The sequence below is a fragment of the Pristiophorus japonicus genome, chromosome 21, assembly GCF_044704955.1.
Source record: "Pristiophorus japonicus isolate sPriJap1 chromosome 21, sPriJap1.hap1, whole genome shotgun sequence".
Lineage (NCBI taxonomy): Eukaryota > Metazoa > Chordata > Chondrichthyes > Pristiophoridae > Pristiophorus > Pristiophorus japonicus.
The window spans coordinates 7,385,345-7,529,523 of NC_091997.1; the positions used below are offsets into that span (position 1 = coordinate 7,385,345).

The window sequence follows — 144,179 nt, forward strand, 5'->3', positions numbered from 1 at the left end:
CCGACCCATCCACCTTGAGCAAAGGCACAATTGGGCTCGCCCAGTCACTGAATTCGACTGACGAGATGATGCCTTCCCTCAGCAGGCGGTCCAATTCGCCTTCTATCTTTTCCCGCATCACGTACGGCACTGCTCTGGCCTTGTGGTGTACTGGCCTGGTGTCCAGGTTTATGTGAATCACTACCTTGGCCCCCATGAAAGTGCTAATGCCGGGTTGAAATAATGTGTCAAATTTGTCCAGGATCTGTGAGCATGATACTCGCTCCACAGAGGAAATTGCATTGACATCGCCCCATTTCCAGTTCATGATAGCAAGCCAACTCCTCCCCAGTAGTGCGGGACCGTCCCCCGGGACAAACCGGGGTGGCAACCTGTTCTCCGAATCTTTGTGGATCACGACTACCGTGACGCTGCCGAGCACCGGAATGATATCCTTTGTATAAGTCTGTAGCTGTGCATCAATCGCCGATAATTTTGGCCTCCTGGCCTTGGACGCCCACAACTTTTCGAACTGTTTGATAGCCATCAGGGACTGGCTGGCCCCCGTATCTAGCTCCATTGATACTGGGATGCCATTGAGGAGCACTTTCATCATTATCGGTGGCGTCCTGGTGTATGAACTGTATACGTGCTCCACATGAACTTGCTGAACTTCAGCTTCCAGCGATTTCCCCCAGCATTCATTTCTGCAATTTCTGCAGGTATTTTGCTCATCTCTGCAAACTCCGGCTGAGTGTGTGCCTCCACGCCTCCAACATGAGCTGTTGTTGGAAACAAAAGGTCCATTACCAGTCGATCGTCCCTGACTGCCCCTGTGACTGTCCTTGAGTGCGCCATTAACAGGTGTTGATGGCCCCATTACTGGCCGCATTGTCCCTTGCAATGGCGTGAATCGCCGTTCAGCTTGTCATTGTCTCTGTCGAACTCCCCCTCTGGGTTCGACTACATGTTGGGGCATGCCTGACTGCCCTTGTCTGCCTGGAGAACTGTGTGCTGCTTTAACAATGTTGAATCTCTGTCCCAACCATTCCTTAACACAGTACCTCTCGCCTGTTGTGCTAGTGGCCATGGTTTAAATCCCAGTTTCTCGTCGCCATTGATACGTCCTTACTGTACAGTATAAATGCACACGAGGCCCATGCTTGAGAGAAGGTCAGTCTGTGACCTGTCATTTATTCCTCAGCACTCAAGTGATGAAAATGGGTGGAGTTTCCCCTTTTAAACCTGAAGGTCCAGGTTAGGAGTGTCTCCCACAAGTTCACCACCTAGTGATCATTGTTCTCACAGTGTACAACTTAGGTCAGATTATACATGGGTTACAATGCTGGTTGAATACATGACAGTTGCCCTCGTCCCTACTACCAACAAGTTTCCGCAGCTAGCTTCAACTTTTAGGATAAAGTTTTTAGCTGGCAAGAACAAATTCACGGGTTTAGATTTCCCTCTAGTTGGTAGGTTCGTGCCGAGGTGGAATTTCCGCCCACTGCTTTGACCTCTCCATAAGCCCAACCCACTTTCATAAGCCAGGGCTCGTTAGACAAGCATAACGAGCTCCCAGCAACATTCTTGCCACCAAGAGGGAGCCTGCTGTTACCATGATGGATAATACTGGCACTATAAGAGGTGGAGAACCTTTAATGGGGGTTAAAGAGCCTGAGGATCCAGGGGGATTGAACTGAAAGCTATAAAGATGTGGGGCTAAGGCCTAAAAGGACACTATAAGGCTCTATTCCTCCAAAAGGGGATTCAATGGGCTTAACTACTGGTGTCACAGGGACAACCATCACCCCTCTCCTGCTGGTCCCTGGGGTCGATAAATTCAGTGGTGAAAGGAGAGGAAACGGAACAGCTTTCCAGGCTACTCCTCATCTCCCTGTCACAATTTACATGCAGTGGGCAGGGAAGGAGAGACTGCCACTTATCCCGGAGAGGGCAAGCGGAGGTTAATTCAGGTTGGGGCATGAATACAATGGTAGGCCTTAAAGCCCAATTTTCCTTTCATTTGCCTCACTGTCCCAACTAATTTTGGGTGAAAAAGCAAAGGAAAATTCAGTGCTTTTGTGCCAATTTATCGTCCTCTCCTCAGGTCTCTCTGTTGAACGATTTCAAAAGACAGAAGTAATGTTAGGGATGTGACTAAATTGTGTTTGAAATACAACATATTTTAGCACAGCAGTCAAAGATTCAACACGATGCAGCCAAAATTCTTTTAATAGTTTAAAGGAGATGATGGCAGTACTGTCGTATGAGGAGAGACTGGACTAGGCCTGTATTCACTAGAGTTTAGGAGAATGAAAGTAGATCTCATTGAAACGTATAACATTCTGACAGGGTTGGACAGACTGGATGATGGGAAGTCTAGAACAAGGGGTCACAGTCTCAGGATACGGGGTAGGAAATTTAGGGCCGAGATGAGGAGAAATGTTTTCACTCAGAGGGAGGTGAACCTGTGGAACTCTCTGCCACAGAAGGCTGTGGAGGCCAAGTCACTGAATATATTTAAGAAGGAGATAGATAGATTTTGAGACACAAAAGGCATCAAGGGGTATGGGGAAAAAGCCGGAATATGGTGTTGCGATAGAGGATCAGCAATGATCTTATTGGATGGCGGTACAGGCTCGAAGGGCCGAATGGCCTACTACTGCTCCTATTTTCTATGTTTCTATGAAAATGACCATCAGCCAATATTGACAGACTCATAGCTCAAGTACATCTATAGTGTGTGTTGGAAACCATACCCTATGGAGGAGCATCTGTTCTCCACTTGGCATCATCCATTGACGGCCTGACTGATATCAGGAACTCACAATGTGGGGGACTGAATTCTACCTCCTGATGGTGCATTACATTTGCTTTCAAAAGAAACATCCGGGAATCCTTATTTTGTCGAAGATTTTTGCTAAGTAAGCACAGAGGAGAGAATATCATTTTCAATGGAAAAATATTAGCATAGTGTATGTGTGGGTATTAGGTGAGAACAGGTTCAGGCTTGGCTGTGATGATCCCTGTTTGAATAGCCTGCTAACATTAAGGGTTTGAATTTCCATGTATGTTCCCCCCAGATGTCTGCAGTAACTTTGGAGGAAGGTTTGCAGAAACCCTGGAGAAATGGCACAAATGGCATATTCCATTTCTCTGGGGTTTCCATGGATCTTCCGTGAAAATTACAGCAAACGCTCGGGAGAATTCCTCACCACGTAAGCTTATGCATAAATAATGGCAAATAAGGTTCGGTACCAATGGGTAAATGGCAACTCTTGAATTGTGCTCCAGCAACCAGTCGATCTCTTTTACAAGGAGAACATTGACAGAAAAATAAAATCTAGATTGAGGCAAATTCTGTACCAAATCGAATTATTCACCAGTATTTACAGACTCCATATTGTCCATTTATTTGTCACAGATAAATCAGATGACAGGGAAATAAGATAACTAAATGGACTACTACAAATGTATTGGGTTACCAACTGGCAAAATCGACGTTAATGGGATGTGAATGGCCTCACAATGGGTTCGGTATTCTCACTGTCCTATTAACGCTGTCGTTCTGGCCTCCGCCATGTGATCCTGAAAATTGCAATCCATTTCAGCCAGTAGGCCTCTTGGTTGGGGTGGTATGATGTAGTTAGGACCCTGTTTGCAATTTTCAGGGACACATGCACTGTGCATGCTCTGCTCATTTGTCCTGGCATCACCAGCGATCCTTAAAGGCACCTCTGGTGGCTGCTCCAAAAACTGTCCAGAGAGGTCTCTGGTTATATTTCCTACAAGCTTCACAAAAGTGCTGAGCATCGCTGCTGGCTTGGGCTACCCTCCCCCACATCCCCCTCCCCCGCCACCCCCCTGCCCACCCCTGTGCATTTGTAACCCCACCCTCCGAGGATCTACCTATGGGCTGGTGCAGTGTCCAACCCACCTAGGAGCTGGCGGGCTGCGGCATGACAGACACCTGGAACGTGCAGCTGGCCAACAAGATTTAAGTGAGACCCGAGCTCAGAACAGCTCTCACCTCCTCGTCTGCCTGACATCACGCTCTATCGGTCGGCCTTCCAGAAATGAAAACAGACCCCAGTGTTTCAAATCACAAAACAGCACTGAATATCTTAGTCATGAAGCATTGATTCCAAGTCATGGGACATCGTGCCCTAACCATGAGTTATCTTTCAGGTTCTTTAGTACGCACACCATGTGCCTGAATGCCTGAGGACCTCTTATGTATGCTGATAACACGAGTGTAACAGTCCGTAGATCTTCTCTTGGAGTTAGTATAGCAACAAGGGAGTGTGCAATTATATTGCACTGATTCAAATCCAATGTTAATCATGAAATGGAGAGTTGCTATCAGAATTTTTACTGATCTGGACTCCTGAAGAAAGGACATTTTTTGGGGAGGGGGAATACATTTCTGTGGATTGGCCCTCCTTGCTCAGGGGTTGATCTAAATGTTGCCAGGGTTGGGGATGGGGCCTATGCAATTTCTGGCCCACCATGCTTAGACTTCAGTATACCTAATCCCTCCATCATTATATACAATGCATAATTCTCCTTCACATATATTTTCATGGCATAAAATGTTTCCCTTTCATTAACTTGGTTAAGTAATGTTAATGAAGGCTGATAAAAATACCATCCTGCTATTACATGGATAATTATGAATGGTTTGTGGCCCATCTATTGATTTATCCCTACCAAATGCTCAAATCTGGCATATAATTAATGAGTCTATCAGCTCTCATTTAAGATTTTTTTCGGTGAAACTTTATAACGTTGCATTTTGATCTCATTGATCTATTTGTAATTTGATTGAATATCATTATAAAAAGAAGGATTATTGAAAGTAGAGAACAATTATGATTTGATGAAAGGTAAATGATAATAAAACACTCCTTGGGCTGGATTTTCCGGTTGTTTGCGACCCGGGTTTTGACCCCTGCGAAAAATGGGGCGCAATCCTCCGGTCGGGTTTTGCGGGGGCGCTTAGAAACACCACCAAGGAGAGCTGGGCCAGGTGTGCAGCTGCTCTCCTTGCAACACCGCTGCGAGTTTCGGATCGCAGTCGACCCGTTCGCCCCGAAACGCGCCCTGCGATGACCGTCAGGGAAAACACAGCGGTCCAGCCTTGCCGGCGACGGTGAGTTGGATAAACTGCAAAAAAGGTAAGTTCCAGTTTTTATTCTTGGATTTTTTTTTTTGTAGCGATTTGTGTTGTAAGGGTGTTGCCAATGTTTTTTTGAATGTTTTTGTGAATTTTTGGGAGGGTTTTTTCCCCTCTCAAGGACTCTCTCAGAGCGCTCCCGGCCCTGCACTTTAGTTGGTGAGAGTCCCACTTTTGCGCCGCGAAAGTTGTACAACGCCTCCCTTTGCGCTGTGCTCCTGGCGCAGGGCCCAAATGCCGAAAATTAATCCATTAATTGCAAACGTTAATTGGGCGGTAAATTTCCCGCCCCGCCTCCGTTTTTGCCCCAAAAACGGCAAAGTAGAAAATCCCACCCACAGTCTCAAACACAGCAAGACTCACATTGCGAATCTCACTAGATTACCTCTTCCCCTGTGATCCAAATAAGTGCATCAGCGCTCCTTGCTCCAAAAGCAGAAGACAGCAAGTTACACAAGGTTTCATTACTGCTGGGGAAATTATTTGAACAAATCAGCTATTTATTAGAATAGCAGACAAAAGAATAACACACTAATATCACCAGCAGTCATCGGGTCAGAAAAGTATGGCAGTATTGCAAGAAACAGAAGTAGATTTGTACAACCTTTATGATTCAGTTATAATTTTCAGTCCATCTTAGATCGGCATTTTCTCTCATATAATGTAGTATACATATTAGAGTATTTTATTTCTCATTTACATGCTGCCCCTCAGCGACATCATCTGAAAACACGTCAGTTTCCACATGTGTGCTGAAGACACCCAGCTCTACCTCACCACCACCTCTCTCGACCCCTCCATGGTCTCTAAATTGTCAGATTGCTTGTCTGACATCCAGTACTGGATGAGCAGAAATTTTCTCCAACTAAATATTGAGGAGACTGAAGCCATTGTCTTCTGTTCCCACCACTTGCCACTGTCTCCATCCCTCTCCCTAGTAACTGTTTGAGGCTGAACCTTGGTGTCATATTTGACCCCGAGATGAGCTTCCGACCACATATCTGCGCCATCACCAAGACTGCCGACTTCTCCCTCCGTAACATCATCCGACTCTGCCTCAGCTCATCTGCTGCTGGAACCCTCATCCATACCTTTGTTACTTCTCGACTTGACTATTCCAACACACTCCTGGTCGGACTTTCATCTTCTCCCATTGGTAAACAAGAGGCGATCCAAAACTCTGCTGCATGTGTCCTAACTCCCACCGAGTCCCGCTCACCATCGCCCCTGTGCTCACTGACCTACGTTGGCTCCTGCTTAAGCAACGCCTCGATTTTAAAATTCTCATCCTTGTTTTCAAATCCCTCCATGGCTTCACCCCTCCCTGGCTCTGTAATCTCCTCCAGCTCCACAATCCTCTGAGATGTTTGCGCTCCTCTAATTCTGGCCTCTTGAGCATCCCCAATTTTAATCACTCAACCATTGGTGGCTGTGCCTTCCGCTACCAGGGTCCTAATCATTGAAATTCCCTCCATAAACCTCTCTGCCTCTCTACCTCTCTTTCCTCTTTTAAGACAATCCTCAAAACCTACCACTTTGACCAAGCTTTTGGTAATCTGCCCTTATATCTTATTACGTGGCTCAGTATCAATTTTTGCTTGATAATATTCCTGTGAAGATCCTTGGGATGTTTTATTACATTAAAGGTACTATATAAATAAAAGTTGTTGTTGTAATAAAAGTTGTTGCTATCATATCAAATAAAGATCTATTGGATTTGAAGGAAAATGTGGAAAAAGGTAGAAAATGGTAATAAACAACAAGCATCAGTTTTCGTAAAAGGTAAAAGTGATCAGTATCCATTAGATTTGATGCAAAGAAGATTATCAAAGTAGACTTAGCTTGCCGAATGTTGGGTACATAATAATCAGCTGACTTTACTACTCTCAGGTTATTCTCTCGACACTTGCTCTACAGATTCTTATTGCTCTCCTTTATTTAGAAGGCGAGACAATCCAAACGCCAGCATTTCCACAGGTTTCATCAGTATCACAGTCAGGTGGTGAAGTATGCCTGAATAGTGCAGAAAAGGACTATTTGGACAGTTTCCTCTCTCACGTATAGAAAACCAATTGTTTAGTAAAATCTGGATTCTGGAAGAAACGGGACTGTAAATTTTATTTGAGACTCAGATTCTAGGATTTTATAGTAGCAACTGAGACAGTCTATTCATGACATTACGAACCGTTTTTATGGTCTGGAGCCCTGGGAGCAGCCCTTTGCCGGGATAACATTGCTGAAGTATTAAACTTCAATTCTTTTATCGAAGTCTGACTTAAAAATTTATATGCAAAACAATGCTTTTGGGTAAGGTAGGTTAAACCAAATGAATGGAATGATTGATTTTGTTGGTTTCTGACCTTCATCGTGAATCCTTGATTAAAAATGGCAACGTAAGGAAAATCCTTGTAAAACCCAGTTTGTGCCTTGCAATCCTATCTTCGCTTGAGTCATTTTCCATAGAAGCACAATCACATTTAAAAACTGCATGACTTTCACAATTTGCAGGAATATCAATGAATTGCAGAGAAAAAAATGGTTCTGTTTTGAAATTCTCAGACATTAAGGCAATAAATCATAATATGTTGCTTATGGATCAATTAATTGTGCCTCCTGTATAACATAAGAAATTGTACATTTACACTGACTACGTGGGTTAAGCTTATTGAGTAAGTGGCATGTTTATGTAATGTGGGAAGCTCCTGTCATGTATGTAACCTTCATGTAACTGTAACCTTCATGTAACAACACCGTACACTGTATACACCTAAGAAATGCACACCTTGACCACAGGGGGTGAACTTGTGGGAGACACTCCTCGCCTGGTCATCCAGGTATATAAAGAGAGGTCCCACGCAGGGTCATCACTTCTTGGTCCTGTGAATAAAGGTTCAGGTCACAGAGTGACCTTGTCTGCAGAATGTGCCTCGTGTGAATCTATAGTAGTGTGTAAGGACATTACATTTGGCGACGAGAAACGGGAATCAACGACTAACGAGAACGGCCACCGGTAGCACAGAGGAACGGTACTGTGTTGGTGAGGACTGGGACGATTTCATTGAGAGGCTCCAGCAGAGCTTTGTAATGAAGGACTGGCTGGGAGATGCAGCGGCTGACAAGCGAAGGGCACATCTACTGACCAGCTGTGGACCTAAGACGTACGCGCTGATGAAAGACCTGCTCGCACCCGAGAAGCCGGCGGACAAAACCTTTGAAGAGCTCAGCAAACTGATTGGTGAGCACCTCAAACCGGTGAGCAGTATACACATGGCCCGACACCGATTCTATACACACCGACGTCGGGAAGGACAGAGCATACCGGACTTGGTTGCAGACCTTCAGCGCTTGGCCAGCCACTGTAAGTTCACAGACGCCTGCAGGGGGGAGATGTTAAGGGATTTCTTTATTGAGGGCATTGGTCATGCCGGGATTTTCAGAAAGCTAATTGAGACCAAGGACTTGACCTTGGAAGCGGCGGTGTTGATGGCTCAGATCTTCATGGTGGGGGAGGAGGAAACCAAGACAATATACGCATGCAACTCTGCTTCCAACGTGGCGATGGATCAGGGAGATAACATTGTAAACGCGACTCAGAACCCTGCAGGCAGGCAAGGGCAATTCGACACCACCCAGGCAGCAATAGACTCTAGAGTGGGTCCTCAACAGAGACAATGGCAGGTTGAACGGACATTGACGCCATCACAGTGAACAATGCATCCCGGGACGGGACCATTGACACCCACTAACAGAATGCTCAAGAGTAATCAAAGAGACAATCAGAGAGGAATGCCTGGTAACAGCCCTTTTGTTCACAACAATCTCCGCTCATGCTGGAGGTGCGGGGGCAGACATGCTGCAAAAACCTGTAGGTTTCAACAATTTATCGGTAGAAATTGTAACTTCAGTGGACATTTAGCCAGAATGTGCAGGAAGCCTGCAGCGAGGCTAATTTACGAGGCAGATGAACCAGAAGAGGGGTCTGCAAGGCAGGTTGATGCTTGGGACAAAGCAATGGACGCTGAAGTTCAGCGGTTTCATGTGGCAAACATCGACAGCTCATATACCAAAATGCCACCTATGATGATGAAAGTCCTATTAAACAGCATCCCGGTACGCATGGAGCTGGCCACAGGGGCCACTCAAAGCTAGCAGACCCAAACTAGAACGCATCGACACGCAATTACGATGTACACCAAAGAGATCATCCCAGTGATGGGCGGTGCAATGTTGGTGGTCACACATAATGGATCAGAGAACCGGCTGCCACTCTGGATTGTCCTGGGAAATGGTCCCGCGCTTTTGGGAGGAGCTGGCTAGCCGAGATGAACTGGAAATGGGGGGGATGTGCACGCCATTTCATCTGTGGAGCGAAGTTCATGCTCACAGGTCCTACAGAAATTTGAGTCACTATTTCAACCTGATGTCAGGACTTTCAAGGGTACCAAAGTAGTGATACACATCACCCCGGACGCCAGACCAGTGCACCACAAAGCCAGAGCTGTGCTGTATGTGATGCAGGAGAAAATTGAGAGTGAGTTGGACAGGTTGCTAAGAGAGGGCATAATTTCACCCGTTGAATTCAGCGACTGGGCAAACCCCATCGTCGCTGTGCTAAAAACGGATGGCTCGGTCAGGATCTGTGACGACTACAAGGCCACTATCAACCGAGTGTCACTACAAGACCAATACCCGCTTCCGAGAGCGGAGGATCTTTTTGCCACGTTGGCAGGCGGCAAGCTGTTCACCAAGTTGGACCTCACTTCATCCTACATGACACAGGAACTAGCCGAAGAATCCAAGCTACTGACCACCATCACCACGCACAAGGGGCTGTTTGTCTACAACAGTTGTCCATTTGGCATTCGATCAGTGGCCACTATCTTTCAAAGGAACATGGAAAGCCTGCTCAAATCCATCCCTGGAACAATCGTATTTTAGGACGACATCCTTATCACTGGTCGAGACACCGAGGAACACCTCCACAACCTTGAGGAGGTGCTACGCCGACTGGACCGGGTAGGCCTGCGACTAAAGAAGTCCAAGTGTGTGTTTTTGGCCCCAGAGGTCGAGTTTTTGGGCAGGAGGGTTGGCGCAGACGGGATCCGGCCTTCCGAATCCAAAACGGAGGGGATTCATTGTGCGCCCAGGCCCGGCAACACATCAGAGTTGCGTTCATTTCTGGGACTCTTGAACTATTTCGGGAACTTTCTGCCGAACTTAAGCACATTGTTGGAGCCACTATACGTGCTCCTGTGTAAGGGTTTGGGGGGACTGTCAGGAATGGGCTTTCAATCGGGTGCGGAACCTGCTTTGTTCTAATAAGCTGTTGACCCTGTACAACCTCTGTGAGAAATTGGTTTTGACATGTGATGCATCATCCTATAGGGTTGGGTGTGTGTTGCAGCAGAGTAATGATGAGGGCCAACTCCAACCTGTGGCTTATGCCTCCAGGTCGCTCTCCCAAGCAGAACGGGATGGTTGGAAAGGAAGCACTCGCATGTGTCTACAGGGTGAAAAAGATGCACCAGTACCTTTTTGGCAGAAGGTTCAAGTTAGAAATGGACCACAAGCCGTAACATCTCTGTTGTCAGACAGCAAAGCTGTCAATGCCAATGCGTCAGCTCGCATACAGCGATGGGCTCTCACGCTGGCTGCATATGACTACACCATGCGGCACTGGCCAGGCACTGAAAATTGCGCTGACGTGCTCAGCGGGCTTCCACTGGCCACCACAGAGGGGTCAGCGGAGCAAAGCGCTGAGATGGTCATGGTATTTGATGCCTTTGACAGCGCAGGCTCCCCCATCACAGCTCGCCAGATCAAAACCTGGACCAACAGAGATCCCCTCCTATCCTTGATTAAGAAATGTGCCCTGACTGGGGATTGGGCGCTCGCACACGGAGCATGCCCCGAGGAGGTCAGACCGTTTCACAGACGGATGGATGAGCTCTCCATCCAAGCTGACTGCCTACTGTGGAGCAGCCGGGTAGTCATGCCCCAGAGGGGAAGGGAAGCATTCATCAGGGAACTCCACAGCGAGCACCCAGGCATCGTGCTAATGAAGGCCATTGCCCGGTCACATGTATGATGGCCAGGAATTGACTCAGACCTGGAACACTGTGTTCGCAGGTGCACGACATGTGCCCAGCTGGGCAATGCCCCCAGGGAGGCCCCACTCAGCCCGTGGCCCTGGCCCACCAGGCCATGGTCACGTATTCACGTAGACTACGCGGGTGCGTTCATGGGAAAAATGTTCCTCATTGTTGTTGATGCGTACTCAAAATGGATCAAGTGCATCATATTGAATTCGTGCACGACATCCACCACTGTCTTGATGGACATCCTGGTTAGCGATAACGGCCTGTGTTTCACTAGCAATGAATTCCGGGAGTTCACGTCAGGTAATGGCATCAAACATGTCAGGACGGCACCGTTCAAGCCGGCTTCCAATGGCCAGGCAGAACATGCGGTCCAAATCATAAAACAGGGCATGCTCCGGATTCAAGGACCCTCCTTTCAATGCCGCCTATCGCGCCTCCTGCTGGCCTATAGGTCCCGACCGCATTCGCTCACGGGAGTCCCGCCCGCCGAACTACTCATGAAACATATACTTAAAACTCGGCTGTCCCTCATTCATCCAGTCCTGTCAGACATTGTTGAGGGCAAGCGCCAGTCCCAAATTTAGTGCCATGACCGTAACTCAAAGGGGGGATGTATAGAAATCGATGACCCTGTATTTGTTCTTAATCACGCTTTGGGGCCCAGGTGGCTTGAGGGTACTGTAATTGGCAAAGAGGGGAATAGGGTCATAGTGGTCAGACTCAACAATGGACAGATATGCCGCAAGCATCTGGACCAAGTAAAAAAAAGTTTCAGCATGGACACTGAGGAACCTGAGGAAGATCATGAGATGGTATTCACACCACCGCCAGTGAACGAGCAACAAGAACATTCAGCAGCATGCACAGTCCCTGCGGCCAGCCCGGACAAGCCGGAATCACCACAGGTGACAGAGACGCATGCCAAGGATCAACAACCAGAGCCCCAACTGCGGCGCTCCACGAGAGAGCGTCGACCACCTGAAAGACTTAGTGCGTGTATTTATATAATAAATGAATATATCCATTCAAACAGATGTCTATTGAGAAAAAAGTATGTGTTACTGTCTTACTCACTGGTGTGTTAACTTGAATTGAAAATGGACTTTGATTAAAGAATTCATTTTTAAAAGCTATTCTCAGGTTGTGGGCAACAATGGTAAGGCTGCATTTATTGTCCATCTCTAGTTGCCCTGAGAAATTGGTGATAGGCCTCCTTCAGTCACTGGACTCCTAATAATGGTACTATGCAGGGAATTCCAGCATCTTGACCCAGTAACGAAGAAGGAATGGCAGTATATGTCCAAGTCAGGTTAGTGTGCAGCATGGAGGGAATCTGGAGTTGATAGTTCACCTATGTTATTACCTGTCTTGCTTTTCTCTGTGATAGAAGTTACAGGGCTGAGAGGTGCTGTTAAAGCAAGCTTGGTGAGTTGCTGCAAGTTACAGTTAGTAGATACTGCAAACACAGTACACAGGTGGTGGAGGGGGCGTATATTGAATCCAGTGGCAAAAGCACTTATCAAACAGCATGTTCTGTCTTGAATAATGTTGAGTTTCTTCAGAGTTGTTGAGGCTGCACCCATCCAGGAGAATGGTGAATAGTCCATCACACTTCTGACTTGTGCTTTGTAGATACTAGAGAGGCTTTAAGGTGTCAGGAGGTGATCTACTTGACAGAGTACCCAGCTACTGCCTTGCTCTTGTAGCTATGATTTTATGTCTGGTGCAGTTGAGCTTCTGGCCAGCGGTAAGCCCCAATATGTTGATGGTGGGAAACCCCATCAATGCTGGTGCAGTGAAGCTCAAGGGGAGGTGTAAGGGTTTTCCTTGTCTAAGATGGTCACTGCCTGGCACTTACGTGAGATGAATGTTACCTGCCACTTGTCACTTGTCTCAATATTATCCAGGTCCTGCTATCAGCTAGCATGGGCTGTGATATGTCCTTACTATACAGTATAAATGCACACGAGGCCCATACTTGAGAGAAGGTCACTCTGTGACCAGTTACCTTTATTAGCCAGCACTGAAGTGATGAAGGTGGGTGGAGCTTCCGCTTTTATAACTGAAAGTCCAGGTTAGGAGTGTCTCCCACAAGTTCGCCCCTTGTGGTCAATGTTCTCAAGGTATACAACTTATGTCAGCTTATACATGGGTTACAATGATAGTTGAATACATGACAGGCTGTTTATAGAGTAATTGAAAATGGAGCTGGACACTGTGGAATCACTGGAATTTCAGAGAATTCTTATGTACTTATGGAATAGGCCCAGTCCTGACCTCATAAGAGAGGGAAGGCCAATGATGAAGCAACTGAAGATGTTTGGCTAAAGATGCTGGCCAGAGGAATTCCTTCAGTGATGTCCGGGGGCTTTGATAATTGCCGTTGAACAATCAGGGCTATCTTTCTGTGTAAGGTATGACAGCAACCAATGGAAAATCTTCCTTTTCACTTCAGTTTTGCTGGGGTCCCTTGATGCCATTCTCGGTCAAATGCTGCCAAAGGCAATTATTCTCACCTCACCTCTGGCATTGACACAAGGTGAACTAACTCAACATGTAGCGAATCTGAACGGAAGTAAATTGCAAAATAAGCATAATGAATATATTCTAAATTGACGCCAGAACAGATTTACATCTGGGTATGCATCTGGATCCATTCTTTGCAACTGTCTGATTCATTTTGGACTTGATGTCCCACCATGTTTCAATTATGTTTGCTGTTTGTACAAAGATTCACAGCGACACATTTTATTGGAGAAATAAAAAGCAGCTCTGTGCATTTAATGTATGACTGCCTACCATAGGAATTGTTGAAACAGATATAGCTCTGTTATTGAAGAAGCATTTTTGTGGCTTAGTAATTTCATACAGTCCCAATAAGAAAAAAAATGGAACGTTGGCCTGTGAAAATCTCTGTTGATCATGAGTTAAGGAAAACAAAAATTAGCTCTGGTGAATATACTAAGTCTGGAAATAATGCTTCATTCCGAGTAAAATGTGTAGGAAATAACATTGGCAGGATTAAGGAGCAGCATACCTGAATGATGCACGAATAGGAAGACTAAAGCATTGGAAAATAAATAATTTTAAAATGGGGAAGAAACAATGGCAGCCAAATAACACAGAGATCTGCCTCCTCGGTTTGAGTTTCAGGGCTGTCTGTCTCTTGTGCTATTGTTTTGCCATCTGTTGTCTCGAAGGTTAAGTAAAGGGCTACATTGCAACAGATTGCTCTGTTTTAGCTAGGAGACAAAAAGAACTGACACCGTGACCCATCTTAAGCATAGACAGGGCTGTAGGTAATTTCTGTGAACTAAAATGAACAATTGCCACTCCAAATGATTGATACTTTTCGGGTTGTTACTGTGTATATTTTTTTCATTACCAGAATTAAATTCACGATTGCCTCACATTTCTGGTTTACTTCATTAACTCTGCTGTGCTGTCAAAAAGGGTAACAGGAAGTCTTTGCTAACCAGGCCAGGACATAATGATGGTCACACCTGGCAGGGTGCAGGGCAGGCCAATGCTTCAGTGGAGGTTCTGGGGGTATGAGTGAGTGGGGCCCAGTGTTTGGATCGAGAAGGAATGGGGATCCAGGGCCTGGGTTCGAATGCACCTCCACCTGGATCCTGAGCTGCAATCGCAACCAGGAACGATTGCAACATCCAAGGGTGAGAGAGGATATCATAAATATCAACCATAGGCATTTTACTGCTTGTATCGGGCTTGAAATGCTCGAAGAATAGTGAGGATTTAGAATCACCCCGCAATCGCCCATTCTGTTGGATTTCTGGCATGACCCGAGCAAGATGCTGGTGAAATAACTTCGAAAAAGACTGGGTCCTGACTCCTGGCCTTAGTTGGGAATTCCCACTCAGCCTTTTAAGGGGTGGGGCCTCTGCCCTACCCTTAAGGCTGGGGGCTCCCTATGCTGGGAGTTCATGCTCGTCCAACCATAAGTAACCTGGTGTAACACTGGAGGCTGCTATGCCCATAGACATGAGGCATATAACCTCATGAAGGGTGAAAGTAGGCCACACTGGAGTGGGGTTCTGTCTACAGAAGAAAGCTAGACCCTGGAAGATGGTGAAACTTGTTTTGGGCAGATGATTGGGGTTTTAAATGGTAGGGACCCTTGCACTCCCGCCCCAACCCCTGATGGCAAACAAGTGTCAGAGCTTCCAGAAGCATGGGGCAAGTGGGTGCCTAAAATACACCCATAGTGGTTCAGTGCCTGCTGCTCCCATGCAACTGCAGTGCCATCCTATTTGTATTTTATAGTCTCTTGTACGCGTGTAGTTCAATTTAACTCTATTTATTGTGGAGATCATTCGGCCATGTGCAGTTCAGAATGGCATTCCTCATACAGCCAGTCTCTCTCAATACAGATCCAGGGAGCTATACCTCCTAGCTAGATGGCGCTATACATTTTATCGTAACACTATTAATCCCGCAAACTCTGGCAGGGTCATCATTGGAGGGTACCCCGAGAGCGCCATCCCATTGTGATTGGCAGGATAACGACCTGCGCATATTTTAAGTCTATCTCTTTTGCAGCTGTGTCCTTTCAGATCATGCGCAACATATTACGAGATAATTTAATCGGTCCCCAGGTCGATGCACACACAGGGGTTGAAACCATTTCCAACAATGCAGGTTGCACAACATAGCTATAATATTCAACACAATTTTGAATGAAAGTTTCTTAACTTTACTGCATTTCACAATAGAAAAATAAGCGTAGAAAGTTTAACTTAACATGCTGATTCTGTGGATTCGTCCTTTCATCGCTTGAATCGTAATTGCACTGTGTTGGTCCTTTTTTTCTTCTTAGGCTGTCCCTCGGAGTTGAGGATAACTCACTAACGTGAATTCTAGGTGGCTGATGAGTCCAATGCGGGAACTACAGACTCTGTCATGGTGGGGCAGGTGGTGGTTCAAGGGACGGGTGGGTGGAGTGCTTGGTTTGTCGTACGTTCCTTCCGCTGTTTGTACTTGACTTCTGCGTGCTCCCGACGAAGAGACTCAAAGTGTTCCGCGCCTTCCCGAATGCTTCTTTTCCACTTTGAGTGGTCTTGGGCCAAGGATTTCCCAACAGTCGGTGGGGATGTTACATTTTTTCAAGGAGGTTTTGAGGGTGTCCTTAAAGCGTTTTCTCTGCCCTCCTGGGGCTCACTTGCCGTGACGGAGCTCGGAGTAGAATGCCTGTCTCAGGAATCTAGTATCGGGCATGCGGATAACGTGGCCCGCCCATAAGAGCTGATCGAGCGTGGTCAATGCCTCGATGCTGGGGATGTTGGCCTGAGAGAGAACACTGACGTTGGTACACCTATCCTGCCAATGGGTTTTCAGAATTTTGCAGAGGCAGCATTGGTGATACTTCTCCAGTGCTTTGAGGTGCCAACTGTACATTGTCCATGTCTCTGAAGCGTACAGGAGAGCGGGAATCACTGCTGCTCTGTAGACCATGAGCTTGGTGCCGGGTTTGAGATCTTGGTCTTCAAACACTCTTTTCCTCAGGCGACCAAAGGCTGCACTGGTACACTGAAGGCGGTGTTGGGTTTCATCATCAATGTCCGTCCTCGCTGACAGGAGGCTCCCAAGGTATAGAAAGTGGTCCATGCTGTCTAAGGTCTTGTCATGGATCTTGATGATTGGGGGCAGTACTGTGAGGCGGAGGCATTTGGTAGAGGACCTTTGTCTTACGGATTTTTAGTATAAGGCCCAGTCTCTTGTACGCTTTAGTGAACGTGTCAATGACGGTTTGGAGTTCGCTCTGAGTTTGTGCAAACGCAAGCATCGTCTTCAATGACCAAAGTTTCACCAGACACATGGGGCTAGACTGTCCACTTCACATTGCCCATCTATGGCCCATCTATCGCCCAAAGCAGACCTCTATCACCCATTTTGTGCAAAAAGTGGAAACTAGGCCGAAAATATCGCTGGAAAAACAGGTGCCTAAGTTTCCACTTTGATCGCCGAGATGATTGCCCACACAAAGCCCATCCCACGTTTCGGCACCAAGCATGCACTTCGCTGGGCCAATGCAAGGCCCAAAAGAGTGCTGAGAAATAGTTGCTTTTTCTGGGCCGAAGAGAAGGAAATGGGCACTACGGACGCCATTTTGAACTTTGGAGGAAGGGTGCAGGATTAGCTGGGAGTTAATTTAAAGTTAATTGTACTCAGAATATTGGAACAGGGAATATAAAGAGGTATTATCAAGTTATTTTTGGGAAATGTGTTTATATATTGAAATTATTTTGTAAATAGTTTTTACATAGTGAAGTTATTTTCTGATATTGTTTGTACCTATCAATCTGCTGGTATTCAGCGTAGAGAGTGCAGAGTACAGTGATTAGAGAGCATAGAGTAGAGAGATTATTAAAATTAGTGGAAGAAATTATCAATAGTGATGGGGCCCATGCTTTCCCTGCCTTTAATTGCAATTGTTCACACACTGGTTACTGAAAGTGTTGTGTGCCTGTAAAGCATGCACTACCATGTTCCGCCACCAGGGAGCACATCCCCTGAAGTCCCAAGGGATCCCAGCATCCCTTGGGAGCACTGTATAGAAGCCGGCCCCGAAGGCCTGTTCCTCATTCTGGAGTGTCTCAATAAAGACTGAGGTCACTGTTACTTTAACCTCCCTGTGTGCAGTCTCATGTGTGTTAGGAACACAATAATTGGTGACGAGTATACGAATCCAATGCAAAGATGCAGCAAACTGTGGGCATCCTGGAGAAGTTCTCGGAGGGTGAGGACTGGGAAGTCTATGTCGAACGGTTAGACCAGTACTTTGTAGCCACCGAGCTGGACGGAGAAGGAAGTGCTGCAAAAAGGAGAGCGGTCCTCCTCACGGTCTGCGGGGCACCGACCTACAGCCTCATGAAGAATGTTCTGGCTCCGGTGAAACCCACAGATAAGTCGTATGAGGAGCTGTGTACACTGGTTCGGGAGCATCTTAACCCGAGGGAGAGCGTGCTGATGGCGAGGTATCGGTTCTACACGTGCCAGCGATCTGAAGGTCAGGAAATGGCGAGCTACGTCGCCAAGCTAAGGCGACTTGCAGAACAATGTGAGTTTGATGGCTACCTGGAGCAGATGCTCAGAGACTTTTTTGTACTGGACATTGGCCACGAGACCATCCTACGAAAACTTTTGACTGTAGAGACATCGACCCTCAGTAAGGCCATTGCGATAACACAGGCGTTTATGTCCACCAGTGATAACACCAAACAAATCTCTCAGCACACAAGTGCTAGCAATATTCATAAATTAACTGGAACTGTGTTTGCGAGCAGAAATGTACAGGCAGAAACCACGAGTCTGTAATTGCCAGCAGGTCTCAGGTGACCCAGATGATTCAAAGTCTGCAACAAAGGATGAATGCAAGGCAATTCACACCTTGTTGGCGTGGTGGAGGCTTCCATTCAGCCTATTCATGCTGTTTCAAAGGGTATGTTTACAAGAGCTGTGGAACAATGTGGCATCTCCAACAAGCTTGCAGACGAGCTGCAAGCTCTGCAATACCTGCTAACTACTACGTGGCAGAGGAAGATCGGTCCATGGTGAATCAAAGCAATTTTGAGCCTCAGAGAGAGGAGGCAGATGCTGAAGTACACAGGGTGCACACATTTTCAACGAAATGTCCACCTAAAATGCTAAATGTAAAATTGAATGGCTTACCCGTAGCCATGGAACTGAACACTGGCGCTAGCCAATCCATCATGAGTAAAAAGATGCTTGAGAGACTGTGGTGCAAAAAGGCACTCAGAGCAGCACTGAGCCCCATCCACACGAAACTGAGACCAAAGAGCTCATCACTGTCCTGAGCAGCGCCATGGTCAGGGTCACCTACAAGGGCACAGTGCACGAACTGCCATTCTGGATTGTCCCGGGCGATGGCCCCACACTGCTTGGAAGGAGCTGGCTGGGCAAAATCCGCTGGAACTGGGATGACATCCGAGCGCTATTACATGTTGATGAGGCCTCATGTACCCAGGTTCTTAACAAATTTCCTTCCCTTTTTGAGCCAGGCATTGGAAACTTTTCCGGGGCAAAGGTGCGGATCCACTTGGTCCCAGAGGCACGACCCATCCACCACAAGGCGCAAGTGGTACCTCACATGATGAGGGAGAGAGTGGAAATCGAGCTGGACAGGTTGCAAAGCGAGGGCATCATCTCCCCAGTGGAATTCAGCGAGTGGGCCAGCCTGATTGTCCCAGTACTCAAAAGTGATGGCACAGTCAGGATTTACGGCGATTATAAAGTAACTATTAATCGTTTCTCGCTACAGGACCAATACCCGCTACCTAAGGCAGACGACCTATTTGCGACGCTGGCAGGAGGCAAGACATTCACCAAGCTCGACCTGACTTCGGCCTACATGATTCAGGAGCTGGAGAAGTCTTCGAAGGGCCTCACTTGCATCAACACACACAAGGGACTGTTCATCTACAACAGATGCCAGTTTGGAATTCGGTCGGCTGCAGCGATCTTGCAGAGAAACATGGAGAGCTTACTCAAGTCGGTACCACACACGGTGGTTTTTCAGGACGACATATTGGTCACAGGTCGGGACACTACTGAGCACCTACAAAACCTGGAGGAAGTCCTCCAGCGACTGGATCGCGTAGGGCTGCGGCTGAAGAGGTCGAAATATGTCTTCATGGCAACATGGAGTTTTTGGGGAGAAAGATCGTGGCAGACGGTATTCGGCCCACAGACGCCAAGACAGAGGCTATCAGGAACGTGCCAGGCCACAGAATGTCACGGAGCTGCGGTCGTTCCTGGGACTCCTCAATTATTTTGGTAACTTCTTACCGGGGTTAAGCACCCTCTTAGAGACCCTACATGTGTTATTGCGTAAAGGTGAGAACTGGGTATGGGGAAAAAAACAAGTAATTGCTTTTGAGAAAGCCAGAAACATTTTTTGCTCCAACAAGCTGCTTGTATTGTATAACCCGTGTAAAAGACTTGTGCTAGCATGTGACGCGTCGTCGTATGGAGTCGGGTGTATATTACAACAAGCTAACACTGCGGGGAAGTTGCAACCTGTCGCCTATGCCTCCACGAGCTTGTCTAAGGCCGAGAGGGCCTACAGCATGATTGAGAAAGAGGCATTAGCGTGTGTGTTCGGGGTAAAGAAAATGCATCAGTACCTGTTTGGCCTCAAATTTGAGCTGGAAACCGATCACAAGCCCCTCATATCCCTGTTCGCTGAAAACAAGGGGATAAATACTAATGCCTCAGCCCGCATACAAAGGTGGGCACTCGCGCTATCAGCATATAACTATACCATCCGCCACAGGCCAGGCACCGAGAACTGCGCAGATGCTCTCAGTCAGCTACCATTGCCCACCACGGGGGTGGAAATGGCGCAGCCTGCAAACTTGTTGATGGTGGCGCAGCCCGCAGAATGTTGATGGTCATGGAAACGTTTGAAAATGATAAATCACCTGTCACGGCCGGACAGATTAGGACTTGGACCAGCCAAGATCCTCTGCTGTCCCTAGTAAAAAACTGTGTACTGCATGGGAGCTGGGCCAGCATCCCCGTTGAAATTCAAAAGCCAATCAAGCCGTTCCAGCGGCAAAAGGACGAGCTGTCTATTCAGGCAGACTGCCTGTTGTGGGGTAATCGCGTAGTGCTACCCAAAAAGGACAGGAAGACGTTCATCTTGGATCTCCACAGCACACACGTGAGTATAGTAATGATGAAAGTGATAGCCAGATCCCACGTGTGGTGGCCCGGTATTGACTCTGACTTAGAGTCTTGTGTACGGCAATGCAGCGTGTGTGCTCAGTTGAGCAATGCGCCCAGAGAGGCACCACTAAGTTTGTGGTCCTGGCCCTCCAGACCATGGTCGAGGATCCATGTCGACTATGCGGGCCCATTTCTCAGTAAAATGTTCCTGGTGGTGGTGGATGCCTTTTCAAAATGGATTGAATGTGAAATAATGTCTGGAAGCACCGCCACCGCCACCATTGAAAGCCTGAGGGCCATGTTTGCCACCCACGGCCTGCCTGACATACTGGTCAGTGACAACGGGCCATGTTTCACCAATGCCGAATTTAAATAATTCATGACCCGCAATGGGATCAAACATGTCACCTCGGCCCCGTTTAAACCAGCCTCCAATGGGCAGGCAGAGCGGGCAGTACAAACAATCAAACAGAGCCTTAAACGAGTCACAGAAGGCTCACTCCAAACCCGCCTGTCCCGAGTACTGCTCAGCTACCGCACGAGACCTCACTCGCTCACAGGGGTGCCCCCGGCTGAGCTACTCATGAAAAGGACACTTAAAATCAGACTCTCGCTGCTCCACCCCAACCTGCATGATCAGGTAGAAAGCAGGCGGCAGCAACAAAACGTAAAGGATGGTCGCTCCACTGTGTCACGGGAAATTGATCTGAATGACCCTGTGTATGTTCTAAACTATAGACATGGTCCCAAGTGGATCACGGGCATGGTGATAGCTAAAGAAGGGAGTCGAGTGTTTGTCGTCAAACTGGACAATGGACAAATTTGCAGAAAGAACCTGGACCAAACGAGACTGTGGTTCACAGACTGCCCTGAACAACCCACAGCAGACACCACCTTTTACGAGCCCACAACACACACCCAAAGGATCAACGACACCACCCCGGACCATGAAATTGAACCCATCACGCCCAACAGCCCAGCAAGGCCAGGCTCACCCAGCAGCCCTGCAGGGCCAACAACACGCCAGCCCAGCGAGGGCACAGCCAACACACCAGAACAGACATTTGTACCGAGGCGGTCCACCAGGAAAGAAAGGCTCCCGACCGCCTCACCTTGTAAATAGTTTTCACTTTGACTTTGGTGGGGAGTGATGTTGTGTATCTGTAAAGCATGCACTCCCATGTTCCGCCACCAGGGAGCGCATCCCCTGAAGTCCCAAGGGATCCCAGCATCCCTTGGGAGCACTGTATATAAGCCGGCCCCTAATGCCTGTTCCTCACTCTGGAGTGTCTTATTAAAGACCGAGGTCACTGTTACTTTAACCTCCCTGTGTACAGTCTCATCTGTGTTAGGAACACAATAGAAAGGATCAATCGAAGAGGTGGCACAGTAATGCATAGACGGAGACGAAGACAGAGGAGGAGACCGTATAGCCAACGAAGGTACTTGGAAAAGCAATCTTACCTGAACGTGTCTGAAAATGCTTGTCTTAGGAGACTGCGATTCCGGAAGGAGGTCATCGATGAGATATGTCAACTCATCAAGGATGATCTGCAGCCTTCCAGCACCATCAGAACCGCACTGCCCGTTGAGGTGAAGGTTATTGCTGCCCTAGCCTTCTACACATCGGGATCTTTTCAGGCTTCAGTTGGCGACATCTGCATTATCTCTCAGCACGCTACACACTGCTGCATTCGACAGGTGACTGAAGCCCTTTACGCTCGCACGATGGACTTCATAAGCTTCCCAGTGACCAGGGAGGCACAGACCGAGAGGGCTTTGGGTTTCTCGGGAATAGCAGACTTCCCCAAGGTGCAGCGAGCAATAGACTGCATGCACATTGCCCTGAAAGCACCCTGAAAGAACGCGGAGGTGTTTCGTAACAGAAAGGGGTTCCACTCACTAAATGTGCAGCTTGTTGTCGACCACAATCAAACAATTTTAACAGTGAATGCTACATTTCCTGTCAGCATCCATGATGCGCACATCTTACGTGAAAGTGCTATCCCTGACCTGTTTGTCAATCAGCCAGAAGGTCACGGTTGGATGCTGGGGGATAAAGGATATGGCCTTGCAAGTTGGCTGATGACCCCTCTGCGTAATCCCGTCACTGAAGCACAGAAATGGTATAATGAAGGTCACATAGCGACTCGCAACATCGTTGAAAAGACAATTGGAGTCCTAAAGCAATGTTTCAGCTGCCTGGATCATTCTGGAGGCAGCCTCCAGTACCACCCTGATCAGGTAGCAGAGTTTATTGTGGTGTGTTGCATGCTGCATAACCTAGCTATAAAGAGAGGACAAGTAATACCAGATCATGCTGCAGGTCCACCTCCAGAAGGAGATGAGACAGAAGAGGCAGCCGGCAAAGATGAAGAGGAGGAACAGGTGGGAGAGGACGCGGGCGAGGACATCGGGGAGCTTAATCAGCTGGCGATCTAGCACCGGTACCACCACACCTCTCCCAAAGACCAGTAGCCAGTGGCAGGTATACGGCCGCTGAGCTTTTGCGTCAGCAGCTCATTAATGAACGCTTTGAATGAACTATTAATTGTGGATATTCAAACGTTCAATTACAGTTACGGTTAATCAAAAGTTTCATTTGCGTGGGGTTTCCTTGTTGTCTTTCCTGCACTGGCCTATCATCTGAATTAGTTTAAGTAAAGTTTAAAGTACTGGAAAAGTAAAAGTACTGGTATAATAACAGAATAAAAAAACAAATATGCATGAAAACTGTACATTTGAAAACTAATGTAACTAAGAGAGAAGGCACAAAAGTTGTTGAATTAATTTTTTTTATGAACAAAGATAGAAATTTTTTTGTAAACTAATGAACAACACCCTCCCTCCAACTCGCCGCCCCCCCGCACCAACCCTTCCCTCAAATCCCCAAAACGTTATAACATGAAGAAATTGAACATTTAAGTAATAATAACAAGTGAACATTTAAGTAACAATTACATTTTTGGAACTTTTGAAAAACACTCCCCCTCCCTACCTGCGCCCACGTTTCCCTGCAGATCCTGTCCCACCCCGTGTTCGCACCCCACCCGCCCGTTTTGGTCTACGCAGACCGACACGAACGCGTTGTGCAGTTTGTGACGGCAAGACTTCCTGCCGTGGTGGAGGTGACGGAGCGGAAGCAGAAACCTCAGGCTCCACTTCCGAGTCAGGAGGAACTGTGTCCTCCATACTCGCTTGCGTGCTCGGGGTCTCGTTGCGAGCGGACACGACACCTTGGGGTGCAGCGCCGTGTTCAGCCAGCAACGCGTGCCGTAGGTCTGCTGCCTAATCGCCTCCAACGTCTCCCGAGCAGTCTGTGAATGCTCAGAAGACCAGCTGGAGAAGCACGTGCAGAACTCGCTCCAGATTGTGGAGAACTGGCTCCAATTTGATGAGAAACCCGCGAACCCCTGGATAAGGTCGCGACCGATCTCTGTCTGGTCCTCCGTGGTAGGCGATTGCATAGCATGCTGACCGGATCTCCGTGGGGTCGGCGTGTACAATGTCACGCACCTTGGCGTCATCACCTGCACACCGCTTGCTCCCGGTGCCTCATCCATCTCAAAAGAGATGGCCGCAGGTTGTTCCCCCCGCCCCCCACAAAAAAAATCTTCTTCCTCCTCCTCCTCCTGTTCATGCACAGCAGCAGGGGTCTGCAATGTGGCTCCTCTTCTGCCTCTTCCTACTGCGAAGTTCCTGAAGGATCAGTGGATGTGTCCACTGATTCCACAGACACTTGACCTTTGGAAGAGAAATTAAATTTATAAATAACGTTTAACAATTCAAATCAATACATCTCAATTTTTCAAGAACTCAAAACATTACAATGTTTTCCATTACCCCATACGCACAAGGGATCATCAGGCCTAACATGACCTCATTCGAAGATCAATAGTACATCACAATTATATATCAAATTACATTATAATTGCATAACATTACATGCATAACTAAGATATATATAGTATTTACTAATGATTCACACATTGCACAATGCACAGTTCTCATTACTCACGTGACTCAAGGGTGGGTTCGGCCGCAACACGGGTTGTGACCGAACAGCTTTCAGGCCACACCAAGGCCACCGCAAGCTCCTCGTATGCACTTAAAGACTGGAGCATGGCAGAGCCCCCGGCCGTCCTGCATTGCTCTCGGTGGTTGATAGATATCTTCTTCTGTAAATGATAAGATAACATTGCACGGCATGAGCAAATGGATTTGGCAATAAACATTTAAGACTGACAGATTTAAATGTTCAACTAAAAATTTGCATTACATTGCATAGGAATAAAACATTTCATACTATAACATTCAACTTTATGCTGGGGTGCATAAATTTATTCATAATTTAGTTATGTTTAAATGTAATGAAATAACATTGCAGATTCTAGTTACAATTTCCATTCATCATTAGATAATACATATGGATGATTTCAAATATAAATTTCAACTTACTCTGGCAGCTGCCAGTAGGCTGTTCCATCTTTTGTGGCACTGCCGATGTGACCACGTCAGCAATCTCTGCCCAAATCCTTCTATATGCATGGGGTGGAGGTTTCCCATGCCCACCCTGTGTCAGATCCTCCCACCTCGTGCTGACTATATTCACGAGGGCCTCATTGGCCTCCTCACTGAAGGACTTGGCCCTTCACCTTTCAATTGATCCCTCCATTTTCAAAGAATAAAATGCCGATGATAAATTTTTAAATTAAATTCTAAGTAGTATTATCAGTATTTAAAATTTGTTAAAATGCGAAAAAAATTCAAAATACATGTAATATTAGCAGAAAAATTCAAACAATCCAGAAAATCCTTTCTCCTTTCTCCTTTCTTCTCTCTCTCTCTCTCCCAGACCCTCACAGAGCTTCTGAGCATGTGCAATGACCCCTGACCTCTCAAAACACGGCAAAGAAAATCAAACTTTAAAAAAAAATCAACCTAAAAAAAAATCAAGCAACACATGCGCAGTACTGCGTTGCTAGGAAAGCTTTTTTTTCTTAATTGACTTGTGTTTTCTTTAGGCAATCGTGAGATTGCCGAAAAATCAGATCGCCCATTTGACATTGACGGGGTAAGGCCGAGTGGAAAATCGCAAAAAAAAAAATGGGTCTGTGCTGGCGATCAGCACGGGCGATACGTCCCACATCGCTGGAACAAGGCCCATTTTTGGGGGCTTTAGCCACCTAGTGGAAAGTCTAGCCCAAGGTCTCATCAGATTACAGTAGTTGGATACTGAGTTCATATGATCGGTTCTGTAAAAGCACCACCCAGAATGTCACAGGAGACGGAAAGAGATAAGATTGCACAGCTCATGCATCTTGTAAATTAACACAGTTTGAGGGATGAACTTTGTACTCTGTAGATCAGGAAGCCATTTCAACCTATTCATCATTTACTTACACAGGGAGAGTTTTTGGTCCCCGCATTTCATTGAGTCAGGCTGGATTCGCAGATTAACATGAATTGCTTTGAATTCGAATCATTTCAGATCTAACGTGTTTTAGGTAAAGCACTAGAGCATCCGATTGGAAATTGCATTCGGCTAATTTAGAGTATCTGCACAACCACAACGAAAGCCTCATGCAGCACACTGAGAAAGCGTGCAGAAGATGTGTTGGATCAGTGACAAAAACAAAAGCATTTCCTATCCTGTAAGTTGCAAATCTGATAGGATAGCCCAACTGTAATATTCAAATTTCTACATATTCAAAAATAAATCACCGAAACATAGAAACATAGAAAATAGGTGCAGGAACAGGCGATTCTGCCCTTCGAGCCTGCACCACCATTCAATGTGATCATGGCTGATCATGCAACTTCAGTACCCCATTCCTGCTTTCTCTCCATTCGCCTTGATCCCTTTAGCTGTAAGGGCCACATCTAATTCCCTTTTGAATATATCTAACGAACTGGCCTCAACAACTTTCTGTGGTAGAGAATTCCACAGGTTCACAATTCTCTGAGTGAATACGTTTCTCCTCATCTCGGTCCTAAATGGCTTACCACTTATCCTTAGACTGTGACTCCTGGTTCTGGACTTCCCGAACATCGGGGAACATTCTTCCTGCATCTAACCTGTTCAATCCTGTCAGAATTTTATATGTTTCTATGAGAGCCCCTCTCATTCTTCTAAATTTCATTGAATATAAGCCGAGTCGATCCAGTCTTTCTTCATATGTCAGTCTTGCCATCCTGGGAATGAGTCTGGTGAACCTTCACTGTGCTCCCTCAACAGCAAGAATGTCCTTCCTCAGATTAGGAAACCAAAACAATATTCAAGGTGTGGCCTCATCAGGACCCTGTACAACTGCAGTAAGACCTCCCTGCTCCCATACTCAAATCCTCTCGCTATGAATGCCATTTGCCATTTGCCTTCTTCACCGCCTGCTGTACCTGCATGCCAACTTTCAATGACTGATGTACCATGACATCCAGGTCTCATTGCACCTCTCCTTTTCCTAATCTGTAACCATTCAGATAATATTCTACCTTCCTGTTTTTGCCACCAAAGTGGATAACCTCACATTTATCTACATTATACCGCATCTGCCATGCATTTGCCCACTCACCTAACCTGTCCAAGTCACCCTGCAGCCTCTTAGCATCCTCCTCACAGCTCACACCGCCACCCAGCTTCGTGTCATCTGCAAACTTGGAGATATTACATTCAATTCCTTCATCTAAATCATGAATGCATATCGTAAGTAGCTGGAGTCCCAGCACTGAACCTTGCGGTACCCCACTAGTCACTGCCTGCCATTCTGAAAAGGACCCGTTTATTCCTACTTTTTGCTTCCTGTCTACCAACCAATTCTCTATCCACGTCAATACATTACCCCCAATACCATGTGCTTTAATTTTGCACACTAATCTCTTGTATGCGACCTTGTTAAGAACCTTTTGAAAGTCCAAATACACCACATCCACTGGTTTTCCGTTGTCCACTCTATTAGTTGCATCCTCAAAAAATCCTAGAAGATTTGTCAAGCATGATTTCCCTTTCATAAATCCATGCTGACTTGGACCGATCCTGTCACTGATTTCCAAATGCGCTGCTATTACATCTTTAATAATTGATTCCAACATTTTCCCCACCACCGATGTCAGGCTAACCGGTCGATAATTCCCTGTTTTCTCGCCCTCCTTTTTTAAAAAGTGGGGTTACATTAGCTATCCTCCAATCCATAGGAACTGATCCAGAGTCTACAGAATGTTGGAAAATGACCACCAATGCAACCACTATTTCTAGGGCCACTTCCTTAAGTACTCTGGGATGCAGCCTATCAGGCCCTGGGGATTTATCGGCCTTCAATCCCATCAATTTCCCCAACACAATTTCCTGACTAATAAGGATTTCCTTCAGTTCGTTCTTCTCGCTAGACCCTCGGTCCCCTAGTATTTCCGGAAGGTTATTTTTGTCTTCCTCAGTGAAGACAGAATCAAAGTATTTGTTCAATTGGTCTGCCATTTCTTTGTTCCCCATTATAAATTCACCTGATTCTGACTGCAAGGGACCTACATTTGTCTTCACTAATCTTTTTCTCTTCACATATCTATAGAAGCTTTTACAGTCAGTTTTTATGTTCCCTGCATGCTTATTCTCATACACTATTTTCCTCCTTCTAATTAAACCCTTTGTCCTCTGCTGAATTCTAAATTTCTCCCAGTCCTCAGGTTTGCTGCTTTTTCTGGCCAATTTATTTGCCTCTTCCTTGGATTTAACACTATCCCTAATTTCCCTTGTTAGCCATGGTTGAGCCATCTTCCCTGTTTTATTTTTACGCCAGACAGGGATGTACAATTGTTGAAGTTCATCCATGTGATCTTTAAATGTCTGCCATTGCCTATCCACCGTCAACCCTTTAAGTATCATTCGCCAGTCTATCCTAGCCAATTCACTTCTCATACCATCGAAGTTACCTTTCTTTAAGTTCAGGACCCTAGTCTCTGAATTAACTGTGTCACTCTTCATCTTAATGAAAAATTCTACCATATTATGGTCACTTTTCCCCAGGGGGCCTCGCACAATAAGATTGCTAATTAATCATTTCTCATTACACAACACCCAGTCTAGGATGGCCAGCTCTCTAGTTGGTTCCTCAACATATTGGTCTAGAAAACCATCCTTTATACACTCCAGGAAATCCTCCTCCACCGCATTGCTACCAGTTTGGTTAGCCCAATCTATATATAGATTAAAGTCAACCATGATAACTGCTGTACCCTTATTGCATGCATCCCTAATTTCCTATTTGATGCCATCCCCAACTTAATTCCAATGTTTGGTGGTCTGTACACAACTCCCACTAGCATTTTCTGCCCTTTGGTGTTCTGCAGCTCTACCCATACAGATTCCACATCATCCAAGCTAATGTCCTTCCTTACTATTGCGTTAATTTCCTCTTTACCCAGCAACGCTACCCCACCTCCTTTTTCTTTCTGTCCATCCTTCCTGAATATTGAATACCCCTAGATGTTGAGTTCCCAGCCTTGGTCACCCTGGAGCCATGTCTCCGTAATCCCAATTACATCATATCCATTAACAGATATCTGCGCAGTCAATTTATCCACGTTATTACGAATGTTCCTCGCATTGAGACACAGAGCGTTCAGGCTTGTTTTTTTTAACACTCTTTGTCCCTTTAGAATTATGTTGTAATATGGCCCTTTTTGATTTTTGCCTTTGATGTCTCTGCCCTCCACTTTTCCTTATCTCCTTTCTACTTTTTGCTTCTGCCTCCATTTTACTTCCCTCTGTCTCCCTGCATAGATTCCCATCCCCCTGCCATATTAGTTTAACTCCTCCCCAACAGCACTAGCAAACACTTCCTCTAGGACATTGGTTCTGGTCCTGCCCGGGTGCAGACCGTCCGGTTTGTACTGGTCCCACCACCCCCAGAACCGGTTCCAATGTCCCAGGAATTTGAGTCCCTCCCTCTTGCACCATTCCTCAAGCCAGGTATTCATCTTAACTATCCTGCTATTTCTACTCTGACTAGCATGTGGCACTGGTAGCAATCTGAGATTACTACCTTTGAGGTTCTACTTTTTAATTGAATTCCTAGCTCCCTAAATTCAGCTTGTAGGACCTCATCCCATTTTTTACCTATATCATTGGTACTTATATGCACCACGACAACTGGCTGTTCACCCTCCCCCTCCAGAATGCCCTGCAGCCACTCCAAGACATCCTTGACCCTTGCACCACGGAGGCAACATACCATCCTGGAGTCTCGATTGCGGCCACAGAAACGCCTATCTATTCCCCTTGCAATAGAATCCCCTCCCACTATAGCTCTCCCACTCTTTTTTCTGCCCTCCTGTGCAGCAGAGTTACCCCTACTGCCATGAACTTGGCTGCTGCTGCCTCCCCCAGATGAGCCATCTCCCTCAACAGTATCCAAAATGGTATATCTGTTTTGGAGGGAGATGACCGCAGGGGACCCCTGCACTACCTTCCTTCCAGTGCTCTTCCTGCTGGTCACCCATTCCCTATCTGCCTGTGTAACCTTTACCTGCGGTGTGACCAACTCACTAAACATGCTATTCACAACATCCTCAGCATCACGGATGCTCCAGAGTGAATCCATGCGCAGCTCCAGTGCTGCAATGCGGTCTGTCAGGAGCTACAGCTGGACACACTTCCAGTGTCCCTGATTTCCCACATAGCACAGGAGGAGCATGACATGGGTCTGGGCTCTCCTGCCATGACTTAACTCTTAGTTTAACTTAATTTGGCAACAATGCCAAAAGTTTCTTACTGATAAGATAAAGAAAAAAGATAAAGAAAAAGAAAAAAGAAAAACTACTCACCAATCATCCAGCCAATCACTTACCCACTTGGCTGTGACGTCATGCTTCGATTTTTTAAACTTTTTTGCTTTATCTTTGGCCTCAATCTCCCGGTGTGTGTTGCTCCTCCGACTCCCCGCGCCTTTTTATCAGGGCCTCGATCTCCCGGCGATATTGTCATTGATAATGAAAGTAGATGCAGCTTGTATTTTTAGCATTCCTGTCCTATTTACAGGACTGAGTCACAGCTATCCATTTTATCATGCTCCAACACATTATTGAATAAAACATTCTGGCGAATGAGTATTAAGTTATAGTATGGGCCAAAGTAAATATGAAAAAGTATTGGTATATAGGAGTGTATGTTGCCTATTGGTGGGCAGGGAACAGTTTCTAGGCATCAGAATTCACAAGTGATATGAGCCAACAATACACTCAGTTGTCATTTCTGTCTTACAAAAATATTTGTTGAGCGTGGTTTTATTTAATGTTCAGACACTATAACATATGCTGCATGGAAGAAGCAGTGGCAGGAATTCAATTTACTAAAAATGTGAGGTTGCTCAAAAAGTAAAAGGAAGCAGCAATTGAAATTGCTGAAAATAAAGGTAAACAGATCTATTTCAAAGGTGAAAACATAGTGATGGTGGCCATCAGTAAAATATTAACAACACTGGATAGAAAGTCACTGGGATCATTTGATTCTAAACTTACACCACAGATTAACTTAATGGTTACAGAATAAAGGTTTTTCAAAGGCATTCCCCACCCCAATAGAATGCAGCGCATATTATTTTGAAGTTTTACTTGTTTCAATCATTTTGGATTGTGTTGAACTTTCTAATTTAACTAATTGAAGTCCCGTGGCATTGCATATAGGCCGAAAAAAATTGAACTCATGCGTGGAGGGTGACAGAAAAAAAGAGAACTAATTTACATTTATATAGTGCCTTACACCAGCTCAGGACTTTACAGCCAATGAAGTACTTTTAAAGTGCAGTCACTGTTATAATGTAGGGTAATGCAGCAACCTATTTATGCACATCAAGATCCCACAAACAGAGATAAATGATGAGATCATCTCTTTTTAGTCATGTTGGTTGAGGGATAAAAATTAGCCAGGCCAATAGGAGAACTTCTCTGCTTTTCCTCAAAATAATGACATGGAATCTTCTACGTCCACCTTAGATGAGAGGCGGGCCTTGGTTTAACTTGAAAGACAGAAAGATGCACATTTAGGCTGAATTTTAACAGCAGGACAAAACAAAATAGAAATTTATATGGGAGAGAGAAATCACAGCAAAAGCAGACAAAGCCATAGCATACTTCATGATGTTAGAAGGTGCAGTAAAAAAATATTTTTTTAAATCATTATTTCCTGGGGAAACATCCCTTACCCCTTTAGAAAGCACATTTTGCACAAAGAGAACTAATTTCCCCCTTCAAAAAATTCTAAATCCACCGCTGTAAAAGTTATACTATTGTGTACTTTCTTTTCCTTTATAATACATCTGATGGAATATTAGGTATAACTGCAGCTTAAGTACACGCCCACGTCACACTGCACCCCCATTGTAATTCATTCTTCCGAATGTCACACGTCAGGTCGTTGGGTTTTAGTTTTCACAGAAAAACAAACTGAGGCCTGGATCCAAAACACTAATATAATTCCTGAAATCCAATGTACAGTAATAAAAATAATTTCATTCATTCACCCACCTTGTAGACTTTTATTTAGGGCTGTGTTTCAATTGCACATTGTTTATTGAGTTAGCATTTTTTTTCTGGGAGGGTGTCAGCTTTCACAGATGTTGTGGGACCTGGATGAGTGTTTTCAACATTTTCTTTTAAAAAAAGCCATTGGTTACTTTCGTGGGTGTTGTGAGTTAGCATGTGCAGGGTATGTTGCAATTTGTTTGTTTAACAATGCTTTACAGTTGTTTTCATTTTGTTGTACGCAAATAGGTTGTGGGTTCAAATCCCACTCCAGGGACTTGAGCACAAAAATCTAGGCTGACACTCCAGTGCAGTGCTGAGGGAGCATTGCAGTGTTGGAGATGCCATCTTTCGGATGAGACGTTAAACCGAGATCCCGTCTGCTCTCATAAGAACATAAGAATTAGGAACAGGAGTAGGCCATCTAGCCCCTCGAGCCTGCTCCGCCATTTAACAAGATCATGGCTGATCTGGCCGTGGACTCAGCTCCACTTACCCGCCCGCTCCCCGTAACCCTTAATTCCCTTATTGGTTAAAAATCTATCTATCTGTGGCTTGAATACATTCAATGAGTTAGCCTCAACTGCTTCCTTGGGCAGAGAATTCCACAGATTCACAAACTTCTGGGAGAAGAAATTCCTTCTCAACTCGGTTTTAAATTGGCTCCCCCGTACTTTGAGGCTGTGCCCCCTAGTTCTAGTCTCCCCGACCAGTGGAAACAACCTCTCTGCCTCTATCTTGTCTATCCCTTTCATGATTTTAAATATTTCTATAAGATCACCCCTCATTCTTCTGAACTCCAACGAGTAAAGACCCAGTCTACTCAATCTATCATCATAAGATAACCCCCTCATCTGCGGAATCAGCCTCGTGAATCGTCTCTGTACCCCCTCTAAAGCTAGTATATCCTTCCTTAAGTAAGGTGACCAAAACTGCACGCAGTACTCCAGGTGCGGCCTCACCAATACCCTATACAGTTGCAGAAGGACCTCCCTGCTTTTGTACTCCATCCCTCTCGCAATGAAGGCCAACATTCCATTCGCCTTCCTGATTACCTGCTGCACCTGCAAACTAGCCTTTTGGGATTCATGCACAAGGACGAGAGGTGGGCACCGGAGGGACTGGAGTGCATCATCACGCCCGGCAACCAAATTTTAATTTGACTTTACGTTTTAAAGTTTAATTTGTTTTAATTGCCGGTGCTTTTAGTGTCCCCCTTCCCTTTTATAGGGGGCACTGGGGAAAATTGTGATTTTAGTGCCCAAAAAAAAAAACCCAAAAAAAAAAAGAAAAACACAAAAAAAAAAAGGAAAAAAGGGCCTTGTAAATGTCTGGTGTGTCACCCAGGTCGGGTGGCACAGTTTAATGTTTATGTTTTGCAGGTAGACTCTAAAAGAGTTTCATGCACAAGGACCCCCAGGTCCCTCTGCACCGCAGCATGTTGTAATTTCTCCCCATTCAAATAATATTCCCTTTTACTGTTTTTTTTCCCAAGGTGGATGACCTCACACTTTCCGACATTGTATTCCATCTGCCAAACCTTAGCCCATTTGCTTAACCTATCTAAATCTCTTTGCAGCCTTTCTGTGTCCTCTACACAATCCGCTTTCCCACTAATCTTTGTGTCATCTGCAAATTTTGTTACACTACACTCTGTCCCCTCTTCCAGGTTATCTATGTATATTGTAAACAGTTGTGGTCCCAGCACCGATCCCTGTGGCACACCACTAACCACTGATTTCCAACCCGAAAAGGACCCATTTATCCCGACTCTCTGCTTTCTGTTCGCCAGCCAATTCTCTATCCATGCTAATACATTTCCTCTGACTCCGCGTACCTTTATCTTCTGCAGTAACCTTTTCTCAAGTGGGTGTAAAAGATCCCATGGCAGTATTTCGAAGAAGGGCACGGGAGTTATCCCTGGTGTTCTGGCCAATATTTATCCTTCAATCAACACAGCAAAAAAAAAAGCAGATTATCTGGTCATTACCACATTGCTGTCTGTGGGAGCTTGCTTGTGCGCAAATTGGCTGCCGCGTTTCCTACGTTACAACAGTGCGCACACTCCAAAAGTACTTCATTGGCTGCAAAGCGCTTTTGAGACGTCCGGGTGGTCGTGAAAGGCGCGATATAAATAAGTCTTTTTTTTTTTCTTTTTAAAATACAATCACTCCCCAGCAGTGGTGGGGGGGGGGGGGGGGGGGTAGAGAATTCTGCAGTGTAAATGTTACTATCTTAAAGACACTATATAAATAAAAGTTGTTGTTGTTGTTGTTGTTGCAGTAAACACATGATTTCAGAGGCGCGGGGCGTACACGCGCACCGCAGCAGAGGCGGGCGGCAAGGAGCGCGCGCCGGTGCCCGCGCACGCACACACACACACACACACACACGCACACGCACCCTCCCATTTTCCCGGTGACACAGGTGGGGCGAGACGGCGTTAACGTGAGCGAGCGCGCACGCACACGCGCGCGCACAGCGCGGCTTCGCCATCTGTCGGGCCGGGAATCAGCTGCGGCGGGCGCAATAAAACCCCGAGGGCTTGGGTAAATAATCTCTCTCTCCTCATTTCTTCTCATAGATGAAAAAAAAAAATGTGTTCGAAATAACCCCCGGCTGATAAACGTCGGTCGACTGAGGAAAGTCCGCGGCGGTTTGTACTTGTGTCTTCAAATGTCGGGTTTGAAAATGCCCTGAGAGGTGGGGGAGAGGAGGAGGAGGAGGAGGAGGAGGGGGTGACAGGCCAAACGGAGGGGACCCTGGGCAGGGGGCGTGGGAAATAGCGTTTACCCCCCACCCCCCACACACTATCCCACGGACTTTCACATTGATGCCCTTTCGGTTCGTTTTAAAAAAAAAATCTTTTGGCTCTTTCCTTTTTCTATAATGGCGATTCACCTGTGTGTGTGTGTGTGTTTTTAATGGACGAGAAGGTGGGGGTGGGGATGGGGGGATGGGGGGGATGGGTGAAGGAACCCCACACAAAACGTCTCTCTGTCAGATGTTGAATTATAGATGCTGCATGTCGGTGCGGGTATTGTGGTGAGCACGGTGGTGTCGGACCAGGTCACGACGTTCTGTGCCGGGGCGAGGTTCTAACCTCCCGATCCAGTCGGGTGCTGACTGCATGTTTAAAAGCAGGCCCCGTTCCCAATCTGCCTTTGTGCATGTTCTGCGAGGAGCTGTTTTAACGCAGATAATGTTTTTAATTAACTCGATTATGCAGTTTAAAAACGTCCCACGGCGTCTTTTTTTTTAAAACAACAACATTTGACACGGATATTTTGGGGCACATGACCAAAATCTTGGTCAAAGAGGTAGGTACTAAGGAGTGGCTTAAAGGAGGAAAGAGAGGTGGAGAGGTTTTGGGAGGGAATTCCAGTACTTGGCACCTTTTTTATTAGGAACGTTTTGAATTGGTGTATTTTAGCTCTGAGAAATAATGACTGGGAGCATTATTTTCAACATTGGAAATGTTTTTGTTATTGGTCTCAACATAAACATATTTTCATCGAATAAGTTTGAGGCACTGATGTAATGAGTTAGAACATTTTTTTTTAAAACTTCGTTCACAACTTTGGTGTTGCATTTGACCTTGAGATGACCTTCTGACCACATATCTGCTCCATCAAAAACAAAAGACAGAAAGGAGATGAGGAAAAGTGGAGGGCAGAGAAACCCAAGGCAAAGAACAAAAAGGGCCATTGTACAGCAAAATTCTAAAAGGACAGAGGGTGTTAAAAAAACAAGCCTAAAGGCTTTGTGTCTTAATGCAAGGAGTATCCGCAATAAGGTGGATGAATTAACTGTGCAAATAGATGTTAACAAATATGATGTGATTGGGATTACGGAGATGTGGCTCCAGGATGAGCAGGGCTGGGAACTCAACATCCAGGGGTATTCAACATTCAGGAAGGATAGAATAAAAGGAAAAGGAGGTGGGGTAGCATTGCTGGTTAAGGAGGAGATTAAGGCAATAGTTAGGAAGGACATTAGCTTGGATGATGTGGAATCTATATGGGTAGAGCTGCAGAACACCAAAGGGCAAAAAACGTTAGTGGGAGTTGTGTACAGACCTCCAAACAGTAGTAGTGATGTTGGGGAGGGCATCAAACAGGAAATTAGGGGTGCATGCAATAAAGGTGCAGCAGTTATAATGGGTGACTTTAATATGCATATAGATTGGGCTAACCAAACTGGAAGCAATACGGTGGAGGAGGATTTTCTGGAGTGCATAAGGGATGGTTTTTTAGACCAATATGTCGAGGAACCAACTAGGGGGGGAGGCCATCTTAGACTGGGTGTTATGTAATGAGAAAGGATTAATTAGCAATCTCGTTGTGCGAGGCCCCTTGGGGAAGAGTGACCATAATATGGTGGAATTCTGCATTAGGATGGAGAATGAAACAGTTAACTCAGAGACCATGGTCCAGAACTTAAAGAAGGCTAACTTTGAAGGTATGAGGCGTGAATTGGCTGAGATGGATTGGCGAATGATACTTAAGGGGTTGACTGTGGATGGGCAATGGCAGACATTTAGAGACCGCATGGATGAACTACAACAATTGTACATTCCTGTCTGGCATAGAAATAAAAAAGGGAAGGTGGCTCAACCGTGGCTATCAAGGGAAATCAGGGATAGTATTAAAGCCAAGGAAGTGGCATACAAATTGGCCAGAAATAGCAGCGAACCTGGGGACTGGGAGAAATTTAGAACTCAGCAGAGGAGTACAAAGGGTTTGATTAGGGCAGGGAAAATGGAGTATGAGAAGAAGCTTGCAGGGAACATTAAGACGGATTGCAAAAGTTTCTATAGATATGTAAAGAGAAAAAGGTTAGTAAAGACAAATGTAGGTCCCCTGCAGTCAGAATCAGGGGAAGTCATAACGGGGAACAAAGAAATGGCGGACCAATTGAACAAGTACTTTGGTTCGGTATTCACGAAGGAGGACACGAACAACCTTCCGGTTATAAAAGGGGTCGGGGGGTCTAGTAAGGAGGAGGAACTGAGGGAAATCCTTATTAGCCGGGAAATTGTGTTGGGGAAATTGATGGGATTGAAGGCCGATAAATCCCCAGGGCCTGATGGACTGCATCCCAGAGTACTTAAGGAGGTGGCCTTGGAAATAGTGGATGCGTTGACAGTCATTTTCCAACATTCCATTGACTCTGGATCAGTTCCTATGGAGTGGAGGGTAGCCAATGTAACCCCACTTTTTAAAAAAGGAGGGAGAGAGAAAACAGGGAATTATAGACCGGTCAGCCTGACATCGGTAGTGGGTAAAATGATGGAATCAATTATTAAGGATGTCATAGCAGTGCATTTGGAAAGAGGTGACATGATAGGTCCAAGTCAGCATGGATTTGTGAAAGGGAAATCATGCTTGACAAATCTTCTGGAATTTTTTGAGGATGTTTCCAGTAGAGTGGACAAGGGAGAACCAGTTGATGTGGTATATTTGGACTTTCAGAAGGCGTTCGACAAGGTCCCACACAAGAGATTGATGTGCAAAGTTAGAGCACATGGGATTGGGGGTAGTGTACTGACATGGATTGAGAACTGGTTGTCAGACAGGAAGCAAAGAGTAGGAGTAAATGGGTACTTTTCAGAATGGCAGGCAGTGACTAGTGGGGTACCGCAAGGTTCTGTGCTGGGGCCCCAGCTGTTTACACTGTACATTAATGATTTAGATGAGGGGATTAAATGTAGTATCTCCAAATTTGCGGATGACACTAAGTTGGGTGGCAGTGTGAGCTGCGAGGAGGATGCTGTGAGGCTGCAGAGCGACTTGGATAGGTTAGGTGAGTGGGCAAATGCATGGCAGATGAAGTATAATGTGGATAAATGTGAGGTTATCCACTTTGGTGGTAAAAACAGAGAGACAGACTATTATCTGAATGGTGACAGATTAGGAAAAGGGGAGGTGCAAAGAGACCTGGGTGTCATGGTACATCAGTCATTGAAGGTTGGCATGCAGGTGCAGCAGGCGGTTAAGAAAGCAAATGGCATGTTGGCCTTCATAGCAAGGGGATTTGAGTACAGGGGCAGGGAGGTGTTGCTACAGTTGTACAGGGCATTGGTGAGGCCACACCTGGAGTATTGTGTACAGTTTTGGTCTCCTAACCTGAGGAAGGACATTCTTGCTATTGAGGGAGTGCAGCGAAGGTTCACCAGACTGATTCCCGGGATGGCGGGACTGACCTATCAAGAAAGACTGGATCAACTGGGCTTGTATTCACTGGAGTTCAGAAGAATGAGAGGGGACCTCATAGAAACATATAAAATTCTGACGGGGTTAGACAGGTTAGATGCAGGAAGAATGTTCCCAATGTTGGGGAAGTCCAGAACCAGGGGTCACAGTCTAAGGATAAGGGGTAAGCCATTTAGGACCGAGATGCGGAGGAACTTCTTCACCCAGAGAGTGGTGAACCTGTGGAATTCTCTACCACAGAAAGTTGTTGAGGCCAATTCACTAAATATATTCAAAAAGGAGTTAGATGAGGTCCTTACTGCTAGGGGGATCAAGGGGTATGGCGAGAAAGCAGGAATGGGGTACTGAAGTTGAATGTTCAGCCATGAACTCATTGAATGGCGGTGCAGGCTAGAAGGGCCGAATGGCCTACTCCTGCACCTATTTTCTATGTTTCTATGTTTCTATCATCGTCTACTTCCACCTCCTAATATCGCTCAATCTCAGCTCATCAGCTGCTGAAACAGTCATCCTGGCCTTTGTTACCTCTAGACTTGATTATACCGATGCTCTCCTAACTGGCCTCCCACCTTCCACCCTACATAAAATTCAACTCATCCACAATTCTGTTGCCCGTATCCTAACTCGCACCAAGCCTTGTTTATCCATCATGCCCGTGCTCACTGACCTACATTGGCATGGTCCAGCAGTGCCTTGATTTAAAATATTTTCATCCCTGTTTTCAAATCGCTCTATGGCCTCGCCTCTCAATCTCTGTATCCTTCTACAACCCTCCGAGATGTCTGCGCACCTCCAATTCTAGCCTCTTGCGCGTCTCTGATTTTAGTTGCTCCACCATTGGCGGCTGTGCCTTCAACTGCCGAGGCCCTAATTCTGGAATTCCCTCCCTAAACCCCTCTGCATCTCTACCTCTCCCACTGCCCTTTAAAATGCTTCTTATGACCTACCTCTATGGTAATATTTCCTTTTGTGGCTCGGTGTCAAATTTTGTTTTATAATGCTCTTGTGAAACGGGATGTTTGACTATGTTAAAGCTGCTATATAAATGCAGATTGCTGTTGTAATATAACCTACAAATGACAGTTAGAGATTTATATGACAGATCCACCTAATTGTGTCATATGTTAATAGGTCTATAGTTGCAAAATGTGTTTTAGTAATTATTAATGCTATCCTGTAGATGCTGGTCAGAACAAGTGATTGGAGATGTTTTAAGATTCTAGCTTAGAGAGAATATTAATGTGTAATTGTTCCATAAACAAAACTATGGAAGTATTCATTAATGACTGAATAGAAATGACACTGGGAATTGTTTTAAACATGTTTCACTATGTTGCTTCATGATAAAGCATTTTAAAGAAACCTTGACACTAGATCTAAGTATTTAAAAAAAAATTAGTGTGAATTTTCTGTAACTTAACAAATTCAAGTTCCAATGAATGCAAAAGTACTGGGTTGAGATAAAAGGGCATTAAGTGATATGGAGAAAATGCAGGGAATTGGTATTTAAAAAGGTAGAACTGTTGCGGCTAACAATGGTGCAGTGGGCTCAATATTGCAGACGGCTAATTTCTGTTTGTATAATGAGAAATGCATATTACTTAATTATTTGATTAACAGTCTTGTCTGAAAAGTATGTGCAAGTACAGGAATAGCATTGGTTGAAATTTAAAAGTATAATTCTGTTACAGTACTTCACTTTCTGAAAGTAAAGCCACCAAATATGCAATGTATGCAGGCTTTCACAGGCACATCAGCATAAATTCTACTTTTAAAAAGTGATATTTCCATCATTTGTGACAGATGGAGGGGTAGTTAATTAATGAAAATCTGTTAATTTTAGTATTTGACAGCTCCGAGTCAATTATTGCCTAAGAATATGATCGAGAATTCAAACAGGCTGCATTCAGTCAGGCTGTGAGAATTCACAGACTTCCAAGTCAGAGTTGCTACGTGCAACTCAGCATGTTGCATTAAATCATCAATCAACTTGACATTTTAGGACCTTTGGTTGCAAGCCAATTAAAGGTTAACAGTATATCAATTGAGCCAATAAGGTCAAAGAAGGCTTGTTCTTTTCTGTAAACTGAGTCAGGTATAAGAACAGCCATTTTGGCTATGTGGTCTCAGAAGGACAAAGGCCTGGCTTAAAGCCAAGAGCTTGTTGCAGCTGCCAGAATAAAGTTACCTTAAAACTACAACCGGAGTTTGCATTTCATTGAAAATTAAGAGATCTAACAATTTCCATCATTTGTGACAGATGGAAGGGTAGTTAATTGATGGAAATCTGTTAATTTTAGTATTTGACAGCTCCGAGTCAATTATTGCCTAAGAATATACCCACTGACGGTTTGAATCAGCACTTTAAAGAAACTTCAAACTCCTGTTTCTTATGGGAGAGGATTGTGCCAAGTGTATGCTTTTATGCTGATAGTATGGTATTTGCAGTTCATCTACATATAATCTTTTGTTGGATTTTAGGTGGTAGCTTTATTGAGATGCGCGATAACTCAACTGTTCCTTTTTTAAATTATGGGAAAGTGCATGTTTTTTTTTGTGCAATGTTGTATCTGTAGTGGCGTATGTTCTCAGTTCTATCATGCTGCCTCCCCCCTACCCCCTATTGTTCCTACTGGCCTTTGTGTGATTTCCTGTCTTTTTTTTCTCTCCCTCCACCTTGAGTGCATACCAAAATTTTGATGATTGGTGAGAGAAGAGGTTGATACATTATAATTATTACGGACTAACACTTTTTTGTCAGCAAATTTACTTATGTTGTGTATATGGTTCCCTTTCTGGTTGTGATCAAAAATGTGATTTAGAATTTAACTTTTGTACTTGCCTTTGAACTAATTTTGGTGGGCTATTCTTTTATATTGTTGAAACAAAAGACATTCTTCAGTGCATTAAAAGTAGATAATATTTCCTCCTTCACTGCTTTCAGATCAAAAGAGATATCACATTGAAAGCAGTTTGTGCCACTCCAGTGCTCCACCATGGGGGAACTGTTCCGGAGTGAGGAGATGACACTGGCGCAGCTTTTCTTGCAGTCAGAAGCTGCTTACTGTTGTGTCAGTGAGCTCGGAGAGCTTGGAATGGTCCAGTTTCGAGATGTAAGTTAATGCATTTTACTATCTTGCCCTAATTGTTCAAAATTAATGTGAGAACTGCCTAAGTGTCTGTATGAATCTGTCTTTGTTTTCCTGCTGACTGATGCCAATTTACTTTGTGGGTGATTTCATGAACCAGCATGCTTTATATGAAAGAAAATGAGACTGGATGGCTGCTTATTTTTGCTGCCTTACCTTGTCTAGTGCTTCCGTGCTGGCTATTCCGTGACCACAGCAGCCCAAGGAGAATATCATATTTAATTTAAAGTTGCACTGTAATCTATTTCCTTCATGCATGCAATAGCGAAACTGAAATTCACGTGTTTTTTAGCTGACTAGAATGCAGTCTCAGTTGTCAGAAATAGTAAATTCCTAGTATTTATTCCCTTTCACTTTTTAGATATTCAAATGTCACAAAGTATTTCTCAACTAAGAGGGTAAATAAGTGTCCACCAGCTAGGCTGCTGCCAGTTGTCTTGGGCCAGGTGTCTTGAGAGAAATTTGCAACAATTAACCTTATTTTATCTTCATACATCTCACTTTCTGACAGAGTATTTAGGGCTCTGCTTGGTGTAGTCACCCTGATGGCTAAGTTTGATAACTCCTGCTGTGTGACATTATGGATATATTATTGATGTATTGATGCACTTTGATCTTCACCTCACTTTGGCATGTTAGTTGTACCAGTATATAAATCACATCCAGTGTATTTCTACAAGGTGTACACCGATATTGGCTGACAGAATTTCAAAATATAGATAAGATCTGCTTCTAGGCTTTGTAGATCAGAAAAACCTGGCAAATAAACATTGTGATTTATATAAACATCACTCCTGCTGTGGGGCATTATGGATATATTATTGATGTATTGATACACCTTGATCTTCACCTCATTTTAAGAGTTAATTTTGCTCTCTTTTTTCTCGTACAGTTAAATCCAGATGTGAATGTATTTCAGCGCAAATTTGTAAATGAGGTTCGTCGTTGTGAAGAAATGGATCGTAAACTCCGTGAGTATCTGTAGGCATTCATAAGGGATACTTGTCACAGTCACAATATTTCCAGTAGGATATTGGGGAAGCTGCAAGGTATTTCTATTGTGTATGCTTTTCCATCTGTTATTTGAAATGTTAGCCTTTGCAACTCTGCAGACAATAGTGAAACAAAATAAAATGCATTGCTATTTTTTTCCTTCATACGTTACATACCTTGCCTTGCAGTTAAAGAATAATTATGGTTTTTAAAGGCACAGGAAGGAAATATCATTGAATTTTTGACGGCCAGAAATGCGCTTGGAAAAAAGTATTTGTTTCCTGGTGAATAATACTGCTTTTGGGTTGAGTACAAAACTGATGGCAATGCAAATATCCTGACTGGACACATTTTTTTTTAAAAAGAATAATTGAATTGCTTTCAGGCTTTGTTGAAAAGGAAATCCGAAAAGCAAACCTTGCAATTTTGGACACTGGAGAGAATCCTGAGGTTCCTTTTCCTCGTGACATGATTGATTTGGAGGTAAGCAAGTCTGGCACTGGAAATTTATTTTCTCCGAAGAGCAATCATTCTGCGAGTATGTAAGATGATTGTAATTGTTTCCCAGGCTCACAACTACTTCAATGTGTACCACAAATATGAACTTCACTTCAGGATTTATGTGATCTTTGTTCAGTTAACTAATCTTAAGCAGAGTGTCAGTGGGATTACTACAATTGGGTGCCATGCTTACTCGTTGGGAGGGAAAAATAGCAGTGAGCATTCAAGTTTCATTTCTGTCTGATGTGATTTGCTGCACAAATAGAATGATGATGTGAGTGAGTTACAACAACATTGCCTCTACTATACTGTCAATCGTTGACACACAACTTAATTTATGTACAAACTTTCTCTGCTACTGTTGTTCTTTGCCAGTATTTCTTTGTCTCTCTCTTGGGTACAATCGTCCAGCCCAGGAGGTGCACTTTAACAGCACAGGAAGAGATTCCTGTCTCAGTATAGAACCTGAGTGGAATTATTAGAGGCTAGGACTCATTGTACTTCTCTTTTTTTTTGTTTATAGCTAATAGACCACTATGGAGGAAATTCCCTTTCTGCGTTACATGAAGCAAAATGCTTATCTTTGCTTTATAAATGCCTTCCACCCTCACCTGAGTTTGTGAATTGGGAGTCTTGTTCATGATGTTGATGCAGGAATAGTGATGAACACTCTTTGAAGCTGTTACTATTTTTATACATTGATGTAATGGCAAACTTATAGTTTAATTTTCATTTACTGTTCTATATGATGAAATCTGGTCATTGTTTGCAATTTATTGTCTTCATTGCAGGTAGTGGGTAGGTCACCTTCCATCTATTTGAGAGAAGCAATTATGGACTACATTGTTAGACCCATGATTTATTTTTTAAACTTATGTGGGGATCCCAAAATGTACTGAACATTTGAGGAGGGATTGGTTGCTTAATAGCCAATTATTATATCCTACATTCCTGTAGCTGTTCCACTGCTACCAATGTACTTCAGATTGGAACCTGAACTAATCTGGGGTCACAGATGTGGCACAGTTCCCAAAGCGATATAAATCACCACCCTATTGTACTTGGCCGTCAAATGATCAGGCTACCTTTTGTTAACATTTATCTTAATTAGACTACTTGCCAATTATATTTTCAGTATGTATAAACAGAAAATGACGTGCAGTGTTCTTAAGTTGGGTGATTTACTTGCAGTAATTTCTTGATACTTTTCTCCCTCTTAGATTAATCAAAGCAGGAACGTGTCCAAACTTCTATCATTTCCCTTTTTCTGTAAAATTTCAACCCTTTTAACTTGGTGTGCAAATGTGGTCTGTGTTAACCACAAACAAGAATTAAGCTATACTTTTTAAACAGAATTATTGGCAAAACAATTTTCACACACTACAGTGAACAGTAGAACTGTCTAATGTTTTGCATTTTCATTATTTCCATTAGACTTTAACTAGTTTTAGACTGATTCCTGAGATAAAGCAAATTAAGTTCACTTAAATTTGTATATCACTATCTGACCTGCGCTCAAATTTGCATATTACCTGGTCATTTAGCTTTACTGTAGAAAGCTTTAGGGTCTGGCCGCCTTAAATACATTGGAACTAAATCCCTTATCATTTGTGGTAACCAGTTAATTGTAAATTGACGATGAAAAAAGTACAACACCTTTGGTATTTCCCCTCTAAGTAGTTTTTACTTTATATTCTGTGGCTAGTTAATGAGATTTCCAATAAAACCTAACCATGATTTTAAATATGTTTTGCGTTTGGTTAACAACTTTTCTGTAATCATGCTTTTGGATTTCCAGTTTTTCACTGCATTTGTAGAGACTTCTAAAAGGAAGGTGTTTATCCAGCCTTATTAAATACTTTTGAAGTGGCAGAAATAATAGACCAGGGTAATGCAGTGAATGTGGTCTACATGGACTTTTAGATATCCTTCGCTAAGGTGCCACATAAAAGACTCATGACAAAGGTCAGGTTGTGTGGAATCAGGGGTCAGATAGCAGAATGGATTGCAAGATAGCTGTGAAACACAAAACAAAGGAGTTTAGAGAAGACTGGCATGAAGTGGTGCCCAGCAGGGATTGATGCTGGGACCACTGTTCATGCAGAAATTGGAGGTATGATGTAAAATTTGCAGATATAAAATTAGGGTTATAGCTTATAATATGGAGGACTGCACCAAAATACAGCAAGACATAAACAGGCTTGCAGACTGGGTGGATAAATGGAAAATTCAATTCATTTTGGTAGGAGGAATAAGGACACAACTTACTCATTGGGCATTAACAAAATGAATGGGGTAGAGGAGCAGAGATCTCAAAATACAGATGCATACATTGCTAAAAGTAGCAATGCACATTGATAAAGCCATAAAGAATGCCAGCAAAGCACTGGGGTTAATTTTTAGAAGAATAGAATACAAAAGCAGGGTGGTAATATTAGATAAATGCAAGTTTTTATTTTTAAATATAATGCTTTGAACAACTTCAGGATCTCCCAAAGTGCTTTACAGCCAATTAGATACTTTTGAAGTGTGGTTGCTGTTGCAATTTAGGAAATGTGGCAGCCAATATGTGCACAGCAGGGTCCCACAAGCAGCAATGTGGTAATGACTGGATTGGTTGAGGGATAAATATTGGCCAGGAAGCCAGGGAGAACTCCCCTGCTCTTCTTTGAAATAGTGCCATGGGATCTTTTATGTCCACCTGAGAGGGCAGATGAGGGGCTTGGTTTAGCATCTCATCTGAAAGACTGACAGTGTAGCACTCCCTCAGTACTGCACTGAAGTGCTCTAGGACCTTAGTTAGATCACACTTGGAAGTACTGTGTGCTGTTCTGGTCTCCATGCTATAAAAAGGATATTGAAGCACTAGACAAGGTCCAGAAAACACATGGAAGGATGTTGCCAAAATTCAGAGGATGCCATTCGGAAAGATTGAGCAGGTTGGGGCTCTTTTTTTTTTCTAGAAAAGAGAAGGCTAAGAGAGAACGTGATAGAGGTCTTTTAAATTATTAAGGGGCTTGATCGGGTGGTCTGGAGAAACTGTTACCATCTGTTGGTGAGTGCAGAACAAGGGGGCATAATTACCAGATAGCCAGAATTCTTTGCACAAAAAGTGGTGAGAACATGGAACTCTCTGCCAAATGGAATGATTGAAGCATCATGCATTTACAGGGAGGTGTGATGCATATATGAGAGCAAAGTGTGTGTGGGACAGGGTAGGAAGAGGTAATTGGAGTGGGAGGAAGCTTGTGGAGTATGAACACAGGCACAGACGAGTAGGGCCAAATGTTCTTTTTCTGTGCTTTAGATTCCTTGTTGGGCATTTTGTACTGGAAGCCAGGAGGTAACTACAGGGCAGTAATCTACCTGGTGTTTGGATCATAAGTTTTCAAATGAGGGTCCTTCAACTCTAGCAGGTCTGCAAATCAATGGGCTGCCATGCCATGCGCCATATACATTGTCTCGAGTCCTGTATTCTCTATTTTCTATAATGGATTATTAGCATCTTATTTTGGTTGCTCTAAACTACTCAGTCCCGATTTTTTTTTTTTGGTGTTCCTTATGGTAAAGTTTAAAAACCAATGATTTAATTCACTTAAACTGTAAGAGCAAGGCTTGAGTTGTTTATACAGGTTGAACCTCCCTTATCCGGAACCCTCGGCAGCTGGCCTGTTCTGAATAAGGGATTTTTCTGGACGAAGGGTGGTCACGTTAAATTGGATGGTACAGGTACTGAGCAAGGGGATATCGGGGCTGATTGGCTTGGGGCTGGGAGTGCAGCAGAGAGATCATGGGGGCGGTGGATCGTGGGGTCAGGCCAGCGATTGCGGGAGTCGGCCGCAAGGAAGGACTTCAATTTGTTCATGCCGGAGTTCTGCACATGCGCCACTCGGTGGCCGGGGATTGTTCTGGATAAGGGAGGTTCAACCTGTACTAGTCAGCTGACCTTTGGGAAACTGCTGTGTTTTTTCTGTTAAATGTTGAATGTTACTTTCTCAATCTTATGACCCCTTATTTATTTATTGTGCAATACGTAAGCAATCACAACTCTCATGTCTCTTGCTGTTTGCTGCTGTACCTTCAGCAGCAAAAAATGAATAATGTGTAGTTATCAATGTATATTACTGAAAGAATAACTGAATACAAGGCAGCATTCCCATCTATTTTCTAAGTTCAAATGATTTTAAGCCAGTTAAGCTCTTTCTGCAATTCAACATCATTTAAACCATGAGCTTTACTTGGACCTACATTTATATTTGTTGTTCAAATTAATTATACGTATACTATTTCTCAGGATGCAATGCAATAAAATCAATCATTGCTTCAGTTCTCATCATGCAGTCTGTTGTGTCCATCTGAATGATGAGTCCCAACATGGGGGAGGGGAAATAGCTCATGAAAATTGAATAAAACTTGGTCATCAGCTATAATTTTGTGTGAACAGGATGGAGTGTGTTGACAACAGATGTTTTTTGGGGTTCAGGTGGTAGCAATGGAGCTTGAGTTGTTTGTCACTTTACCTGCTCAATATATCACAGACTTGCATTGTAGTCCAATTTAAATCTGTAGTTGATGCTGGGAAATGTTATTTCCAGTGTATAATACTGAATTTTAACTAGAGGTGGCATCTCTAATTTTTGTTTTTCAGGCAACCTTTGAAAAACTTGAAAATGAACTGAAGGAAATCAATACTAACCAGGAGGCATTAAAGCGTAACTTCTTAGAGTTGACTGAACTGAAATATATCCTACGTAGAACCCAGCAGTTCTTTGACGAGGTCGGATTATTGTAAATTCTTCATTTTTAAACCCATACAAACATACCTCATTGAGGATTAGTTTAAGCTTGCAATGCATGTGTACATCAGTGGCATTTCTGTCCATGTTTCTGGTTTGCAGACTCGGTGATTTCACACTGCAAAAAGATGGAATATTTCATACCAAATACATCAAATTTTTCTAAAACTCATTTGTATGCCGATTTGAGTTGCATTTATGATAAACTGCATGATAAATTTTGCTTATTTGCTTTTCTGCCTAAATACTGAGATTCGTAATTTTACTTTGGTTTCTGAAATCGATGTAATGCTTCTGGGAAATTAGATGGGTTAAGAGTCAATGCTGTTAAAAAGCTCTTCAAGTGTTAAATGTCTCTAAATTTGAACAAAATGTGTTGCTGATGCTGAATGGGCAAGTGTATTATGCTTAACTTAGGAAATTTGGTGCAAATTTACAATGAATGCTCCTGTGTTGCACTGTGTAGTTTAAAAAAAAATACAATTACCTTGACATTTGGGATGTAATGGAAGGCAAGATGAGGGTGTTTAATGCTTTTCCTCATCCGGCCTATATTTACTCAGTACTATGGGCCCAAGTTTCCACATGATTTGCGCCTGATTTTTAGGAGCAACTGGTGGAGAACTGGTAGAAATCGCAATTCTCCACATTTTTTTTTTTCTGCAGTTCTAGTCAGGTAGAACAGTTCTACTTTGGAACAGAATTTTTTCTTCAAAAGGGGGCGTGTCCGGCCACTGACACCTGATTTCAAAGTTTCCACAGTGAAAACTTACTCCAAACTAAAGTAGAATGGAGCAAGTGAAGATTTTAGTAGAACTAAAAAAACCTGTTCTGCACATTAAAAAATCAGGCGCAGGTTACAAATTAGGCGTCCAGAACGAGGTGGGGGAGGGGAAGGGAACTCATTAAATTCTACAATAAATCCTTATTTATACTTCTACAAATATTATACAAATAAATCCAACCTGAATAAACATTTATAAGCAAAGAAAAGATTAAATAAACCATCTTCCTACCTGTGTGAAAGTGCTTCAGGCACGGAGAATTCTGCAGTCAGCCTGAGGCGCCCGTTCTTCCCGCGGAGGGGAAGGAGACAGCGGTTTGTTGCCACGGAGGGGAGGGAGGGGAAGGAGACAGCGGTTTGCCGCCACGGAGGGGAAGGAAACAGCGGTTTGTTGCCGCGGAGGGGAGGGAGGGGAAGGAGACAGCGGTTTGTTGCCGTGGAGGGGAAGGAGACAGCGGTTTGCCGCCGCGGAGGGGAGGGAGGGGAAGGAGACAGCGGTTTGTTGCTGGGGAGGGAGGGGAAGGAGACAGCGGTTTGTTGCCAGGGAGGGGAAGGAAACAGCGGTTTGTTGCCGCGGAGGGGAGGGGAGGGAGGGGAAGGGGAAGGAGAAGGAGACAGCGGTTTGCCACCGCGGAGGGGAGGGAGGGAGGGGAAGGAAACAACGGTTTGTTGCCGTGGAGGGTGGGGAGGGGAAGGAGCCAGTGAGAAGGCTGCAAGTGCTGATGTGCTGATGGTAATGTGCTTTTATTAAAAAAAAGTTCAAAAATTAAACAGCTATAAAGAACTACAAAAATGGCCGAGTGCTAATGTTTTTTTCACACTGAGCATGCGCGAACGCTCCAACGCGTACGCGCAGCGTTGCCGGCAGGAAAAAACTAATTTAAATAGTACCTTCCACTTACAAAATCGGCGCGAGTGTAGGCTCCGCCCCCCCTGGGCGCCACGCCAAACAGACAAGGAGCTGCAAAGTGCTCGAGAATAGCGTGTTTTTTTTCTGGAGCCGTTTTAGGTGCGAAAAACGGGCGCCCAGCTCGGGGGGGGGGGGGGCGCGCCCATTTTTTATCCTGTGGAAACTTGGGCCCTATATGTCTTATGAGTGAGTGGCTGATGCTCACCTGACTGCTGTTTATGGTCAACCCTTTATGTTGTCCAAGAGCTTTTTATCCGACTGTTTTTAAACAATTAAAAATTCTTGGCTGTGGTCTGAGTGGAGGATCAAGTCATAAAAGGAGATTATTTGTGGCTGCGAAATGGTGCTGTTCAGTGAGGCCTGAAACATTAAACAAGAAGGATTGTTTATAGTCAGAATAAATGAACAGTGAAATTATTACTTGTAACTGGTGTAGCTCAGCGCTTTGGTGCATTAATCTGCTGACTTCATGATACACTAAATGAACAATCTGAGATAATGTATTAAGTTTGAGACAACGCTTCCCACAGTTGTGTTCCTCCCACTGATTGGCTTGCTGTTAGTGCTGATCTGGAAACAGTTGTCTGATGACCCAGAGGTAGGGAATAGAATCTTCTAATTTTGGGTTGCTGCAGGAATTATAGTACTTTTAAATTGCCTAGAGCTCATAAATCTAGGCTGACACTCTAGTGCAGTGCTGGTGGTGCTGCACTGTTGGAGGTACCGTCTTTTGGATGAGATGTTAAACCGAAGCCCCATCTGCTCTTTCAGTTCGACGTAAAAGATCCCATGGTGCTATTTGGAAGAAGAGCAGGGAGGGGAGTTATCCCTGGTGTCCTAGCCAATATCTATCCCTCAATCAACACCACAAAAGCAATTTATCTGGTTATTTAAACGTCGTTGTTTGTGGGAGCTTGCTGTGTGCAAATTGGCTGCTGCATTTCCCACATTACAACAGTGATTACGCTTCAAAGGGACTTCATTGGCTCTGAAGCACTTCGAGATGTCTGGTGGTCGTAAAAGGCGCTATATAAATGTAAGTCTTTCCAATGTTCAAGTTTTGTGACTTGTAATTTTTCAAGATACACTTCATATAGCTGCTGCCCCACTGCTTTTTATTGAAACCATTATGAAAACAAGTCTATATTGAAGCAGCTGGTTTTCAATAGATGTGACTATAAAGATGGGTGGCCAGTGTTTCGTGCTATTGCACCTGGACGTATTGGATCTTGGATGCCACTAATAGAGGAAATTCAGATGGGGAGAATCGTATGCCCGTAAAGGAGCATGTTTAATTTTCCATCCATTTAAATGAATAGACAGGAAATTGGCAAGCTCCTTTTTATGAGCCTGCAATCCTTAAATGATTTTCTTCTCTTTGCTGCAACCAAGTGATTCATTATGCCCAGATGCAGAAACAAGAAAGTCTACCTCTGGATATTTTAGTTGACAGAAATACTTTTAATGCTCTAGGTAATATATTGTACACTAAATTATTAAATAACTTGGTTGGAACTGGTTTGTATGATGCAGGCACCTTCTGCATGTTAATGGCTAAAAAGTTAGGGAAACTAGAAATACGTGCACACAAATTTGTAAGTATTCCAAAATGAAGTTAAAAGCAAACCTACACTTGGTCTCCCACTCAGCCTTGGTATGCTGGTCATCGCCGAGGACTTTGCTATTGGTCCTTGTCATTGCTATTTGTTGTAATCAAGTCCATAAAAAGATTGACATGCACATTTGAAGAGTTTAATATCCTCTTGTCACAGGGAGTCTACCTCTGATGAATGTAAATACTGACATAGATATGCACAGTAATTTACAGCTGCGAACTTGAAAATGATTAATCATATAAGTGGATCAATATTTTATTTTTGACTGGAAAATTTGAAACGAGATCAGAAATTACCAAAATCTACAAATATATTTTTAAACCGTGAATTTGCCCTTAGAAAAAGCAGGTATTTTTCCTCAGTGTCAATATTAACCGTTTACTTGCTGTTTTGGAAATTAGTTAATTTTCAGCAATCGGGGACCCTTTTATATCTCCGGCCATGCGTATTGTTGGATTCTAGAAAACCATCTAAGTGAGAGAACAGAGTGGTTGTGATTTTTCATTATGCAGCACTCCATCTAACGTGCTTGGCTGAAAATTGACTGAACAAGCCAGGACATCTGAATCTCGGCTAGGGTTGGTTTGGAACTCCGTGACCTTGTGGCTAGAAATAATGCGCATCTGCCATTTGAGTTGAGGGGAAGCCAGTATAGCCTTCCTCTGATGTCCAACAAGTGATAGACTCTGGTTGTTACCTGGTATTCTTCAAAGTCACTATTGGGCACCAATTTTCAGAGCTAAATTTGTTCCTGCAGGTCTCAGTTAATTTCTTGTCTGCCATTTTGATTTTATTGTAGCTGCAGTCATGTATACATCATGATCTTGCTGCTCTCCTGCCCCTGTTGTGTGTGAAACTGCAGTAACCACATATTATCTGTGCTTTTCTGATAGTGTTTGCATATCATATGCACAGACCAACCCTCAGAGCACCTTAAAATCAAGTGCTTTTGTTAAACACTAATGTAGAATTTTGAAAGGAAAAAATACTATGAACTCTTGGACTTGCTGTACCCTAAATTTACTTTCTCCCCTACTAATATTTATGGTGCTTCTGTCGTAGGTTTTGATATTCACAGCTTGGATCACAGCATATATCCATGTTTGAATATTCCTATGGCAAAGACGTACTCTAATTTGATAAGTTTGGAGTGGCCATGTCCGTTTCCAATCTTAAGATTCTTATAACATATTTATCCTTGTAGATTACTCCAATTAGCAGTCCAATTAAGTATGCCTGATCTCCTTAAAACTGTAGCACTAGTGAGCTGTCAGACATCTGAGGAAAAATGCCTGTTAACCATTTTGTGTCACTAACTCGTGGACATCATGAAAATCTAATGTATTCACTTCAGTATGTGTTTAAAAAAAAATCATTTTCACCATGCATCCTTCAGCAAAACAGTGGTATTGAATGTACTCCTTGTAACAAACTATAAAGTCATTTTAGCTGGCAGCTGAAGGATCAAGAGTATGTTAATCATGTTTGTCCTTTTCCCAGTCTTCTGTTTTTGAAACATAGGCAGAACAGTAACAACGGGAGAGCTAAGTTTTGAATCTTTCAGCGTAAGCAGCCTTAAGTGCAGGAATCTAAGGAAGACTGGAAAAGTAACAGTTAATGGCATGCAGATTCCCATTCCCCCCTCCCACCTCTTCTGGTTTCTTGTGAATCTTTATTTTGTTTTCTTCTGCTTATTATTTTGAGTAAACTGTTGCAAATCTGTGTTTTTTTTTCTGGACTTTCTTGAAAAATCTAGGACTGATTTTATAGTTTGGTTTCCAATAAAGAGCCACACATAGACCATTTCTTGTGCCGATTATGTGAACTGAAACCTATTTTCCCTCTAAATTTCAACCATTTTAAATATGGCATTTAATAACTATTTGTACTTAAAACTTTCCAGAGGAAAGCAATTATTGGCTAATAATACATTTTTGGTATACGCATAACTGAGCTTGTGGCTCCATAGTGGAGATCAATCTTTACTCAGGATGGGGCTTGTGATGTACTCTCTGCAAAAGCTTTTTTTTTTACACTTCATAGAATGATTTACTGTGCCCTTAAAGTTGCCCATTTATAGGAGCTAAGCCCTTTACCCGCCTATTGAAAAGTTCTGACGGAATTGTTTTTAATATCTTGGGCAAATGGGTTAAAATAACCCAGAATTCTTCAGGTATTATTCTTCACTTAGCCTGTATCTTCCTCCCCTTCTCCCCAAAAGGTGTGAATCAAATGGTTTATTTCTTCTCAGATTTTTTTTTCTCTCTACTTCTCGTGAAAGGGCTAAAATAATTTGCTACAAAAGTCGTTGGGTGGGTTTACTGATCTGTACCTAAGCTTTGTAAAAATGCTGTAATCATCATTTTGGAGGATTCAATAGTAATCACAATGGCAGAGTTTTTCAAGCTCCTGTCAGAATAACCAATGCCTGATATTTGGTTACAAAACTGCTATCTAATCTAGAGCCTCTGGCAACCTCTAAAAGAGCGAAGGTTATGTTGGAAGCTTTATGAAGTACAAAACTTTAGGCAGAATTGCAGTTTTGCATTTGAGATTTTATAGATGTTTTCTCGACTTGTGTGGCAGGCGATTGCAAAGTTAAAGCCTAAAATGTAAAAACAAAATTTGTATGAGCGGCTTGCATATAGTACCTGAACTTTGATGATGTACTATACTTTTCAACATACTTCCAATATACATGTATATTTTTTTTTAAAGTAACTATGTAGAGTGTAATCTCTTGGAAATTCTCCTTTCCTTAATGCTACAGTTTTCCCCTTGAAGCTGTTGAGTTTGCTGTGCTGCTTTGCATTGTGCGATGAAGCTTTTTCAAAATTTTATTTGAGCTCATGACACAAGACCAAAGACCTTTTTCCACTTTTTATTTAAAAAAAAAAGAAACTTGCCTTTTCCACTGAAGTTGTTTTAATAAGTTAGATTGCATTTGTTCGTTGAAATGGATTTACAGCTCATTCTCTTAGATAAATGCACTTAATCCAGATCCATACAAATGAAAATTTTACAAGACTGTATGGCCTCTGGCACACAAATGTAGCATAATGTAACCTTTGTTCCACTTTAGGACACTTCAATTGATGCAACATAGTGAAGCACTGCTACTGCAGTTGGCTTTTCTTTTCCTAAAATCCGTTTGACAATAAATTGCTTAGATAAATAAAGTCTTCATTATTCTAAATCTTTTTTTGAAAAGATGTGGACTTACAAAAGTAATAGTTTAGCCCTCTAAGGTGGACAAAACTACATCTCAAATCCAGTAGACAAAAATTAATGGCTCTTTTGGCCTATTGAGCATTCACAACAGTCTGTAGGTAGTTTTATATGACTGCAGAGTTACCAATTCCTGATCTGTGGATCCTGCTCAGTAAGTAGATGTGAAGTCCCGTGCATGTTTGCTTTATACCACGAAGGACATATGATTCACTGGGGCAGCTCAACACCTGTTCTGCCATCCTGAATTTTATTTTAAACTGCATATGTTCAGAAGAATAATATACTATCCAGTGCATCGGCACTCCAGTAGGCATATTGGAGAAAGCGAATTCAGGAAACTGAGACCTGATATTTTGCGCACATATTGAAGACTGTCTCTTCGTCTTGTGCATTGGCCTCCAGTGGGTCTGCAGGGAAAGTCTGTAAACCTGGGTGTTTGACAAACGCACTAATAGATTTGGCATTGCTCTTTCAAAATCCTGAGGTCAATGTACAAAGGTTTTATGATCCCCACCTTCTGGATTGACTACAGGTAAGATTTGTAGATTGGTTGTGTCAGTACAGATTCTAATCTGAGCCATTTGACTTTTTGGGAAGGGTACATTTACATTAGATGCTTGCTAATAATGTTCAGTTTTTTGTTTTAATTTTGTTAGATAAAATGACTGGTTTTAGTGTACAAGACAAGCCCTTTTCTTGCTCATAACAGATTTGTTTTGAAGATTTTTAATTATGAATTTAGAAGTTGCACTCCACGCCTTCATTCTCAAGCCCGTTGCACATATGTGCAAGTGGTATGACTGGGTACATATGACCCAAGATCACATTATGTGGTTGTTTCCAATAACTAGTACATGACATTAGCAGACATTGAATTCCTAGCTCCACATTTTTTCCTCAACTTTGTTCACGACTCATGGAAGTTTTCTATAAAAAAATGCAGCATCCAGTTGATGCGGGGGTTATCATATTGTCCTCTCGGCTTCAGGTCCTGGGTTTTCATCCAGCCAGGACTGCTCGGATGAATGTCTTTTTTCAGCTATAAGAGATCTGTATGAAATGCATTTGAGCAGTCAATGAAGATGTTAGGAGGTTTGAGCCCACAGGGAGAAAAAAAATGTTAATTTGGCACTAAATTAACAATCTCATTATGGTTGCGGAAATGAAAAATGTTGCGCTTGTGTCGTGTGGAGGGGGTGTTTTTTTTAGGCGAGAGCTAAGACATTCTGGTTGACATTCAACTTGCAGATTGGCCACCCGTTATACACACTGCCTCATTTTTGTTTACATTTAAATCAGTTAATACGATTTGTGCTTGAAATTGGATAATGTTCCATTCCTCATGCTTTGAGCACAAAATGGTAGTGATTTTATGCAATGGGATCTGTAAGCACCATTATTTCAATGAAGCTAAATTAACTATTGTCAAGTTTATGACTTGACCAAGTTTGCTGCAATTCCCATTTGCTTCAAATGCAGCAAAATACTTTTTGCAAACAATGAAATGTTCAAACGTAAACATGTGAAAACAAATATAATCAAAATAACAGAAGTGAATCAAAGAATTTCACTACATTCAAACCAATTACCTTTTTAATATGCAGAAAATACAATCACTACACTTGGCTGCCATATTCCTCCTCCTCCTCCTCAAGCATGTTAATGCATGGTAGATCCCATCTTTTTTTGCATCCACAGTTTGAGGCTAAAATTATTTGACTACTATAGTTGGGACTTCATACTGGTCATCAGGCACCAGATTAAAATTATTTGTGTGATATGGTTGGGTCCTAATCATTATTTGTGATACAGTACAATAATATAAATGCAGTATCCTTTATATCAATAATGCCAGCTTCCTGTATTTAACAGAATTTCATTGTCTTTAACTGACAGTTATTTTATAAAAGTCTTAAAATCTACTATGCTAAAATGCCAGAGCGATTTCAGTAATGACTTTGACTTTAGTAACTCAATTCAATAAGCAATATATTCTAATCTGGCATAATAAATTAATAGAATCTGCATTGGCCTAGAATTTGCAATATGTCCGCAGCTTATGGTAAGGATACAGCCTCCATATTTAATTGAATGGTTTATGTTCTCGTTCTCCTTTTGGGTTTCCTCCACCCTCACTCATGGACTGTGCCTACACCCCTGGCCACTAGGAGAGCTGAGCAGAGAGAACCTTTGTCTGAGTTTTGCTTGTATCGAGGTACATAAGTGGGCCACTGTGAGGATTTCCTTTGCTTACCATTCAACACCAGCAAAATAGCCTGGCTGAGATTAGGAGCTCATCAATTAATCAGCTACTTATCAATTTTTGCACTAGGATTTCATTTTAGGTTTTAGATAAAATTATTTGTAACAGTGTTAAATCTTATTATATTTGGCAAGTATTAATTAGCATTTAAAAAAAGAAAAACAACCTTTTAAAAAATCAGTTACATTTAATGGTAACAAATATGGAGTGGCAGCCAACTTCTAAATTTGTTTTCCAAAAATAATTCTTATCCTCTGTGTGATGTTTTTGCAGTGGTGGAAATTTAGGAAGAGACACTTAACTGATCCCTGATCAGTGTACCCATTTAAAAGCAGAATTGCAGCCTTCAATGGACTGAAAGGTCAGGCCAGAAGATTTGGGAGGGAGGAAGAGGGAAAATCTAAACAGAACCCCTTCATGCTATTTTCATGACCATATTTTTTAAAAAACTGTATATATAATTGGGAATCCGTTTCACAATTAGCAATTTTATGGTTTGCCATTTTCTCGTGTTTTACATCTGCCTTAAATAATTGAAAAATTGTTGCCATTTTAGATCATCATCTGAAAATGTTGGATGTAACTTGTTAATGACTGACTGCAATTATATTGAGGATGCACACTTTGCTCTAGTCCTGCTGAAGAATCTTCCTGATACTGTATTTTTTTTAAACTGCACATCCCCTTATCGTCACTCTGTTTCAGGATTTTAAAATCTAGCTCTGTTTGATCAACTTTTCTAACGATTCAATTTGACAGTGAATATGCCCGATGTAGCAAAGTATGATGTAACTTGTATATAAGTGTCACCATTTTCCAAGAGATAGACACCTAGACGAATGAATGAAACTTTTGAAGATGGACTTCATCGCAATTAAAATATGTTATGATTACTGTCAAATATAGCATACAAGGTATTTTTGACTGTCATTCGTATTTGGAATGCTTAAAATGGATGTAAGATATGCACATGACTTTACATCCAGCCTTCTGGATCATCTCCAATCAGTTGCCAGTGTGCACAAGTTCATACTACAAAACTGTTCATAATTCTATTATTTACCAGTAAATTGGCATAATTAATTATAGGCATGGTTAGTATGGCAAATTAGAACATTTACAATAATGCAGATGAGAGTTGAAGCAGTATTAGAGCAGTTCAGAGGGAGCTTTCTACTGCATTTGGACATTCTATACCTGACCTGGAAGTGCTTGATTGAGAACTTGAATGCCAAATTCATTGAGCTTCTAATACTTTCATGAGTGCAAAATGCATGTATTGGAATTCTTGCAAACATTTTTGGATGCTTATCTGGCCAATTAAATTTGTAGTTGCATGTTCCCACCCACTTAACAGTTGCAGATTAAATTGATGTGTCCTATGTTTTTGCTGTGGTAGAGTACAGGACTCAAAATATATTGAACCAAAACTATTGGTAGGATGTATTAACATAACTTTTAAAGTGGAATTTTAAATTTACTGTTAATGGACTTTTTTGTGGACTAGTATCCACTTGAATGTTGTGACTGATATCTAGGTTTTCAGAGAAACAAAGTTGTAGGGCATTCCTTAAGGTGCTACCTGTTATTTCAACTGTATCTACTAATAGAACAGGTGAATGGGGATTGCTAGTAAAAGGTGCAACTTTTGCAATAAATCTGTTTCCTCTTCACCTTGATCTCCCATTAACAGACAGCAACTTTCTCCCTACACCAATATGCAGATACACGTATTTATCAAAACCACAACTTCCACAAATTGCAGCAAAAAAGTCAAAAGAAATTTGCTGAATAACTGTTAACCAGTTGATACTATGTCAGTATCCTATTGATTTATTACAAAAAAAACAAATTTCCACTTCTGTGACTGTCTTATCATTGGCATGTACATCTTGGCAAAAACCTATTGATTTTTCTGATATTCTCATGAGTCCTTCAGAAATATCGAACAACCTGCTTGAATGAAGCTATTCTCATTTCTACCTTTTTTTGTTTTCCTGTACATCTTTGCTTGCATCTCTATTTTCAAAATTCACAGTTTCACTGTTTGATGTTTTTTTTTTCTTTTTTTCCTGTCACTTTTCTTTGCAATGTTTGTTTTCCCTTTTCTCCTGGTTCCTGGTTCCCCTGCATGCCACTAACTGGTTTCATAGTGTGTTAATTGATTTAATTCAGGCTGAATTACATCATCAGCAGATGTCTGATCCAGACCTACTGGAGGAGTCGTCTTCTCTGCTGGAGCCAAGTGAACTGGGACGAGGTGCCCCCCTGAGACTTGGGTAACTTCATTTGTTAATTAAATGTTCTGTGATTCTGACTGGAACTTGATTCCTCCTGAAGGCTGAAGTACAATTCCTGTGCCAAAAGTGTTCAATTTAAGAAAAGTGAATGTTAACGATCTGTGACACTACTTAGATGGATGAGGGAGTTTCAGGCTAATCAGTTGACCTTGTAAATCACAGTTAACATTTGAATGGTTAAAGGAGCTAGCCTATTTAATGTTTTCCTCTTTAGTTTAAATTTATTTTTTGTCGGTTTACAAGTTGTTCTTGCATATGAACTTTGCTTTATAAATCAAAATCATTGACCAGTTTGCTTTGATTAACTAGAACTTGGGTATTTTTAAAACTAATATCTGCACAACTGACATTTCTCGCCCTGCTTTGCTCCCTTTCCCCCCCCCCCCACCCCCCTCCAAGAAAAACAATTATTAATCTTGAGTTGCGTGGGTGACTTTGAATCTAGGAGGTAACCTGCATTTTTCTAATGTATCAACCAACAGACCTGAAATAGTTTGCTTGCTTACTGGGTTTAGTGAGAGTAGGTGGGTGTGTGTGTGCATGTATAACATACGTTTTTATGAAGGAGGTAGCAGTGGCTTGGCAGTAAAACCCAGTGTTTTTAAAAAAAATAGATATGCAGGCCTTTCTGAAGGGTGCAAGTACAGCAGTTAGATTTTTTTTTAATCCACATACTTTTGTTTTCAGTAATTGAGTACTTTAATCTATACAACAAATTTGATCAGAATTGTTCAAAATAAAAACAAGTTGAACAATGCTGTGATTGCATTGTTAAATTTAAGTGTGTATAGTATTTTTAAAAGGATGCTGATAGAAAAAGTAGTGTTGATTTTCTTTTGGGGTTTGTACCTAATATTACAAAATATTGGTCTTTTTGATCTGTTCGGCAATATTTGACAGATCATCCTGTGCTGCACTTTGTATTTTGTCTGTGTATGTGCAGCTTTGTGACTGCACCTACTTTTATGTACAGCTTTGTGGCCGGAGTGATAAACCGAGAGAGGATACCTACCTTTGAGCGGATGCTGTGGCGAGTGTGCAGAGGGAATGTCTTTTTACGACAAGCTGAAATTGAAAATCCCTTGGAGGACCCAGTTGCTGTAAGTGCCGTGGGTGGAATTTTAATAAATTGTTAACTTAAGGTGAGAACCATTTTTTCCATAATGATTAGTCCTGGTGCTCCTGAGGCTTCATTCTGAGGTGACGTAGGTTGTAAAATTAACTTTATATAATCAAGTCATTTGAGACTCTCATGTAGATGAGACAATCTAAAACTATCACATACTTTTCAGGAAAGGCTCTCCAGTGCCAGGTCTACAGAATGTTCGCAGCATTAATGCAACCACTGTCATGGCAAATTTTGGTTCTAAGTAAGTTTGGCACCTCTATCCTGGGAATATTGAAATATGTTAGGATATGCTGGTGTATGTTGTCTGGGAGAGTATGCACAAGCACAGTATTCACAGCCAGCCTTTTTCTGTCATGAAAGTAAAACTGGCAACTCTTCTCTGGAAGATATCCACAGTTACTCTGGGTAAAAGGGCAGATGAGTGACAAATTTGTACAGCTGTCAGATTGTGGAATCGGCAATCTGTTCTATTCAGATTTTAAGCTTGATCAGCTATCACCTGTTTATTTATATATACACCTTTGCATTGAACATTTATGATTGACTCCACCAAATAATGCACAGATCTGAAGACACTGGATGCCAGCGTGTGGCTGTTTTATATTTTGAGTATGAGAAGGTTTATATGTTCAAAAAATGAGTTAAATGACAATGAAAGAGTACACAGAAGACATACAATAATTCAGAAATGATATGTTTTGGTTTTGGCTACTACAAGCAATAAAATGTCTGGTACTGACAAATAGCTGTACATGCACGAAAGGAGTGAGTGTAGTTCACTGAAAATGATGCAGCCCATTGTAGAAAATGAAATTGGCTTTCACGTTTAGTACTTCAAGTGGAGTTTGTGTTGCTTGTCACATTTCAATTTTCAACAACTAGGGATGGGCAAGAAACTTGGCCTTGCCAGCATTGCCCACAAGTAATATAATAGAAAAAAATGAAGATACCGGCTGCTGATGTCTTTAGAGGGCAGGTCATTGTCCATTGCTTGTCCCTTCACACTGGACAGAGCTCAATAACTTTGATTTCACATTTTTAAGCTACGTGTTTGCCATGATTTAAATTTTTTGCTGTCCTAGAAAAGCAGGGATTTCAGACTTGTGTTCTCATTTTTAGGGTGGTCAGGTGGACAAGTCTGTCTTCATCATTTTCTTTCAAGGTGACCAGCTGAAGAACCGAGTGAAGAAAATTTGTGAAGGGTGAGATTAATTATTTTTTGATCATGTTTAGTATCCATTTAATTCCAATTAGCTGCACAGTAGACCCCTTATCAGTCATGGTATATTGAAATCGTTACCTGAAACTTTAAATTTTTTGGAGATTTTATGAGTAATTGTCCAGGAAGTTGCCAAATTTGCAGTTTAAATGTTTTAATTGCTTTTGAAATTTAAAAGCAAAATTGTCGTTCCCAAATATGTGTGTTGTTGTAGAAATTAAAAAGGGAACATCTCAATGTTGGAAATTCAACCAAGCCAGAAAATGCTAGAAATACAGCAACGGAAGAAAGAAAAGAGGTTAATATTTCGGATTGTGACTCTTTTTGATTTAGATATCAACTCAAAATGAACCTGTCTTTTCTCTCCATATGCTGACAGACCTGCTGTATATTGTCTTGCTTTGTTCTTCTATTACATTGCAGTCATGATGCCATTTTGAATTCAGTCTTAAAATCAAATACAAAGTTTCTCAATTTAATGAGTGTGAAGAAAAAAACTGACCAACTAAATGCATCAAGTTCATGAAGAATAAAGACATAACCAGGAACTCCTTTGGTTTTCAAAGCACTTTTTGATTGAGCTGTGTTAGCAATAGACTCAACATAATGCATATTACGGACGGAATCTTGTCAGTGCTCAGAGGGTGGGTTTGGAGGCGGGGACTGCTGTCAAAATCTAAAAGATTTCCTGCTCTGAACCCACCTCCTTGTTAATTTCCCAAGTGTCGGCTCTGCCTGCGCTTTGCAGATCCGGCACTAAATGGTGGGTCAGGCATTTGAGATACTTAAGCTGCTTAAAGGTCTTTAAGTAGCATTTTACTAGGCCCTAATGATTTTTTCCAACTTTGTTCTGAGGTTTCCGGTGCTCGGGGATCACGTCAATTAAGTGTGTCGGGTTCTCGATGACTCTTCGTTGCTATGAATAGTTGAAGGCTGCAAAAGTGGTATAAAAGCTACCATTTCACAGCTATACAATTTCCAATCCTAAAAGCTGGAGCCTTCAGGATTTGGAATGCACTTTTCAGCTTAATGGCGATTTGAAATGCTTGCAGTGAACTCTATCCAGTGTCACCTCCTTGGAGCAACCTCACTAACCATTGACCGATCGCTTTTGTCATCTCATCTTCAGCTGCTAACTATTCCATCAGCATTGGTGCCCTTGAAAAAATGTCACCTTGGTCCTCAGAATCCCACCATGATCAGTCCCAACATCAACATTACTAGGCATAGCATCATCACCAACAACACCAACCCTATCTACCATCACCTGATGCACAGGGCATCAGCACCCGACCACATTGCTGCCTGGGATGCCAGATATGGCCTCACTATGGCCAGATTGACCTCATTTGACGTTATACACCCTGGCTGCGACATGATGTGCCAGGTTGGTACCATCCCACACCAGCACCATAAAGTATCCCTGCAATGCCCAAGCCATTCTTTTCACACTCATCACCATTGCCAGGGGGGAACCCTTATGTCTCACCATTCAGTACAATTCACTAAGCCACTTCCAAAAGTGCATGCAAATCTTTCCAAGAAGGCAAAGTGTTGAAAATAAAGATTTCAATGTTTGACAACACATTAGCGGAAAACTCTACATGAACTTGGCTAAAAGGCCCAAGTGCCTACCCTTGTGTGTGGTTAATTGGTATGATTGGACAAGGATGAATCTGAGGGGTAGCTTGTGAGATGGGGATGCAAAAATGCAGAGAGGGGGATGGGTGGAGGTGCAAGGTAAGTTGGTGTGAGTAAGGCTGTGCAGGGGTAGGGAAGGAAGAGTGATGGAGATGTGATGAGTGGCACAGCAGGATGAGATTGAGTGTGGCTTTGCAGTAAGATTTTGTAATCCGCTGAGATTGGAAGATTTGCACCACTGCAGCCAAGTCTTCCTGATACCACATCCCTGCTTGTGCCCTCCTGTACAATTTGAAACCAGGCTGTGTTGATGTCCTGGGGAGGTCTCTTCTGCCCGTTTGAAGGCAAGAGGACCTCCCTGCATTTTGTGATTCCCTCTGGAGGGAGTGATGGGAGAGCCTGGGTGCAGCCGTGCACCTCTGTGCAGTGTTTGCAGAACCTCAATGCTGCCAAACACTGACAACACAACTGTCAAAATGAATGTGGGCATGATCCCTATAAGGAAACCATCAGATGATGTCATCAGACCGCTTCCTTTTAATTGGCCGGGAACTTCGCAAGAGCGGGTTTAACGAGCTCAACAATGTAAAATCACTTGGAGAAAGCCGGGAGTGGAATTTCTGTTCGCACCCGAAGTCGCCCGCCTCGCTCCAGGTGATGAATTGTATCTTAAAGTGTAAACAGATGCAGTAGATTATACAACATTTACTTTGCGACACTGAATTAATGACTTCTAGGTACTGTGAAAAATACTTTCACATCGTGGATCTCAAAGTTACACTTTGTAGATTTACCTTATTTCTAAATTCAATGAGTTGCACAAGATAATATACATATAATCTGGACAGGTAGACCCATCATCCCTGATGTAATCTTGGATTATTGGAGAAAGTGATGGTTTAATTGGTAGATTTGATGGTATATTTGTGAATATTATAGATTTTAACAAATGTTTCTTTTAATTTTGTTTGGTCAGCCTTAGAAGTACAAGTGACTTAGGATTTGCAGTTTAAAATGTTATCTATAGCGTTGCATGGTTTTAAATATATTTGAGACACCTCATTGAAAGTTTGGCAGTTTAGTTCTGGTCACTCTCTGGTTTAGTACGAGACGGCAACACTGAAAAACTTTGTAAAATGGGTTAAAAATAGTTTTGAGTTGTTACAGGGTGATTTTAAATTCATGATTATCTTTAACTTAGCAATGGAAATTAATTGAAACAGGTAAGGAAATGTTTGTGATTTGACTTGGTTATGTACATATTTTTGCTTATTTGCAGTTTCATGGTTCAGAACAAACTGCTGGGGGAGGGGGGTGTTATTAATATTTTTATTGGCCATGAAATTGCAGTGTCTGCGACGGCATACTGAATACGCAGTTGTATTCCCTTTGAAAGGCCTTCAAGTTCCGATTTCCGCGCACGCTTGCACATGCACGAAATCCGGAACTTGGGCGATCTGTCAAGGTGCCTTGAAAGATCATCTGAATCGCCTGAAAATGGAGTGTTGCTGGCAATTTGCCCAGCAATTACCCATGCAACTCTTAATGGCTGGTAAAAGTTGCATCAGCGTAAGAGTGTATATAGAAGGCTTAAATAAAACACTTAAAAATCCCAAAATTATGCGCAGAGGGCTGGAGCTGCAGTCACATGGCTCTGGGCAGCCAATCAAGGTAAAGATTCATAATGGCAACTCTGCAAGTTGGAGTTCCCGTTATTATGAATGAGAAACCCCCCCCCCCCCCCCCCGCAAACACACACACTAATAAAAAATAGACAAAATACACTACATATTCAACATTCATTTAAATTAGTTATTTATGTATTAAATATATATATTCCAATTTTTAAAAGTTTTTAATTATGCCTTAAAATAAATTTAATATAGTGGGCAGGGTTTTTAAAAATAAAATGTGGTTTTTAAATTTTATGTTTTAAGTGCGTTTTAAAACTCTTGCGCCTGTAAAAGTAGGCTATGCGCTTGCTTTTATCAGGCACAAGAGTTTTCAGGACATCATCTGGGCAATCTTGTCCTTGCAATTGTCCTGGATGTGGAGATACCGAAGATCTGTCGAGCTCCAGCTGGACAGATCGGAAAAGCCAATTGTGCACTGTGCGCTGAAAACCGGCTTTTGCGATACTTTCATAAATGTTTCGCTGGTTGGTGGCATACTCCAGAGGTATACCTCCGTCCGCAATTTCTAGGCCATTATTTTAATTGCACCTGCTCTTGGTAACAGCATATAATCATACATTTTCACAGATAGCATAGTATTGTTCAGGTTACATGGTAGAGTACAAAATGATCGGGAGTCAACCTTTAATAGAGGTTTACTTGATGGCCTGGGGCAGCTACTGGTGAGCAGTCTTTAGTTATACTGTTGTGGTTGCAGCGACATCAATGACCAGTCCTCTGTTTTTGGAAATGAGACCATAAAACTGTTCATTTACGTAGTAACTGGATCTACTGTAAGTAAGATCAGTTACTTTCATTGTTATTGTCAGCACTTCTGCTAACAAGAACCTTGGTCTTGCAGGTTCCGAGCGTCCCTCTATCCTTGCCCAGAAACTCCTCATGAACGGAAGGAAATGTTAGCTGGTGTCAACACTCGAATTGATGATCTTCAAATGGTATGGTATTCATTCATCAGTATATTCATGCCTCAACACTGTTGCATTATTTTCTCCATAGTTGAGGCATTTTCAGATATCAAAGCAAAAATGATCTGGTTTGCCTTTTAATGCTAAATATCTTTGATTTTCTAAATGGTGTATTAGCATAATTTTTCTATTGTAGCATCTGCCATTTTCTGTATTTACAGATACAGAATATTTGACAAAAGGTGTAATATTTAAACCCCACTCTTCTGTTTCCTCTGCCACTCCTACAATTCAGCCCTTGGTGAGGCATTTGTATGTTTTGGTACAGACACCAACAATTAATCTGTTAACTTGAGTATAAAAGTTTAATCAGCGTACTTCACAGTTGATATGCCACCCGCCCCCTTAATGGGCATCGGGGCTGTTTCTCAATTGAAAGGTTTGCTTTGAAAACTGTAGCTACATGTTTCTGTGCGTCACCATCATGCCACCTTGCAACTCAGTCGTTCAAATATGGCATGTTGGCTTAAAAATCGAAGCTTCCTCTTCAGCCTGTGAGTTGCTTCTATATGCATGTCTTGAGTGCCTTAGTTCCATTTGGAACTCATGCCAGCTACTTAAAAACATTATTAGAAAAGTTTTGAGGACTGCAAGAGAATTTCTGTGCTTTGAATGTCAAGTCAGTCAAGTTATGTTCAGCTTAAAATATTGTAGTCAGTATTTGTGCTATTTTATCTAGCTAGTTGCACAGAATACTCTTTACCATCTTCAAGAACCAGCTTAGACTGACTGGTTTGTTAGAGATAAGTGTAACCGCTTAGTTTCATTTACTTCTCCTTTTCAAGTGCTTCTGGTTTATTTTGTTCCCTTGCCCTCCTCATCCCCCACATTGGCTTAGCTGAGTTCTGTAACTCATTGTGTGGGACAAACCCAGGCCTATTATTCGAGTGCAATGCAAACATTTATGTAACTGCAAAACTGTTTCATACATACTTTTTACTTTCCAGGTCTTAAATCAGACTGAGGATCATCGTCAGAGGGTTCTGCAGGCAGCTGCGAAGAATATTCGTGTATGGTTTATTAAAGTACGGAAAATGAAGGCCATTTATCATACCCTTAATCTCTGTAACATTGATGTCACACAGAAATGTTTAATCGCTGAAGTCTGGTGTCCAGTTACTGACTTGGACTCAATTCAGTTTGCCCTCCGGAGGGGTACGGTAAGTCACCATTAATGCTAAATCAAGTGAGATCCTAAATTCAGAAATGTATGTTTTACATTTGGTCTATATGGTTCATAGACCTTATGGGCAGTACTCCTAGCAGTTGACAAAGGCTTAATCTAAGTGATTATGTCCATTTTAAAATACTCAAATGGATTCTGAAAGGAGTGAGCTTGATTTTGCTTTTTACACTCCATACTTTGTTAATGTAACATTTTGTTAGCCATTTAATGTTATGACTAATAATTAAAATAACTCTCTTCTAAGATGTATATATTTCTGGGTGATTTTTTTTCTATTTTTCAAGATCTTTCTAACCTTTCCTCCCCCCCCCACCTTTGGCTCAGCTGTTTAGGCTCTGGATTTCCTTTGCTAGAGCTCTTCGCGCCTCTCTTTTGATATTCCTTAAAACCTACCACTGATCAAGCTTTTGGTCACCTGTCCTAATGCCTCTTTGGTCACTTTGTCTGATTACTCCCAAGTTACGTATAGCACAGCCAGGTTCAAAATAAGCTTCTCTCTACTGTGCTGCAACAACACATCTTAATCCGTGTCTCAAATGCAACCCCTCCTGCACTGGCATGAATTTTCCACTTTTCACATTCGTAGTCTACCTGGGTTTTGAGTGGAATTGACTTGTGCACACTGGGCTACCACCCACTATATAAACTATGTTGATCCTCAAACTCACTATTTTGACTTCTATAATCAGCAAAGAAAGAGGAGATCTTTATCTCTGCTGTCTAGCTAGATTTGAAAATGCTGGGAACACTCAGCAGGTCAGTCGGCATCTGTGGAGAGAACAAACAAGTTAGCATTTCAGGTGCAGGCCCTTCGGTTCTGATTGCTGAATGTTTCCTGCATTTTCTGTTTTTGTTTCATAATTACAGCATTTGCAGTTTTTTTTTGCTTTAACTAGATTTGAGCCCACGTCCCAGAGGTTAACTCTGCTGTTAGTTGAGTAAGTTTTAAAACGCTCAAGCATATCCATTCACTTTGGTGGTAAATTTTGGAATACTTAGCCCAGCAAATTTCACTTCGTAGTCGAGAATTTTTAATAATACATTGCTAAGTTCGTGCTCTCTGTTAGCTAATGAGAGGAAAATATTTCAGATGTTCATAGCTTGTTGTCCAGTATTGTACAGGGCTGGAGCTCAGTGCTAAAATTACTACCGGTAGGAAGTGGTATTTATTGCAACAGTTAAGTGGTAATTTTATCAAGAGCTGTCTACAGTTTAAAGGTGGATGTTGATAAGGTTCTTCGAGCCTGCTCTGCCATTCAACAAGATCATGGCTGATCTTCGACCTCAACTCTATGCGGGAAAAATAGAATGTTTTTTTTTCCTCTGACTGCTGCCTTTTAATCCTTTGTCCTCTCTCCCTTCCCCTCTTTAAACAAGATTAAGCAAGTTCAGAAGATTTTACCCTTATGCTCAGAAGCTGGAATATATTCGGTGCTATTTATTCATTAGTGGAGCTTAACAGGCAGAAGTGACTTTTTAGGCTTTCCATTTTAAATAAGTTATTTATGTTCAGACTTTGACTTAACTTTTTACTTAACTTTTCTAAATGGTTATAGTGACGATCGTTAGAGGCAGTAAGGGAACCACACCCTCCAAACCTTTTCCTCGGTTGACTTAGCTTCAGTTAGTGTGGGCTCAAGCTTTGGGCCGCGCCTAGAACGGCGCAGCCCCGACCTGGACGCCCGATTTTCACGCCAGAAAGTGCGCCTAAAAAATACTTAATGATTCTCTGGCTCCCTGCAGGTCCTCTGGAGCTGGGCGCGGTGCAGCACGAGCTGTGGGGGGCGGAGCCAGGTCCCTGCGCTGAAAACAGTGTCTGGACCTCTGCACAGGCACGCTACAGTGGGCGCGCATGTGCAGTAGCTCCAGGCGGCCAAAACTCTGGGAGGGGCCCGAAGCACGCAGCCCCTAGCCCTGGCCGAATGGCCTCACTGGGGCTGCGTGGATCAGGCTGTACCTCCCACGCCCAGCTCCTGCTTCCACCCGACCCGACTCCCGCTTCCCCGGACCCGACCCACCCCCCCCCCCGACCCGACCCAACCCCCCGGCCACCTACCTTTTAAATCAAGTCTTGGGCCCGGCCCATTCAGCGTCTCTTCTCTCTCTGCTCTCTCTTCTCTCTCTTCTCTCTCCTCTTGCTGTCAGAAACACAGAAACTGATTGACTAGAGAGTAAGAGAGAGACACACAGACTGACAGACACACTTTTGGGGTGGGGGGGGGGGGGCTCCTGGTGCTGCAGTTGGTAAGTAGAAAATGTCTTAATGATTTTTTTACATTTTTTTTGATTGATTTATTGATGTATTTATCATTTATTATTGATGATGGCTCTTTATTTGTAAAACCTGAAGTGTTTAATGTTTGTAAACTTCCCTTTAAACCCCCCCCCCCCCCCCATTCCCTACGCCTGATTTGTAACCTACGCCTGATTTGTAAAGTGTAGGCAAGGTTTTTCTGAGCGTACAAAAATCTACACTTACTCCATTCTAAGTTAGTTTGGAGTAAGTTTTCACTGCCGAAACTTTCAAAACGAGCGTAAGTGGCCGGACACGCCCTCTTTTGAAAAAAAAATCTGTTCCAAACTGAAACTGTTCTAACTGACTAGAACTGGAGCAAACTAAATGCGAGAATTGCAATTTCTAAGATAGTCCATTCTAAACCAGTTGCTCCAAAAAAAACAGGAGCAACTCAGGCCGAAACTTGGCTCCTGTAAATGTATTTAGAAAAATCCTTCAAAATTACATATTACTGAAGAAGTTTATTTTGTGCAGGAACGCAGTGGGTCCACAGTCCCATCCATCTTGAACAGGATGCAAACCAGCCAGACTCCTCCAACTTACAATAAGACCAACAAATTTACTTACGGCTTTCAAAACATCGTGGATGCATATGGAATTGGCACTTACAGGGAGATTAATCCTGGTAAGAAACCACATTGTACAGACATGATTTTTCATATCAAACCATCTGTTTTTCCTAAAACTTGCCTTCCTGAATTTTTCTTCAAAAAAGCCTGCTTAATTGATGTCTTTCCCTTCTTCCACAGCTCCATATACAATTATAACCTTCCCTTTCCTCTTTGCTGTTATGTTTGGGGATTTTGGCCATGGGGTCCTGCTGACTGCATTTGCTGTATGGATGGTATTGAGAGAGAGCCGCATATTGTCCCAGAAAAGTGAAAATGAGGTATATTTTTTAAAATATTTATATTGATCAATTCCAGATCTGCAACTTTATTGATATGTGATTTTTGTGGACTGGAAAGTGTGACTGTAACTTCTGATATTCCTTGTAAGTGTCTTGAGCTATGTTTTCATCGATTGTTCAAACTATAAAAAGATCTTTTAAGGATACATTTTGATTCATGTTTTATATATCTATTGTATAATTACTGATTTTTTGTTCAGTATCCTTTCTTGAAGACAAAGAAAGAAGGTAGACGTTCTTAATGTGTGCAAAATGGATAACTCTTAAAGCAATTATTTAGTGCAATTTTTTAAATTCAATTTTGTTTTAAATCCCATTTGCTCTATATAGCCATTGTTCATCCAGAAGCTGATTCATTGGTGTGATGTAAGGAAGTCACATTCAATCTGTTCAATTCATGACCAATGGAACTATTTTGGTTTGAGATGTATCTCTGGTTATTATCAAAAAATGTAGCAAATAATCTGAACAAATCTAATGAGCTGGATATGGAGCTAAAAAGGATCTCAAATTATAATGGAATTCAGATGCATCCGCAGAACAGTTATTCAGTTAAAGCTGGATTGAGGACAATATATGCTTGCATACAAGACAACCCACGTAAAACATGACTTGGTGGTCTCCCACACTCACACATTCCATCCAAAAAATACAAGAAAATTCGTGACTGTCAATCCACCAAAATTCTGACCTTTGGCTGGCATTCACACTTTTTTCTCTCCTATTTTATTTCAACAAGTGCCTTTTTTACCCCAAGACACGACTATTCCAACACTCTCTCCTGGCCGGTCTCCCACGTCGCACACTCTTGGAGCTAAATTTTATCTCCCCAAAACTCTGCTGCCCATATCCTAAGTCGCACCAAGTCCCATGCACCCATCACCCCTGTGCTCGCTGACCTATATTGGCTCCCCATCTGGCAGCACCTCAATGTATTTAAAAAAAAAAAATTCATCCTTGTTTTAAAATCCCTTGTTGGCCTAGCCCTCACGATCCCTATAATTTCCTCCAGCCCTACAAATCTCCGCGATCTCTAAGCTACTCCAATTCCAGCCTCTTGCGCATCCCCGATTGTCACCACTCCACCATTGGTGGCTGTGCTTTCAGCTGCCTCGGTCCTAATTTTTAGGGTTTGAGCACCCTTTCCCAATTGTTTGATGTGACTCCAATATGGTGCAATGGTATTTTAGGTATTACAAAGGTCAGCACATATAGGTGCCTTAGCAGTAATTTACAGTGCAGAGCAGGTCTCCAGTCGTCTTGGTTAATCCTTACCACTGGATCAAGACCTAGCGCTCTCAAGCCTGTGTGGTGGCTGGTGTACGACGGCCACCACACGTTTATTTTTTTTTAAATCCACGCACTAGCATCTTCCACCCCTCCATATGTAGTTCACAATCTGGACTATCAGGTTCTTCATTGAAACACTTGTGAACTCATCCCTTTTTGGTGTGGAAGCAAGTCATCCTTGATATGAGGGACTGTCCAAGAGAGAAGAGACAGTACAGAACAAGAATTATATAACCTGTACTGTCCTATGTAGAGTTCGTGTCTTCTTGATATGAGTCTGAAGGAGGTTTCCACCCTGCTTGGGGTCGCTTCCACCTCACCCCACCTGGGGTATCTTCTATTCATTGGCCCTTGTCTTGTCGTCAACCCACCTGGAGTAACTTCTGTTCAGATCAGGATCCTCCTCCTTGTGGGCCACTGCTGCCTGGTTCTGCTCCAGGGTCAGCCCTTGCTCCTGGTATTCTACAACCTAACTCGTGTAAGTGGTGCCCATTTTATCCCATTTTGGAGGGTGGATTCAGGGGCCAATATTGACATGGATATCTACCCTCTTGGGGTCTTTCCAAAGGGTGGGGTGGCCAATAGTATCTTTCAGACAAGGGGAAGAGTCAGCCTGCTCCCCATCCCTACTTTTGATGGACAAAGGGTGATTGGTTCTCAAACTGTCATACCTTCATGGCTGACCAATCATTGGCCTACAACCGAGGGAGAGGGCTGTTCCCCATCATCTTATTTGGCTCATGATTTTTCTCGAGGCTTTAGCCAACAATTTCAGGACCTGTTATCTCCTGTTTTACAGACATTGTCTGGTCCCAGTCCTGGCAATTCTTAGTCCGTATTGTAAAGGCAGTGGGGGTGAAATTACCCTGCACCCCGATTGGGGGCGGTAAACTGCTATAAATGGCTATTTTGCCTCCCATCTTCAACCCTCGCTACTGCTGATTTTGTATCTCTTTTATCTATCTTGTCGGTCTGTCTCCGATGTTTGTTTTAAATCAATAGCAGAGGCATGGGCTCTTAATTGGGTGTAAACGTTGTCATTTTAAAGATCACAGCACTGTCTGGGTGAAGTGGAGCAGCACTGATGGGAATACACTAGCATGGTGCCATTGTTGGGCGAGAAGCCTGAGGCTGGATATGGCGTGCATGTAAATCAATTCGCGTACTTTTAGTCCCAGAAAGGAATGTAAATTTCTAATATTGTTGGTGAGAGTTTTACAGTATTTAGAAATGTGAGGCAGGATTGCCAATCTTGTATTTGAGCCAACTTGAGAAGCCAAGAAACCCCCATTATGTTGAGAATAAATGAGATTTCATTTTTAGAATTTTAGTTCTTAAATAGGTTAATCCAATCCATTATGTCTATAAACTCAAGTCGTTCATTGTCATGTATTGGATGCAGCCATTGTTGTAGTTGTACAGTTGCAACTGTTTTTCCTATTTTTAATTAAGCTTTACTCTGTTAGATTTTCACCACCGTCTTCAGTGGCCGCTACATTATTTTACTCATGGGCGTTTTCTCTGTGTACACGGGACTTATATACAATGACTGCTTTGCAAAGACTCTCAACATGTTTGGTTCATCGTGGAGTCCGAGAGCGATGTTTCATCCAATGGGAAACTGGACGTAAGTATTGCAGAAATAGATCAAGATTACCAAAATGTTGATTTTAAATGTCTTTTGTATAAATTTCGTCAGGGGCAAAATTGCCCCTTTTTATAGCCCTGTTAGCACCTCCGGGGGGTGGGGGTGCAATGGCATTTTGGCCCAGGGGAGGGGGGTGGTGCTACCGCTTCGGGAAATTGCCCTGGAGGTTTGAGGGGCGCTGTCCCAGTCCCATCCCCAGGCCGGTGCGCACTGGCCCCTCTCCGTCCCGCGAGGGAACTTGCCTTGCGGGTCGCGAAGCAAGCAGACACCCGCCACTGGAACGCCCCTTAAAGGGGAGGCCTTTAGCACACTGGACTGCCATCTTTATTTGTCGGCCGACTCTTGCTTCGGGCTGCCATTGCGTAGCCTGGCACTCTGTTTTGGGTGCCGGACTGCTGGCTCGGTCGACGTCGTCCCTGGTGGCCCAGTGGCGACCACTAAAGGGCCTGCAGAGTGCGCAACGGCCCACCCCTTTAACTGAGTCTCTGTAGTGCTGGCCTTGCGCTGCACTGCTGCCCCGGGAGCGACTCTGAGGGGCGCACGGCTCAATTCCGTGTTGGGGGCGGGACTTCTGTGCTGGGCGCAGGAAGTCCTGGCCCCGGAAGATTACCGCCCCCAATTGGGGCGAAGGACAATTTCGGGGCCTGTGTTAATAAGGTGAAGCATGTTCATTCTGGGAAATGTAACACTATATTTCAAACATCCAGTGCTAACATCAAGCATTCAGGTCAGATGTAGCATATTATTTTCCAAAGTCATTCATCTTACAATTGCAGCATCCATTTCTTTCAAGTATCAATTATATGTGACTTAAAACCAAGATCAACGAAGTTTTACATTTTTCATCACGTGATTAATTGCAATTCATATTTTTGATCACTTGATGGCTGTAAAAATCACAAGTAGACTGCTCTCACACATCTATTACAGGTACAACATCTCAAATCCCGCTGTCCGAAAACCGAACATTTGAGAAAATCCCATTTTGATCAATAAAATAAAATCTGGAATTGTCCAAAAAACAGTGGGCTGGACTCGTTATCTGCTTCGGGGATGCAGAGGATCCTCTTCGGAGAAATCTTGATGGATCGGAAAAGCCGGTTTTCAGCGCATGCGCATTGCGCCCCGAAAACCGGCTTTTGCGACGCCTCGCTGGGTCCATGCGCACTTCGTATGGGCCCGGCCCATAGATTTTCTTGTCCGAAATCCGGAAAAATCTGAAAACCGGCACGGTCTGTGTCCCGAGGTTACTGGATTTGAGACGTTATATCGGTAGTGATTGGTTCAGAAAGATATTATCTGAAACCTGAGAGCAGATCAACTACTTGCTCACTTGGTGGATGATGGTGCATGGCCCAAGTGACCGAATGAGAGGAATATTAATCTATCTTCAAAAAACACAGTTTGTACCTTTAGCACAAAAAATTCTCTGATGAATGACAATTTAAAAAAAATAATAATATTTAACGTGTTAATTGCAAAAGTCAACTGCAATTAATTGACAATCCTAGTGACATCACCAACAGTAATTCATTGATGTGCTTTAGGACATCCTGAGTTCGTGAAGGCAATATATAAATGTATGTTTTTATTCTTTAAGTTGCTGCATATACCCATTTTGGGAATTTTTAACACTCTGGCTTTAAAATTGGTCAAACAGAAATTGCAGCAATGATGGATTAGATTTAATAATTGTAATGCAGTTATCTTCTCTCTACAGTGATAAAACCCTTCAAAGCAATCCAAATCTTCAGCTGGACCCTGCTCATCCCAATGTCTTCAGTGGACCATATCCTTTTGGAATAGATCCTGTGAGTTAATTTTGTAATTTTATTTTAAATCTTCATGACTCATATAAAGTAAAATCCAGCCTGGTACTTTTTTTTTAATTGTTTCTAGTTTGATGAGTATAGGGCTAGAATTCCTCAATGCTAATTTAGGCATTTGAATTGTAGTTTAGTTACATCTTTAATATTATTTACTGTTGACTTAAAACTACCTAAATTTAAACTTTGTATGGTGTTTTTCTTGTGAACATCATAAATGGATGGCAATTACATTATAATCCTATTGAGTTAGTTTGCCTCTTTCATCCTTTGTGTTTTTTTTTAATTGCAAGCATTGTCTTGATCCAGACATAATTTCTCTGTCACAGTTTGGCACATAAAGGTCCTGGAAGCAAATGTTCCAGTAAAATGCATTTTATACTTTTTAAACTTCACATTGCACAGATTAAACTGGAGGAAGGCTTTATTAAGGGCAGCTAGTTGATCGTACAGTGTTATAAACTCGGGGTCCAAACTGCAGCCTTTGAGCAACATGCTACCCCTGACAGTCTGGCTGTTCTTAATGCTGTTGCCTTCTTGGTGAATAAGTCCTGAATCAGAACACTCATCATTTGGATAATTCAGCAGTGCTTTATTTGGCATTGACTGGTTATCATCAATTGCAACAAGACTTTTTAAAGACCAGAGAATAGCCATGGGGCTTGCCATGTGTGTCTCTAATTGAAAATTCACAATCATTGATAGGGAACACATTTTAGTGTTTGTCTCTGCGATCAGCACTCTTGCCTGCTGCTGATGTGTTCTGTGGTGCTGACACTCATTCACAGCATCAGTTTGGCTTGGGTGGTAGAAATCTCACCTCAGTCAGAAGATTGTAGTTTGAATATTTTTATTATGTTATGGTCTCAACCAAAAGAACTTAGTAATTGTTTTTTTTCTTAGATATGGAATATTGCTACAAACAAACTCACGTTTCTCAACTCCTTCAAAATGAAAATGTCTGTGATTTTGGGTGTCGTCCATATGGTCTTTGGAGTTTCTCTCAGCCTCCTGAATCATATGTAAGTTTATTTTCAGCTGAGTTTGAGTTCATAAATAAATAAGGGATGAAAAAATAGCTGTTCTCTGTTGACACACGAATTTTGAAACGAGTACCAGAAATTTGCAACTCCTCACTTCAGACGTTAAGTGGGAAGCACTTTATGTTCAGTAGCGATAATTGACATGTACAAATTCTGACTGTTTGAGGGTAGCATTTGCATTGTATAGGGCCAGTTTCCTGAAACTGAAATCTGGTCTATGTATAATGCTGCAGTTCTAGCAATCTTAAAGGTTAAATGAAGCTAGATCAGCTGATGAGTCGCAATTGCATGGCGAAAGCTGCTGGTGGCACAATTTTCAGAAGTTACAACATTGATGCTCCGAAAGAGAGAGAGAACTGAAATTTGAGACCATTTGGGTCATCTGCAACAGAATATTCATGTTTCTTTGGCTCTCGGAGGTTCAAGTTCAGATTTAACCAACCAAAGCTGTGACTTGAAAGTGCAACTCTACATCTACTGTAGATTCACAGAATGGCTCATTCCTATTGTAACAAACACTAACTGTTTGTTGCTCTATCTCCCAGTCCAGTGTATGGGAGGGAGAAAAAATTTATGGGGTACTTGATTTATTTATGCAACCAATTGTAAATGAATGACAAAGTGCTAAATTGTTGAATATTTCTCATTCTCATGCTATCTTTTTCTCTCTCGTGCCTAGATATTTTAAAAGGCCACTGAACATCTATTTTAGCTTCATCCCTGAAATAGTTTTTATGCTATCTTTATTTGGCTACCTTGTTATCCTCATCTTCTACAAGTGGTGTGCTTATGATGCTAGCACATCGAAAGATGCTCCCAGTCTTCTGATCCACTTCATCAATATGTTCCTATTCAGCTACAGTGATAAAACCATGAAATATCTGTATAATGGACAGGTATGTAACTGCTTGCTGATGTTGATTATATAGAGAACACTTGTTCTAAACAGAAATATCATGCTACTTTGGTACTGCTCACTGCTATGCACTTTAAATCTCCCCCACCCCCCATTTGCTGTATTGTTTTCAAATATAATTTTGCAGACGAGAAGGTGATGTCTCCAGGTTTCAGTCACTAGTAAGTGCATGACTAAGCCCTCTCTGTCCACCTGATTTTCATATTTTTCTTGCTCTTTTTTCTCTCTCTCCCTTTTCTGAGGATGGAGGGAGTGGAAAGGGGTGGGGGGGGGGGGGTGGAAAGGGAGGGGAGGAGGTTTTTCTGTGAAATTGCTAAATCAAACCTGTGTCCACCTTGCACCATGTAAGGACCAATGTGATGTGCTACCATGCTATCATTTGTATTTGAAGTAATTTACAAGGATTACATGCTGATGGTAGTATAAGATCTAATTGAGCCTATAGAAGCCACCGTGCAGTCATTTACCTAATGTTTCTGTATTTAAAAAAAAAAAATGGATCATTTAATAAAAGAATTGCAGTTTCCTAATATAGATTACAAAATTTATTTGGTAATCATCTGAATTTTTTTAACCTGACTTTTATTATCCACCTGCATCAAGTACTCTGACATGTCGATGGTCAGTCCAGAGAGGAAAGTTGACTGAAAACCAAATAACCTTCTTGACATGTAATTAAAATCAGCTATTGTAAATAACTGAAGCTAAGTTGTGATTTGAAGATTACAATTTAATTGGGTCATGCAGGCACTAGTTATAAATTGTTCAGCACGTGTTTATTCCTGGATGTTAATACCTCCATTAGGTTGAAGTTTGCTCGGTATTCTTTAATGCTTCATTTATTTTGTACATTTGATCCTTTCTACTTTATAATTAGTAGTTGAACTAATACCACCAACATTAAAGGAGTTGTTAAACTCATTGTTGTTTGTGCGCAAAATTGTTGCTGTCTTTGCTTATACAACGTTGAATATATTTCAGAGCAATTTATTATAAAACCTATAATAATTATTATAAAACATGCAATGCACAAGGTGCAATGTAAATTCCAGATATCAATTTAGAAAGGAAATATATTCATATATATTGTAAAGTAAATTCCTTTGTTTGTGAAGACTGGACATTTGGTATTTGAAACAGAAGCTCCCAGTTTCATTTAATTGCATTAGAAGCTGAATTCGTGCCTTATCCATCATTCATATTTTGCTTTGTTCTTCCCTGGTCTGCACACCCGTTCCCTCAAATATACTTTCTAGTAGGAAATTCAACTGTTCCCCATTGGATTTCTAACTGTCAGAAACCCATACCTGCTAATATGTCCTTTCCTGTGCTGCACAATGTGCCAGCACTTTTAATTGTAAATGCATCTGAAGGTGGTGTGATTTTACAGTAATTCAGATCTTTCTCGTTTTTGGGGGTCTGCTGTTTAATCAGAATTGCTAAATTTGAATTGTTGCTTTGTAGCCTTATTCCTCCTGGTAATTGTCAAACTATTCATTCTGTGCAGGATTCTTGCATAAAGGCTACTGTGGATTTGAAAGTCCCACTTGAAGCTAGTGGTAAAATGCTACCAAAATTCAGGTTTTTTGCATTAAAAAAAGTGATTCAAGGGCATGATGTGGTTTGTTATAAAGCGGATTTGCAATAGATCAATGCCTATAATGCCAGTACATCTCTGGTACATACAGTATTTATCTGGTATTGTGTCTCTCCCTCTTCCCCCCCCCCCCCCCCCCCCCCCCCCCCCCCAAACTTCAGGTTACTCCATGAGCAACTTCTCCCTAAGCCTGTCCAAATGGTCTGAGTTGTCTCTGGGTGGTGCTTGATATTTTATATCCTGTCCCTTGTGGAGTGTGCCATTGTGTTCCTATACAATGGCACAACTGAAATCAATAGCTTTGAGTCTTGAGTGTAGAACTATATTCTGCTATTCCATTCAACAGAATATTGGTGCATCTGCCCAAACAGTTCAAACAAAATGTAACCATTTCCTGATATGTTTTCTCTTTCCCCTCTCCACCGAATATACATTAGTTGGAAAACTGTTGGTAAGCTTTCACCAGACTGTAGTAATGCATCAGGTTTTCTATTTTTGTTAACAGCGAGGTGTTCAGTCCTTCTTGGCGATTGTAGCTCTGCTGTGTGTTCCGTGTATGCTTGTGGTGAAACCACTGGTGCTGCGTCATCAGCATTTGAAAAGAAAGCATTTGGTAAGTTTTTTAAGTTGCTGAATTCAAATGTATGTTTTTACATTTATCTTCTGGGACGGCAGAAACTGTAAACATAGAAACATAGAAAATAGGTGCAGGAGTAGGCCATTCAGCCCTTCTAGCCTGCACCGCCATTCAATGAGTTCATGGCTGAACATGCAACTTCAGTACCCCATTCCTGCTTTCTCACCATACCCCATTTCAGTGTAATAGTCCACTGTCTTTTCTGCTCTGAGTTGTGGGTTTGAATTCACCCAGGACTAATGGCATGAAAGGTTTTTTTTTATTGTTAGCTGTAATGTTCCTCCATTAAATTGTGTAAACAAGCACAACCCAGTTAATAGTCAACATGGACCCATAGTGCAAAGATGCTCCTATTTGAGCACTAATAGGCAATCTCTGTTAAATGCAATGAAGAAGGCTGGTAAAGGAAAGGGAAATGTTGTAGGGATACTCTTCTGAGAAATAGGTTAGGACATATTAGGCACAATGGAGGAAGCATTACTTGTACTTGATATAGACAGTGGGTTGAAAAGTATTCCACTTTTTAGTGCTGAAATCCCTCACCTTGAACTCAAAAGCAAATTAATTATAGTGAATATTTTGTAAAGTTCTATTGAAGAAGGATTTATATTCCTCTGTATTGAGTTCTACTGTAATTGTCACTGTTTTGTGTTGTATAATTTATACCTCGAGTAAATAATTGCTTGGAGATGGAACATTTTTCCATTATGGGCAACTGGTGTTGGCATCTCTGCATCAAGCTCTCCCAGGACTTGGCAAGATACATAGTAAAACTCGTTCCATTCAACCAATATGGATTGACCTCAAAAGCATGCTACTTGCTATGTTCTCCTTTTTTCCTTCTCCTTTTCTCTTTCTGCCTTTCTCCTTTTCTCTTTCTGTCTTTCTCCTTTTCTCTTTCAGTGGTGTCTGGGAGTTGCTGAACTCCATGAAGTAACTGAAAATTATTTTTGGACTTGTTGAATCAAATGTATAAGGGAGCAAAGCATGTGTGATGATTCAAGGAGAAGTGTTACACAGTTCAGAGTGAAGCTACAAGTCCAGGGCTGCATCTTTGTACCCATGCTAAGTATTGTCATGGACTATATTATGATTGAGGCAGTGCTGAGTTTGAAGAGGTATGGGAAGGCCATCATGAAAACTAAGGAGTTAAGAACATAAGAAATAGGAGCAGGAGTAGGCCACCTGGCCCCTCAAGCCTGCTCTGCCATGTAATAAGATCATGACTGATCTGAGTTGGATGCTGAAGAAAATAATTCAGGACTTAGCATCAGCTTCTCTAAGGTCAAGATTATGATTGTATATGAAGGAAGATTGAAGAAGTAGGAGGTAGATGAGTATATAACACAAACTGGTTTTTACTGACTATTTAAAAAAAAATGGCTGTCACAATGTGTGTCTTTGCCACTTCATAGGGGACACACAACTTTGGTGGAATAAGAGTTGGGAATGGACCAACTGAGGAGGATGCTGAGATAATCCAACATGACCAGCTTGATACCCATTCAGAAGATGGGGAGGAAGTAAGTACTACAGAGCTACTAATTAGAGCTCGTTTTGTTCATAGAATTGTACATTTCTGTATTGAGCAGCAGTTGTGAGGGTGCTAATCTATAGTGTTCCTATAGCGTGTAGTTTGTTTTAAAAAAAAAAAAAAAATTGAAAAGATTTTTATAGTAAATTGTCCACACTAATGGAACAATAGCATCATCATAGACAGTCCCTCGAATCGAGGATGACTTGCTTCCACGCTAAAAAGTTCACAGGTGTTTCAATGAAGGACCTAATATTCCAGGTCCCGAACTAAATATTGAAGGGTGGAAAATGTCTGTGCCTGGATTTTTTTAATGTGTGGTGGCTGTTGCACACCAGTCACCACACAGGCTTGACAGAGCTAGGTCTTGGTCTAGTGACAAGGATTAACCATGACGACCGGAGACCAGTTCTGTTGCACAGACCTAGTGTGTGCACATATCTGTTTGGGCTGGCCCATGCTGTCCTTGGGCCCTCACCTCTCCTGGGCCCTGATCACATCGCTCCACGATCACTTGCCGCTTCTGCGCCCCAACCTCGCCGCTCCTGATGTACTTACCCACGCTCCAATCATCGACCTCGATCTTGATGTCCAATCCAGTCCCCCTCTTCGCTGCCATCGTTCTGCTGCCCCCTGGAGTGGTATGCCGCCACGCTGCTCCCTCCACTTCCCGCAGAAGAATAGCAGTAGCATGATGAAGATTTGTGTTGCTGTAATCAATTGTTAATGGAGTTTAATCTTTTTTGAAGTGGCCCTATTCTATCTCGTGTTCTCCATTTTGCCTGCTCTGAGTGAATTTAATCGTCGTCCCTGTTCCATGAAAAAAAATCAAAGAGCAAGTTATTATTTAAATGGAGAAAGATTGCAAAGTGCTGCAGTACAGAGGGACCTGGGGGTACTTGTGCATGAAACACACAAAGATAGTATGCAGGTACAGCAAGTGATCAGGAAAGCCAATGGAATCTTCGTCTTTATTGCAAAGGGGATGGAGTATAAAAGCAGCGAAGTCTTGCTACGGCTATACAAGGTTTTGGTGAGGCCACACCTGGAATACTGCGTGCAGTTTTGGTTTCCATATTTAGGAAAGGATATACTTGCTTTGGAGGCAGTTCGGAGAAGGTTCACTAGGTTGATTCCGGGGATAAGGGGGTTGACTTATGAGGCAAGGTTGAGTAGGTTGGACCTCTACTCATTGGAGTTCAGGAGAATGCAAGGTGATCTTATCAAAGCGTATAAGATTATGAGGGGGCTTGACAAGGTGGATGCGGAGAGGATGTTCCCACTGATGGGGGAGACTAGAACTAGAGGGCATGATCTTAAAATAAGGGGCTGCCCATTTAAACTGAGATGAAGAGAAATTTGTTCTCCTGAGGGAAGACCTAGTACTGTTGGTTCTACTGTTACACAAACTACACAAATGGTCTTGAGTAAATCCCGGAGTGTTGTTTCAGCAAATTAAATTTGTTTTGCTGATTTATTTAAAAGAAAAAGGATGTGCTTTTCATATATATTGTGCATGCATTTTGACAACTTAATATCTACTAACTATGCGTTCACATTCTCATTACATTTAACTGCACTAAATATGTAACTTTTTTTTTGCAAGCCTGCTGAGGAAGAATTGGTAAGGCTGCTCATTGCATGTTTGAGTGCCTGTCTATGCACTATTTCATTATCCATTGACATAGCTTATGTTCAGTAACCTTTTAATTGTATAAATTTCTTTGGAATTTTATGCAATGTATTGAATGTCATTCAAGAAATTCTGCATTTAAGCAGTAAGGTTTCATGCTGTAAAGGTGATTAGAGAGCAGAGCGAGGTGATCAGTTTTCTATTTTCTCCTTTTTGTCTTTTCGGGAATGTCACAATCCTCTTCGTTTCTTTTGGACTTGTGCTTATAATCTTGATGCTTTTCTTTTCCCTAAAACAAGGCTGGGTTGTGCTGTGCTTTCTCTGCACTCTAGGATCATGTTGGAATCCATTCCAAATTTTCTGGTGGCTATAGGACCTTAAGCGAATTGACTTTGGGCAGTTTCAGCACACTTTCAAATGGGTGTGAGTCCACGGTGCAAAATCCTGCATAAATTGTCAATTTAATACAAATGAGACAAAGGCTGATGTGAAAAATATTGTACAAGTACAGAAGGGGTGTTCATCTGAGGTTGGGATTGAAGCAGGTTGGCCAGTGTAGAAATCATTTAATTTCTGATGCACTATAGTGTCCCTGACCTGAATGCAAAATGTCAGCGATTTTCATCACTGATGTGTCTCTCATTTCAGCAAGCTCAAAGCTCAGTTCAGTTTTTCAAAATTCCAAGTAGAGTTATAAATGAATAGCTTTGGACATTTTGCATACTTTTTAATATCCCAGTAATACTTTTCCAGTAATGTTTTGGCAACGCAGTATGTGAATACAGTTTTATGTTCTATATTATTTCGCACTGAGACCTCTCCTTTCTTTAATCTGTTCCTTACAGTTTAATTTTGGCGATGTTGCAGTACATCAGGCCATCCATACCATTGAATACTGCTTGGGATGTGTTTCTAACACTGCCTCCTACTTGCGATTGTGGGCACTCAGTCTGGCTCACGCACGTAAGTACGACAAATATGCATATTTATTAGGGATGCTTCCTATATGGCGACTGAACTTGTGTTACTAGTAGATGAGATTGATTTCCAAACATGTGATGTTTATATGTCTTAAGTTCCTGATGTATAGTCCTATTCTATGGGTGCAAACAACAATGAAATGAATTTCAAGTTTATCTGTTTTTCATGGGGGTTGAGAGAGAAATGTTTAAATGGAGAAAAATTGCAAAGTGCTGCAGTAGAGGGACCTGGGGCTCCTCGTGTATGAAACACAAAGTTAGTATGCAGGTACAGCAAGTAATCAGGAAGGCAAATGGAATATTGACCTTTATTACAAAGGGGATAGAGTAGAAAAGCAGAAATCCTGCTGCAACTCTACAGGGTATTGGTGAGGCCACACCTGGAGTACTGTGTACAGTTTTGGTAGCCGTATTTAAGGAAGGATATATTTGCATTGGAGGCAGTTCAGAGAAGGGTCACTGGTTCATTCTGGAGATGAGGGGGTTGACTTAAGATAGGTTAAGTAGGTTGCACCTATACTCATTGGTGTTCAGAAGAATGAGAGGTGATCTTATCGAAACATAAGATAATGGCCCCAAGTTTCGACATGATTTGCTCCTGATTTTTTTGGAGCAACTGGTGTAGAACGGAGTATCTTAGAAATCGGAATTCTCGTCATTTAGTTTGCTTCAGTTCTAGTCAATTAGAACAGTTTCACTTTGGAACAGAATTTTTTTTTCAAAAGGGGGCGTGTCCGGCCATTTACGCCTGATTTCAAAGTTTCATGCGTGAAAAATTACTCCAAACTAACTTAGAATGGAGTAAGTGAAGATTTTTGTACGCTCGAAAAAACCTTGTCTACACTTTAGAAAATCAGGCGTAGGGAATGGTGGGGGGGGGGTGGGTTTAAAGGGAAGTTTACAAACATTAAACACTTCAGTTTTACAAATAGAGCCATCAATAATAAATGATAAATACATCAATAAATCAATCAAAAAAAAAATTAATTTTTTAAAAAATCAATAAATAAAACATTTTCTACTTACCGACTGCAGCACCGGGAGCCCTCCAACAGCGTGCTGGGATGCCCCCCGCCCCCCCCCCCCCCCCAAGCGTGTCTCTGTCAGTGTCTCTATCTCTGTCTGTCAGTGTCTGTGTTTCTGACAGCGAGTGGAGGGGGGGAGGAGAAGGGGGGAGCGAGAGGGGGGGGGGTGGAGAGAAGGGGATGGTGGGGGGGGGGGGGGAAGAAGGGGGAGGGAGGCTGAACGGACCGGGCCCGAGGCTTCAGGCAGGGCCCGTCCCCAGCACCAGATTTACAGGTAGGTGGCGTTGGGTTGGGTTGGGTCGGGGGGAGCGCGGGTCGGGGAGGTGGTGGGGGGGGGGGGGGGGGGGGGGGAGGGAGGTCAGGTTGGATCCAGTCCGGGGGCGGGGTGGGGTAGCGGGAGTCTGGTCGGTGTCTGGTCCGGTTCGGTGGGGGTGGGGGAGCGGGAGTCAGGTCGGTGTCGGGTCGGGAGGAAGCAGGAGTTGGCCGTGGGAGGAGCCTTATGCACGCAGCCCCAGTGAGGCCATTCGGCCAGGGCTAGGGACTGCGTGCATTGGCCCCTCCCACATAGCTTTGGGCGCCTGGAGCTACTGAACATGCGCGCCCACTGTAGCTGCGCTGCGCCGAGGGCCAGAGGACCTGCAGGGAGGTGGAGAATCTGGAGGTTTTTTTTTAGGCGCACTTTGTGGCGCGAAAAACAGGCGTCCAGGTCAGGACTGCGCGGCTCGAAACTTGGGCCCAATGAGAGGGCTTGACAAGGTGACTGCAGAGAGGATAGTTCCACTCATCGGGGAAACTAAAACTAGGGGACATGGTTTCAGAATAAGGAGCCATTTAAAACTCAGGAGATGAGGGATTTCTGAGGGTTGTAAATCTCTGGAATTCTCTGCCTCAGAGAGCTGTGGAGGCTGGGTCATTGAATATATTTGAGACGGAGATCGACAGATTTTTGAGCGATTAAGGAAAAAAAGGGTTACGGGGTGCGGACAGGGAAGTGGAGCTGAGTCCATGATCAGATCAGCCATGATCGTATTAAATGGCTTTGAGGTGCCAGGTGGCCTACTCCTGCTCCTATTTCATATGTTTCCCAGATTACTGGGAGACTTCTCTGCACTTTGAATATTGGCATTGTAATTTTACTATCTGCTTCAACCAGTCTAGTGTCAGCGCTGGAATGCTAAACTAGATTATACATCATCATAGGCAGTCCCTCGAAATCGAGGAAGACTTGCTTCCACTCTTGGCATGAGTTCTTAGGTGGCTGTACAGTCCAATACGCGAACCACAGTCTCGTCACAGGTGGGACAGACCGTGGTTGAAGGAAAGGGTGGGCGGGGAGTCTGGTTTGCCGCACGCTCCTTCTGCTGCCTGCGCTTGATTGCTGCATGCTCTCGGTGATAAGACTTGAGGAGCTCAGCGCCCTCCCGGATGCATTTCCTCCACTTAGGGCGGTCTTTAGCCAGGGATTCTCAGGTGTCAGTGGGGATGTCGCACTGTATCAGGGAGACTTTGAATTGGGTGCCAATCAAGCTGGCTGCTTTGTCCTTAATGTTTTCGCTGCCCATCTTTGGCTCGCTTGCCGTGGACGAGTTCCGAGTAGAGCACTTGCTTTGGGAGTCTCTTGTCTGGCATGCGAACTATGTGGCCTGCCCAGCGGAGCTGATCAAGTGTGGTCAGTGCTTCAATGCTGGGGGTGTTGGCCTGGATGAGGACGCTGATATTGGTACGCCTGTCCTCCCAGGGGATTTGTAGGATCTTGCGGAGACATCGTTGGTGGTATTTCTCCAGTGACTTGAGGTGTCTACTGTACATGGTCCATGTCTCTGAGCCATACAGGAGGGTGGGTATTACTACAGCCCTGTAGACCATGAGCTTGGTGATAGTTTTGAGGGCCTGGTCTTCAAACACTCGCTTCCGCGGGTGGCCGAAGGCTGCACTGGCGCACTGGAGGCGGTGTTGGATCTTGTCGTCAATGCCTGTTCTTGTTGACAGGAGGCTCCCGAGATGAGGGAAGTGGTCCATGTTGTCCAGGGCCATGCCGTGGATCTTGATGTCTGGGGGGGCAATGCTGTGCAGCGAGGACAGGCTGCTGGAGGACCTTTGCCTTACAGATGCCCATGCTTTCGTATGCCTCAGTAAATAAGTCGACTGTGTCCTGGAGTCGGCCTCTGTGCGTCGTCTGCGTACTGTAGCTCGACGACAGAGGTCGGGGTGGTCTTGGATCTGGCCTGGCGACGGCGAAAGTTGAACAGCTTCCCACTGGTTCTGTAGTTTAGCTCCACTTCAGTGGGGAGCTTGTCAACTGTGAGGTGGAGCATAGCAGTGAGGAAGATTGAGAAGAGGGTTAGGGCGATGACTCAGCCCTGCTTGACCCCGGTCCGGATGTGGATTGGGTCTGTGATATGGTGGAATTCTGCATTAGGATGGAGAATGAAACAGTTAATTCAGAGACCATGGTCCAGAACTTAAAGAAGGGTAACTTTGAAGGTATGAGGCGTGAATTGGCTAAGATAGATTGGCGAATGATACTTAAGGGGTTGACTGTGGATGGGCAATGGCAGACATTTGGAGACCGCATGGATGAATTACAACAATTGTACATTCCTGTCTGGCGCAAAAATAAAAAAGGGAAGGTGGCTCAACCGTGGCTATCTAGGGAAATCAGGGATAGTATTAAAGCCAAGGAAGTGGCATACAAATTGGCCAGAAATAGCAGCGAACCTGGGGACTGGGAGAAATTTAGAACTCAGCAGCGGAGGACAAAGGGTTTGATTTAGGGCAGGGAAAATGGAGTACGAGAAGAAGCTTGCAGGGAACATTAAGGCGGATTGCAAAAGTTTCTATAGGTATGTAAAGAGAAAAAGGTTAGTAAAGACAAACGTAGGTCCCCTGCAGTCAGAATCAGGGGAAGTCATAACGGGGAACAAAGAAATGGCAGACCAATTGAACAAGTACTTTGGTTCAGTATTCACTAAGGAGGACACAAACAACCTTCCGGATATAAAAGGGGTCAGAGGGTCTATTAAGGAGGAGGAACTGAGGGAAATCTTTAGTCGGGAAATTGTGTTGGGGAAATTGATGGGATTGAAGGCCGATAAATCCCCAGGGCCTGATGGACTGCATCCCAGAGTACTTTAAGGAGGTGGCCTTGGAAATAGCGGATGCATTGACAGTCATTTTCCAACATTCCATTGACTCTGGATCAGTTCCTATCGAGTGGAGGGTAGCCAATGTAACCCCACTTTTTAAAAAAAGGAGGGAGAGAGAAAGCAGGGAATTATAGACCGGTCAGCCTGACCTCAGTAGTGGGTAAAATGATGGAATCAATTATTAAGGATGTCATAGCAGCGCATTTGGAAAATGGTGACATGATAGGTCCAAGTCAGCATGGATTTGTGAAAGGGAGATCATGCTTGACAAATCTTCTGGAATTTTTTGTGGATGTTTCCAGTAAAGTGGACAAAGGAGAACCAGTTGATGTGGTATATTTTGACTTTCAGAAGGCTTTCGACAAGGTCCCACACAAGAGATTAATGTGCAAAGTTAAAGCACATGGGATTGGGGGTAGTGTGCTGACGTGGATTGAGAACTGGTTGTCAGACAGGAAGCAAAGAGTAGGAGTAAATGGGTACTTTTCAGAATGGCAGGCAGTGACTAGTGGGGTACCGCAAGGTTCTGTGCTGGGGCCCCAGCTGTTTACATTGTACATTAATGATTTAGACGAGGGGATTAAATGTAGTATCTCCAAATTTGCGGATGACACTAAGTTGGGTGGCAGTGTGAGCTGCGAGGAGGATGATATGAGGCTGCAAAGTGACTTGGATAGGTTAGATGAGTGGGCAAATGCGTGGCAGATGAAGTATAATGTGGATAAATGTGAGGTTATCCACTTTGGTGGTAAAAACAGAGAGACAGACTATTATCTGAATGGTGACAGATTAGGAAAGGGGAAGGTGCAGCGAGACCTGGGTGTCATGGTACATCAGTCATTGAAGGTTGGCATGCAGGTGGTTAAGAAAGCAAATGGCATGTTGGCCTTCATAGCGAGGGGATTTGAGTACAGGGGCAGGGAGGTGTTGCTGCAGTTGTACAGGGCCTTGGTGAGGCCACACCTGGAGTATTGTGTACAGTTTTGGTCTCCTAACTTGAGGAAGGACGTTCTTGCTATTGAGGGAGTGCAGCGAAGATTCACCAGACTGATTCCCGGGATGGTGGGACTGACCTATCAAGAAAGACTGGATCAACTGGGCTTGTATTCACTGGAGTTCAGAAGAGTGAGAGGGGACCTCATAGAAACGTTTAAAATTCTGACGGGTTTGGACAGGTTGGATGCAGGAAGAATGTTCCCAATGTTGGGGAAGTCCAGAACCAGGGGTCACAGTCTAAGGATAAGGGGTAAGCCATTTAGGACCGAGATGAGGAGAAACTTCTTCACCCAGAGAGTGGTGAACCTGTGAATTCTCTACCACAGAAAGTAGTTGAGGCCAATTCACTAAATATATTCAAAAGGGAGTTAGATGAAGTCCTTACTACTCGGGGGATCAAGGGGTATGGCGAGAAAGCAGGAAGGGGGTATTGAAATTTCATGTTCAGCCATGAACTCATTGAATGGCGGTGCAGGCTAGAAGGGCTGAATGGCCTGCTCCTGCACCTATTTTCTATGTTTCTATGATCCGTTGGTAAGGATCACGGCTTGCATGTCGTCGTGGAGGAGGCAGAGGATGGTGATGAACTTTTGGGGGCATCCGAAACAGAGGAGGACGCTCGATAGACCTTCGCGGTTGACGGAGTCAACGGTCTTTGTAAGGTCGAAGAAAGCCATGTATAAGGGCTGGCGCTGTTCCCTGCATTTTTCCTGCAGCTCTCACGCTGCAAAAATCACGTCCGTTGTGCCCCGGAGGGGATGAAACCTGCACTGCAACTCCGGGACGAGCTCCTTGGTCCCGGGGAGAAGACGGTTGATGAGGACTCTAGCAACGACTTTCCCAGTGGCTGATAGCAAGGAGATTCCACTGTAGCTTCCGCAGTCGGACTTGTCCCCTTTTTTTAAAGATGGTCACGATCACTGCATCTCAAAGATCTCCCGGCATGCTCCCTCCAGATGAGAGAGACACGGTCATGTATTTGTACCAGCAATGCCTCTCTGCCATACTTCAGTGCCTCAGCAGGGATTCCATCCACTCCGTAGCCTTGTTTTTTTAAGCTGTCTTAGGGCTTTTTCTACCTCGTGCAGTGTTGGGGTCTCACTGAGGTGGTGGCGGGTAGCATGTTGCGGAATGGAGTCGAGAACACACGAGTCAAAGGCAGAGACTTGATTGAGGAGATCTTCGAAATGCTCCTTCCAGCGGGCCCTGACTGCCTCGGTGTCCTTGATGAGTGTTTCCCCGTTCTTGGCCAGCAGCGGGGTGGTGCCTTGGGTGTTTGGACCGTAGGTGACCTTGACTGCGATGAAGAATCCTCGCACATCATGGCTGTCAGCCAGCTGCTGTATCTCCTGTGCTTTCTCCATCCATCACCTGTTCTTTTGGTCCCGAGTTTTTTGTTGGGCCTTAGCCTTGAGCCGTCTAATACTGCTTTGCTGCTCCCGAGTTGGGTGGTTGTTTAAGGTTCAGAAATGCCCTGCGCTTGCAATCTATTAGCTTTTGAGTCTCCTGATCCTTTTCATCAAACCAGTCCCGGTGTTTCCTGCTTGAGTGACTGAGCGTCTCTTTGCAGGCACAGGTAATGGTGGCCTGGAGGGCAGACCAAATGCTGTGGGCATTTTGCGTCTCTGGGTCATCAAGGCACGCCAGGTTCGCTGTGAGGCGCTGACTATGAAGGGCTCTCTTGGCTAGGTCCTTAAGTGCCCCGGCATTGACTTCGATTATACACAAATCCTGGACTAGTCTTATGCCTGCAATACTCTAACTCTGAGGTGAGAGTGTTGATGTGCCAAGACTGACTTTTTAAAAAGCTACTGGAGATTGCCCCTCACCAGAAATTAAGTGTAATGTTATGGATAAGATGTGTAAAGTTCTAGGGATGCTACTTTGTGAATTGTATAACATTTTTTGGTTCAACACGTGGAAGAGTTGGTAAAGCTGTGTTGTTTTCATACGATGAAGTGATACCATTTTGATACAATTGCCATTATTGAATATGGTTAATGAAATAAACATTGGCTGCCTAAGTCCCTTTGTTTTTAAAAAAAAATGAGTTGGCAGATATTCAGATCACTGGTGAACAGTTGACCTCAAAAGAAAAATAATTGGCATTTGCAATGTCTAATTTTGATTCAATTTTGTACATTCTTAAGAGTTTATGACCTTGTGCAATGGCTATGAACTTGGAATGCTGACAGCATTGGGCTATGTTATAGCTCATCTTCCTGTTAAAATGGAGGTGCTTTCCCCAGGGATGGATAATTGGAGAGTACATCTCCCAATGACTAGCGTGGCATTCGGCAGAGTCCTGTGAACAGGTTTGCCATTTTGTTTAGATTTAATTTATTGAATGCCATTCGAGCGAGATAGCAACGGACTGAACTGTTTTTTTTAGGTGCCAACCGCATAGACCTAACTTTAGACACATGCTTTTCAGAAAGCATTTTGTTCAGCCTGAATATTTGCCAGTAACTAGATTAAACAGAATGAAGTTAAAAATAATTGAAGCCACGTGCTATATTATGCAAAAGAAATATGAGCATTGTCATGATCTGAATCCCTGGACATTTTATCTGTGTCTTCTGAATGTGAAAGATAAATGTGCCAATACATAAATGATCTTGTCGGCAACAGAATGCAAAAGTAGATGGGCTAAAAATTTTGCTTTTTTTTAAAAAAATGTCGTCACTCATGCTAAATATATTCTGTCTTAATTAATTTGGTAGCATTTTATTGCTTATCTATGGAATTGATTAAAGTTTTTTCCATTTAAATCAAATGGTTTTTTACCAATTAGGCTAGTTTATTGAATTTCACCTCCTAAAAACCTGATCACCAGCGAGGGGTGTCAGTGCTGGGAAATAGAACTGTTTGTATTTCAGGTAAGTTTCGTGTTGGTGTGAAGATGAAACGGATACTATTTTGATGCGAAACTTAGAATCTAAATTGGTGTGAAGGCAGGAAGTGGCTTTGAAGTGACGTGAGGCACCTTCTCTGAGGAGTTTCACTCCATTTAGCTCCAGTGTCCGGTTGGTCATTGACTCTGGATTTTGGCTGCATTCACACTAACTGTAACATTGGCGCAAAGTGAAACTGCTTTACGCAAATGCCATGGTTGTAATATAAATACACCCTAAGACTACATTTATAGAAGTTTATAACACAGTAGGAGGCCAATGGGCTTATTGTGTCCGTGCCGACTCTCTGCCAGAACAATCCAAAACTAATCCCATACATGCCCTGCATCATCTTTGAAATGATTATCTACTCTTCCCTTAAAATATGCAATATTCTCTGCCTCAACTACTCCTTGTGCCAAAGCATGTCATCCTCCGGCAGCTAGAAAATGAATACACTACTACATTCCAATATATATTCTTTAAGGCCTAGGACTGGGTGGGCCCATAAACTGCTTTAGAAGTACTGAGACTGCATTTAACTTCCACTGTGCACATTTCCTAGTTTCTGGATTAAAAGCTGACTGATCATCAGACCTTTTCACCAATGTGTAAAATTGATGAATTTAACCGGTGTATTTGCCTTTTTCAGAGCTCTCTGAAGTGTTGTGGGATATGGTTTTGCACCTTGGACTATCCGTAAACAACTTCGGCGGATCTTTTCTCCTCTTCTTCGTATTTGCTGCCTTTGCTGTGCTGACGATAACAATTCTTCTCATCATGGAGGGCCTTTCTGCGTTTCTGCACGCTCTTCGTTTGCACTGGTAAGAAAGAAGCTTAATCCCCAAAGCTTGCTCCATTTGATGGGAGTTGCCATTGTCAAAGAAGTTTAAAAAAATATTTAAACTGTGTTGGTTGAATGGCTGAACAAATGCAATACATGTTGTGATATTGAGCTATGCGCATCAAGAAAGTCCTGGGTTCAACCCCTGGTCTTTGTTGATCATCTATATCTTGGGCAGGGCAGTAGGGGATACAATGGGCCCAAGTTTCGGCCTCAGTGGCTCCTGATTTTTTTGGAGCAACTGGTGTAGAACGGAGTATCTTAGAAATTCAAATTCTCGGCATTTAGTTTGCTCCAGTTCTAGTCAGTTAGAACAGTTTCACTTTGGAACAGAATTTTTTTTTCAAAAGGAGGCGTGTCCGGCCACTTACACCTGTTTTCAAAGTTTCAGCAGTGAAAACTTACTCCAAACTAACTTAGAATGGATTAAGTGAAGATTTTTGTACACTCAAAAAAACCTTGCCTACACTTTAGAAAATCAGGCGTAGGGAATGGGGGGGGCGGGGTTTAAAGGGAAGTTTACAAACATTAAAGACTTCAGTTTTACAAATAAAGAGCCATCAATAATAAATGATAAAAACATCAATAAATCAATCAAAAAAATTAATAAGAAATATATATTTTTTAAATCAATAAATAAAACATTTTACTTACCGACTGCAGCACTGGGAGCCCTCGAACAGCGTGCTGGGATGCCCCCCCCCCCCCAGTGTGTCTGTCGGTGTCTCTTTCTCTCTGTCTGTCTGTGTATGTCTCTCACTGTCTCAGTGTCTGTTTCTGACAGCGAGGGGAGGGAGGCAGGCAGAGGGGGAGGGGAAGGGGAAGGGGCCGGGGGGCGAAAAGGAGAGGAAGAGGAGTTAGGGAGGCTGAATGGGCCGGGCCCAAGACTTCGAGCAGGTCCCGTCCCCAGCACCAGATTTACAGGTAGGTGGCGGGGGGGCGGTCGGGAACACTGGTCGGGAGTGGGAGGAGGGAGCGCGGGGGGGAGGGAGGTCAGGTTGGGTCGGGTCCAGTCCGGGGGGGGCGGGTGGGGGCGTTCGTGAGCGCCGGTCCGGTCTGTGGGGGGGGGGGGGGGGGGGAGCGCCGGTCCAGTCCGGTCCGGGGGGGGAGCGGGAGTCGGGTTGGTGTCGGGGTCTGGGCGGGGGGCAGCGGGATTTGGGTCGGGGTGAAGCAGGAGCTGGGTGTGGGAGGCAGCCTTATGCACGCAGCCCCAGTGAGGCGATTCGGCCAGGGCTAGGGGCTGCGTGCTTCGGGCCCCTCCCACACAGTTTTGGGCGCCTGGAGCTACTGCACATGCGTGCCCACTGTAGCGCGCATGTGCAGAGGTCCTGGCAGTTTTCAATGCAGGGACCTAGCTCCGCCCCTACAGCTTGTGCTGCACCGCGCCTGACTCTAGGACCAGCAGGGAGCCGGAGAATCTAAGTTTTTTTTTTAGGCGCAATTTCTGGCGCGAAAAACGGGCGTCCAGGTCCGGGCCCGAAACTTGGGCCCTATATATGGCCTCTGTGCCCCAGCTAGGAAAAAAATAGCTGGGATTCACAACGCATTCAGCAATAGCAACTTCCATTATATAGTGCATTTTAATGTTAAATAATATACCAAGGCACTTCATGGAGGTATAATCAGACAAAAATAGTCAATTCGTGTCGAGTTACTCCTGGTGGAAAGTATAAGTATTCTGAGGATTGAATCCTGCTTGGCTGTGTTGCCCCACACTTGAATAGCCTGTTGCTGATGATCGTCTGGGTTTACTGTTAAAAGTACCGGCAAGCTGCTGGCATTTGCGGATCCATACCCCAACATTAGTCAGTGCCTTCAGAAGAGAACGGATGAAAATCAGTCACGGGTAAATCATTTTTTTTTTTTTATTCGTTCATGGGATGTGGGCGTTGTTGACCAGGCCAACATTTATTGTCCATCCCTAATTGCAATTGAGAAGATGGTGGTGAGCTGCCACCTTGAACCGCTGCAACCTGTGTGGTGAAGGTACTCCCACAGTGCTGTTAGGGAGGGAGTTGCAGGACTTTGACCCAGCGACGATGAAGGAACGGCGATATACTTCCAAGTCAGGATGGTGTGTGACGTGGAGATGGTGGTGCTCCCATGTGCCTGCTGCCGCTGCCCTTGTCCTTCTAGGTGGTAGAGGTCGCGGGTTTGGGAGGTGCTGCCGAAGAAGCCTTGGTGAGTTGCTGCAGTCCATCTTGTAAATAGTACACACTGCAGCCACGGTACGTTGTGATGGAGGGAGTGAATGTTTAAGGTGGTGGATGGGGTGCCAATCAAGCGGGCTGCTTTGTCCTGGATGGTGTTGAGCTTCTTGTGTTGTTGGAGCTGCACTCATCCAGGCAAGTGGAGAGTATTCCATCACACTTCTGACTTGTAGATGGTGGAAAGGCATTGGGAGTCAGGAGGTGAGATACACGCTGCAATATACCCAGCCTCCGACCTGCTCTTGTAGCCACAGTATTTATGTGGCTGGTCCAGTTAAGTATCTGGTCAATGGTGACCCCCAGAATGTTGATGGTGGGGAATTCGGCCATGGTAATGCTGTTGAATGTCAAGGGGTGGTCGTTAGACATTCGCTTGTTGGAGATAGTCATTGCCCGGTACTTGTGTGGCGCGAATGTTACTTGCCACTTATCAGCCCAAGCCTCATTATCGTTCAGGTCTTGCTTCATGCGTACATGAACTGCTCCATTATCTGAGGAGTTGAAAATGGCACTGAATACTATGCAGCCATCAGCGAACATCCCCACTTTTGACATGATGGAGGGAAGGCTATTGATGAAGCAGCTGAAGATGGTTGGTCCTAGACACTGCCCTGAGAAACTCCTGCAGTGATGTCCTGGGGCTGTGATGATTGACCTCCAACCACCACAACCATCTTCCTTTGTGTTAGGTATGACTCCAGCCAGTGGAGAGTTTTCCCCCTGATTCCCATTGACTTCAGTTTTGCTAGGGCTCCTTGATGCCACTCTGTCAAATGCTGCTTTGATGTCAAGGGCAGTCACTCGCCTCACCTGGGATTCAGCTCTTTTGTCCATGTTTGGACCAAGGCTGTAATGAGGTCTGGAACAGAGTGGTCCTGGTGGAACCCAAACTGGGCATCGGTGAGCAGGTTATTAGTAAGTGCCTCTTAATAACACTATTGATGACGCCTTCCATCACCTTGATGATTGAGAGTAGACTGATGGGGCAGTAATTGGTCGTATTGGATTTGTCCTGTTTTTTGTGGACCGGATGTATCTGGGCAATTTTGCACATTGTCGTTTAGATGCCAGTGTTGTAGCTGTACTGAACAGCTTGGCTAGAGGTGTTGCTAATTCCGGAGTGCAAGTCTTCAGCACAATGGCCGGGATGTTGTCGGGACCTATAGCCTTTGCTGTATCCAGTACGTTCAGCTGTTGATATCGTGGAGTGAATCAAATTGGCTGAAGACTGGCTTCTGTGATGTTGGGGACCTCAGGAGGAGGCCAATATGGATCATCCACTCGGCACTTCTAGCTGAAGTTGGTTGTAAATGCTTCAGCCTTGTCTTTTCCACTTGCGTGCTGGACTCCGCCATCATTGAGGATGGGGATATTCATGGAGCCGCCGCCTCCCATTAATTGTTTAATGGTCCACCACCATTCACAACTGGATGTGGCAGGGATACAGAGCTTTAATCTGATCCGTTGGTTGTGGGGTCGCTTAGCCTTGTCTATAGTATGATGCTTCTGCTTTTTAGCATGTATGTTTCCCTGGCCAAGCTGTTCCATTATCGCTATGACACTAGCATCTGCCCGACAATATGGAACATTGCCCAAGTATGTTCTATCCACAAAAAACAGGATAAATCTAATCTGGATAATTTAATACCCTGTCAACCTCCTCCCAAAATAGAATTGCTGCTGTCTCATTTAATTTCGCAAATGTCCATAGGAAGCCAAGTGTAGTTACTATTGACGTACGCAGTAGGCAACAAAAAACGGTTTCGTCTTGAGCAAAAGGTTTAGCCCTTTTGAAGAACTGAAACATGGAAATTGTCAATTGACTAGGAACAGTTAGTAGGTGATGGGGGGAAAGTATAGAACATATTTGCTCCTATAGTTTGGAGGTTAGAGAGGACAGTTCATTTGTCAAGGGCAGTCAGCCAAATGGACAGGATTGAAGCCGATCGGAAGAAAGAGTGGGTACGATGGGTTGAATGGCCATTTCTTAGCCGTGATCCATGCTCTTAAAGAAATGGATGTGTGTGAAATGCACTGTTCCATTCTATGCACAATGCCTGCAGGTACTCAATAGAACACTGCAGAGAGATTGGATTGCTGTACAGTAATCTTTCAAAAATAGATTTAAAAATATGATGCTTTGTCCTGGAAGATTGTCTATATGCCTTATACGATCAGTACACAAGTTGCATTTCAAAAAATAACTACCACTTGGGTAGTTATTAAACTGATTTTTCTTAAATTGTACATTTTTCTTCTTGACTTTGATGTAAGACATATGGCATGTGACTACTGAAATAGCAATCCTCACACTGCCAGTGAAAATACTGTTGCCTCTGATGTGATTTATTTTTAAAATCAATTATCTGCGGAAATCTTTTGGACTTTCATATCTTAAAATAATACTGAGAAACTAACACAAAAACAGAAAATGTTGGAAATACTCAGCAGGTCAGGCAACATCTGTGGAGAGTGAAAGTGTTAACGTTTCAGGTTGATGACCCTTTTCAGAACTGGAAAAAGTTAGAGATGTAACTGTTTTTTATGAAGGTGTAGGGGGAGGGAAAGGGGGTGGGGGGAAGGGGAGGAAAGAACAAAAGGGGAGGTCTGTGATAGGGTGGAAGGCAGAAGAGATTAAGAGAAAAAGCGATGATGTGCAATACACAAGAAGATAGTAATGGGACTGAGAAACTAATGTTATCAATCATTTTGTGGTGTTTGTGGGGCCGGGGTGGGGTGGGGGCGGTGAGGGAGAAGAAAATGGGCCTAATTTTAAGTGGTTTTTTTTCCTGCAAATGTAAGTTTGAGATACACTATGCTTGAACGGTTGCTTATGTTTTATTAATGGTCAGTGATTGTCTCCTTGGGGCTGGCTAATTTGAAGTTGACAAAAACTGGCATGAAACTAGAAAAATATTATTAAACTCCAAACTAAAGCTTTGCAAGAACGTGCAATCTAGATGAAAGCTATATATTCCAATCATTCATTTAAAATCAAAATTGATCACTTTTATATAAAAAAAAAAGTTTCCTTCCTTTTGTCACGCACACTGAGGAACACATCCTGGTGGTATCCATCTATGATCACCTGAAATGCAGAGATTTTAGGTTTGTGAAAGTGCTCACCTCATAGATCTCCTTTCACAAATTATTCTCCCAATAACATAAATTGAATCAAAGTTTCACCAAACTTTGAAGTATTTTCTCTGCTGTTCCTTTGAATCCTTTTCAAAATGAACATACTCGGAGTCATGTGTTTTTTTCCCCTAAACTTTCTATATAGTTTAATAACTTGCCATGTCAATAACTTAAGTTTTTTGTTGTCCCCTGATCTCTGGTATTCACTTATGCAGGCCAGGAATATCCCAGGTTTGATCTCTGATCTGCACTTGGCTGCTCTCAACCATGGTACAGTGTTGCAGTTGGCTTCAGTAACTGATTGGGGGGGGGGGCGAGGCGGGGGCTGCGCGCTGTGTGTGGGGGAAGGAAAGCTCAGCCTTGGCTTCTACTCTTCACTGTTATTTAGTGACTCCTGGAAATCTCTGGAAGGGGAGGATCTTACTGTCCTGTGATACATCCATATGATTGTACCACCTGTGGTTTATATGCACACCTTGAAGAATGGCCAGAGGTAAATCTGGAGAGAAGGAAATTATAGGGTTCTTTTAAATGTATGGTGTGGGATTTTCTGTTGAGACATTTTGGTGTCTTGATATTGAGCAACTGTACATTCATACTCTTTGCAGCTGACTTCTGACCTTTTTAAGTGAAACTTGATTAGATTTTAAATGTACCTTTGTGACCTCTAAACATAAGTTGCTGGGAATGTTGTGCTTATGTATGAGTGATTACTAATGTAACCGACTAAACATTAACTTTGCAGCATGCCACAGATTCCTAAAAGTAATGCAGAGTCCACATTTTAAAATATTGTTCAAACCGATGGTTTGACAAAGAAGGAGACTTTTTAAGATCAAAACAACAACCAAGTACCATGGGTGCTAGAAACCTAAAAAACAAAATGCTGGAAATACGAATCAGGTCAAGCAGCATCTGTGGAGAGAGAAACAGTTAATCTCAGGTCGATGGCATTTCGCCAGTGTTTTGATAGAGTAGACAGAGTATTTCCACTTTTGCAGAAGAGTAAAACTAGAGAAAAGAAAAAGAATGACTTGCATTTATATAGCACCTTTCACGACCACTAGTCGTCTCAAAGCACTTTACAGCCAATGAAGTAAGATAGTTACCAAGAAATCAGATAGGGAGTTCAGAAGAAAATTCTTTACCCAGAGAGTGATGAGAATGTGGAACTCGCTACCATAGGGAGTCGTTGAGTAGTATAAATGAATTTAATGTGAAGCTAGATAAGCATATGAAGGAGGAGAATAGAGGGTTATGTGAGATGAGGAAGGATGGAGGAGTCTCGAGTGGAGCATAAACACCAACATAGATTGGTTTGGCCAAATGGCATGTTTCTGTGCAGTATTATATATAAATACAATATTTCCCTGTAACATACTGGTAGCAATCTCCCAATGATGAGCACACTGTATAAATTTGCCAAATTGACAACTGTGTTTATTCATGAGCCATCTGGGATTTTCTCTACTTTCTCTCCCGTAAGAGCAAGGGGTGGGGTTTAGAAAGGAAGAGTTGGATGGGGAAGTCGAGACATGACTGGAAATTCTATTCCTAATAAGGGAAACTAAAATTGATAACTTGGGACCTATTTGGGGCAGTTATTCTTCAATGGTGGTTGTTAATTTACATGGGCAGCAAAACAGAACATTAAGTATTGAGCAGCACCTGGATAGATCAGTCTGTACAGCAGTGGTTATCCAACTGTGGGAAAGCCTTTTGAGACTTGTCTGAATGGATGTAGCTAGGAGGCAGGAAAATAAATGAAATTAATTTGCAAATGAGCTTGGAAATTTCAAATTTTCAGTATTTCACCCTGAAATATTCTGATTGCTTCCGTAACTTAACATGGCACATTTCCTGCAAAATGTTTTGTTTGCGTTTCTTCAGTTACACACTATGACAAAATGATGTTAAAAGCTAGTTATGTAAATAGCCAGAGCAAATGCATTTTACAGCCTGGTGTGGATTATGTAATTCCATTTAAAGTGCAAAGATCAGTGTAATGTAAAAGGAGCTGGGTAATTAGGTACTTCAGGCAGCATGATGTCATACTTTGGGTGCTGGGCACTTAAATCCCAGCAATGTCAATCAGCCCGGTTAAACTGATCCCTTCCAGCAGCTTAGAATATCTTATTTCAAAAGTAAATGTACAGAATAAAGAACTGGGACTTTGTGTGATTTGCCAAGCAATGATCCAAATGTTCTAGTTTCAAAATAGTGTTTGTTTTTAAACATCCCAATGACAGACATGATATTGTAAGCTATAGTAGCATTGTGATTCTAATATAGTAGATCACATTGCCTCTTAATGGAGGATATCTGAAGTACATATTTTTATAAGCCTAGGCAATCTTGGGGATCGACTCACAGTATTTCAACTGCACTGTTGCTATGTATCAGTATTATGTAATTGGTACGGGTGATGTAACCTATTTGCATGAAGTCTGGTTGCCTGTTCCCATATGCCTGGATCCTGCCTGGTCTGCTGATCAACACCTCAGAACAAACTCGCTCCAAGTAGCTTACAATCTGTGGTCATGTTGTCTCCGATGACGAGTATCAATGGTATCCATAGCTAGCAAGGCACAGAAAAATTACAAGAATGTTTTGGGGTGTGGCCTGAAATGTTTGAGAGAACTGTAGATGAGTGACAGTGATCTGAGTTCTGCCTGCCCACTTGTTCACATCTCCTTTTTTGTCATCAGTGGATGCTTCTACCATGAGGAGATGTCTGATATCATATTAACGTGGACATCCTATTTGGGGTTTCACTATCTTTTACTGCTGTCTGCTGATATACAATCTCATTAAATTCCTTTAGTTCTGTGTGCTGTGGAGTAGTCTTTGACTGACTATAGTAAACTATCTGATTTGGCATTTTATAGTGGAATATGTGGACCTCTGTACTCCGATTCTCCTTTGACTTCTGAATTCAGCATCCTCCATTCTTGTAGACTGATGATGCAACTGAGGCCTGATTGTATGAGCACTGCATTTCTTGCATGTCAAATTAAACTGAATCCGAGTTTACAATTTGTTTGTCTTCATTGTGATTTCCATAGGTGACAAGATGCCATACGTTAAATTTTCATTTTCTGTTAAATTTGTACCTTTTTACAATGAACTGATAATAGGTGGCCTTTAGCACTAGATACTGTTGAGCAGCTCTAAAATGCCTAATGGGAATTTATATTTTTATAAAAGCTCAAAAGGTTTCAAAAAGCACTTTGTACTGTTCTATCAATGATTAGCTTTTATGTATCAACACACACATATATTTTAGAGGTTGAAATACTCATAGCCTACCGTATCTATTTTTTCTCTATTTAAACACCCTGGGATGGAAACCATCATATCTGGGAATCTATCTTGAGTCCCATTTTTTTATATCTTTTTTTTGCTTGTAATAAATCTATTAAGTTCCTCTCCTTGACTTATTTTTAGGTTCCCTTGTACCACTGGTATTTTGTCCTCTTGCTCCACTGTGAAAACGGGTACAAAGTATTCATTTAACAAATTTGCCAATTCCTTATTATCCATTATAGTCTCGCCTGCATTCTGACAACTCCAGGACTTCAGCACAAAATCTAGATTGATACTTCTATATACAGTAGTACCAAGGGTGTGCTACATTCAGATTTGTTGACATGAGATGCTAAACCAAGGCCCTATTTGCCCGCTCAAGTGGATGTAAAAGGTACTTTGGTGCTACTCAAAGAAGAATTGAGTGTTCTGGCCAACATTTCCCTCTCAACTATCACCAAAAACAGACTAGCATCCATTCAATTGCTGGTTTATGTGCAAATTGGTTATGTTTGTCTACATAACATTCATTCTATTTGGAAAAAGGGATTCATTGGTTGTGAAGCACTTTAAAACATCCTATGGATGTAATAAGGTGCTTTATTAATGCAGTTTTTCTTACTTTTTAAAAAAAATATATCATTTCAGGATAGCTTTGATGTACATTTCTTAAATCGAGGTTAATCATTGAGAAATAATTCCCCAGAGCTGTTCAATGTGTTCGTGTACATTTGCAGCAAAACAATCCTTTGACTAAAGTTGTAGTTATGAAATAAAGATATGAATTCGTGGTGTGGGCAATTGGAAGGAATTGGCCATTTATCTTCTTGGAAGCACACTTGATTCATGGCCTGGAGTGCCTGAGCACCCACGCACATGTTTGGGCTGCAGAGCAGATTTAATCATATTCTGGTTATAGAAGTGTGTGGGATGTTATTGGAACAGCTGTCTGTCAGTAAAGCTTCCAGTAATCCAAAGAGCTTTGGTATGCTTCAACTCCATCTACAGAAGCGTAGCATCTATAAAAGAATAAATTTGATACCTGCAAATAGATTTTGTTAAAATAGCAGGAGACTCCCAAAATGCACGAACCTTTCTTCCTTTTGCCTACATAGTATTATACCATTTTTGTTTCTTTCAAAAATAATCTTGGAAGCATCTGATTTCAAAATCCTCAGATGCTTACAAATAAAATCATGTTTATGAATCCTAAATCAGAAATTGAGAAATGAGATCATAGCAAATTGATTCTTATAAATCAACACCATTTAGACTCGCTTACTGATTTGTTCAAGACAATTTTTTGGGAAACCAAAATAGTTCGATGAACTCAGTGGAATGAAATTGCATTAATCACTCTAACATTCTCAAAGCTAATTCCATCCCTGAGATAAAACACATGCATACACAGACACACTGTTCATAACCTTGATGTTGTATTTAACCCCAAGATGAGCTTTCGACTATACATCTGCGCCATCACTAAGTCCACCTCATCCACCTCCGTAGCATCGCCCAATTCCGCCCCTGTCTCAGCTCATCATCTGAAACCCTCATCCATGCCTTTGCTACCTCTAGACTTGGCTATTCCAACACACCCCATAAAGTTAAGCTCATGCAATATTCTGCTACCTTTATCCTAACTCGCACCAAGTCCCCTTCACTCATCACCCCTGTGCTCGCTGCCTACATTGGCTCCTGGTTAAGCAACGCCTCGATTTTAATATTCTCATCCTTGTTTACAAATCCCTCCATGGTCTTGTACCTCCCTATCTCTCCAACCTTCTCCAGCCCTACAACCCTCCCAGATACCTGCGCTCCTCCAACCCTGGCCTCATGCGCATCCTCGATTTTTTTTTTTTAATCGCTCCACCATTGCCGACTGTGCCCTCAGCTGCTGATCTCTGGAATCCCCCTCTGCCTCTGCCTCTCTTTCCTCCTTTAAAATCTACCTCTGACCAAGCTTTTGGTCATCTGCCCTGCATGGATCCTTATGTGGATCAGTGTCAAATCCTATGAAGCACCTTTGGATGTTTTACAATGTTAAAGGCGCTATATAAATGCAAATTGTTCTCTCGCATGTAGTCTACCTACCCATGTACCCTCGAGCCAGCCATTGTGTATGATGGCAGCCCATTGTGACGATACCAACACCTTTCCGTCCTGTTTCTCGGTCAAGTATAGCACCTGCACTGAATCTTACTATCGGGCACAGCTGAGGTTGCCAATGTGTGAGTGGGTATTGATTGGTACTGATTCCAATAATGCATAAACATATGCCCAGTTATTAAAAATGTCCTGTTCCTCGTGCTAAAATCATCCTTAATCTGTTAAACTCTAAAATAACTTTGCCTGTAGATGCATACATTATTTCTTTAAATATGGTCAAAACTTATTCAAAAGAAATGCTTCTAGATTTGTAAACTCATTGCTAATGCTGCTCAATGTGAAAGATGCTCGTGAAGGAGAAATTAAATTTTTTTTTACCTTTTCGTAGCCAATGTCTAGCACGACCAAATCAGGATAGTACATGCAGGATGCAGAGTCAGGCACCATGTTCTTTTTGCCCAATATTGTACTTTATCCTTACCTTTAGAATAACACTTCTGCCACTATTCCTATAGCTGCTGTGTGAGACTGACTAATAACCAGCTTTTGCTAAATTATGGACAACTTTGTGCTATGCATACAACCAACTGGGAACTGACATGGGACTGTTTTAAATCTATGTTATTGATTACCCTCACAGTTGCCAGAAAAACAATATTCAATCTATCATTCATTGCTGTGTTCAAACCCAGGTCAGAGAACCTTTTACTAACCTGCTCTGCCACCTGCTGTCCATGATGCAGGCTTTTCCTCTTGTGCTATTAGTCAATTGGCAACTCTTATGCATTTATGTATGTTGGAAATAGTTCTTTTGTTGTAAGCAATGAATGAAAAAGCATAATTAATGAGCTTTCTAAAAATATTTATCTTGCATTTTAGTCAAAGTAAATATTTTTACAGGTGGAGTTTTATTTTTTAATGTTTATATCTGTTTGCTCTCTTGCTGAACATCTATTGTATTCAGACTTCAGTATCAGAAAAAATAAATAATATTTTCTATATCACCTATTTTAATTGACTCTTAAACACCCCCCCCCCCCCCACCCACCCCATTTGATACATCCCCTCAATTCTTTTTTTGGAATGGCTGTTTGTTAAAGATTGAACATTAACTGTTTAAAATTAAACTTGTTTTCATAAAATTTAGGTTGATTTGTATTGCATAGTTTCATAGAGAAATTTTGGAGAAACTGCAATTCAAATCCAGTGACTAGATACTGCAGCATTCTTGCTTATATTTCAAATGGACCCAAAGCATATTTTAACAGGAGCTCTACCCTGCCAAGATAAATTGCAATTCCAGAGGGGTCTATAGGGATGATCTTTACTGAAATGTTAAGTAAATTATATATTCATTCTCGCTGTGTTTGTGTCTGGGAGGATGAGAAGATGAAGTGTACATAGAGATGAATTTGTTTAAAAATAACCTGAACTACGTTGTCAGAGGATGTAGTATCTACTTTGTGTTTTGATACTTGCAAAGGTTTTTTTAATTAAAATTGCTAAATTGTGACTCATCCATGAAAGTGCTTTATGGTACAAATGTGTACTGCAGTTATTTGTTCTTATTAAAATTATCTTGCTTTTGAAATGCGAAGGAAATGTGAGCCCAACATTGCAGTCCGAGATCCAGTTATCTCTCGAGACACAATGCCTTTATCTCTAACAGTCTATGAAGGGTTATTTTAAGATTTAGAAACACTAAGCCTACTAAATAGATTAGTGGCTGATGGTAAATTTAGTGCCGGATTGTTGGCACTCCAACCTGTGGGCCAGGTTCAAATCTTAGTTTTGACTAACCTTCACACTACCCTTCCTGGAAGGAGAGTTTCCCAGCTTGTCGGGTCATTGGAAGAGACATTACTTATGACACTTATCACCAAGTCGCACCTTGGATTCTTTCCCCCTACTTGTTTGGCATCTCCTCCTTGTACCTCACCGACTATCCCATCCCTCCTGCCTTTTCTTTACTGCCTGCCAAAGCTCCAAATTAAGTTTTATTTTTTCGGATATCCTCTGTCCTTTGCTTCTTTAGCTGCTGCACTGAGCAACTCTTCATCCTTGGTAATTTCACTTTCTATCTCCAACCTCCTGCTGTCTGTAAACCACTTCTTCCATATAACCTGTTCCAATGTTCAATGTCACCCCCGCAACTTTGACATCTCATGAACTCTCTACTCTCATGGTCTCAATCATTGATGAGGCAAGCTCTGAACAGTTCCTTGTATCTCTTACCACCCACATCCCCAAACTCACTTTCTTCTGTGCCTGACCCAGGAAAATACTTCCAAGTTGCTTACAACTGCACTTTCAAACTTCCACTGCCAAGAGTTTAGCTGTCCATTCACCGCAATATCTCTGCAGCTATTAGTTTGGACATCCACTTCCATATACCCCATCCCTGCCCTTCTCCCCATTAAATCCCTCACTTGTCTTCCACCCCAGTCGTTTCCCTAGTATTGCCCCGATCTTTGCTCCCTCCAGCCCAAGGGGTATATTCTTGAACATATTTTGTGCACAACTGGTTTTGCCATCCATCACCTAGAGCTGGCTGGACCATATCGAGCTCTATCTGGCTTCAGTCCCCTCTGCCAAAATTACACATTATTGTCTGATCTTTCTGGAAATCACAGATAATCCCTGGCTGCTTTTCTGTGCTTCCAATTGTCTCCTTAACTCCCCTCCTCTGCTTTCTCTATCCTCTCTTTAGCAATTAGTGTGAGATCAGGCACCAAGATAGAATGTTGATTCTACTGCCTTGGCTGCTTTCACCTTTCCCCTTGCCACCCAGTGCTCTCCTAAGAGCATCAGGAGACCCACCTCCTGCTTCCTTGATTCCATTCCCACTCCTGAGCACCCAACTTCCTATCCTGACAACCCCCCCCCCCCCATGCTAGCTGACATTTGTAAATAGTTCCTTCTCAATATGTACTGTCCCCCTTCCTTTCAAAACTGCTAGCATCACCACCTTCTCAAATAAACACTTACTCTCCACCCCTCTGTGGCAACCGCCCCCCCCCCCCCCCCCAAAATCCCAGCTTCACTTTCCTCTTCAGCCCATGGATGTGTTATCACCTACAAAATCCATGCCGATCTCTACTGCCACTCCCTGGTTGAATCACTCCAATTCGATTTCTACGCCCCTCAGCACTGAAATTGCCCTAACCAAAGTTCACAAACAACACTCTCCGAGTGTAAACGTGGGACATTATCTATCTGACCTGCATTCTTTGGCAGTCGACCACACCATCCTCCTCCAATGCCTCTCAGTGGGACTGCTCTCGCTTGGTTCCACTCTTAACTATTGAACTGTAACCAGCGTAACTTCAGCTTCAGTTTCTCTTCCAGCCCTCGCACAGTTACTTCTGAATTCCCCATATAGGATGTACCTTTGCCCCCTGCTCCCCCTCTCTCTATGCTACCCTTTGGCAACATCGTTTGCAAACAGGGTCAGCTTCCACATGGACATTGAGAGCTAGCTGTATCCTCCACTGTCTGAGCTGTCAGCTTGTTTGTTCAACATCCAATCTTGGATCAGCTGCAAATTTCTCCAGTTAAATATTAGAAAGCCATTGACTTTGGCTTCCACCATTAAATTCTGTATCCTTGCTTATGATTCCATTTCTTCTCTCTTTTTCTCTCTCTTTTCTCCCCACTTCCCCCCCCCCCCCAACTTTCCATGCTAGACCAGACTTTGCAACCATTGCAAATTGTTTGACTGTGAGCTGTGTTTCTGACCTTGTATCCTCTCCATCACACAGACTGCCTGCTGTCACCTGTCTCAGCCCATCTTCCACTGAAACACTTTTGTCAATTCTAGACTTGATCATTTCAATGCTCCATCTAGCTGGCCTTCCATCTTCCACCCTCTAAACTTCAACTCATCCAAAACTGTTGCTCATATCCTATGCCTTAGTGGGTCTTGCTAGCCTATCACCCCTGTCCTCTCTGCAGTACATTGGCTCCTGATCTCCAGATGCCTGAAATTTAATTGGTGTTCCTCTGACTCTGGCATCTTGTGCCCCCAGTTGCCAAGGGACTGCATTGGAATTCTTTCCCTAAACCCCTCTGCTACTCCACGTCCCTCTTTAATCCATCACCCTCTCCTCCTTTCTCATTAAACCCACCTCTTGCCAAGGTTTTGTTTACCCATCCTAATATTTCCTCTTGACATGGCACTGCCTTTAAGATCTTTGTACATTTCTTGATGTTAAAAGCACTATATAAATGCAAGTTGTTTAGTGGTGGGCTGATCTCCCCAGTATACGCAAGTAGGCTTATGGGTAATTGGACACACCAGCTGCATTAGAGAAAACATGGAACAAGTGTTAAATGCAATGCTGTAAATTGTTGGATTCTAAAACAAAATAAAATGAACAAAGACTACATTTTTACAATTGGCTACGTTCTGAGGAAGAGGACAGAACAAAGTATATTACTGCACAATAGACATTTTGCAGACCTTCGAATTAAGACAATCTTTTTAGTTCTTATAATATATCTGGGCTCAGGAGAGGCGTGGATTTGGGGCCCAGTAGAGGTGAGGGCCCATGGGCAGCACGGGCCAGCCCACTCTGCGATATGTGTGCGCACAGGTCCGTGCAGCAGAGCTGGTCTCTCATCGTCTTGGTTAACCCTTGCTACTGGACCAAGACCTAGCTCTGTCAAGCCCGTGTGGTGGCTGGTGTACAACGGCCACCACACGAATTTTTTAAAAAATCCAACGCACAGGCATCTTCCATCCTTCAAGATTTAGTTTGGGACCTGGAATATTAGGTCCTTCATTGAAACACCCGTGAACTTTTTGACGTGGAAGCAAGACATCCTCTTATTCGAGAGACTGACGATGATGATGATGACGACTATATTAGTGCATCAGAATGCCACTTGCAGAATTCTTAAACCACGTTTATAGTAGATTAACTGCTTGCCTGACCCATTTGTTTTAATGAGACTTCAAAAATTGATTAGAACTAGTGTGTGAACTGAATTAAGGTGCTACATTAGATATAGAGTACCAATGCTGGGCAAATGTGCTAAAATGAAGTGTTTATAGGTGAAGGAAAAAACAGTTGGTTAACTGGACAGATTTATTAGCTGGAGGGTGTCAGAACTGACTGGAAGTCAAAGACCAAGCTGATGCAGCTTTTCTATCAATTTACCCGTAAGCATACTTGCGTCTACTGGGAAATCAGCCCACCACTAAACAACTTGCATTTATATAGTGTCTGTGACATCAAAAAATGCACAAAGATCTTCAAGGCTGGAAATCAGAAATACTGCTTGCATAGTATAGAGTAGTGATTAAACCAGTTTTTCATTTTCAGCAGATGCTACAGTGAGAACTTTCTTTAGCTTCTGAAGCAGAAATATATTTTGCCTATACCAGTGTATTCGCTGTAAAAATCAATTGTACCTGGGTTTAAAATTCTTGAATTGCTAAATTAAATGTAAATCATTGTTTAAATGAACAGTCTTTCAGCACCCAAGGGTCTTCATGAACCATATATAAAACCTTGCATAGAATTGAGCCTATGACATCTGTTTTGCCATGGTGTGGAAATTGAATCGGACTGCTAGGTAGAGGTAAGCTGGTCCTTCTGTTGTGCAAATCCACAATGGCAAACCTGGCAGAGGAGCACAGGTCCAGTCAGTCCAGTAATGAACTTAATGACATTGAGCTAATTAAGTTCAGTGAGTTCATTGCACTTCATGAACTCAATGTCATTAAGTTCTGACATTTTTCCTTACTAAGATTAAGAATATTCATTACAACTATACCAGGCAGTGTTTGAAGTCTCAAACAGCACAGTTTGAGATTGTACTGTGATTTTTGCCATGAGTGTTTTTGATAGTTTTGTAGTGTTGTATTAGCTGATCACACTTTGGATAAAGATTTACATGCAGATATGGAAAATCTATATGGGTCAAATTTTCACAGGCAGGAGCTAAGGAACAGTCTTCACTTTTTCATTTCTGTCCATTGTAGTATACGTTATCGGCATGCTTATTATTTGGGCAAACTTTGTCAAATTTTATTTTTGCAAGGTAACTGCAAATGATGTTGGCAGAAATGAAACCTATTTTACAATAACCTATTGCTAACCTGGTTATTGAATCAATTGGGCCTCAAAATCCACAGCACACCATAGACTGAAGGATGGCAGAGGTCCCATTCCTGGTTTGTGGCCAACAGGTGGTCATGGGTAGAGTGAGAGCCCTTGCATTATTTTTCTTCCATCCCACTGGGTAATTGCGCATAGTCCCTGCTGCTGAAACTGAACTCACTGCCTCGAAATTACATTGTGGATAATAGCTTATTGAATTCATCTGAAATTCCACTGTTATTTCAACAAAGACATCCACGTCTTTTAAAGTAGATGCGTTACTTCCTGTGCTAAAATTAAGAATTTCAGATGAGCCTCTTAAACTTTCATACATAGCCCACAGCATAATTATATGGTGGTCGTATTTACAAAGGGACCTGGGGGTCTTTCTGCATGAAACACAGTTAGTATAGAGAGAGAGAAAAATGCTGTTGGCCTTTATTGCAAGGCGGCTAGAGTATAAAAGCAGAGAAGTCCTGCTACAACTGAACAGGATATTGGTGAGGCCACACCCTAGAATACTGTGTACAGTTTTGGTCTCCGTATTTAAGGAAGGATATACTTGCATTGGAGGCTGTTCCGAGAAGGTTCACTAGGTTGATTCCGGAGATGAGGGGGTTGACTTATGAAGATAGAGGTGATATCGCAACATATATAATGAGGGGGTTCGACAAGATGGATGCAAAGAGGATATTTCCACTCAGAGAAAACTAAAACTAGGGGGCATAGTCTCTGAATAAGGGGCCACCCATTTAAAACTTGAGATGAGGTGGAATTTCTTTCAAGAGGGTTGCAAATCTGTGAAATGCTCTGCCCCAGAGAGCTGTGGAGGCTGGGTTATTGAATATAATTAAGATGGAGATACAGATTTTTGAGTGATAAGAGAATAAAGGGTTATGGGGCGCGGGCAGGGAAGTGGAGCTGAGTCCATGATCAGATCAGCCATGATCTTATTAAATGGCAGAGTAGGCTCTAGGGGCCAGGTGGCCTACTCCTGCTCCCATTTCTTATGTTCTTATTTGAAATTGTGATTTGAGGCTGTGTAAATAGTGTGCAGTGGCCTTCTGCGCAACACTTCCTTCGTTGTAAGGAATTGTGTCCTTTGTCTCATGTATTGGTATACTAAAACAGTGTTCTACTGTGGCCAAGTGTGATATAAGTTGGTATCTAAATGTTTTATCTTTTCAGACATGACACTGCCATCTGAGCTATGTAACCAATGTATTCTGTTTTCACAGGGTCGAGTTCCAAAACAAATTCTACTGTGGCGCTGGTTACAAGTTTTTTCCCTTCTCTTTTGAAAGCATTCTTGAAGGAAAGTTTGAAGAGTAAGACTGCACGTGTTAATCTTCGAGACCTGTCTGTCTGTGTTGTAAATGTATGGATTGTGATGTGCACATAGATCATGTAATGTACTCCCTCTGTATCTTAATATAATGTTGCAGTTGATGTTGATACTTTTCTGCATGTACTGAAACCAAATGGTTTCCCTATGTCATGAGGTCGTGAATTGTGACTGAATTTCTGTTCCATTCAGTGTTCACTTAATGGTTTCTTGCAGTATAATTATTCATTTGGCAAACACATGTTATGTCCAGGTCGATAAGCTGGTCACTTTTTTTTATATCTTGGGAAGGCTAAGATTAATCTGACCGTATGCAGTATTATATCTCCCAATGACTCAACTACACATGGAGCATGTGAATTTCCAAACTTGTAATTAACGTCTGATTTATTTAATTTTATGTGGGGAGGTGAAGGGCAGAGAGTCGGACTTCAGTGAAAAGGAGGGATTGGGGGTGGGTGGAGGGGAGGGGAGGGGAGGAGAGAGAGAAAGAGACATATTAAAATATACCATTTGGAAGGTATTTTTTGCCCCATAAGCTTGAGCGGCTACTATCAGTGGGGTGTGAGGGGTCGGGTGCAAGTTGAGTGCACGGGAAAATTATTCTGGACCTGTGTTCAGGATACCCACCTTTGCTAGAAGAATTACTCTGGTTGCTGTGTAGTGAAATTCTAAAATTCTTGAATGCTTTTGCAATGTCGTTGCACGAAAAGGAGAATTGTTCTGGTCACTAATGCGATGACACATTAACTTTGCTTTTTTTCATCTCGTTTTTCTGAAAAAATTGTCCAGTTGCAATATTGCTGATTGCCCCATGACCAGTATCTCTCTCTCTTTACTGTACAGATTCCCTCGTTTCTTACTCTCTCAGCCCGAGCGGCCATGTTTTTTTTTTCTTGCTGTCCGTGACGTCTGTGCTTATTCACTGATGTTTATCCCCTGTCCAGTATAACGAGGACTTCTTGTGTAGTTAAGATCTCAACTCGCTTCTCATTTGAGTCTAAAGGGAACTTCAAGGGGAGTAGAGGGGAAAAAAGTGTCACTCTGTTAGATAAGTTTACAGCTGTTCATTTTAGTTGCTTTGGAGATCCTGGTAATTCTGGGAGTTGATCTAAAGATACAAGATCACTTAATGGAAAGCTATCTGGTTCGGGTTTATGTTACTGTCATTGTATTTCACAAATCTCTCACATTTTTGCATAAAAATAGTTCCACCACATATCTCTGATTAGGTGTTAATGCCCCTATTGGTGAATATTCACCCCTCTTGTAAGCCTAGATTTCCAAGCAGCAGTAGATATTGTGGAGTTGAAGTCCTCACTGCTATTTTCATTGATTGTGTTAGATCTTTGGTACATATGAACCTACAACATCCATTCCAGGACAATGTAAATGAGATGTCCCTGATCTCTGTTGTTATGGTTACCTCAGTGAAATGGGGACAGTGTTCATGTACTAATTGCATCATTCTGCCATGACCATTAGAGAGCCTGACTTGCATTGATATATTGGGTATTATTTCTGTGAAATTCTGGCATCCTATTATCATTGAGATACCTAAATGAAATTTCGCTTTTTTTGGCTGACCAGATTAATGTATGTCATTTATAAGGGTCTTGCAAGATAAAAACTGCACAGATCTAAATCTGGAATGTCCATTACAGCAGCCATCATTTTTTTTAAGATTAACACTATGTCCTGCTCTTTCCTTCCCACCCCCACCCCTTGTCCCCTGACCACGCACATCTTTTTTGGGATGTTTTTAAAAACCTCGGCCTCATTTTCTTGTTCATCGCAGATCTTCTTGATCTAAGCAAATTGGGTGTGTCTTCTAAGTCTTTGGAAATCAATTCAACACGTTTAAACCCTGGTGGCTGCTAAGTCTAGAATTGGCTTTCCATATAGATCGTATCTTTACTTTGGACTTCTGTAGTGGCTGTTAGTTAAGTGACTGTTAATACGGGTTTCTCGCTGTATCTTTGTCTTTAATATTTATGTATTGCCATTGTCATTTGCAGGACATTTCCCTTTAACGCTGTATAGAAAATACTATGGGCCAGATTAAAGCTACATATCTCCATGTTTCTTAACCAAATGATTTGCAATCATCAATATTTGCATATCCTGTAACATTTGGACCAATACAACCAGTAATATTTTTCACTTTCTTGCTTTGCTGCAATATTTCATTTTGGAATTAGATCTTCAAGTACTCCTTAACACACTAATGTATCAATAAGCCCATTTTGACCTGTTGCCCTGTGATCGTGCAGCATGTCATTATGATGTGGGGAGGGGGGAATAATGAGCATCAAATGAAATGTATGTTTAGTGGTTTTCTGATAAGTACAAAGGTGACATATCCTTCAGTATATTCCAATTTTGGCAAACTGTTGAATAAGTTACCCTGTTCTTCAACCGACCTATACTATGATGCGCTCATATTATTTGATTTTGTACTGGTTGACGTATATTGTGATATAAACTGGCTGTGTGACGCTTGACATCAAACCATCAATGTATCAATTGCCATCCCATTCTGTTTAGTGAGGACATCAAATTCCAACTTTAAAATGTCGCATTAACTTTGTAAAGTACTTCCAGAATGGCTGTGCCAGGACTGATGAATCCTATTTGTTTGCTTAATACTTGTTCACTGATTTTTGTTTACATGTTTTGACTGTTTACAGCTTGTGAATGCACATCCAGTTGAAGGTTCTTTAATCATATTGTCATCATTTGTGAAATATAATTCCAATCTAATTAAAATTTGTGCATAATGTCAGCATGTATTTAAACATAGAATAAAAGTGGTGCAGTGTGTAAATGTTCCTGGGCATTGCTTTCTGATTTGATAGTTTATGTACCTGCTTGCTGCTGCTTTGTTGATCACTTGCCTATCTATTCAGTAAACATCCCATCGTTCAGTAAGTGATTTTTTGTTTTTGTCAATGGTATTGGAAGTTGCATATGTGACTCTTGGTGCTCGATGCAAGACTTGTAAGTATATACATGGCCTTTCAAGATGTTCAGAATTGTATTGTTTTTTAATTCCACTTTCTTTTAACTGTTTGAAATGTCACATTGTTGAAGTGCATCCCCCTTGAGTGCCAAAGCAGAGCTGCTGCAAAAGGGCGCAGTCAGTAATAAGCTGGTGAGATTTTAATAAATGACTAGAATCCATAGGGACAGAACATGTTTTCCTCTTGACTCAGCTGTCTGTTTTATTTCTAATGGTTGAATCTCTCAATATTTCTAGCATTAAAAAAAAAATCAAGCTATGGAAATTGAGCTGGGATTTTTAAAAATAAAAGGACTTTGGGGGATTGGACATTTATGGTACATGTTGCTGTGTTATTGGCTGTAAAGTGTTTTGGCACATCCTGAGGGCGTGAAAGGCACTATATAAATGCAAATTTCTTGTAAAATAATTTAGTTGCAGTGGAGGGCATGAAGTTAAATATTTTTATGTACAGTACATTATACAAACTAGTGAAGACAAAGTAGAGATTGTGCAGAAGGTAGCACTTGTGTATTTCCCAGTACAAATATTTCTTGGATAAATCCCAACAGATTTTATAAATTGTCATTCCCATAATAATGTATTCTATACTATACAGACTGCCTCATGCTACTCCACAATAAGGTCTTGTGAGCAGAAGAATTGAATTGATACCAATAGCCCTGCAGCTGTGTGTAGATATATCTAGAATTCCAAAATACTGAGGTGCCCATTCTTCTTTCATTTCTATTGAATCTAATTATTTTATAAGCTTAAAATCTTGTTTTTGTTTTTACAAGGTTTTAATTGATACTTGGTTGGGTTGCCACCTTTTGCCAAGTTCAAAGCAATGAAGGAAAGAAGTTGTAATTGCTGTTTATATTTTGATTGTTTTGCCACTGCGTGCTCTTCATTGTAAATCTTAAGCTCCTGACAAATGTTGACTCCTCAAGTTTTAGAAGCAAGTGGGGAAAATGGATTTCTATTTAAAAAAAAAATTAGACCAGTTCAGTTTACAGTTTTGTATAAAGTTAAGAGACTCCTTTTCAAAACCTGAAGCATGACATTCCTAACTGAGGCGCAAGCATTAAAATGGGAGCTCTACTGTCGTCTATATTTTCTAATAAACTTGGTCTATTACCAAATTTCTGTGCTGCATTGTGAAGAAATTCACTGCAGTATGTCTACATTGCAAAGAGCTGGTTATCAGTAGCTGTACTTTTAATATTTCTAATGAATCATGATTCACAAGATAATTATCAGTTCTGTTTATCAGGCTTATTTTCAGTGGAAAGTTGATTTCTATTACCGAGCTCAATTACTGTCATAAGCGACCCACAAAAATGTTATCTTACCCAGAATGCACTCTAGGGGAAAGAAGCAATCATGTTCTTTGTAAACAAATATAATTTTATAACCTGCATTTTTCCACAGCTTGATTCAAAATAAGTGGAGTAATTTTAAAGGAAAGTTCTCTTTTTTTTTAAATGGGCTCAAAAATAAATATATCAAACTTTCTAATCAGACTGACAATCATAATCCGAGGATGTAAATCCTCAGTAAACTGAAGTGCTTATTGGGCCTCAACGGTATTCTAGGATTCCTAGTGTTGTGTGCTCCAGTGTAGTCCGTGTTTGGAAGCTTGAGACAAAGTTATACAGGTTGGTGTGAGGCCCTGACTGAGGATCATCACAACGTTACAGAGCTCCTTAGCGTTTTTTTTTTCTCTGACTCAACCCATATCCACCGAGCACCCAAATATGGGAGGCCCTCTACTGCTTTCTCATGTGGTTTTACGACAGTTCAGTTTGGTTTTTCAGTCATCTCCCTCCAATACAGCAAACATTTTTTTGTTGGTTATTGGCCTTAACCTTTTTTTACAGTTCTTTCCGGTTGCAAGGGGATTTAAAAGTCATAAGATGCCTGCATTTTTCAATAAGGTAGCAATCTAACATATTCCACAATCTGTTTTTCAGCTCGTGTTTAAATCCTTCCAGAAAACCTGGTGCAAAGGTGCTCTGGCAATGATGTGAGGGGGTGAGCAATGGAGTGGCAGGTGTAAAGTTTCATCTACCACTCCGTTACTCAGTGTGTTTACACACCCACATTTTAAGATAATGCTATAAAAATAATAAATCATTTCAAAGGGCATTGGAGTAATTTGTATGACACATTGCTGCTCAAAGAATGCTAACTCTCCAGAACACAACTATTTGTGTCTGTTATAAGCTGTAAGTTCTAGTTCTGATATAAAAATCATTTTGATGTATACCTTGCTGAGATTAGATGTGCAAGTTTGTCTGCACTGGTATTTATTGACAAAGTCTATAATGGCAGTTACTGGACCTCGCCGGTCAGTGGCAAATGTCACATTGAATATTCAGTTATGTCCTATTCACGAGAGATGGGAGGTCTTTTCCTAGAGCCTCACCCTGAAATTTCTGCTTTAAATATCCAGAAAGGAAGAATGATGAACATGCTTCTGTTAGATCTGTCCCTTTCATGTTCATGTATCTTAACAAAAAAACTCAAGCCGTACAGACTTGACATTCATTTTGTTGGACATAATCCACTGAAAGCATTTTGTAATTTATGATCTAACCACAGATCCATTTTAAAATATTTTGTGATATTGTATACGTACAGCTAACTATGGTAGAGTTTCCACTTTGGGTGCAATTGAGCTATTTTTCGCAAGTTTGTTTAACCCTCCAGTTTCCACTCATTTGCATATCACCAACCATAAAATCTGCCATGAACCAATGAAATTGGGCAGTGTTTTAGAATGTAATTTGTAAAAAAAATAATTTTGTTTAATATTCCTTGACATATTTAAGAGTGGTAACTTAGTGCAGTTTGATATATCTGAAAATGGGTTTTTTCACACAAAATAAACATTTTTAATCCGTGTCCAATCCACCACCTGTGAGTAACCCAGTCTTTAATTGAAAATGACTTTTTTTTTAAAAAAACTGATACGGAACCATTTGCTCGTTATATTGGTGTACCGTATTCAGTTTTAGTAAATTAAAAAAATATGCAAACGCTTTCAAAATGTGCCTATTTGTGTCCTTGCGGCAAACACATTTTAAACGCCGACTTGACCTGCAAATGGACGCAATGAGCAGAAACTTGCAATGGTGATTGATTTGATCTTGTGGCCTGGCCAGTTTTGTGGGCTTCTAATGCAATGTTTTTTTTTAAACTAGTGCAAAAAGATTGCGGAAACTATTTGCGCTGAACATAATTTACGCTTGAAATTCTGCCTGGTTCGGCTTATTTTGGGTGCATTCAACTGAAGGACAAAACAGTGCAACCTAGCGGAAACTTCAGATTCAAGACTTCTAGATATAAATGGAGCTTTCCACTTACTCCGACCTCTTAACAACAAAAATAATCTGTACTTCATAATTTGTGCTTTGCAGAAACAACAATTGTGACCAATGTTCCCGTTAAACTGTGCTGCCGTGCAGCAATCGTGAGGTCCCACGGAGGATGTTCACTGACTGACTTGTACGGGGAAAAACCACACGTGCGCGGAAATTTGAAAGTGCCGCGGAGCCAGTTGAAGGCCCCGCACACCAAAAAATAAGAACATTGATTGACTATTTTGAATTAGAGGGTAACCTTGGTGGTGTGCATTAGGTATATGATTATAGAATATTGGGTATTAATTACAGGAGTTCTTAATGCGAACAATAGTACTAGCTTCTGACATTTCAGTTTTTGCAGATGTGAAGCCAAGTGGCATAAGCCACTATATTTTTATTTTAATTTGTCGATTCTATTAGATATATATATCTTTTATTTGGCATCCAGCGTTTTTATTTCTTGGCTTCACCATGGTCAGTCAGGTCAACATGCATTGGAAGTGGTATTAGTTATTTCTGCACCCTCAAAGGGCTTTGCTGTAGTCTTGTGTTTAAAGAAATTTTCTGCCTGTTTTCCTGCTGTAGTTAATCTCTCTAGGCTCCTATCAAGTGGTCACTGCATTAAAGGTGCTTTCACCTGTTGTCATAAATCTCAGGTCCCAAAGTTCATTGCTTCATAAGTCATTTTTCTACGATCTGTAGATAGACATGGGCAGTACCTGGTTAAGAATAGTCTTGTACGTTTAAATCGCTTCCTGTTGACTTGTATTTATAAACCCATCCTATTTTTGTTTTACTGAAATACTATAGTTGTGCCAACAAGGATGAGTGAGCTAGATTTTGATTTACAGAATTACTGTGTGCAGCAACTCAAAACTGATTTCTGCTAATAAACCAATGTTTGTACAGCTCACCATTGCAATTTTGATATAAAATGCCACTACCTACACATACGGTAGGTACATCAAGTACAGGATCGGTGCTGGGGCCTCAACTATTTACTATGGACGGGCTGGGTGAGTGGGCAAAAGTTTGGCGGATGGAGTGCGGTGTGAGAGTGTGAGGTTGCCCACTTTGGCGGGAAAAAGTAGAAAAGCAAATTATAATTTGAATGGAGAACAATTTCAGGGTGCAGAGGGACCTGGGGGTTCTTGTGCATGAAACATGGAGAGTTGGTATGCGTGTACAGCAGGTGATCGGGAGGGCAAGTGGAATGTTGGCCTTTATTGCAAGGGGAATGGAGTATAGAAGCGGGGAGGTCTTGCTACAACTGTACAGGGTATTGGTGAGGCCACACCTAGAATACTGCGTACAGTTTTGGTCTCTGTATTTGAGGAAGGATGTACTTGCATTTGTTCAGAGAAGGTTCGCTAGGTTGAGAACTAGAGGGCATGATCTTAGAATAAGGGGCCACCCATTTAAAATTGAGATGAAGTTTTTCATGGAGGGTTGTAAATCTGGAATTCGCTGCCTCAGAGCTGTGGAAGCTGGGACATTGAATAAACTTAAGTCAGAAATAGACAGTTTCTTAAACGATAAGGGGTAATGGGGAGCGGGCAGGGAAGTGGACCTGAGTCCATGATCGGATCAGCCATGATCATATTAAATGGCGGTACAGGCTCAAGGGGCCATATGGCCTACTCCTCCTATTTCTTGCATTTTTATGAGGGGGTTGACTTATGTGGCTAGGTTGAGCCTGTGCTCATTGGAGTTCGGAAGAGTGAGAAGTGATCTTATTGAAACATGAGATAATGAGAGGGCTCGACAGGGTGAATTCAGAGGGGATGTTTCCACTCATGGCAAAAGCTAAAACTAGGGGGCATAGTCTTGGAATAAGGGGCGCCCATTTAAAACTGAGATGAGGAATTTCTTCTGAGGGTTGTAAATCTGTGGAATTCTCTGCCCTAAAGAGCTGTGGCGGCTGGGTCACTGAATATATTTAAGGCGGAGATGGACAGATTTTTGAGTGATACAGGAATAAAGGGTTATGGGGAGCGGGCAGGGAAGTGGAGCTGAGTCCATAATCAGATCAGCCATGATCTTATTAAATGGCAGAGCAGGCTCGAGGGGGTCAAATGGCCGCCTCCTATTTTGTATGTTATGTAAATGATGTAATTCCACATGGACCTTTTTTTTATTTGTTCATGGCATGTGGGCATCACTGGCAAGGCCAGAATTTATTGCCCATTCCTAATTGCCCTTAAGGTAATGGTGAGCTGCTGCCTTGAACCGCAGAGGGCAATTAAGAGTCAACCACATCGCTGAGAGTCTGGAGTCACATATAGGCCAGACCGGGTAAGGACGGCAGATTTCCTTCCCTGAAGGACATTAGTGATCGAGATTTTTTTTTTAATGACAATCCAATAGTTTCATGATCACCATTACTATTACTAGTTTTTTTTATTCCAGATTTATTTCATTAACTGAATTTAAATTCCACACAGCTACCGTGGTGGGATTTGAACACGTGTCTCATGGATCATTAGTGCTGGCCTTTGTGGTGGTAATGATTAGTAATCTAACAGTTTGCCATCATTACCCATCTTAAACAGTTTTAACTTTAGGATTTAGCCCATGCGCAGATAAACGCTGAAATCAAGAAGTTGCAGTCAGTCATGCCCTGCTCCTCCACAGGTTGCATTGTAGAACTTCCCAGAGCTGGCAATGAATTCAAGTTACAGTTCCTGACAACCACTTCTATTACACTGGAATATCAAATATCACTGCACTGCCCCCCCCCCCAAATTTTCTTTTAAGACTTATTGAAAGAGGTATAACTGGGTTTTTAATGGTGTATTGACTGCTGCACAACCATTCTGGCCCTGAAAAACTTATTTTACATTTGTGAAATGTCAATTTTCCATTAAGAATGACATTGTTTTAAAAACATTTTTAAAGATTGATATATTTCAGCTTCTACCTTAATCCTATGGCTATGCCCTAACCTTTATTACGCTCTCTCTGTAAAGTTTATAAAATGTAAATTAGAATCTGCATTTTATTTCCTGGTTTGCTGACTGAAAATTTTTCATTTTGATTGGCTGCTCAGCCTGTTATCACTATTGCTGGACAGTGGAGATTCACTTGATTTTGCGCCAGATTCAAATAAATATTGGAAGAGCTGAAATTAAGGCCACAGAGATCGCTAGCTCGTTGTGGGCAGCTTTTTTTGAGTTCTGCAGCAAATGTTGTCACTTCACCCCTGACCACAAATTCCGGGCCTTGGTATAGCAGAACTTGAAAACAACTGATCAGAATTTCCAATTTTTGGGTGTAAACAAGCTGGGCACAGACTAGTGCAGTTTGCCCTGTGTGTGTGTGCGCAGTATCTGGAATAATAGTGCAAAGCTGCAGTATTAGGGCATGCAATGTAATTGCATCCAAGTAAAAAAGATGGGTGCAACAAAAGTATGTTTTTAAAAAAAAAAAAAAATTGTGGTAAGTGAAAGGGGTGCAATGAGCATCCAGAGCTAATATACATTTGAATATTTAAAATGTAATATTTTTCTGGAAGGTTCTGATGGCCATCACACATTATTTGTGACTTTATGGAAATGAGCAGAACTTCGAGATAAACTGAATCACATTTCCCAAACAATTGTTTCCAAAACAATGCCGTGAAAGGACAATGAAGGACCCATAGTACAAATCCACTCTGAACGTGACGTTAGCACAACTCCCTCCTGAAGCAAACTATTACTGCAAGCAGGATCCCTCCATTTGTGTTGGGTACAAGGCCCAAAAAGGTTTTGTTTACATTTGGGGAAAATCATAGCAATGTGGCAAACAGCTGTGTTGGATATGGTTGCAATGAATTATATTGCTAAACACTGGACCATATTATACTATGCGTTCTATGTAGGAACTGTTTATTTGAAAAATAGGTTACTCAAATTTTGCTGCACAATAGCGCTCGCTTGTGGATAAATCTATTCCTGAAAATTAAGTTGACTTAAGTGCTGCTCTTTAATGTGTAAGTAATGGCTTTTTTAAAAATTGTCTTGGGTGCAACATTAAGTAATGTATGTATACAGCATTCTGTAACACGGGTGAATGAAACACTTTTAGACATGCAATAATAGGATATTTAAATGTTGGATTGATCCTTTTATGTGAATAATTGATGGGTCAGTATTTCCAAAGATGAGATTCGGGGATTAGTGTGGTCCTATTTCTGTATGTGTGTGTCCCTTTAAATGTATCACTGTATTTTGTCACTCGGATGCCACATTTCCAGTTTCCAGATGATTTTTGAAACCCTGGCTGCAGTAGTGACAATGTGTCAAGTGATGCCAGCAGCAGTGAATGTGGGGATATTTTACTTCAAACTTATTAATGGTAATTTAAAAATCCGTATGCAAATTAGCAATATACACACATGAGTGCTGAAATGACGAGGGCCAAAGGAGCTTGCTTGTAGCTATGACTTTCTGTTTCTCCAAAAAATGGGGTAGTTTTGTTATTTAGCTGGGCCGTAATTTGCCATGTGAATTCTCACCTTTTTATAGAACCCGCCTGAAATCTGCGTTTGTGATCTGCCTGCCAGATTTGTGTGTAGGTACTGAAGCCGAAAGTCTATGGAACCTGTTACACTGGATGCTTTCCAGTTTTCATTTTTGACTAAACGATCATGCTCACCATTTTCGATTAGCCTGCCGCAACTTATTGATTAGGCTCACACATGAAGTATGGTCACGGTAATGCTGCTGAAACCCATGGAGCTGTACTCAAGAATCAGCAACTTTGGGGGAGGAAATGGGAGAAAACTGGAAAACAAACATTGGATAAAGTGATTGCTTGATACTTCAGCAGCAGTTTCTCTTAAAGTAGCCTACATCAGTGTTAGTCTCACGAATATGTCCTCAAGTAGCAGATGATGTGTGGTATGACAGTCACTTCTCAGGGTTTGAATATCTCGAGGGTATTCTGTGTCTTCACCATTGTCCACATGTACATATCTATTTTCGAAGTGTTCTTTCTCCTCTTTCTTTCTCCTTATCTCTCTCTCTTCCACATGCTCGGGCTGGGACACTGTCTATGGTACTAACTGAATGATGAGGTTGACTCTTCCCTGCCCTCTAATGGCCAAGCAAGCCACTCAGTTATATTCAAGGTGATGGCTCACCACCACCTTAAGGACAACTAGGGATTTGTAATAAATGCTGGCTTTGCTGGTAACCTCCACATCCCATGAACGAATTTAAAAAAAAAAAACTCTCCTCTAGTACCTGGGCTGATATTCTTTACATGTGCTCATCCATCATCATCATCATAGGCAGTCCTTCTGAATCGAGGGAGACTTGCTTCCACTCCTAAAGTGAGTCCTTTAGTAGCTGAATAGTCCAATGCGAGAGCCACAGATCCTGTCACAGGTGCGATAGACATTCGTCGGGGGCAGGATGGGGTGGCACTGATTTACCACACGCTCCTTCCGCTGCCTGTGCCTGACCTCTTCACGCTCACGGTGTTGAGATTTGAAGAGCTTAACGCCCTCCCGGATGTACTTTCTCCACTTAGGGCGGTCTTTGGCCAGGGACTCCCAGGTGTCAGTGGTGATGTCGCACTTTACCAGGGAAGCTGTGAGGGTGTCCTTGTAACGTTTCTCCTGCCCACCTTTGCCTCGTTTGCCGTGAAGCAGCTCTGCATAGAGCAATTGCTTAGGGAGCCTCGTGTCTGGCATGCGAACTATGTGGCCTGCCCAGCGAAGCTGATCGAGTGTGGTCAGTGCTTCAATGCCGGGGATGGTAGCCTGGGTGAGGTCACTGACGTTGGTGTGCCTGTCCTCCCAGGGGATTTGCAGGATCTTGCAGAGACATCTTTGGTGATATATCTCCAGCGACTTGAGGTGTCTTCTGTACATCGTCCATCCCTCTGATCCATACAGGAGGGCAGGTATTACTAGTAGACCATGAGCCTGGTGGTAAATTTGAGGGCCTGATCTTCGAACACTTTTTTCCTCAGGCAGTCAAAGGCTGCACCGGAGGCAATGTTGAATCTCTACATCAATGTCTGCCTTTGTTGATAAAAGGCTCCCGAGATATGGGGAAATGGTCCACGTTGTCGAGGGCCGCGCCGTGAATCTTGATGACTGGGGGGCAGTGCTGTGAGGTGAGGACAGGCTGGTGGAGGACCTTTGTCTTACGGATGTTAGCCTCGGCATTGAGTTTTGACTGAGGGTGACACATTTGAATGATGTCTTTAATATCCACACCTGCACACTTCCAACTAGGGATCATACAACAGCAATAGGGTGGGAGCCCAGGGATATTGAGATGAACTGTGATGACTCAACGGTCACCATCCCACCCCTGCAACGACCAGGAATTATAACTGCAACCTCCTGGTTTGTGTAACTGAATGATACATTATTTCACCAACCAAACCATTGGTGCACTCTTTCAGTTGGCTGTACCCCCCCCAGGTAAAGTACCCTGTATCTCGATCATTTGCTCTTACTGAAAAATATCCTCCAGTAATTCTGCGAGCAGCTAACTCTATCTGGGTAACCAAAGGTGGCATCAACTTAGCCTACGTTGAGAATTGGCCAACACTGGGGATGTTTCTTTCGGGGGTTCTGATGACATTTTTGCCCTTTGGGCTGGAAAGCTTCTCTGCTATAAATTCTCCATCCAAAAGAGAACAGGAGAAGCTACTTGGTGGCAATCAGGTGACTGCTGAGTCTGGGATGTGACCTCAAGCTCTCTGGAAATCCAAGACTACAGAGATTTATTTGAGCTATTCTTGGTTTTTAATGTAATTGAAGAAAAGGCAGTGGCAGTATCTGCACCTGGTGGTGGAATGTTTCTTGCAATTTTTGCATTCTACATTTTGTGGCACTTCCTGTCAACATTGATCTGTTGTCGATATTTGAGCTGCACCGTGTGTGTATATACATATCCTGGAAAATGCTGCTGTGGGGAATGTACCTATAGTGTGCTGGTGAGGCCAAAGCACCACCAGGAACTAGTAAGTTATGACACTTTGTTTCCCTTTCAATGAATTGAGCAAAACTAATTGTGTATACGAGTCATTACCTGCATTTGAGAACTAGTGACAGTTTGCAGAGCACTGAAGGAATGGGAAAGAATAGTGAAATAATTGTACAAAATCAAAATACTGTGAATGCTGGAAATCTGAAATAAAAACACAAAATGCTGGAAATATTCAGCAGTGACCTGAATCATGAACTCAGTGAAATAATTGTGTTCACTACTGAAATGAATAAGAAGCTCATTCTTTGCAAAGTAGGCAAATAAAATTAAAATATATAAGTTGTAATTAATCAATGGAAGGGCAGGTGCCTTGCTTTTAAATTTTCTATGTTTCCCCACTAGATGGAGCAGGAGAACACAGTATCAAGCAAAGAGAACCTGAAAACATAAGTGGCCACCACTGGGGTTAAACTCATTCTAGTACAGGTTCTGCAAAGTGCTGATGTGTGGATTTTTCTGAACTCCTAAAATAGTCATCAATGCTACTTTCAACAAGAGAAGGAAGGAAAAAAAGGTTTACAGTGAAAACCATTACACTGTACATACTGTATATTCCTACACAAATGACTTGAGACAAAGCTATCTGGATCCATGATGGATTTGCACTAGATGGGGCAAGAGAACAGGGAGATGAATTGTATTTTGTGTGATGCAGCAGTACTTCATTTAAGCATCATGGATTCAGCTATTTTTGTCTATCCACACATCAGCACTTTGCAGAACCTGTACTGGAACGGGTTTACCGATGGTGGCCACTTATGACTCTGCAGGATCTCTTTGCATGACACTAAGTTCTAATTGTTGGGTACTAGTCATTGAATACTCTCCCAGACAAACTGAACTGATATATGGGCAGGTTATTCACATGGAAATAAAATGTTAACTACAAAGAATAAGGGAGCTGCTCTGCAAAAAAAAAAAGACTTCTACATTGATACCATTAGGTTGCAAATTATCCAAATCTCTTCCAAGCATGGAAATATAGACTTGTTCTTATTAAGTGATTAAAGTCTAGACTATAAATAGTGGGATGGAGTGGAATATGAGGAATTTTACATTTGTAATTTCCCACATGTCAAGTTCTTGAGTTTGAGTTCGGTTAGGATCGAAGTGCTGAATTGGGGCTCGGTACTTCCCCAGGAGAAAGGATGGAAAGGTGAATCGCCTTTAAATTTACGAATAGCCTTCAGCTGCAGCTGTGAATCAGAAACTTAGCACTGGGGTGGGGGTTATTAAAATACTTTCCAGGAAATTTTCGCACATTAAAGATTGGAATGCTGTATCCTTTTGAGCTCTGCAGGAGCAAGGTTTCCTGGAGCTCACATCCAGAATGATCTCCAATTTAATTGGCAGACCTTCTAGCCAGCTCCTGGACTGGGAAGGGGGTCATAGGTTGAGACTTCAACATCCTGTCCATTGGGATGCCACAAGATGAACAAAGAGCCACGTGTTGGAGGTCAGTTGGAAGAGCTGCTGCAAGAAATAGGCCAGGGCCTAGGCTGTAAATTTTAAGAATCAAGCCGGTCAGAGTTCAGCAAGGGGCTGGTCAGATAGAAAAACAGAAGTATTAGTTACTTTACTAAGCTAGGACAGCATAGAGTCGTCTATTTTCTTTTGAAAGGAAGAACCAAAGTAAGATGAAACCTGTTGTAATGGTGACTAAAATAAAGCAGCTTGATGATTTGTTTGTCCTTATCTCACGAAAGTGTTAACCAACCAGCCTTTCCTTGGTTGACACTTTAGTGAGATGACAGAAAATTGGAGAAGTGCTTGTGAGGAATCGTGATATCCAGTTCATGTAACAAGGAAGTCTCATTGTTACACCTCCAGGGTGATACTATGACACTTGGGTTTGGGTGGTGAAAACAATCTCTAATTGTGAGGGAACCGATCCTCTTATGGGAGACACTCTTGATGTTAACCTGAGAGAATATCTAAGACAGACCTGAAATTCAGAACAATGACTAAAAATGGTAAGCTCTGCTTGCCACATAGACTGCGGAATGGCCAACTGACACTAATGTATTCTTCTCTTCTTTAACCTCTTTCCCTGACCTTCTCTAGTCATAGCCTGCCTTACTGTGTTGTTTGCAAATATTTTCTCTTGGTCAAAAACTTACTCATTAGTGAGAGCTGTGGAGACAGGATTAGCCCAGAAGTCACAGTGGCAGTAAAACTATGGGGGTTGAAATTGGGTTAATTACACTGCCCGTTACCACCGGCGGTAGGTGGCAATGGGTGGTAAAGGCCCACTGTTGGCGGTAAGCGGCATCCACATCTCCGGAGAAATTTGGTTGGGTCTTTGGTAGAGGTGCTAAGAGGTAATGCTGCACTGTCTAATGCCAGTCACATGGTGATGTCATCCAGCGTGTAATGCCCCCTTAGCACCGCTGTTGTGATGTTTGGTTTCAATGGTGGCCTTACAGGCAGGCATTCTTACAGCCTAAAATAAAGTGGTAAAAAACATAGCAGTTCTTGGATGAAATCGCCCAGAGTTTTTGTTTTCCTTATTTATTTCTGCATTTGACCTTTAGTTGTAACAGTGTGTGTGTGTGTGTGTGTGTGTGTGTGTGTGTGTGTGTGTGTGGTTTTAGATTTTATTTCTTCTCGTTTTTTCCACCTGGCAAGCCGGCAGCCTCCCAATGCAAAACTGTTGGCTTCCTGTGCTCCCACCCTGTTGGCACCCAAGGATGAGTGTGCAATGCCACCTTTTACTCTCATCTTTGGGCGTAAAAACTCAATTTGGCAGCTTGAGGCTGTACCTAACGCCTGGCGGTAAAATCAACACTTGGGCGGTGACACCGCCTCAAAAATAGCCATAGCCAATTTTGACCCCATAGTGTTTAAAGTGGGGGAACAAAGGGCTAGAAATTCAGTCGCGCCCCATTTGGGGCACTAATTTTGAAATCTTGAAATCTTGAAAGATTAGCGGCAGGCGCTAATGATTTTCAGCTGTTAACGCTCCTGGAAAGAACTAGAGTGCTAAATCAAGCGCTAATGACTTCAGTAGGGCACTACATTGGCTCTACCAGCAGAGTGATGATGAATTTCAGCTGCAATGCAATCGGGAATGATCCTTCACACTGGCTTCTTCCAGCTCTTAGAGTCTCCTTCATTGTCCAGATCCTCGTTATTAATATTGCTGGCCGTGAAGGCGACCTGCAACCAACTGAATCTGGTGATCGTCATAGCTGATTCCACTCCTATGGAGTGAGCTCGCCATTTCACCGACCAGGCATTGGTTGCAGGAGTGGAACGAAGGAGGGTAGTGCTGTTCCCGAGCTTTGGAAAGCGGCCATTACCCCAGGTCATCAGGGCAATGTGGAGGGAAGTGGCCCAGGAGATCTCGGCCAGTAGTGCGGTTGTTCGGAGCCTGACACAGTGCTGAAAGGAATTCAGCAATCTCACTCGGGTGGTCAGGGTGATTACAAGTTTCAATAGGCCCTGCATACCAGCATCTGGACCTCCCGTCTGTACACACTGCACAAACCACCCCATCCCCACCACTCGCCCACCAAGCATCTCCACCTACTAAAAGTTACACTCACATCTCTTGTCTTGCCTACAGTTTACAGCTATTCAACTATGGCATGCACATTTCCCAAACACATAGCTACACCCTCATTCTCACACATTTGTTTCTCTTGCAGTCCAAAATGGCTCACAATAGGAGGAAGCACCAGGCTGGGGTCGGATCCCATATGCCATCTCTTTGGAGGGTGAGTCGGCAAAGTCGGTCTGCTGACAGGCAGATCTGGAACTGGAACTGGTGAGAATGTCCAGGTCAGCTGTCAGCTCCTTGCTGTCTTGGGTAGGATTCCCGCTAGCACAGCGACAGTCTCAAAGTGACCATTACGGAGGTAGGGTCGCAGATTGTCAGTGGGAGTCGTGATACCAGCGAGGCCATCAATACCCACACGAGGCTGGTGGCCTCCAGCAGTGACCAGTGGAGTCCCGGAGAGTGTGGCGCGAAGCCTTACGGAATATGGTGCACCACAGGCACAAGCTCTGCTTCAGCTTGGCCAGGTGATGCAGTCCATAAACCCTCCCGCCATGCTCTGTGTTCCCCACCGTCACATCCAAACCAAAACCACCTGTGACTGGCATCGCCCATGAAGAGGCTCGCTAGTCCGAAGCTGAGCTTTCCACGCCACGAGCTGTTCCAGTGTGTCCACAGGCTCTTCCCAACACAGCAGCGCTCTGGCAACGATGCAGCACGCCATCTTGGTGCCACTTTGGTTAGGAGCAGCGGGCAAGGGCGGGTGATGAGGGGAAAGGGGGCAAAAGCAAGTGGTTAAAAAAAATAGTGGGGCAGGATATGATGCTGCATCATCTGTTTAATGTCACAATTTTACTATGTTCTGGATTATGTTGTTGATAAAGTTGTTGAATGATCACACTGCTGGAGGCAACTAATTATTTTATGTCATTTTATTAAAGTTTCACAATGAAGGTTACATTACAAAGTTTACAATGTTTAATCAATTATTTTGTTCACCTTAACCATTCCTGTGTAGTGTCGCATTTGCAGAATAAGAGTGGGAATAGTCAACATGGTGGGATAGAGCAGCCAGGCAACAGTTAAACTCTTCAAGCAAAGCGTTCAATTAGGAGCTGTCGACGTAAGGCTTTTGAGGCGACAAAATCTCCACGATGCCTCCCCTGTGGTGGTGGTGGCGACATGGGTTCCTCACCAGGCTCCTCTACTCCCTGCCCCCCCCCCCCTTCTCCTGAGGTGGTCCTGCAATCCCCATTGGCAATTCCTGTCCCTCATGATGACTAAGTTGTGCAGCATGCAGCACACCACAATGAACTCGGAGACCTGTTGAGGGGAGTATTGCAGGCAGCCTCCAGAGTGGTCCAGACATCGGAAGCGCTGCTTGAGCACTCCAATTGTCTGTTCGACGATGTTGCGTGTGGCTGCATGGCTCTCATTATAGCGATGCTCGGCTTCTGTCTGAGGGTTCTGGAGCAGGGTCATGAGCCAGGTGGCGAGGCCGTAACCTTTGTCCCCCAGCATCCAGCTCTGGCCTTGTGGTTGACGCTGGAACATGTGTGAGACACGGTTCCCACGCAAGATGAAAGTATCATGGATGCTCCCTGGATATTGGGCATTGACTGCCATGATGCGCTGAGTATGGTCACAGACGATCTGTATGTTCAGGGAGTGGAATCCCTTTCGCTTACGGGAAACCTCTGCATTCTATACAGTTGCTCGCAAGGTGATGTGTGCACAGTCAAGGGCACCCTGAACCTTGGGGAAGCCAGCACATCATCCAGAATCTACTGCCCTCTCATTTTGGGTCTCCTTGGTCATTGGGAAGTTTATGGAGCCCATTCTGTGTGCGTACAGTGCATTAGTCACCTGGCGAATGCAGCAATGTTTAGCGTGCTGTGAGATGGAGCATATGTCCCCCGCTGATGCCTGAAAGGAGCCGGAGACATAGAAGGCAAGTGTCACAGTCACCTTCACCTCGATGGGTAGTGCAGTCCTGTTGCCGCTGATAGGCTGTAGGTCTGCTTGTATGAGCCGGCGTATCTTTGTGACCACCTCTTTTCGGAAGTGCAGCCTTCTAACGCACTGTACCTCAGAGAGCTGGAGGTATGAGCGATGTTCCCTGTAAACTCGGGGAGGTAAGGCCTCCTCCCCATACGTCTGCGACCTCTTCGATTACATTGCAAATGATCAACAATAAGCCGCCTTTCAGCTCGAAGCTGTATGAATATAGCAGCCAGGATTACTGGCTCCCAGCCTAGCATGCTCCCAATCTTTTAAAATGTCCTTTATAAAACAATCTCGAAACTCGCATAAACTTCACAATCAAAAATATGCAGTAACAGTGTTCTTCTCCCAATGCTTTTAGTTACTCACAACTGCGCCTTTCAAGATGGCTCCGTTAGCGCCTGGCACACCTTGGGTCCCACAGGTTTTTCTGGGCGGATTCTCGGGCAGACGATAAATCAGGCAAAATGCTCGAAAGTTCCATGCAAGACACTAGCACAGCGATACACAACGATTTACGTCATCCAAACGGTCAAAACAGCGACGGGGCGATACGTTTTAACGCAGCTGCAACCATTGCCGAAAATGCCGCCCGGGCGCAAAATCTCGTGCACCTCGTTTCACACCCAAAAATAATTGTGGCGCCCCGCCAAGGCACTAAATGGGGAGCAAATGAGCCGAATAGACAGCCCCGTGAGTCTTATCCACCTGGCATACAATCGAGGCACCTTTGACCAAGTGGAATGGAAATTTAGTATGTGTCTCTTGTACATTTACTGGATCTTACAAATAGGTGCACATTCTGACAGTTAAAACTACACAGAGGCACTCCACAGGGCTACTCTCTCTCTTTTTAGTGTCTATTATTGCCAGTGTAAAAATATCAGACAACATTGAGGTATTTAAGGCAGTGGATCATGACTTCTTCTCTTTTCTCCTGATTTTTTCACCTTAATGCTTATTTTTGCTTCTTGTCTTTGTCCTCTTTTTCTTTTTCTTCTTTTCTTTTGGGTGATGGATGATCTCGTGTGGTGCGGTGGGAAAAACAGCACCAATGTCTGCAGGTTACATATGGAATAGGGGCTATGGGGGAAATGTGGTCCTCCGAGGCTCCCTTCCCTTCTCCTGAATCACTCATTTCCTCCCATTCCACAGCATTCCTGACCCCTTTGCCTTCAAACCATCCATTCACCTTCCTATTACCCACTCACTACCCCATCTCTTCCTCTTTGAATTGACCCACTCAACCCCTGTACCCTCTGCTTTTCCTTGTCGCACTGTCACTCACCCCACCCTCAAACCTCCATCCACCCTCGTTCTCCCTCGAGCCTGGTTGCTGAGAGGCCAGGGGTCCCTTCAACCTCAGCCAGCTTTTCTCTTCCTCTCCCTTCTCTTGCACTCTTTCCTATTTCTTTCCCTCAATGAGTGGTTTGTTTGCTTTTATCAGAATGAGGGGGCGGTGGGGGGAGGGGGAGACTGCTTGAATGCCATGCTCCCTATTTGTGTGTTTCCCTCTGTTTCCCACCCCCGACCCTGTAGCCCACCCCCATATCATAGGGCCGTTTCTAATTGTCAGGTGAAGATCATTCAAAATTCAACGATTGTTTTGAACATTGAGCACATTCCCTCTCGCACCTCTCCCTGATAATGCACTTTTTAAAGTTTCTCGAACACAAACCAAAAGCTACCAACAGCTGTGTAATCAAACCGCTGTCATTTTTATTGCATTCACTTACACATGCACGCACCCAGACTTCCTTTTTTTTTAAAGCAACACTTGATGCACTCAGTAAAACTTTTTGGAAGTTTTAAAACAAGCCCTCTTGCTTTTCAAAATTACCTGGAGTGAAAAAAGCGACCAGTGGCCGAAAATGCGATGAGGTAAAGAAAAATATCCCGTCAGCAGAGCTGCCTGGCATTAGTGTATTGAGGAAAGTGAAGGGGGAAAGATGGGTGAATTTGAATGGAAATGTTGAGAGCCATTGGGACCCTGCAGCTTTAAATCACAAACCAAACAAATTCAAACAGAGGTTCACAACAATCAGAGCTCTGTGCGGTTAAAAAAAAGAGCTTTCACATCTGGTTTTGAAAGGGGGGGTCAAGAAGAAAGAAAATGTATGTGCTCCGGTGGTTGAACATCAGCCCTAAATACCTGCATGCTGCTGATATATTTTACAGCTTCCTATTCCTGTCTGTTTTAATATGACACAGATATGGCATAAGTCGATCATGATGACCACACGTGGATATTCAGCATTTCTATTGGGTGGAAGTGCCTGCACTGACAGCCCCAGTGGATGCTGAGACCAGCAAATGAGGCCAATCGGCTCAGAGGTAGTAAAGCGTTGATTTTATTGGAAAATATCACTGCCATTTTTAACTCCACTCAACTCTAAGCTCGACTACTGGGAGTGCAGGAATTTAGTTTTCGGATTTCAGTGTTTGATGTAAATTAAGTTATACAGCTACTGAAGTGAGTTGATTAATTTCCCCCTTCCTTCTTAAAACACCCTCCTTTTTAAATGTTTTCTTTAAATGAATGGCCAGCGTCACCACATTTCAGTCCAGGAGCAGCTGGCTCCAAGTCTTCCACTGCCATGTTGGCCGACATACTAAGTCCATGCTACAACAGACGCTATATCTTCCCTAGTTGTTTTATCTTTCATCTCATTAAGTGTTAGCTGTGGCTCAGTGGATAGCACACTTACCCTTGGAGTCAGAATGTTGTGGGTTCAAGTCCCACTCCAGATACTTGAGTAGCAAAAATCTAGGCTGTATCTCCAGTACAGTGCTGAGGGAGCGCTGCACTGTCAGAGGTGCCGTCTTTCAGATAAGACATTAAACCGAAGCCCTATCTGCTCTCTCAGCTGGATGTAAAAGATCCCATGGCACTCTTTCGAAGATGAGCAGTGGAATTATCCCCGGTGTCCTGGGGCCAATATTTCTCCTCAATCAACATCACAAAAACAGATTATCTGGTCATTATCACATTGCTGTTTGTGGGAGCTTGCTTGTAGGCAAATTGATTGTCGGATTTCCTACATTTTGATAGTGACTACACTTTAAAAGTACTTCATTGGCTGTAAAGGTTGAGGTTGCGAAAGGCGCTATAGTTTTTCGCTCAAATATGTTTACAGTATGAACCATAATGGGGTAGCCACTCACCTTGGGTAGCACTAACTTGGGAGTTACGGCATTTGGCTGCCTGTTATACGCCCTGCTTAACATTCAGTCTTATTGAAGCCATACTTAATGTCGGATAGGACAGATAACGGGCAGCTGATACAATATCGCCCATTTTGCGCTACCGCACAGGAAAATTCCTACCCCAAGAGCTCGTGTCACTGGTTGTGCTGCTGCATCTTCCTCTATATATACATAGGTGGAAAATATCTTACAACATGTCTTACCTTGACACTAACATTCCTACAAGATCTCTAATGGAACACACCATTCCCAGACCCCAAGAACGGCTCTGCGGCCTGCGGCTAGGCATTTGATGACGCTGCTGTCAAGCCAGCCCCTAAAAAGACTGCAGTAAATTTACAGGGTGCATCGCCCTTTGATCTTACACTTCTTCCTGTTGGGAATTTCTTGGCTTGAGCTCAGACACTGGGGTGTGCTGGCACAGGCCCAATCGAGAAACTGGCGTGCAAGAAATCATAGGAATGAGCCTGTTTGCTACCATTCAATGAGTTAGCACGTTGGAACAGTAAAGCAATGCATCATTTTGCTAAGGCGGCGTGAATCATTAGGTTTGATTTGCAACAAATTATAATGACTGAGTAGTTAAAACAAAACCAACCCACATTTAAATTTCAAGAGGCTGCGCCAATTACATGTTCTCCAGGATAGAATGATGCTCACAAATGGTTTGACAACTCAAAGGTGAAGGCTTGAATTTAACGATATTGGTATCTGAATAACATGAAATGTTTATCAATCCATTTGTGTATTATTTGGGGAAGGGGATAAAACAGTTGCAAAGCACATTCAAACTCTAAGTTGCAAAGGTAGATTTGCTGACCTATAGCCTCTCGAGTTTCAGGAGAATGAAGTCGAGATGAAAATGAACCTTCTCACCAACCATGGTAGCTGGACAGATTCAACACCCAACGTGTTTATCGAGCTGAATTATTTAGTGAAAACTGAGAGTTGTCAAAAATTGGTGATTACAAAATGTATGAGGGGGAGAGGGTATGATGATTTCGAAATGTGGGTGGTCTCCTCAAAATGACAGTTCATTGAAAAGTCTGGGATCTGCCTATTTAAATAAATCACGAATAATTAAATACAGCAGATTCTTTAACTGTTGGTAGGATTACCACATTATCAGAAAAAAATCAGTGTTCCATATGAATTTGTTTCCATTTTCTTGTTGTAATATCATTCTGTTGAAATCTGGAACTGAAGACTGAAATGTTAAGCATATTGGTAATGCTGCTCTAAGAATGTTCTGGGGTTTGACACATTGTCTGCCTGTTCTCATCCTTGTTTTCAAATCCCTCCATGGCCTCGCCCCTCTATCTCTGTAATCTCCTCCAGCCCCACAACCCCCTGTGCTCCTCTAATTCTGCCCTCCTGAGCAGCCCTAATTATAATCGCTCAACCATTGGTGGTCGTGCCTTCTGTTGCCTAGGCCCCAATCTCTGGAACGCCCTGCCTCAACCTCTCTACCTCTCTTTCCTCCTTCAAGACACTCCTTAAAACATACCTCTTTGACCAAGCTTTTGGCCACCTGCGCTAATTTCTACTTATGCGGCTCGGTGTCAAATTTTTATTGGATAATATTTCTATGAAGCGCCTTGGGATTTTCACTACATTAAAGGCGCTATATAAATATAAGCTGTTATTGTTGTTTGGTAGAATGAGTGCAGAGAATGTACAAATTGATAGATCCAACCTGTATAATTGGCAGCTTCTCTGTAGTGTCTACTAATTGTTCCTATAAAATCGTCACAAAGACATTTGGACAAGTATTTTCATTTTTATGCTGTCCTGATTTGCCATCTTTGGTTAGAAACTTAACCCGCGTAAGTGTCGAGCTAATTGAAGAACGGTTAGCCTAACTCCTTGCAGCATTTGGTGTCTGTCTCTGTGTATGCACGTGACAGTTTTTATAACTCTCATCGTCGGTATTTGTAAATTACATTAATATTCATTGTCATATTGCACCCATGTCAATGGGTTTGGTAGTCTTAATGTAAAATGGACTTTTGAATTCGAGGTAATACTGACTATTGGAAGGATTCCCTTGTTTTACCCTTACTAAATGTGTGGTGATATCATGTGATGCCATCAAATGTTGTAGATTAAAGTCTAACCACACAGACCTCATGATTGACTGGTACTAGATCAGATTATTGTAAAAATGTTGCAATAGAGATGGTTTTATGTCATTTGATTATGTCTGATTTTATCAATGTTATAGCTAGAAATTCAGTTGTGAACAGGATGTTAATAAGCGAATAGGATAGGATGGGGGTACCAGTTTGCTGAGAGTTCCTGGAATGAAGCAGTGTTACAATTCAGCTGGGAAATATAATCGAACTGAATTCTGAGCAAGAATTGGTTAATAGGTGGCGGTAAGACTGAAGCACATGTTTTCTGCCCACTCTAGGACTGGCTAGGAGCCCACTCAGTTTAGTATAATTGTACCGACTAACCCATACCCAACTTCTCTGCAAGAGATGAGTACCTAACTGAGTTAAATTCAGCTAAAACCAAATTGCTCTTCTTCAAACCCACGGTGGGTTAGTTCAAATGATGGGCCGTTTGAATCTTGAGATATAAAAATAAGTTCACCAGCAGGATAAAGCCACACATGACTTGGTTATACTGGTTTGAGGCATGAATACCCCAGGGGCTAGCCATTCCGCTCCCAGGAAGGCTTGTCTCTGTCATCACCAAAATAGTCCCTTTGATCCTCGTTGGCTTGAGATCAATTAGCACTGCAGATCTGTGGAGTCCATCTCCATGGACATGTGAAATGAGGGAGGCATTGATAGTGAGAAGGTAGAAGTGGTGAATGGCTCGATATAGATGGAAAGGGGGTCTGTTGAAGGGGGAATACAGGTTAGCTTGTCTAATCATTAGTCTATTCAATCACTTCCAAAAGTTATACAATTCTTGTACAGTCTATAGTTAGTGTGCTTTATGAATGTGGATTATGTGATCAGCTTGTGACCATCAAACTGCCCAAAAATCATAAACAATGTCCTTACATGGTCCAACTGAGGAAACCATTCTGTAAAAAGGAGAGACATATCATGGAATATCAAAAGGAGAGTGTGTGAGGCTATTGTTTAACTGACACCTCCATGTTGTGCTAGATCTGAATCTGGATGAAGGTACAGAACCAAACCAGAAGTCGGTGTTTTTGGAGCATGGCATGTGGGAGGATTTTTTCGGTATTGGCTGGAAAAAGAATAATAACAACAACTTGCATTATGTAGCAGAGGAATAATTAGACAAAAATGGATGCTGAGCCAAAGAAGGAGCTCTTGGGCGGTGTGACCAAAAGCTTGGTCAAAGAGAGAGATTTTAAAGAGAACCTTAAAAGACATGAAGTAATGACAATGCTGAATCATGTGAAAGAGTTGCTTATATGCAGTAACAATATAAATAGCACGGTTTTGAAAAGTGCAGATGAGCATAGAGACTTTGGTGCTCATATCCTTAAAGATGGCAAGGCAAGTTGATAAGGTGGTTTTAAAAAAAAAAACATACTTGGGTTTATAAATAGAGGAATAGAATATAAAAGCAAAGAGAGCATGCTAGAACTTTATAAATCCCTGGTTAGGCCCCAGCGGGAGCACTGTGGACAATTCTGGGCACCAAACCAGGAACGATGTAAAGGCCTTTGAAAGGGTGCAGAGGAGGTTTACCAGGATGTTGTTATAGATGACGGACTTCAGTTATGAGGAGAGGTTGGAAAAGTTAGGACTGTTTTCCTTGGAAGAGAAAAGTTTAAGAAATCCCTAATAGAGGTTTTCAAGATGGTGAGAGATTTTGAGAGAGTAGATCAAGAAAAACTATTCCCTCTGGCGGATGGGTCAATAACTAGAGGGCCTGGATTCAAAATCATTGGCAAACGATCTAGAGGCAAGCTGGGGAGAAATGTTTTCACTCCGAGAGCTGCCGGGATCGGGAACGCTGTGCCTGAAAAGGTGGGGGAAGCGGGTTTCATCAATGGTTTTAAGAGGGAGTTGGACAGGTGTTTGAGGATGAGCAACTTACAGGGTTCCGGACAAAAAGTGTAAATGTGGGACAAAGCACGACTGCGCTTTCAAAGAGCCAGCACAGGCACGTTAGGCCGAATGGCCTCTTTCTGCAAGTTTCTATGATTCTAGGATCTCTATTAAACTTCAGAACATGAGCTGTGAACAAACCAGAAATAATACTTCCTTTGCACTTGATTAATTTTTTCTAAGAATAATGGAGTCATATTTTTGATTAACCTTTCATAAGGGTTATATTCAAACAATGAATACACCATTTGTCCGATACAGGCAGCTGTGCAGAATAAGTGGGGACTGTGTAAATGGTGAAATACTACATCATATTCACCAAACATTAACCCTTTTAAAATTGGTCAGCTGAAGAATGCTAAACAGCAGACTGCGGGACTCACTTGTTTTCTTTCACTACCCTGTTTTGGTATTCGGTCTAATATTTGCAACTCCCTTGAGAAACATACAGGCAGCATAGTTTTAATGTGGTACAGCAGGCCAACTAATCTGACGTCAGTGTCTATGGAATGCGGAAAAACGTTAAGTCAAGCAACAGTGCAGGTACAGTAGAGTGTGGCGATTGTCCTATGCATCCCATACGACTGAGAGTTGCCTTGGAGTAGCTCAACCTTGCGAAACCATGGCATAGATTGCAACATCGACAATCCCAGACAGCAACATGGTTTCCTGGGGGTCCCATGACTTTTAGGTTGGCTGAAGTCATGGGTCCTCACTCTTTTTCCTCTTGTGCAATTCTGGGATTCACAGGGATGCTCTCTGTCGATGACATTAACAGAGTAGCCCTGTAGCAAAGGAGATATCCTTGCTAGTAAAAATGCCAAGAAAAATCTTCCTGCTAATAATTTTTGGATAAAATGGGGAATATTTTTTATATATTAATCAGTCTCTGGTAAGTCATCCAAGTAATTACTTTCATCTGTGAGCCTTGACAATGATTGTCAAAGGGTTATTCAAGTGTGATGGCATCATAGCTCATCTATACCTGTTCCTGGATAGCAATCGGGAGTAGAAACACTGGCCTATGCTCGCTTCACTAAGCTAGAATCACTGAGGTCAATTGTGGTACCCCCTCAGCAAAGGATGAGGATCAAACCTAGGCCCTTCCTTACATCGCTTACCTACTCACTGGATAAACTAACTGAGCCATTGGGGTTGCAAGTGAAACAATGACTTGATGAACATTCACACTTGTAGGAACGTAACATGAAGCCTCCAGGGCCCAGATACTGGGCAGGAAAAGACACACTCTGGATCATAGGAACATGAGGCTCACCTATGGGATCAGTTGGTGACATTAAACTCAAAAAATATCTAGAATCAAGCATAGCAAATCCGATTAATTAATGCCTCTGCATAGACATAAGTGGAAAAATGGATTATTATTTTAATAAAATAGTCTTTTGAGTTTACTTTTTAGAAATTTCAGGACATCTTATTGAAAAACCAAGGTAGCATTGAAATGGCCATCTCTCAGCGCTGAACGATATTTTCAGACTATCATTCAAAGAATGTATTTAACCTGAAAATGCAGTAAGTCCGTTGACATGCTTATAAAAGATAAATTTTAATTGCAGTAGATAAACTTATTTGAGTTATAGTTGCCTTCATGTCAGGTAACTAGACATTTAAAAAAAAAGTCAACTGCATCTGTTTCTACTGTCCTTTATTATTTTACTTTAACTGTAAATAGATTTTCACTATCAGACATTAACAGAATAACAGGACTTTTTGTTTCGTCTAACCCAGTTTCTCACTTGCACAAGCTATTAAAGGGACATTGTTGGAACTAAGATGGTATTAGGTGAGCTTTTCTATTCTTTTAAGAACACATTGTATGTTGATATTATTTGAAATAAAGACTTCCATTTATATGGTGCCTTATCACATCTTTCTGAAATAAAGCAGTTTACATTCAATAAATTACTTTGGAGTATAGCGATTGTCGTTATCCAGGCCATTTTGCACTCGGTAACTTCCTTCAAAAAGTAATGAGGAATAATGTGATATTGATAGTGTAAATTGAGGGAGAAATCCAGGCCAAGACTTATTTGCATAGAAAAACAATTGACTGATATGTGGGCAACATGGAACACAAAGCACAACATGGCTCTATCCTTCTCTGACAGAGCAGTGATTATTAAAAATCAACAAGAAGTAGAGAATTTTCATTTATAATGCACCTTTCACAAAATCAGGAAGTCCCAAAGTATTTTGCAGCAAATGAAGTACTTTTTTGATGTGCAGTCACTGTTGTAATGTAGGGAAACTAGGGATCTGTTTGTCAAGTGATAACATTATCAGCTTAATCTTAGTTCTGACAAAAGGTCATGGACCTGAAACGTTTACTCTGTTTCTCTCTCCACAAATGCTATTTGACAGGCTTAGTATTTCCAGCATTTTCTTTTTTATTTCAAATTTCCAGTTTCCACAGTATTTTACTTTTGTAATCATTATTAAGCTCGAGTCTGCTGGGAGGGGAAACTATCTCCAAGCTGTGATCCCACACTCAAGAAACCATTTATTTTTGAGTTTTAACATGGATTTATTAATAGTGTATTTCTGGTGCTTACATTGCACTTATTTTGAATGGACACTATTGGTATCTGAAGTCTAAATTAATCTGAAGTTCTAAATTCAACAACAAATCTAAAAAGATCAGATTTGACCAAAATGGGTTCAGAACTGAAACGTGTTCCTAATTGTGCAATACACATGTTGAACAAATGGTGGCAGTAGTTCCTGTGTCTCAAATAACGTGATCACTCTGAATGATAAACATCGAAGGAGAAATTCATTTTAGCCAGCAAAGTTGTCGGTGTCACCTGAAAATGGCCGCAACACTAATGGAGCAAAATTGATCTGGGGTTATGGAGATTGTCGGCGCAGTGTTTACCTTCCGCGTGGCATTGCTGGAGGTATACCAGACGAAGTTCCTGTGCAGGAGCGGTGTTGCGGCTTCCCATAGCCTCTGGAAGCGAGTATGTGGAGCTCGCCAGGAATTGTGTGTAACGAAGAGGTCTGAGAATTAAGGGACTGTGCACACTGAAGCAATACAAATTAAAATGAAGTGGAACGATGCAATTTTCAGCCCTTTCTGCCTTTAAAAAATATTTAACATTAAAATGCAAATATTCAGCTCGTAAAGCTGAATTCCCTTCCTAACCTGAAAAAATGGGGAATATGCCTGAGCACTAACACAAATGGCTCAGCAAGCCAGGGAAGGGGCACACAGAGTCTCACACGCAGCACTCGAGCTTTGGGCAAAGGGGTCAACACTGCAAGACAGTTCCTCGACCCTCAGGGGCCAGGAGGCCCTCCAGAAAGAGCGATGTGGGAGTACATCACCCAGGCCATCACTGTGTCGCCCCCACCACCTGGCTCCAATACCCAAAGAAGCTTCATGACAGACCACTGGTCAAGGTCAGTGAATGCATCTTCAACTGCACCACTAGCCTCACACACTGCTCAATGCACGACCCCCAATCCCAATCACTCACCTACCAACAATATGCACCAATCACAAGACACATCTCCCACTTCTAGCCTCACCTCACACCCTCGGAGGAGATGGTGCAGGCCATTCTTGGTAGGGGTATGGCTGAGCCCTCAGCCAGCAGCGGGGATGAAAGGATAAAAGATGATGGTATCTTTATACTTTATCCTCCTCCTGACATGCACCTCGTGTTTTTGCACCCTCCCCTCACCACAACTCCACCCTCGTGCCTTCTTCATTTCACACACCCAAGAAATGCAACCTGCCCAGCCAGAGATTGACAAGAAGAGGGAGAGGAGAGTGAAGAAAAACAAGAAGAAGATTGATTTGACACTCCCAGCCACCAGCTCTTCAAGTTCAACCAGCAGGGACATTTTGCAGTGTCCCCCACTGAAAATAAGCAGCCTTCCACCAGCCATGCTGCAGCCACTGGGGTAGTACTGCACGACATCAGTAGGATAGACAAAGGCACACACAAGACACTCACTAAGATAATGCATACAGGTGCTGAGCTGATTTCTTGATGTTACATTGGATGAAAAGTCATATACAGGTGAATTGGAAAGTTTGTTTTGTGGTGGCTTTTGTTTCAGCACATGGCCAAAGGGCGTTGGATGGTTAGGAACAGAGGGAAGGTAAGGTGTGGGACTAATTGGGATTGTGGTCACTGGGACCGCAGGCAGATGATTCCATCCTGGATATCCCGGCCACAAAAGGGCTGTCTAGGATCCTTCCATCTGATTCCTCCTCTTCGGTCTCTTCCTCTTTTCTTTCTTCCTCTTTCCTCTGTGAACAGATGCTGTAAATGTGAAATGACAGCATCACATCCTGGAAATACTCAGCTGGTCAGACAGCATCTTGACTTGAGATGTGAAATCTGCTTTTCTCTCCACAGATGTTGCGTGACCTGCTGAGTAGTTGCAGCATGTTCTGTCTTCTCAAAAGCCTTCGTTTACCATCCGAGCCCTTGCAAGAGTCCAGCACACTTAAAAAAAACTTTTCCCATCAATTGCAGCAAGCCACCAGTTCAAAAAAACAACAAAAAAAACAGTCCAAAACAATCCAAACTTATCTGAATGTTGTGTCTGTCCCTTTTAGAGGTGCTGACATCGCCACTGTCAACCTGCTTGCATGCTCCAGGATCACCCGACTTGTTGAGGACCCAGCGCCGAATTCAGTGCCAGGATCGAAGTTCGCGCTTGTGACGTAAAGTCGCGTTGCACACCGATTGACATCACCACGCCGCCATTTTCTCCAGCATGGCGCTGCCAGTTACCAGCAGTGCAAAAGTAAGCACGAAAATGGCGATCGTCGTGGGAACCGCCAGCAGTGGCCGCTGTTTAAGCACCATTTAATGGTGCTACCGAGTAGCGGTAAGGCCACAAATTTCTAGCCCATTGATTTAATTCGAACCTTAAAATCATCAAAATAATTTATGTTTATTTATATATTTAACAATTTACCAAATTAGATTCACTCAATAACAGGATGTGAATGGAAAATAGACTGGGCAGCTGTAGCATTAGACAACTCTACAAATCAATCTGTAACTCTTGAAGTACTGGACACATTGGGGTAGAAATTGCCCCCCCCCCCCCCCCCCCCCCCCCCCGCCTGTTTAGATGGTTTTTACCGCAGCTACGGTTCAGGTCGACTCTTTCACAAAATTCCACTCTTTATTTTCTTTTTGTTTTGATCTGGAAGTCGGTGTGAATGGGGGTCGGTGACTACACCTGAGGGGCAAAGACACGGCGGTGACAGCAACTGAGGGGGCGGAAGTTGGGGGGGGGCGATGCGGAGTCACCGCCGCGATGACATCATCAAGGCACCGCATCACCATGGCTTTCCCCTTCACTTAAAGGGGAAAGCCTTCGCGATTTTTAAACTTCGGTCTACTGGGACACTAGGGAGGGTTTTGGCCGGGCCGGCAGCCTGGCACCCAAGAGGTGGTGCCGGTTGGCTGCCTGTTGGCGGCCCAGCCGAACCCGGGGGCATAATTGTCGGGCCAACATAGCAGTCGGCTGACAAAAAAAAAACCGTGGCGGCAGCGGCAGGGAGCCCTCCCCTTTAAGGGAAGCCTCACCACCTCTGCAGAAGGCCTGAGCCTCACTGGACCACCGGGAAATAGCACCGCAGGGTGGGCCGAAGATTTTCTGAGGGTAATGTCGCCATCGGGGGGCTAGGTCGGCGGTGCGCACAGTGATGACGCGCTTAACACCGATTGGCAGCAGTGGAGCGGTAAGGGGGGGGATCGGGACACCGCTGGGTTAACACGGAGGGCAATGGGGCTAGCAGTGGCCATTCCACCAAAAGTCGGCGGCCGCTCCACTCCGCAGCGTGACCGCCGATTTGCGGTGACAACAGGCCTTAAGGAAAGCGGCAATTTTGGCTTCATTAAATACTATCAAAACAGACATTTTAATCCCTTTCTAAAGATGTCATTGTCTTCCCCCTTTTTATAATCCAGATTTCAGCTTCTTCACTTCTTCCATTGAGAGGCAGAATTCCCTGTGTTCGTTGTCTTTGCTCCCTGTTATGTATGTAAACATTGTAACTGTGTAAGACTTGGCACCAGAGGGCGCAACTGTTGAAGGCCTAAGGGTCACCTGCACACCTCGTGCAAGGGAGTATAAAAGATTATCTGCCATGTTGCTTAGGCACTCTGGAGTTGTATTAAAGAGACTAAGGTCACATCAGTTTTAGCTCACAGTACTCAGTCTTGTGGAGTTCTTCCATACCTAACAATCCCCATTGGTTGATTATTGTGGGGCGGTGATTTCCATATATCGCGTATATCGATCAGGCAGTGGGTCAGGCTTCTACTCTGCCTTCCCGATGATGTTGGGCAGGAGGCTCAATCAAGTTTCATGGTCAGGTCTCATTTGAATACAACAGGCTGGTTGCCCGGGCAATGGCCTTTTTTATAGGCAGCTCGCCGATTGGGATGACAGGAAATCTGGCTGCTACTAAAAGGCAGACTGCAGCCCTTAAAGGGGGGGGGGGGTACTTTTCAAAGGTGGTCAGTGGAAAGCAAGTTATCGAAGCAGCGGACAGCGTCCTCACCGCTTCCCCGCCCCCGCGACTCTCTGATGCACTCGTGGAGATGCTTGAAGAGGATCTGCTTTCTCTTTGATAATTGACAGGTGTGCTGTCAAATTAACCAGTAGCAATGGGGAGAAGTGGCTGAGGAGGCCAATGCCAACAGCACTGTTCCAAGGGCTTGGCTACATTGTAGGGACAAAATGGGCAACCTCACCTGAACTGGCAAAATAAGACTCTCCTTTACATCTCTCTTATTCTCTGCCCGCACAAACTTACTTTAGCCTCAGTGCCATCAATCCTCCGCTTCTCATTGCCTCTCCTTGAATCACAATGGCGCACCATTACACCCCCTTCTCTTGCATTCACACAGTCAACACCTGCCACTGCTTGCACACCTACTTCTCCTTCTTCACCTTGTACATTCTGCTGAACTTCCTCACACATCTTCAAAACCCTTCAACAGGCTACACACGAACTGACTGCCACTCTCCTTGGAGGGGAAGTTGACACACAACTAAAAGGAGGAGATCCTGCTAGATTCTGACACCAATGGAAGCTGCAGTCGTCATCACCTATGGTAGATGCAGTATCGGAGATGGCGAGTGTCATGTTTGTAACCTTCACATAACTGTAACCTTTATGAACAACACTGTACACTGTATACACCTGAGTAATGCACACCTTGACCACAGGGGGTGAACTTGTGGGAGACACTCCTCACCTGGTCATCCAGGTATATAAAGGGAGGTCCCACGCAGGGTCAGCACTTCTTGGTCCTGGGAATAAAGTTTCAGGTCACGTAGTGACTTTGTCTGCAGTACATGCCTCGTGTGATTCTATAGTAAGGTGTAAGGACACCACAGCGAGGCTGTGGGCCACACACAGCAAGGTGTCAGGCATCTTCTCTTCTTGTTCTCTTTCCACTTAACTCTCTTGCTCACACATTTCCACGCTCATCCAACATGACAAGCTGGTACTGCATTGTGATCTGCTATTGTTTCCTCTTGCCGTTGCGTGTGAACCTTTG

The 144,179-nt window shown here is 42.8% G+C and overlaps 1 protein-coding gene across 2 annotated transcripts; it reads left to right on the plus strand.

Annotated features, from left to right (window-relative positions):
• Window positions 1-34,933: 34,933 nt before the first annotated feature.
• On the plus strand, window positions 34,934-113,665 carry LOC139233795 (V-type proton ATPase 116 kDa subunit a 1). Of its 2 annotated transcripts, none has more exons than XM_070864327.1 (21): window positions 34,934-35,024; window positions 41,635-41,803; window positions 42,732-42,810; window positions 43,218-43,315; window positions 47,982-48,110; window positions 59,109-59,212; window positions 60,207-60,333; window positions 61,482-61,564; window positions 65,758-65,851; window positions 66,829-67,041; window positions 69,838-69,988; window positions 70,113-70,252; window positions 73,030-73,190; window positions 74,932-75,022; window positions 75,941-76,059; window positions 76,760-76,976; window positions 79,099-79,206; window positions 80,646-80,753; window positions 83,243-83,360; window positions 92,091-92,262; window positions 110,391-113,665. In XM_070864327.1, the coding sequence occupies exons 2-21, from the start codon at window positions 41,687-41,689 to the stop codon at window positions 110,482-110,484; spliced, it is 2,523 nt and encodes an 840-aa protein (XP_070720428.1). In that variant the 5' UTR covers window positions 34,934-35,024; window positions 41,635-41,686; the 3' UTR covers window positions 110,485-113,665. The 2 variants fall into 2 exon arrangements, with proteins under 2 accessions (XP_070720428.1, XP_070720429.1); XM_070864328.1 differs by having other exon boundaries at window positions 59,130-59,212.
• Window positions 113,666-144,179: the final 30,514 nt, after the last annotated feature.

What these genes read in the sequence shown, in the direction of transcription:
- LOC139233795 (XM_070864327.1), top strand. Translation starts at nt 41,687, where the DNA reads ATGGGGGAACTGTTCCGGAGTGAGGAGATGACACTGGCGCAGCTTTTC. An exon ending in GGTGCCCCCCTGAGACTTGG is followed by an intron (nt 59,213 to 60,206) that starts GTAACTTCATTT and finishes TTTTATGTACAG; the next exon opens with CTTTGTGGCCGGAGTGATAA. An exon ending in CCCAGAAAAGTGAAAATGAG is followed by an intron (nt 70,253 to 73,029) that starts GTATATTTTTTA and finishes TTACTCTGTTAG; the next exon opens with ATTTTCACCACCGTCTTCAG.